Genomic DNA, 104202 nt, shown 5'->3' on the forward strand with positions numbered 1-104202 from the left:
AGTAGGCTATAGGTCAACATGCTGATAAAGATCTACTTCTACGATAACTTTTAGAGAATTCTTAGATAATTAGGAAGATTATTACAGGCTTTTCTGGTAAACTGATGCAAAGTGCAGTAATCATTAGCATAAATATAATAATTTGGAAGATGATTTCCAGGTTTTTATAGTAAATGTTTACATGATGTGACTATCTTAAGCCTGAAAATGTCTTGAATCTGACTCGTGTTATTTCCGGTTAACATCCACAAGATAAGCCTGTTTAACATAAACATTACAGTATTTGAATGCTTTTCCGTTTTCACAACATTTTTCCGTCTCACTTTCCTAATAAAGAATATATCTGATCCGCGGCACAGCAGTGGGTCAAACTGGTTCCGGTACCACGCGTTCTTCCCTCTCTGACAGAGGGACAGAACGTACCCATACCGTCTCCGCGAGCTAACATAGCGTACTGTATATCAGACTGTTTTAATCCGTGTCAGTTAGGTTATTTGTCTTATAATTTGCTAGTGAACTGAGCCGCCTGGTTCTACAGGTTTCATAGAGACTCATAGCGACCAGACGGCGAGCAGCAGCTGGTAAACTCCCAAGAACTGATCTCTGCCTGTCCAGCCAGGTAACGTATGAACACCGAGCTCTTATATTATTAACTCTAGTCGGTAATATTAATCTGTGAAATGTGATGAAAGTAAATGTATGTTTTTGAAGGTGATGATCAAATCAAACCATAAGGAAGTACATTAGCATTTAGGCTAGTGTCATCCTGTTTTGCTAAACTGATTCAGTTCGGTCATATAACAACGATGTTACACGCCGTATAATAATACAAACACAGAACGTTTAGCAGAAACGTTCGACGTGAGAATCCGTAAATGTTCTTTTCTTTTATTTTTTTTAATGGTTTAATTATTTGTTTGGTTAGCCTGTAAGCACGCTAAGTTAACAGGATGTAAACCTTTAACACTATGGAAACTGGAGTAGCCAGTCCAGCCTGACCAGATATGAGCAGAAAAACAACTCCTCATATTATAACAGATTGCACGAATACAATTGAAGTTAAAACAGATATTTTTGATCTAGTTTATATTTAATTAAATCAGTATCAGAAATTAGCTTAAGGGGCCTCCTGGAATTTATTTTAGAGGCTTTTGCACACCTTGTCGTTAATTTATGACAACACTTGAAGTGAATCAATTATTATTAATCAACCAATTAAATATGGCAAGAATGGAATATTATGAAATCTATGTTAAGTCCATCTTGATTACATGGCCAATGTTGTTAACAGCAATGTGTTACTCTCTACTTTTTATGCGTCCTCATCAGGCCCAGATTGTAAACTGTGGAAACTGGGGAGTTTTAGGTTTGTCTCCCCATGACAACGTGTCACCATGGTGACTGCGGCTCCAACAGTGATGCCGAGCGGCGTGCCTCTGACGATGAGGACGCGGAGCTCACTGAGCTTGGGCCGCTCCTGACAAGTACAGCAGAAGCTGAGAAATCAAGAGTGAGTTGTGAGGGAAAATAAAAAACAATACAGTTTGGGGTCAGTAGTATTAGAGTGAGGAAAGAAGAACTAAACTTAATAAAAGATAATTAGAAGCATGATTGTTGTCGCAGGGTGCGTCAGCATTTCCGGATGAGGATGAAGAAGAAGAAGAAGAAGAAGAAGGTGGTGGTTTGCGGATGATTACACTTCCCATACAGGCACACCATGCCATGGAGAAGATGGAGGAGTTTGTACACAAGGTAACATATATTCATCCTTAACTGTCCTGGAACTCCTATTTAAATATTGTCAAAAATGCCATATATTTAAGTAATCATAATGTTCATATTTTAAATTGATTGTAACTCAAATGTGGCCTATTTCTAGTCTGAGATGTTTGTGTTAAAGGGCACCTATTATGTCCCTATTTACAATATGTAAAATAAGTTTCAGGTGTCCCCAGAATGTGTCTGTGAAATTTCAGCTCAAATACCCCACAAATCATTTATTATATCATTTTAAAAATGCCTGTTTTGAGTGGAAGCAGAAACACGCTGTTTTTATGCATGTCTCTTTAATTGCAAATGAGCTGCTGATCCCTGCTCCCTTGTCCAGAATAGGGCTGTGCCTTTACAGTTCGTACATTAGAAACTCTGCTAAAAACATTTGTTTGGTTTTGATTATCATGTCTATCACACTGAAATCATGCGTTTTAAAGCCATATCAGTTTAAACTTATGATATATGTTTTTTTGAGCGCACACATCCGAAGCATGCGCATAGAAAGTGTTTGTCATACGGCATGAAAGTACCAAAGTTCTCATTCATGTCTTATTGCGCTTAAACTGTCAAATACACTCATTTATGTTAAAAACGCACATGAGTTACAAAAACACATTCGGTTATGTCTGTGAAGGTAAACAGCTGGGAAAGAAATCGCGTGTTTATATTAGATCTGTGTATTAAGTGACAGCCGTGTAATATACAGTACCTACTGCTGTCTACCTTGTTAATATGAGCAAATTGTGCACACACGCTGCCAACACACATTTATGTTCAAACAACAAGTAAAAGTGCATAATAGGTGCCCTTTAAAGCAAAGTTTTACTATTACCAGGTATGGGAAGGACGTTGGCGAGTTATTCCATACCATGTCCTCCCTGACTGGCTAAAGGATAATGATTACCTGCTGCATGGACACCGCCCACCCATGCCGTCCTTCCGTGCCTGTTTTGGGAGCATCTTCAGGATTCACACAGAAACTGGGAACATCTGGACGCATCTGCTGGGTCTGTGCTTGTGATATGTGACATTGTGACATGATAATGCAAGAACGTATAACGTAACAAAACAAGTATCTCTTGAAATATTATATATAACTGTAGCCTCTATTTGTAAACTGGCTATCAGAAAAAACATACTCCTCAACAGTTTTTATTAAATGTTTCCTGTTGTATTATATACACATTACTGTTCAAAAGTTAGGGATCAAGATTTTGTGACATTTTTTAAAGAAAGTCTCTTATGCCCAAGCCTGCATTTATTTGATCAAATATATAGTAAAACACTAATACTGTAAAATATTATTACAATTTAAAATAACTGTTTTCTATTTTAATGTAATTTATGTATTTCAATATATTTTCATGTGACGGCAAAACTGAATTTTCAACATCATTACTCCAGTCTTTAGTGTCACATGATCCTTCAGAAATCATTCTAAAATGCTGACTTGTTGATCAAGAAAGATTTCTTATTATTACTATCAATGTTGAAAACAGTTTTTTCTGCTTATGTTTTTATGGAAACCATGATAGATTTTTTCTGGACTCTTTGAGTATAGCAATCTTTTGGAAAAATGTAAAATTCTTTACTGTCACTTTTAAACGGTAGTATGTCATGTAACCCCAGTGGATTTTTAAAAAAGATAAATTGCATGATATTTGTAATGTGATAATTTGATATGTGTGAATCACTGCCCTGAGGATGACACAAAGTACACTACTTAGACTTCTAATGTCACTCTAACCTGTAATTATGTTTCTGGTATGTGGTTTGAAAGGCTAATTAAGCTATCGCAATGTGCTCCTACAGGCTTAATTCTGTTCCTGTTCTTGGGCACACTGACAATGCTGCGGCCAAACGTGTCATTTATGGCGCCCTTGCAGGAGAAGGTGGTGTTTGGGGTGTTCTTCCTGGGTGCAGTTCTTTGTTTGTGCTTCTCCTGGCTTTTTCACACTGTCTACTGCCACTCGGAAAAGGTCTCCAGGACTTTCTCCAAGTAAGTGACACCAGTTTTTATGCTCTTTGTGTATAGGCATTTTACGAGAGGCACATTAAGTGGCATTGTGTACACTGGCGGCCAAAAATGTGGAATAATTTATTTTTTATTTTTATTTGTTTTGAAACTAGTCTTTTATGCTCATAAAGGCTGCATTTATTTAATCAAAATTAAATACTAAAATAACTTTCTACATTTTAAAATGTAATTTATTACTGCAATAGCAAATTAATACTTTTATTTAGCAATGAAGCACTAAATTTGTCAAATTTGACAGTATAAACATTTTTATTTTACAAAAGATTTCTGTTTTAAACAAATGTTCTTTTGAACTTTTAATTCATCAAAGAATCCCGAAAAAATGTATCGCAGTTTCCATAAAAATATTAAGCAGTACAACAGTTTTAAACACTGATAATAAGGCAAAAATTATTATTTTTTTTCAGCACCAAATCAGCGTATTAGAATGATTTCTGAAGGATCATGTGACCTTCAGTAACTTGAGTGTATTTTTTTTTTAATGCCTGTAGGTTGGATTACTCTGGTATTGCGTTGTTGATCATGGGCTCATTCGTTCCTTGGCTGTACTACTCGTTTTACTGCTCTCCTCAGCCACGGCTCATCTATCTCTCTGTTGTATGTGTGCTGGGTGTCGCTGCCATCATTGTGGCCCAGTGGGACCGATTCGCCACCCCTCGCCACCGGTCCACACGTGCAGGTAACATTCTCACCTGCTTCTCTGAGTATTCCACCTGCCTGATTGATTTCAGATGTTTCTTAAAACATTTGTCCTCCTGTTTAGGTGTTTTCCTGGGCCTTGGTCTGAGTGGGCTTATTCCCACAATGCATTTTACCATCGCAGAGGGTTTTGTGAAGGCAACGACAGTGGGTCAGTTGGGCTGGTTCTATCTGATGGGTGCCATGTACATTAGTGGAGCAGGACTTTATGCAGCACGGATACCTGAGCGCTACTTCCCTGGGAAATGTGACATCTGGGTAAGACTTAAGGGAATCTTTCTTGCATGTAGTACTGGAAAGTAGCGTAATAGCGTAATATTAATGCAAGTATCCACGGTGTCATCTGTTTCCAGTTATTTTAGCAGTACAAAAACAGTTATGCTTGTTGATGTTTATACTGAGGATATTAATTGAATTTTTTTTATCATAATCATCAACAAACAAAGTTTTGTAGCCAAGAGTTTTGATGTTTACAGCACTTTGTTATTCTAGTTATTTATCTATAGTGGCTAATGAAATGGAAGTCTCACATTGACTGAGAACAGCTTACTTTTGCATTGCAAAAAAGTTGTATACTCATGGTCTCTGTCTGTTTTACTTTCACAGTTTCAGTCTCATCAGATATTCCATGTGCTGGTTGTTGCGGCAGCGTTTGTCCATTTTTATGGGATATCAAACCTGCAGGAGTTCCGCTATGGCCTGGAAGGAGGCTGCACAGATGATACTCTGCTGTAAAGAAAAACAAAGCGCTTGAACTTTGGCCAGTGCCTGCTCACTTCACAATGAACCTGGACCTGACCCATTGCTGATTTAATTTTTATTGTCTCTTGGAGGATTTTAACATATATTTGAATAAGATGTTTAATTGTTAAGATACGTTAAGATAAAATTCTTGATAAAGGAGGTAGTCTTGTGTTTATATTGTTCTTCACTATTTCAGTGCAGCACAGAATTTATTGTAAATCACTGGAATAAATCAAAGCATTACAGAGGTCTTGAGAGGCACTGCCTCATCCAACACTCTTTCTTCTGACTGATCTGTTGGTTTATGGTTCTGTACTTTGTGAGAATTTTAGGTAAAACGCATATGAACATGCTTAGGTCTCAGTTTTCTCCAAACATGTTTGCATGATCATTCATTAACTTTTGATCTGAAATGCTTAACCTAGAGCTTCAGCAATGGGATTCACGTTGAGACACAATTATATATTTTGTTTGAGCGAATTAGTGTTTCAGTCAAAAATACTTACACTGGTTTTAAAAGTCAAGATATTTAAAAAGAGCAAAATAAAGATGAAACACCTAGAATTGCTCGCTTTGATCATTACTAGTCTTTTTTTGAAAGTATACTGACCTTTTGGTGTGTGTGTGTGTATGTGTGTGTGTATATATATATATATATATATATATATACACAGTGGGTATGGAAAGTATTCAGACCCCTTTAAATTTTTCACTCTTTGTTATATTGCAGCCATTTGCTAAAATCATTTGTTTTTTTTTTTTTCTCAATGTACACACAGCACCCCATATTGACAGAAAAACACATTTTGACATTGTTGACATTTTTGCAGATTTATTAAAAAAGAAAAACTGAAATATCACATGGTCCTAAGTATTCAGACCCTTTGCTCAGTATTTAGTAGAAGCACCCTTTTGATCTAATACAGACATGAGTCTTTTTGGGAAAGATGCAACAAGTTTTTCACACCTGGATTTGGGGATCCTCTGCCATTCCTCCTTGCAGATCCTCTCCAGTTCTGTCAGGTTGGATGGTAAACGTTGGTGGACAGCCATTTTTAGGTCTCTCCAGAGATGCTCAATTGGGTTTAAGTCAGGGCTCTGGCTGGGCCATTCAAGAACAGTCACGGAGTTGTTGTGAAGCCACTCCTTCGTTATTTTAGCTGTGTGCTTAGGGTCATTGTCTTGTTGGAAGGTAAACCTTCGGCCCAGTCTGAGGTCCTGAGCACTCTGGAGAAGGTTTTCATCCAGGATATCCCTGTACTTGGCCGCATTCATCTTTCCCTCGATTGCAACCAGTCGTCCTGTCCCTGCAGCTGAAAAACACCCCCACAGCATGATGCTGCCACCACCATGCTTCACTGTTGGGACTGTATTGGACAGGTGATGAGCAGTGCCTGGTTTTCTCCACACATACCGCTTAGAATTAAGGCCAAAAAGTTCTATCTTGGTCTCATCAGACCAGAGAATCTTATTTCTCACCATCATCTTGGAATCCTCCATGCGGGCTTTCATGTGTCTTGCACTGAAGAGAGGCTTCTGTCCGGCTACTCTGCCATAAAGCCCCGACTGGTGGAGGGCTGCAGTGATGGTTGACTTTCTACAACTTTCTCCCATCTCTCCATCTCAGCCACAGTGATCTTTGGGTTCTTCTTTACCTCTCTCACCAAGGCTCTTCTCCCCCGATAGCTCAGTTTGGCAGAACGGCCAGCAATAGGAAGGGTTCTGGTCGTCCCAAACGTCTTCCATTTAAGGATTATGGAGGCCACTGTGCTCTTAGGAACCTTAAGTGCAGCAGAAACTTTTTTGTAACCTTGGCCAGATCTGTGCCTTGCCACAATTCTGTCTCTGAGCTCTTCAGGCAGTTCCTTTGACCTCATGATTCTCATTTGCTCTGACATGCACTGTGAGCTGTAAGGTCTCATAAAGACAGGTGTGTGGCTTTCCTAATCAAGTAAAATCAGTATAATCAAACACAGCTGGACTCAAATGAAGGTGTAGAACCATCTCAAGGATGATCAGAAGAAATGGACAGCACCTGAGTTAAATATATGAGTGTCACAGCAAAGGGTCTGAATACTTAGGACCATGTGATAATTCAGTTTTTCTTTTTTAATAAATCTGCAAAAATGTCAACAATTCTGTGTTTTTCTGTCAATATGGGGTGCTGTGTGTACATTAATGAGGAAAAAAATGAACTTAAATGATTTTAGCAAATGGCTGCAATATAACAAAGATTGAAAAATTTAAGGGGGTCTGAATACTTTCCGTACCCACTGTATATACAGGTGCTGGTCATATAATTAGAATATCATCAAAAAGTTGATTTAGTTCACTAATTCCATTCAAAAAGTGAAACTTGTGTATTATATTCATTCATTACACACAGACTGATATATTTCAAATGTTTATTTCTTTTCATTTTGATGATTCGAGCTTACAGCTCATGAAAGTCAAAAATCAGTATCTCAAAATATTAGAATATTTACATTTGAGTTTGAATAAATGACCATCCCTACAGTATAAATTCTGGGTATCTCTTGTTCTTTGAAACCACAATAATGGGGAAGACTGCTGATTTGGCAATGATCCAGAAGACGAACATTGACACCCTCCACAAAGAGGGTAAGTCACAGAAGGTCATTACTGAAAGGTGTGGCTGTTTACAGAGTGCTGTATCAAAGCATATTAAATGCAAAGTTGACTGGAAGGAAGAATTTGGGTAGGAAAAGGTGCACAAGCAACAGGGATGACCGCAAGCTTGAGAATACAGTCAAGCAAAGCCGATTCAAACACTTGGGAGAGCTTCACAAGGAGAGAACTGAAGCTGGAGTCAGTGCATCAAGAGTCACCACGCTCAGACGTCTTCAGGAAAAGGGCTACCAAGCCACTTCTGAACCAGAGACAACGTCAGAAGCATCTTAACTGGGCTGTTGCTCAGTGGTCCAAAGTCCTCTTTTCAGATGAAAGTAAATTTTACATTTCATTTGAAAATCAAGGTCCCAGAGTCTGAAGGAAGAGTGGAGAGGCACAGAATCCATGTTGCTTGAAGTCCAGTGTGAAGTCTCCACAGTCAGTGATGATTTGGGCTGCCATGTCATCTGCTGGTGTTGGTCCACTGTGTTTTCTGAAGTCCACAGTCAACGCAGCCATCTACCAAGAGATTTTAGAGCACTTCATGCTTCCTTCTGTTGACAAGCTTTATGGAGATGCTGATTTCATTTTCCAGCAGGACTTGGCACCTGCCCACACTGCCAAAGGTACCAAAAGCTGGTTCAATGACCATAGTGTTACTGTGCTTGATTGGCCAGCAAACTCGCCTGACCTGAACCCCATAGAGAATCTATGGGGTATTGTCAAGAGGAAGATGAGAGACACCAGACCCAACAATGCAGATGAGCTGAAGGCCACGATCAGAGCAACCTGGGCTCTCATAACACCCGAGCAGTGCCACAGACTGATCGACTCCATGCCATGCTGCATTGCTGCAGTAATTCAGGCAAAAGGAGCCCCAACTAAGTATTGAGTGCTGTACATGCTCATACTTTTCATTTTCATACTTTTCAGTTGCACTGTAAAAAATTTCCTTGTAAATTAACGATAAAATACTGGCAGCAGGGTTTCCAGCAGTGTACCGTAATTTTACAGTTTCATTACCGTATTCTGAATTACAGCTTTTCTGTAATTTAACGGTAAAATACTGGCAGCAGGGTTTCCAGCAGTGTATCGTAATTTTACAGTTTCATTACCGTATTCTGAATTACAGCTTTTCTGTAATTTAACGGTAAAATGCTGGCAGCAGGGTTTCCAGCAGTGTTCTGTAATTTTAGTTTCATTACTGTATTCTAGATAGTTTTTTTTTTCTTTAATAAAACAGTAGAACTGGCAATTTTGTCAATCATTAACTTTATTTTAAATATCTGTAAATTTACAAACTGGCATTGTAATTTCATTTATACAAAAAGTGGCAGCAAATACACAGAAAAGAGAAGACCAAGAGGATATTTCTTATAGCACAGTATTTATTTACGTGCCCAAGCAATAATTCAAATGCTTTCCCAAAAACGCAATCAAAAGGGAAGAATCAATTTGCAGTCCAATGGAAGAATCAGTCTTTGTGTATGTTAGAGAAAGATGAGAGGAATAGAAGAAAAATGAACAATAGCATTACAAAACAGACAATGTGCAAAAAGAACCCTGCAGAAGTCTGTAGACATATTTAAACTGATTTAAGTTGACTATATAACCACAAAACAAGCTGCCTTTTAAGGTGTATCTGTGTGCTACGAGTATGACATAGCATGGGCATGGGCTTGGGGTGTACGTTCCCCTAAAAACAGCCTTTCAGAAATGGCAAACAACTTCTGAACAACAATCTTATTTTGGTGTAATAAAAGTCAAAACCTGGCAAGGATTTGCAGAACAGTCCAAGAACGTTTCAGAAACATAAAACTGTCACCAACTCTGATGCAAGCGTAGCCAGGGACGGGTGTAGTCTGAAACATAAACATTGAAAAAATTCCTTTGTTAGTTAAAATAACATCAAAAGAATGTCAAAAGAACATGACAGGTGAGTTGTACTTTATACTAGAGCAGTAAAATTTACGTAATCTACTTGTGCAAATTGTTACGAGGATTTTATCAAGTAAATTTTACTTTTTTTTTTCAGTGCAGAGCACTCACATAAAATGTTTCATTATTCATAGAAGTAGAAAATGCTTCTTTTCTCTTTTTAATTGCTAATTGTATAATTTCTTATCAGTTTAAGATTTATTGTAAATAGGCCTGTCACGATTGGTTGATATAATTGACTGCATCTACACTGATAATTAGTCGATATCAATATTTTTAATCGACTGTTGATTTTGTATTATTTGACCTTTTAAATTTAGCTTTTACGCTTCGACTAAAATAACAACCATTTCTTCCACACCACTAGTATGAGCAGTGCATAATTTGTAAATTGGGAGGTCCCGGAACAAAGAGGGATGACTGGTTCCGGCAAGTGATTAGAAAAGGGAGAGGTAACGGAGCATTCGAGCAACATTAGTGGACCAACTTAACTGATTAACAGCTTGCATCAGTTGCTTTTATAGTGTGCATGTAAAAAAAATAAAATAAAATAAATAAAAATCATAGTTTTAATAAAATAATTATCATTATAAAATCTTTTTTGTGTGCGTTTGAGTAGTTTTTGTGTAACGCAGCTCCTGGGACCAGACAGTCCCAACAACAGAGGGGTCGTAATGAGCGCGGACTGCATCCTCTTCAGAGTAGTTCTCAGTGCCGCCGACGACTTGCATTTATTTGGACAAATATACTGTAGGTTTGTGTATATTTTATCTATAAAACCGTTTCTTTGCTGTAAATTATTTTATTTTATTGAAAGGGGGGGTTCTTTTTTTCAAAAAGTGGACCTTTTTGCAGTTTTTCTCCTCCTTTTCGCCCCATACTCACTATTTGGTTGTACCGCCTGACATAAAAACAGTCAAAACACCTTTTTTTGAAGCTTTGTCGATGACTAAACACTCCAATTTCATTCATTAGATGTATGTACATCCAACTTCACTCAACTAGTACACACTCGTGACGTCATACATCCTCACACTATCAGTGAATCGGTGCAAAATAAACTCATAACAGTTAATAAATAAATGACACGCATAAAAAACACTCAGCATCACCAGCAAGCACCTTTATGCTAACCATGAGCTCAGAACGGATCATTAACGCTACAGACATAACACTCTCACAGGGTTTATCACTTCATTTGTACTGACACTTCACACAATTGCTAGCAATGTGGTAAATCATGGTAAATCATAGTAAATAATACTACAGACCTGCAAACTCAAAAGTGCTGAAAAAGGTGACATTACGAAGTAATTTGTTGTAGGGGTGTCTGGGGCATTGTCCCCCATGAGACTATGTTTATGATTTTAACCAAATGAAGCATTTTGGTGCATTCTGACAAGAAACATTTTGCTTCAATACATTTATTTAAAAAATAAATAAAAAGAAAACATTTATTGACACAATTTGATTCAATGTTGATTAAGTTGTGGCCTATCAGGTACAGTACATAGCAAATTTCTTCAAAGAAAAAAATATCTCTCAACTAATGCTGTAAACCATAAGGAAGTTGGTACATCATTCTAATATTAAAGGTTAAAAATTATTTATTTCTAGGCTACTTTATCTTTTTAAGCTTTATCTTTCATGTCAAATTCTTACATTTGATCAAACTCAGTTTTAATAATAAGGGCTGTTATCAATTTAATTTACACTGCAAGATTACAACTGTAATAAATAATTTATGAGATTGATGTTTAAACAAATGTAAAAACAACAACAACAACGACGATAGCCTACTTTTAAACATGAAACTAAACCGCCAATAGGTGGCGGCAAGTGACCGTCTTAATAAATGAATCATTGAGTCATTCATTAAAACGATTCGTTCAAAATGATGAATCATTCAATAACAAAACACCGTGCTGAGTGTTGCTTTTCTTCTGTAACTTTTTTCGTTGGTGAAATAGAACAAAAACGTCAATATTGCGTCTAAATGGTAAGTGACTACATATTAGGCTACTTGTTTATTAAACTATAAATGCAATGTAACATTTGAAATCGTGATAATATTCAGTTGAACAGATCCCTTAGTTGTGTTACTTAACTCTCAGTCTATCATATATTATAAAACAAACCTCCACATTTTGAATTTTTACCTCTGTATTCTTCCAGATAATTACCTCAAGCGGTCTGCTTAGAAGTTCTCAGAGGAATAAAGACGCGCACCGAAAGAGAAGCATTTCCATTGGCTCCAGTCTGCCGGTATTGGCCAATCACAAAAGTCGATATTGCACAATATCACTGAATATCCCACTATGTTTTATTATTATAATTACGCTACGTTTATATGGCTATTATATTGTAGACTATTGAGTGGATAAAATATAGAAATCCTTTTAATTAAAATATATATATACTGTATATAACCCCTACCCCCCATCATTCAGAGGCGATGCTTCTTCACCGTTGCTTTGAAAAGTGAGAACTCTCTCTGAACTGCACGCGGGGCACACACACATACGTCCAGCTACAATAATGTATCATATTAATTTGAAACAGCAACCCAGAATATTTGTCACAAGAATATTTGAAAAAAAAAAAAAAAAACGAACCACCCGAACCCCCCCCTGCCTACGGGCACGATGTCAGTCACCTAAACGAGTTGCATCAGTCTTTTCTGACTGATTACTTTTAAATGTTAAATTTTTTTACTTCTAAAATGCTTATTAAACAAGTTTAAATGTAAGAAATATTGTATACGTGTTTAAAATATGTTGTATTAAGAACTGTATTTAATGAAAATGTATGTGCAACTTCACTTGCCTAGATGAAATCCCATTCGAAATCCATGAGATTTTTTAGTAGAGAGGCAACTTTTGGATTGACTGTAGCAGATTTCTTATTCACCACCTTGCCCATCTTCTTGGAGACTACCTTGCTTCTGCAGGTCTTTGAGCCTTTTTCTGGGTTTATTCCAATGAATCGTCTAAGGACAGTTGCCTACCAAAATTACCAAAGTATACAATAAACATTTTTCAAAATTCTGATTAATTAATTTGGTTTAGAATTTAGATTAATTTTGGTAACACTTTATAATAAGTATACAGTAACAAAGCACTTATAAATCATTTGCAAACTATCTATATAGATGCTGTCTCCTTGTTTGGGTTTATTGTGGATCTACATGCCTTTCTCCTATTTTCTCCCAGTGTCTGGTATGTGAATAATACCACAGTGTTTCAGACGATGAACCCAAGTAGTTTGCAAATTATTTACTTTTTTTTTATTTTATTTTATTTTATTTTTTTTAACTGTATACGTAGTATAAAGGGTTACCATAGATTCTAAGAGTGAAAAAAACATAAGCAAAAAGGAAAACACTTACCGTTGAAGAAATTCTAACGTGCAACAAGCCTCCTCTTGATACTGCAGGTTGAAGATGTAGTAAACAGAAAACACTGTTGCAACTGCAATCAAAAGTGTTGACTGGACACACCGTACAGCATTTGGCGGCTCTGCCATACCTAAAATAAAAAAATAAAATAAAAATAAAAACAATAACAATGAACACATTTTTTCACAACTCATTTCAAAGAACTACCTTCAAGAAAGTTCCATTTTAACATACATACACTTATGTATACCATAGCAATGTTAACAATTTTATATCTCAACCTTTAGTAGGCCTAAATGTTTCTACTTCATCACATGTAATGACACACTAACCCATCAAACAAGGACTGGCATGTAGATTGAGTGTCTTCTCAGCATCAGATGCAGCAACCTGTAGAGAACACACAATACACAAATAAGAATACATAATATAATTTAGTGAAGTGGAAAGAAGAAAATTAAATACTTACGTCTGCATGTAAAACCAGTCCATCTTCATGTTCCTGTAAGTGAGACATTAGAATCTTGATAAGCAGGTGTGCCATCTCTATGTTCTCAGCCTGGGACAGGACACGTTTTACCTTTTCATTCAAAACAATTAATAAATTTACAAGACAAAAGGCAACAGTGACAAGGAAGCCAAACAAGACCAGGCTCAGTCAGGAAACCAGTTCTCCTCTGGCCAAACGAATGAACCATTCCAGGCTGCATCAAAAATCAGATTGTGGATTGATATCATTCAGAATATTTCATCCAACTTCTTCTGCTTGAAGAAACATCACGCCAGCAAGTGAAGCTGGTAAAAAGGGTCTGTGCAGAGGGCTTGTCTGGTTCTCGTAGTCTTTGCTGAGGATCTGTGCTGGGGCCATCAATGAGGTCTTCACAGAGGATCTGTCATCTAGCTGACATGGTCTCCGCTGACAGTCAGGGATGTGTTGTGGTTGTTCCTGGGTGCAGGTCCACCGTCTGGTCTGGATACCGACTGGATCAGCTGATTACTGTAACCTAGGGATAAGGGTGAGAAGTATGTAAGCGACTAAAATAAGCATTGATGTCATTCTTCTTTCAAATTAACAAGTACATTAGATATTATGGGAAGTGTTGCTGCTTACACTAATTGGTGCAGCATAGAGATCCTTTTATACCAAGCTAGCCTTTGGTTCCCCCTCCCCCACCGATCACGTGTGCATTTACGGTAAGACACCGTAATTTTAGAAAACAGTTCAGCACTGTATTGTACAATTTTTTACAGCCAAGATTTCTAAAAATCCTTTCTTTGTATTGGTCTTAAGTAATATTCTAATTTTCTGAGATACTGATTTTTGACTTTCATGAGCTGTAAGCTCTAATCATCAAAATTAAAAGAAATAAACATTTGAAATATATCAGTCTGTGTGTAATGAATGAATATAATATACAAGGTTCACTTTTTGAATGTAATTAGTGAAATAAATCAACTTTTTGATGATATTCTAATTATATGACCAGCACCTGTATATATCAAAATTAGAGAACACTTACTTAGAAATACCTCCCAGTTATTGGTGTTAATTTGGCACCTTGTGTTAATTTCCTTTATCTGACAAACCCTATTTAACTGGCAGCCTAACTTTCAAGTTTTCACTGACTTTGCAAGATGGTGAGCCGTTCTAAAGTGATTGAAATCTTCCGCCAGCAGGTTGTCCAGGAGAAGTCCAATAGCATCCATAGCAAGAGAAGCTGGTCGTTCCTAATGTGCTTTCTAGAATATTGCATCTTTACAATGTCACTAACTCATTCAAGTCCCCCAAAAAGGCTGGTCGTTCACGAGAGGACAGGATAATGTGGAGAATCACAATGGACAATCGGTTCAACACTGCAGCTGGAATTACTTGCCAGTTCAGCGCTGAACAGGGTCAGGGTCTGTCTCGGCATACAGTGTCTTGACATTTAAAAGAATTTGGACTAAAAGCCCACTCTGCAGTGACCAAACCTCTTATCAGCAAAAAGAATCAAAAGGGACTGAAGAGAACTGAAGAGAACTGGTCCAAAGTTCACTTCAGTGATGAAAGCAAATTTAACTTATTTGGGTCCGATGGGAAACATTATGTTTGTCATCAAACTGGGAAAAGACTGAACTCAAAGTGATTAAAGAAGTCAGTGAAAGGTGGAGGAGGAAGTGTCATGGTTTGGGGGATGTTTTCTGCCACAGGAGTTGGGCCTCTTATACAGCTACATGGCAGAGTGAATGCAAATGTTCATCACCCATCATCTTCCTTGAAGATGAAAACATTGAACTAGTGAAAAGGTTTGGCTAGAGTCCTGGACTGAAAATCTCTGGAAAATCCATGGTGACTAAGAAACCCACTACACTGAGCTGAACTGTGGAAGAGTGGACCAAGATCACCCAGAGCTGTGTGAGAGATAGCGATGTCCTGCAGCTGCAGTTGTGCTGAAGTCATTCACAACAAGGGCCTGTACACTTCCAACTAATTTTTGACCTTCAGAAATTTTAGTTGTAATTTTTCTCTGTGCTACAGTCATTGCTGTTCTCTAATTTTGATCACTGTGTTTTCCACAAAATAAAGTTTTTTTTTTGTTTTTTTTGTTGTTGAAGTGCTTTGGCTATTTTGTAAAACACTACTAGCATGATATAGCCACAACTAAACTTCCATAAAATTTTGAACCTTGAAGATATTATTCCTGAAAAAAAAAAGTGTTCTTAAATTGTTCCCTAATTTTGATCTCCACTGTTTGTGTGTGTATATAGAATAAAAAATATTTCAGTTTAGTTACCAAAGCAACATTTCTGGTTTTCGTTTAAATTTTTCTTCTAAACTGTCGTTTAGGCCCAACTTGAACTACAATCATGACAGACTTTAGTCATGACAAAGTTCTGTTTGTCAAAGGATTTCATGACTATTTTCCCCTTGAAATTATTATACAAACAGAGATCGTGAAAGTGTTTCATTGAGGTCTGTGATTCACTTTACTTCAAGCAACGGTAATATCAAACATGAATTTTAAAGCCGCTGTGTTTAATAAAAAACATAACTTGCTAACAAATTGCTATATAAAGACTGCAACTGATGTTCAGTTCTTTAAAGCACACCCTTGTGGTAGTTATTCCGGAATAGTTTGTCTGACAGTTCTTACTGCGTTGTTTTATAAAACAATAAATTTTATAGTGTATTATAACGATTTCATCATAAAATTATTTTTTATATATATAATTAAATGATTAAGTGAAGGCACGAATCTGTTATTTGAGATGACATAAAGGAAACGCGCGAGCACGGGGCTTGCAGTGCGCACGCGCGCTGGTGACGTCGCAGTGTTTTGCTGGGGATGCGCGCACACGTGAGCTCTGTTCTTTTCATTGCTGGAGTAAAATTAATTCAGTTCACACCTACGAGGGTCTCCCTGTGAGGGGTGCCAGCAGATGTCCAGCTAGACCGCTGTGTGCTGTCATCCAGTCCTGGCCCGTTTCTGTTCTGCTGTGGATCCGCTGTACGTTGTGAGTTCAGGCTGAGATGTTTATGTGTGGGTTAGCATACGTTTTCAGTTAGCTTTAGCATGTAGCCTCATCTCACCTCTGTGAGGCTTAAACTCTCACCTGATTTACACTAACAGGTTTTAATCAAGTTATTCTAATAAAAATATATTAAATACGAAGAAGTGATTCCTGTTTCCCGTCTATACACAAGTGTAGTGCCCATTACAGCCTACAGGTAGACCTGTTCTAAAACATATTACTGTTTATGTATCTACTCTCTCTTTTTAAGAAGCTACTGAAAAGGTTGATATTTCCAAAAGGATGGGAAATTAGCTGTTTCATTGAGAAACTATAATTTTACTGTTTTTGCAGTTGTCATTAAAGGTTTAGTTTCTTTTTGGTTAATACTTTTTAAAAATAACATTCTCATCAAATTATAATGTACAGCAGTCAACATGTAAGCTACAATACAGAGCAGATATGGACAAATATGGTCTGATATTAAAGCAATAGTCCACCCAAAAATGAAAATTCTGCCATCATTTACTCGCCTCCATGTCGTTAAAAACCCGAATTACTTTTTTCTTCTGTTGCACATAAAAGTAGATGTTTTGAAGAATATTGGTAACCAAACAGTTTTCATCATATGAGCAAAAAATACAATGGAAGTCAAAGGGAACGGAAACTTAAAACTCACACAGAAAATATTTAATGTTCCACTGAAAAAAGAATGTCATGTGGGTTTGGGTTTTGTGTGTATTTGGGATCAGCTGTGTTGGTCACAGATTGCTTGTGTTCTACAGAAATCATCATCCTGCAGTGCCTGAGGTTTTGTCACTCCACCCCACCCCCTGTCGTCATGGCGCCCAAGGACATCATGACCAATTCGCATGCCAAATCCATCTTGAATGCCATGAACGCTCTGAGAAAAAGCAACACGCTGTGCGACATCACTCTGAGGGTGGAGGGCACAGATTTCCCGGCCCACCGCATTGTGTTGGCGGCCTGCAGTGATTATTTCTGTGCCATGTTCACCAGTGAGGTAACAAATACCCTCTATATGAACACTCATCTCTCACATGTTACACAAATCATTGTGGTTTTGGAGCAGTCTGTTCACCAATTATGTGTCTTAAAATACTGTAATGAGCTGAATTAATGTCACCGTATTACACTGTCATTGTCACTGTCACTGGGTCTTGACATGGCAGTTAGCAGACAAACTTCAACATGTTGTGCTATAGTTCTTATTCTGAGTTATTTAAGTTCAAATATGGCTCATGATCGTGCTTTTCTTGTTTCTCCTCATCAACTCCTGCCCTCTTTTGTATCAATAAAATTGGCACAAAGGTAAAAAAAACCTAACTTTGTTGCAGTTCTGCTCCTTTACAGTAGGAGGTGCAGGCAGTCTCTTTATTCTCAGACATGTTGAAGTTGATTCAGTTACTAGAGAGAACACAACACATGCTGTCAAGCTAGATGCAGACCGATTGATGAAAATGAAAACTCATCTCTTGTAGTGAATGTGTTATAGGAATGTATATTATAAAATGTTAATAGTAGTGGCCTGTAATAAATTATTGAAGAAAAAAAGCTCTGTGAGTTTATTATTCTTCAGGTTGCAATATACTACAATTCTTTAAAAAATTCTTAAAATATCAAACATGGCTCAAAATGATTGATGCATAGTCTGAAGCTAAAAAAAAGAAAAAGAAATCAGAGTTTGTAACCGTTTATATATATATATATATATATATATATATACTACACGATTTTCTGTGAAGTCTGTCAACTCAAATCTGCAGAGTGGCTCTGACTTTGGACAACTGGCATCAACTTCTCCAGACTGTAAATCTGGGCAAAAGTTATGTAGTGTATTCCTTTACATATTTTGTTCATCATGAAAATCCTCACAACTAAACACAACACTTATCAATTTTAAAGCCTATATGCAATCAGCAAAAGATAACGCTAAACGTAGGCTATAAATGAACTACACCACTTGTGTGACTTAAGCTTCTGACAATTTTTTTAGTTTTTATAGAAACATTGGACCCCCTTTATATTAAGTGTCTATGTATTTACTTTTAAATTAATCATTTGATACAATACACATGTGCATGTTTTTATTACATCTTGTAATTACATCTGTAGTTACATCTGTAATTATACTGTGGTAATTATACCTACCTCTACCCCTTAAACCTAACCATACCATCAAAGCTGCCCCGAACCTCAAAAGCAGGAAAAGTGTTTTGCAGTTCATTGTAACTTACAGTTGCTTATTTCATTATTATGTACATGGTATTTAAAGACACCTAATAAAGAGTGGGACTGAAACATTTTTGATGAAAGTTTGATTTAGAATAGTTTGTGATAGTGTGATCATAAACACAGACTGAGACTGTAAAAGCAGACTAGTTAGTAGATGAGAACTAGAAATGCTAAAATGTTAACTTGCTTTCATGTTTTGGCTTACAAAAATGTGTCATGTTAAATATGTTTGTCATCATTTTCTTTTTGCTCTATAGCTTGCTGAAAAAGGGAAGTCCTTTGTGGACATTCAGGGCCTCACAGCGTCCACCATGGAGATCCTGTTGGATTTTGTTTACACGGAGACGGTGCTGGTTACAGTAGAAAACGTTCAGGAGCTGCTGCCTGCTGCCTGTCTCCTGCAGCTCAAAGGTACAAACACACAAACCAGCTCAACTCACATTGTTGATTCTAATATTACCAAACCCATATGATTACTTGTACAACTTTATGGATTTCTCATATACACTGAAAGTAAATAACAAGATCAGCACATCTGAATAATGCACATGATAAAGCTTTTTTTTTCCTGTGCTGTATATGATACATTAATTTTGGTTTATGCCACATGTGGCAGCATGATGTGATTTTGTTTCTGTTGTAAGGGAATGAACATTGAATACTTGCTGAGATCCAAGCATGATAAGGACCCACTGAGACTTTTAATTGTTAAGGAGACAAACACAAGTACAAACCTGCATGAGATTAGGGGGCAATTATTGCCACAGACCTGCTATTAGAGCTCGGCTGCAGAAGATAAAGATTACAGAAGAATCTGATTGATCTCTAAAAACTGAGGTTTTTCTCTGTCTCCATTAAAGAATAAAATCTGAGAAAGTATGGAATGCTTTTTTAGCAAACATTAACAGACATATTTTAAGTTAATGCACACCAGTCAGCAGTTAAGTTTATCTGCTTTTGAACTTGACAGTCAAGTTTTTGAGTGCTCAAGTAACAATGGTTGCACTGCTTTTTTTTCTGTAAACATTATAGTTTTTTATTTTTTTTTCAAAATTCTTTGTTGAATACAACATTAAAAGAGTATTTGTATAAAAGATTTTTTTTGTTACAATGTAAAAGTATTTACTTTACTGTTTAAACAATTTAATGAGTCCTTGCTAAATTTCTTTTCAGTTGTATTGTATCTCCTCTGAATACATCCAATTTAGCTAAAAATGTACTGTAGATGTGTGGGATAAAAAGAAGACCGTTTTTAAATGGAAATAGGAAAAATATTAAAATGCATTCAAAAGATTAAGTTACGAAAATAACATGAATCACATTCAGTCACTTGCCTTTGGTGTGCAACCAGTCATACCCACATCTCAGGATTAGAGTTTAATAATTTTGTGTCTCCTATTATATATACACAATATAATTATATAACCACTGTCCAAATTTGAGATTGGAAGTGGAAGAAAAAGCTGTATATGGTTATAAAAAAAGAAGTGTATCGCTTTTAGTCTTCTAAGGAACACTGTGTCCTTGGAATCAAAATGGAAAACAACACATCCCAGATACTTTTAAGATCTGGCACTTCTACCAGATTGAGCAACATGAAAGGTAGAGCAATTATACGTTGTCTGAAATGAGAGAATCTTTTCAGGCATCAACAAAATCTCGAGTACTCAAACTAGAGGACGTTTCTGACAAAGTTTGTGACAAAAAACCCAAAAGCCCTGTGACAAAACTTTTTTTTAAAGTAGTTCATCCTGAAAGTAAAACATTTATGTTTGGCACAAACAAAATGTAGCTTGACACCTAGGTAACACCTTCCCTTCTGTCAAGAATGATGGTGACAGCATCGGGCTTCTGGGTTGCTTTGAGCAGAAGGAAATGGTAGTTGCCATTAAGAGCAGTATAACTAGCCAAATCCCTCAGGCAAATCCGTTCTAGTCAAAGCTCGGCGTTAAAGCAAAGACTCGTTTCCCAGCACGCTAACTTACCAATGGGGGAAAAAAAAGACTGTTCTTGAATCAAAGCAGGTTTGTCTGCCACACATAATATATTTTGGTTTTAATATCTGCTTAATGCATTTTCTTGATTTGCTAATATGCCTGCTGTGGATTTAGATTGAGTTGGATGCAAATTCTGCTGTATTTAATGCAGATAAGACAGTCTGATGTTATTTGTGTTTGTGTTCTCCACAGGTGTGAAGAGAGCTTGCTGTGATTTCCTTAATAGTCAGTTGGATCCATCAAACTGTCTGGGAATCAGAGACTTTGCAGAAACGCACAACTGTCTGGACTTGATGCAGGCAGCTGAACTGTTCTCACAGAAACATTTTGCTGAGGTGGTGCAACAGGAAGAGTTTATGCTGCTCAGTCAGAGTGAGGTGGAAAAACTTATCAAGTGTGATGAGATCCAGGTAAGATTTTCTGCATTGACCTTCTTTGCTCTTTCAGTCTGAACGAGTCAATGCCTTCAAGTGCAGCTGGGAAACTTGTACCTTTGTTGGGCATTCGTCATTACAATATTCAAGTCAGAAACATACAGAGGTAGTCTAAACAAAACAAAATAATTTCATTTCAAAACCCAATTAAAATCATCTGGATTCAAAATTATGGAAATGATTCATTTCTGTCACTTATTTCTACAGGGTTTCAAAACTAAATGTTTTTTTTTTCATAAAACAAATTGTGATTAAAAGTGCAGTAGGAGATCTTGGAAAATGCTAACTTTAGCCTGATAGCACTGAAAGCGAACGTCCCACCCTCCCTGCAATCACGTCCAAAGCTACGCCCCAAATACATTTAGACCACTTAACGTAATGATTGCTATCGGGATGTGAAGAGACTTTCAAACTGCATAACAAAAAATCTTTCTGAAGACAATCACTCAGTGGTTCTCAAACCTGTCCTGGAGTACCCCCAGCCCTGCACATTTTGTATGTCTCTCTCATCTATCACACCTGATTCAACTCATCAGCTCATTAGTGGAGACTGCAAGACCTGAAGTGGGTGTGTCAGATATAGGGAGACATACAAAATGTGCAGTGTTGGGGGTACTTCATGAAGAGGTTTGAGAACCACTGATCTATCGAACCTTTAAAGCTCCATGAATCCATTTTCCAAACCGTGATTTTGGCTTGTCCTGAATCACTACGGTACACCTATAATAAGTGTTTATATTCAGACTATTTTAGACTGGTTCGGGTAGGTTCCACTGCGGAGTAGCCCGGTACCTGCGTGAGAAGGAGCTCCAGGTACAGTGTTCTTCCGCTAGATGCACGCAGTTCCGTTTATTAACCACTAGATCACCAAAAGTTATGGACATTCATTACCATTCACTACAGACATGTTTTCTACTCACTGAGCTCTATAGAATATAGATATATGATATCGCTTCTGTATCATCTAGAATTCTGACTTTGTCACTTTCTAAATATCATTTGCTTGGTCATTCATGTGCTCAGAACATATAAATATGATACTTTCTACTCTTAAAGGGCACAAGCGATTTTAACAAACAACTATCGTCCAATACCGATAATGGTCAATTGCATAAAGCAGGGCTTTAAAAAAAAAAAAAAAAAGTTCAGTTCACAAATAATGTAGGCTAAAAAAGCAAAATTACAAACAATTATGCTATTTTAGTTCCCTTCTCTCCACAACAAATCCTCTAAAGTTGTATTTAGGCTAAATATAAACATCAAGCCAAAACGAATTAATTTGAAAGCGAAACTGAAGCCTACCTCTCTCATTCTGCATGAATCCAAATGTTTCTATAGTCGCAATGTATCTGGATCGTAAAATATGATTTATTAGGTAAACTATAGGCTTTGTTCTTCAGTCGCATTATCGACGTAAAACATCATCCTTCACATATAGGCTATATCAGCAGTGAGACGTGCGCTGGTCACACTGAACGGCACAGACTGCACTACAGACTACAGTGTTTCCCATACATTGATTTATTTGTTGTGGCCCGCCACAATATCAAAACTGACTGCCACAAACAGATTTTTTCCAAAAGCTTTGACTTCGTGGAATAAACGAGCACTGCACGTTTCAAAATCGAAGCACGGTGCGGGTGTTTTTATATCACTGTATTTCTGAAGGAAACCGACTGTCTTCAGAAAATTTTGGATGTAATTTTCATTTCATCTTGCATGTAATGCCTGATAAAGCAGCGTTTGTGAGAGGAGCGCTGCTTTGTGTACAGCGTTACCGGTGAAACCGCTATTTCTCCGCGCTCTAAAAGCGCCTCCTGCTGGCAGAGAATGAATTTGCATATTCACAAATAGAGTCTAAGTCTGTGGGAAACACTGGACTAGGATATTTAAATTGAGCAGTGTAACTTTTTATGTTTCTTTTAACTGTATTTTATTCTGATAATGAACAGGCTGCGATCAAGTTAGCAAAAATTTGTTGTATGTGCGTGTGAGGCGCTAACGCGATCACTGCATTGTTTTCCTAATTGTTACTCCGTAATTTATGGTCATACCAACGCTGGTTGATCATACAGATAGAAGCAAAACATTATTCAAAACTGTAAAGCTTTTGCAAAATAAAGAAAATGGCTTTCTGCCGTCTCGGTTTCCTTTTTGTGAACTTCAGAGCACGTTATAATTATCCGAAACTCAACACAATTTTTTCTTTAATTTTAAGCTGTTAATGTTTTAAGTGATATTTCGTGTATAGGCATATATTCCTTTTTATGTAATGTTAGCCTATATACAGTGCCCTCCAAAAGTATTGGAACAGTAAAGAAAAAATTGCTCAGTCAAAACATTTACAAATATGATTAAAAGATGAATATGAGACAAAACTACAGAATGTCACATTTTATTATTGGGTGATTCAACACATAGTTGTTTTACCAGTTAAGAAGTTCAGCACTTTTAGAGTTTCATCCCTCTCTCTGATGTTAGCATAAGTATTGGAACAGTTGCCTCACGGGTCTTACTAAGTAATCAGCTGTGTCCTCCTGTTGCAATAATTCTTCAGATATTAAAAGCAGGGAATGTGTCGTATCAGTTATATCCATTACTTCTGCATTCTGAATCTTGCATTTGATGATGACACACACAAACCAGGATGAAGACGAGGGAGCTGACTTTGAGAGAAAAGCAAGCAATTTGGATGCTAAAAGAAAAGAGGAAATCAGTTAGAGATCTTGCAAAAACAAAGGGCATGGAGAAATCAAGAGTTTGGAAACCACCAGTGACACCAACAACGACCTGATCGGCTGAGAAAACAACAGTAGTTGATGACAGACAAATCATAAAAGCTGTGAAAATGAATCCTAAAAGACGTGTCTGTAAAACCACCAACAACTTCCAGAAAGCTGGGGTGATGCTCTGACAATTTACTGTCCTCAGGAGACTTTGACACAGAATTACAGATGCTACACAGCAAGATACAAACCTCTGACCAGCTCCAAAAATAGAAAGGCAAGATTAGAGTTTGCAAAAAAGCACATAGGTGAGCCTGTAGAGTTTTGGAACTGTGTTTATGGATTGATGTGACGAAGATGAAACTTTATCTAAGTGATGGGAAAGCAAAAATGTGGAGAAAAAACGGAACTGCAATGATCCCAAGCATACAGCCTCATCTGTAAAGCATGGTGAAGGTGGTGTCATGGCATGGGTATGCATGGCTGCCTCTGGAACAGGCCCTCTCAACTTTACTGATAACTTAATGTATGATGACAGTAGCAGAATGAATTTGGAAGGGTACAAAACCATCTTGCTTACCAATATTCAAGAAAATGCCACCAGATTCATTGGGAAGTGCTTCATATTGCATCAGGACAATGACCAAAACACCCTGCCAGTTCAGTCAAGGAGTTTATTTGGGCAAAGAAATGGAAAGTCTTAGATTGCCCAAGTCAATCTCCAGATTTAAATACGATTGAACATGAATTTCACCAGCTGAAGAGAAGAGTAAAGGCAGAAACTCCCCAAAACAAGCAACAATTGGAATTGGCTGCATTAAAGGCTGGGAAAAGCATTTCAAAGGATGAGACCAAGAGTCTGGTGATGTCTATGGGTCACAGACTCACTGCTGTGATTGTGCGCAAGGGATCTGCAACTAAATAATAGCTTTTAATCTTTTATATCTGCCTTATGTTCAACTGTCCCAATACTTATGCTCACATCAATGAGTGGGATGAACTCTAAAAGTGCTGTTCTTTTTATTTGGTAAAACATGTACGTGTTGAAACGTCTAATAATAAAATGTGACATTCTGTAGTTTTGTCTCATATTCATCTTTTAATCATATTTGCAAATGTCTTGACTCCACAGCCAACAGAACAATTTTGTCTTTACTGTTCCAATACTTTTGGAGGGCACTGTAGTTTTATTCTGTTTTCTCCATTCACAGAAGCACTGCAGGTGCGTGGTCTGACCTTGTGTGAATCCGTGTTGCATACTATCCTGCCATTTTTGCTGGTTTCAAACACACAAAAAGCTGCGTATTTCCTGCCATTCATTTTCACTTAAATGTAGGCCTAATGCTTGGCGGTTCATGACATCCTCAGATAAATTATCTGAGGATGAGCATTGCCTTTGCCACTTACCTGTGATGAATTTACAGCTGAGCGTGAGCATTTCACTCATTGGATGTGTCACATTTGCATAGGCCATACTATGCCGTATGACAAACTATATTTTGTACAGATTTTATTTTGTTTTGGCAAGTATTTAATTATTTTGCCCAGAGAAAATTTTTGGATTATGCAACAGACATGCAACTCATTGTCTCCATGCAGTTAATTAATAAACCATATCAGCCCTTTTCATGCTATTTCCGATATGCCGATGACTTTAATATATAAATATCGGCGCATCCCTCATATAGAATGTACTCAATAGTTTACACACTTACTGGTCAGAGTTAGACATAAATCTGCAAAGTTTGCACATAGGAACCAGTTCAAACTGGTTTTGAGCAACATATTTGGCCACAAGTTTGAAATTGTATTTCTTTTGTGTTTTTGAGCCTTTTAGCCACTTTCAGTAATGAAGAAAATGCAAAAAATACAAGTGCGGACTTGTAACCCTGCTTTTTTTATCTTGTTTTATACACATGGACACTCTCAAACAAAAACACCTGCCTTTTGTGTTGTTAAATTCCTGTCTCTCACCACCGTCCATTTATTCTAAAGGTGTAATTACAGTGTTTGGACTTAAATTTATACTTGGAGAAGACGCAGATCTAAAACCATGAAAATTAAAAGCAACAAATAAAGTTAGTTTTGCTACAGGGGTTTCTGCCTGAACAAATCTGTGTGTTATGTGTGTAGGTTGACTCAGAGGAGCCTGTATTCGAGGCAGTTCTGAACTGGGTGAAGCACAACAGAAAAGAGAGAGAGCCATACCTGCCCGATCTGCTGGAGTATGTGCGCATGCCGCTGCTCACCCCACGATACATCACTGATGTCATTGATATAGAGGTCAGATTCTGCTAAGCAAACACATGCTGACTGCATGAATGCACAGGATGCTGCAGTTAGAAGCAAAGATGTTTAATGTTCATGGGGTCGACATCCCCACCAGTGTATTTGAATTGAATTTATTGAAAGGATAGCCCCTTGACATGTAACATCTCATTTAAAAAAGTGGGTCCTAAAAACATATAAACAAAACAGCCATACAAAACATTTACACACTACAAATATACAGAACAAATGAAATGTTCAACCTGTTCCCCACACCCACAAACCACAGCTAAATTACAAAAATTAACATTATACATAAGTAATATCAACTTGAGACAAATGAAAAACATACAAAAGTTAAAGGTGCTGTATGTAAATTTTTGACTCTTCTAAAGCCAAAAAATAACATATGTTTGTAGATATTTAGGAAACATGTTATGTTTACATAGTTGTTTCTCTAAAAAATAATGCTATGTGCGTTTCGGGCAGATTCTGGGCCGGAATTACAGTTCCCATTTCAACCGCTAGCTGACAATATTACATACTGCACCTTTAATCTGTATGATCCTGCTCACTTCCAGTTGTCGGAAAACACAGCGTATTGCTATCAATGAAACATGTTATGTTTCCATAGCTGTTTCTCTGAAAAATAACGCTATAGCCAGTAATTCAACTCTAATTCTACGTTCCGGGGCGGAATACCTTTGTTTTTGCAGTACCCATTTCAACCACTAGCTGTCAATCTTAAAGATAGAAAAATAAAGATAATAGGTAATAGATCTCAAAGAAAGAGAAATAATTCTTTCATAACTTGAAATGTACCAGTATATATTATATTCCAAACGGTACGATATCATAATTTTGCTCAATTCGGTATTTCATACACTGCTTTTGCGAAGTGCACCTGTAGGTGGCATTGCTTCCCAAATTGCTGCTCAACCGGTAAATGTGACAACAGAACAACGCGATGGATCAAACAGTTGAAACTCTATCAACGCCCCCAAAATGAATAAATAAAGAGAACAGTAGAAGTGAAATATGGCATTACTCTGCATACAAAACGGATGACAAAGGTGAACGAACTGACCTTAATGCGTATGCAAGCGCTGCCATAAATCATGTGCTGCCACAGGCAACACGTCAAACTTTAAGCATTTGTCGATTGCTCATCCTGATCTTTTCAGAGAAATAAGAGATCGACAGGTGAGTGCATCATTCATAAATTCATATTTAATTTGAACTTTTATTTACAACTGATCAACACACATACATATGTGATACAGTAAGCTCAAATGTGCATGTGTGACACGCTAGAAGTTTTGGTCACGTAATATATGCAATTGCATTTTATGCAATCGAATATTAATTGAATTTGAATTAAGCAAGAGTTTTGCTATATACATTTTTTAGAATCAATAATATGAAGGGAATGTTTCTGCCGCGCTGCCGACCGCTAATATGAAGCAGCCGAGAGAGCGAGATTTATATTTAATGCTTTTTCTTTGGCTCTCTGAGTCTGAAATCTGAAAACAATCTGAGAGAGAGAGAAATGATAACGTGATTTTGAATATTACTTTGACTGTTAGAATAACACTTTACAGTAAAGCAACATTTGTTGCATTAATTGCGTTACTTCAGTTTAGGGCTGCACGATATATCGTTTCAGCATCGATATCGCTATCGCGATAGCGCGATAGTCACATCGCAGGATGTGCGATTTTTAGTATACTGACCGTTATATTTATACTGATTGTTTTCGCGACAGCTATCGCATCACGCCACCCCGTAACGCACTGTCTTCACTGGACGCAAAAAAGCGACCGTTGCAAATCCTTTGAACTTTGTGTCAGAGCTGTGTCTCATTTAGAAGGCTGCGTCCTCCGGAGGTCTCATTCGAAGGGTGCATACGTTATCGAGGCTGTCTCATTTCAGAAAAGCAAGTAGGACACTCCGAATGCGACCTTCGAATGCGACCTTCTTTCACGGGAATTCGGAGGATGCATCAGGTGTATCCTTCGCTGCTACAGATAACCCACAATTCTTTGCGTCAATAAACAACTGTCGTTAATTTGAAATATGCCGGTGCCGGCAGATGTACACACAAGCGCAGATGTGGTGTTTTCAACTTAACTTAAATTGCCTCCAATAAAAACTTTGAGGTTGATATAGGTTAAACTTTGTTCTTAATATCCTCCTCCTTTTTTTCTCTAACAGCTGTCTGTTGTACGAACGTTGCAGCTCCTCAAACATTGCGCGAAATAAAACAAGCTTTTTTTTTTAATTACTTTACAAATTTAGAAACATTTTTCCTTAATTTAAGTAGTGTGAGAGTGCAACAATGCTCTAAATGTGTTGGCAAATCAACGTGATACTTCCTGTTTTTTTTTCCCGCCCATCCTACGAAGGCTGTCTCGTTTAATTCTAGGTTGAGGACACTTCGTATACGTTATGCATCCTACAGAGGATGCAACCTCCAGAGGATTCGACCTCCGGAGGACGCAGCCTTCTAAATGAGACACAGCAATACATCATAAAAAGAATGAGGGATTTACTCGCAAGGATTTGCCGTGTCGCGCCGCATCCAGTGTAGACGGCATCACTGATTATAATGGGTTCTATTGTATTTTGTCAGCGCCCTTTGTAGACACGGTGAGAGCCACTCAGATATATGTGAACACTGAATTCCATTCAGTTCCGTGTCTATTTGTGCCTGAAATGACACATACGCGCGAAACTGTCAAAATGCATGTCTCTGCAAGTATCCTTGTAAACACAGTTTCTTATGGTTTAGGTGAAGGTAAAAAATTGATAAAGAAAATGGATAGTATGCTCACAGCAGTTTAATGTTCCTAAGGCTTTCAGTGTCATGAATGTTAATCAAACAGCAAAACACAGAGAAAAATCACTTTTGTAGGTTTAACAGATTTATTAGATTTAATTTATACAGTGTTATTTTACATTTGATTATTCAACCAGTATACCTGAATACTGTTAGACTTACTGGAAAAAATATAAAGCACTGTTTATTTATTTTATATATTTGTTCTATTATATTTATCTATGTTTGTAATTTGTTCATTTTTCTATGCTGATTTACTCATCTACAATATTTTTTTTCCAAATAGAGCTTTTCAAGTCATCTGGAGTTTTATTTTTTTGTTTTTTTCATATCGCAAAATATATATCGCAGAAATACAAAATATCGCAATGTGAGTTTTTTCCAATATCGTGCAGCCCTACTTCAGTTGTATTTTTTCTTTTTTTTCTTTCATCAAACTCAGTCAAAATGTAACCTATGTGTTCCCGGTAGGTTTTTTGTTACAGTTTGATACAAAGGTATTAAGATATGAATCTGTTTTTATTATTATCATTTTAATCTTTTGAGGCTGGTTATTTGTCACCTACCGAGGTATTACATTTTGGTATCGTACCGAAGCCAAAATTATGGTATCGAGCCATTACTAGTGTGTGTTCACTATTATGTGTGTGCACTTGGATGGGTTAAATGCAGAGCATTGTGCAGAACATTCGCGCCAAATTTTTGCGTTCAGTTTGAAAAGCCCTTTATGGAAGCATATGTGTAGCAAAATTCAATTTGCAATGTAATATGCAAATTGGCAATGCAATATGTAAAATGGCAATGTATTTCTGTATTTAAATTTGCATTTTCCCATACCATATGTGCAACATTTAGTGCAACATGACAATTCAATTATTTAATTTAAATTTGCCATTTTCTACACTAGTTTTAATATGCAAATTAAAAACATATTTTAAAGCTTTATAAGTTGCAAAATGAAAATGTATTACCCAAATTGATTAGATAGGTTTAACATGTCCAAGCAAAAACTGTAGCAAAATTATAATTTAAATGCTGTTTTTACTAAATTCATTTAGATTTAGGGTTAGGACACTTGGGATTGCATTTTCATCGTGATACCGCATGATAACTTATTCAAAAGTGCCCCTCTCAGACAAATATCAATGATATTGTGGTCTATAAAACAAACATTTGAATTCTAATTAACATGACAATGTGTACAAAACAGTAACTAATCGCTCAAAAGTCGGAAAATTCCTGTTTATTTTTACATATCTGGGGCGTTGCTATGGGTTGCGTGCATTTTGCTTGACTGACTGATATTCCACAGTCTGTTCAGAAACCTAGGCTCTCGAGCCATATATGGTTCTTTCAGTGAGTGGGTTGATGGAAGGAAAAAAATAAACCAAACAATATTTTAAACTTTTTTTTCCATCAATAATTAAAGCTAGTGTGTCGATTTAATTAAAAATCCATATATTATTTAGAATATTACATCATTCATCAATGCCCGTTTGTCATGTATAATACACCAACCAATCATGATCTGGCTCAAGTTCAAATTTCATTGGACAATAATGTGAAGTGGAGCGGTCATTTTCCATTCTTATTCATAAATCAAAAAATATTCATATTTTATTTCTGTGATTCAAAGCTGAATTTTCAGCATCATTACTCCAGTCTTCAATGAATGGTTCTTCAGAAATCATTCTAATATGCTGATTTATTATCAATGTTGGAAACAGTTGTGCTGCTTAATGTTTTGCTTTTTATTTTAATTTTATTTATTTTGGAACCTGTGATGCTTTTTTGGGGTTCTTTGATAAATTAAAAATGAAAAAGAACAGCATTCAAAATAGAGATGTTTTCTAACAATATCAATCTTTACTATCACACTTTCTATCAATTTAACAAATCCTTGATGAATAAAAACTAATTTCTTTAAAAAAATTAAATTAAATAAAAAATACTGACTGCAAGCTTTTGAACGGTAGTGTATATTGTTACAAAAGATATATTTTAAATAAATGCAGTTTTTATTTAAAGGTCCCATGGCATGAAAATTTCACTTTATGAGCTTTTTTAACATTAATACGAGTTCCCCTTGCCTGCCTATGGTCCCCCAGTGGCTAGAAATGGCGATAGGTGTAAACCGAGCCCTGGGTATCCTGCTTCGCCTTTGCGAAAATGAAAGCTCAGATGGCCCAATCTGGAATCTTCCCTTTATGTCATCATACGGGGAAAGGTTACCTCCCCTTTCTCTGCTTTGCCCGCCCATGAGAAAATGAGCTACTACCGTGCGGCGGCGCAATATTTTTTTCCTCGAGAAACATCATGGCTTGCAAACGAGCGAAGCATGGCAGTTGCTCAGTGTTTGGATGTACAAATGAACACCAAAGTATTTTTTTAGTTCCTTCATCCGAGCCTATGGCTAGCATTAGCTACATGATAATAACTGTAACAGCATACATAAACAAACCAACTAAAGTACCGTATCCAGACACAATATTTTAAACTAACCAGTCGGAGAAGTCCTGCTGTAGCCGCTGAGTTGCAACTTCTTCATCCGGTGCTTCTCCATCCGGATCAGATTCTGGGTCAAACTGAAAAGCTTGAAGGACTGCGTGTCTACGAGCCATTGTGATACATCCACTGTCAACATTAGTGCATGGTAGCGCAAGCTGGTTAAGTCCACACATCCACCCTCCACCTTGCCCCGCCTCTCTCCTCCTCATTAGCATTTAAAGCTACAGACACAGAAATGGCACGTCCTAAGGAAAGCTCATTGTGGGACTGGCTCGTAGTGGCTGAAATTCTGCACCAAGGCTGAATTTCAGGAAACAGACTTCAGATACAGTACTAGGGACCACTTAGGCCTATACAGGTGCTGGTCATATAATTAGGATATCAAAAAGTTGATTTATTTCACTAATTCCATTCAAAAAGTGAAACTTGTATATTATATTCATTCATTACACACAGACTGATATATTTCAAATGTTTATTTCTTTTAATTTTGATGATTATAACTGACAACTAAGGAAAATCCCAAATTCAGTATCTAAGAAAATTAGAATATTACTTAAGACCAATACAAAGAAAGGATTTTTAGAAATCTTGGCCAACTGAAAAGTATGAACATGAAAAGTATGAGCATGTACAGCACTCAATACTTAGTTGGGGCTCCTTTTGCCTGAATTACTGCAGCAATGCGGCGTGGCATGGAGTCGATCAGTCTGTGGCACTGCTCAGGTGTTATGAGAGCCCAGGTTGATCTGATAGTGGCCTTCAGCTCTTCTGCATTGTTGGGTCTGGCATATCGCATCTTCCTCTTCACAATACCCCATAGATTTTCTATGGGGTTAAGGTCAGGTGAGTTTGCTGGCCAATTAAGAACAGGGATACCATGGTCCTTAAACCAGATACTGGTTGCTTTGGCACTGTGTGCAGGTGCCAAGTCCTGTTGGAAAATGAAATGAAATCTGCATCTCCATAAAGTTGGTCAGCAGCAGGAAGCATGAAGTGCTCTAAAACTTCCTGGTATACGGCTGCGTTGAACTTGGACCTCAGAACACAGTGGACCAACATCAGCAGATGACATGGCAGCCCAAATCATCACAGACTGTGGAAACTTTACACTGGACTACAAGCAACATGGATTCTGTGCCTCTCCACTCTTCCTCCAGACTCTGGGACCTTGATTTCCAAATGAAATGCAAAATTTACTTTCATCTGAAAAGAGGACTTTGGACCACTGAGCAATAGTCCAGTTCTTTTTCTCCACAGCCCAGGTAAGATGCTTCTGACGTTGTCTCTGGTTCAGAAGTGGCTTGGTAGCCCTTTTCCTGAAGACGTCTGAGTGTGGTGACTCTTGATGCACTGACTCCAGCTTCAGTTCACTCCTTGTGAAGCTCTCCCAAGTGTTTGAATCAGCCTTGCTTGACAGTATTCTCAAGCTTGTGGTCATCCCTGTTTCTTGTGCACCTATTCCTACCCAAATTCTTCATTCCAGTCAACTTTGCATTTAACTCTTTCAACGCCATTGATGAGATATCTCGTCAATTAAGAGACAACGCTTCCCCGCCATTGACGAGTTTTTACGGAAATCCGTGTTCTAGGTGTATTACGGTAAGGAAAGCCCTAGCGCATGTCCTGAATGAGTTACGGGACTTCCGGGTCTTTAGGGTGCGAATAGAAGACGATCGGCATACATGGAAGGATCAGAGAAAATGTAGATCATATATAGATCATAGCCTATGTAGATCATGCTTTGACCATTTTGAATCTGATCGGGACGATGTAGTCAGTGAGAGAGATGCATTTACAGACACAGAAACATCTGTAGTTATAACCGATCCGTCGATCTGAATAGGGGTGTGTGTGTGTGTGTGGTGTGTGTGGCTTTCCTGTAGCTCAAATAGTAGAGCATGGCGCTAGCAACGCCAAGATCATGGGTTTGATTCCCAGGGAAAGCAAGAGCTGATAAAATGTAAAAACTGTAACTTGAATGTAAGTCGGTTTGGATAAAAGCGTCTGCTAAATGCATAAATGTAAATGTGTGTGTGGGCTCTATCTGTCTGTCTGTACAGTATATGTATGCATGTAGCCTGTGTGTGTATAATCGTATGTATGTATATGTTTGTGTGTGTGTGTGTGTGTGTGTTTGTTCTGTTTATTGAATGCAATTTAAATTATTCATATAATTATTTACAGGTGAAAGAATATGACATCTGAATGTATTTTGCATGAAAATGCACTACTTTGATAAAAATGCATTTTTCTCAGTTTTTTGTCCAAAATGTTGTATTTTTGATGGTACCCACCTGTATTCAAATGGTCATAAAACATGAATACATGAAGATAGAATAAAATAGAGCCGTCAAAGTTAGGTGAAAATCATCAAAAACGCTGGCGGTGGCTGGCAACTTTTTTTAAAAACGCTGGCGGTGAAAGAGTTAATATGCTTTGATACAGCACTCTGTAAGCAGCCACACCTTTCAGTAATGACCCTCTGTGACTTACCCTCTTTGTGGAGGGAGTCAATGTTCATCTTCTGGATCATTGCCAAGTCAGCAGTCTTCCCCATTAATGTGGTTTCAAAGAACAAGTGATACCCGGAATTTATACTGTAGGGATGGTCATTAATTGAAGCTCAAATGTAAATATTCAAATTTTCTGAGATACTGAATTTGGGATTTTCCTTAGTTGTCAGTTATAATCATCAAAATTAAAAGAAATAAACATTTGAAATATATCAGTCTGTGTGTAATGAATGAATATAATATACAAGTTTCACTTTTTGAATGGAATTAGTGAAATAAATCAACTTTTTGATGATATTCTAATTATATGACCAGCACCTGTATAAAAGCATCCAAAAAGCAGCATGTCATGGGACCTTTAACTTTTTATTCATCAAAGAATACTGAAAAAAGTATGACAGGTTTCCAACATTGCTAATAAATCAGCATTGCATAAAATATATTTTAAAGTATATTTAAATTTTGATCAAATAAATGCAGGCTTGATGACCATAAGTGACTTACTGCAAAAATATAAAATATTAATGTATCCAAACTTTTGACCTAGACATTTTTATTTTATTTTTTTCACATTGCCCCTTTTTTTTTTATTCTTTTTTTTTTTTTTTTTAATTACATTTGAGCCCCTGCCACTGAGGAACTCTGCACGTCCCTGTTCAGGTGCCACGGAACATGCGCTATTTTACGGATTAAAAATAAAAGAGTAATATAATATAAGGTAAGGTAGTAAATAAGTGTAGAATGGCACTGTAGTTTGCTTATGTGCATCAATCCGAGTGTAAACAGTGAGAGATGTTGAGGCAGGTGAAAAGCGTTTGGTTAATGGTGAATATTGACCTATTTTGCGTCCTGTTGCCGAGCCCTGCCTTGATGTAACAATTGACAGCTTGGGGGCGTGCTCGGCTCAGAATGCATTTTCAAATCCACAATACCTTGAACTATATTCATTGCGGGGTATTTAATGAAAATGCAATTGAAACGTCATATATGTAAGTGTCAATGCGTTAAAAAAAAAAAAAAGAGAGATTTAAATCACCATTTTGCTACCCTTTTGCTGCTCCTTTGGCTCAGAATGCATTTTGAAACTCTCATAGCATTTTGCTACAATTATCATGCGGTATCACGATGAAAATGCAATCCCAAGTGTCCTACCCCTAAATCTAAATGCATTTAGTAAAAACGGCATTTAAATGATAATTTTGCTACAGTTTTTGCTTGGACATGTTAAACATATCTAATCAATTTGGGTAATACATTTTCATTTTCATTTTGCAACTTATAAAGCTTTAAAATATATTTTTAATATGCATATTAAAACTAGTGTAGAAAATGGCAAATTGAAATTATATAATTGAATTTTCATTTTCATTTTGCACTAAATGTTGCGCACATGTATGGGAAAATGTCCATTTAAATACAGAAATACATTGCCATTTTGAATATTACATTGCAAACTGAATAAAAAAGATCTACAAAGTTACAAATCTCAAAGTCCACTCCAAAGGGAGATATTTTGTTTTTAAAAAAATCCCTTTTCAAGAACTACAACGAACGGCTCGTTTGGACTACAGCGTTGTTTTCCAGGTTTTGTGATATCACAAAGTGGCCCATTCGAATATAATTAAAATAATTCCCGCCTACGGAAATTCGAATGGTTGGGGGGGTGGGGGGGTGGGGAGGTCGTGGTTAGAATGCTTGGTTGAGTGCATCAGACAAGACGACGACGAAGAAGTGCTGCTGTAGCATCAAGTTTTCGCAAAATTATGTATGTAAATACGTATGTTACAATTATGAAAACGTTTTTATAAATTGCTGACAGTACAATACTGGACAATGATGCAATCTGCATAATTTACACTTCAATTATGAGACTTAGACAGTGTTTTCCATTCATTGCCACAATATCAAAACTGACCGCCACAAATAGATTTTCCAAAAGCGTTTGACTTCGTTGAATAAACATGAGCACTGCACGTTTCAAAATCGAAACCCGGTGCGGGTGTTTTTATATCACTGTATTTCTGAAGGAAACCGACTGTCTTCAGAAAATTTTGGATGTCATTTTCATTTCATCTTGCATGTAATGCCTGATAAAGCAGCGTTTGTGAGAGGAGCTCTGCTTTGTGTACAGCGTTACCGGGGAAACCTCGCTCTCTCTCGCTCCAACAGTACATCCTCCTGGCAGAGAATAAATTTGCATATATATGCCGCCACAAATAGAGTGTCTGTGGGAAACAGTGGTCTATGGTATAAATAAATTCAACAGTATAACAGTTTCACTGCAATTAATGTTATAATGTTAGAATTAAAGAACAAAAAACATAATACATATTGCCGTTGCACTTATCTGTACATAATAAATGCAGTTATTTTTAAGTGGTTGTTGACATCTTATCTAAAACGTGATTTAGCCAAAAAAAAACCCAGTAACGTTACCACTCTAATATGTCTTGCAATATCCGTGCCTGCAAAGGTTCTGCGCGATCCTCTTGTTCAATATTCTCGGGGTCTGAATCCGGCTCAAATTGATATGGCAATATTGACGCCACCCTTAACTATAACGGAACAGACGGAACATGCTGCTTTGGCAAGGGGCGGGGCAGTACCGTAACGCTGTCTAAGCAAAAGGCATTGTAATAATGTAAATTATGTGAAAAATAATGCGTTTTTCGAACCACCAAGCATGAGAGCATGTTTAAGACCCCTTTAAGGCCTTTCCACACTGAGCACGATGCAAATCGCAGACGAACGGTGCTTTCACACCGAATGTGAAACGATTGTTCGCCTTCTGCTATTTCCCGCCTGCACGCTAGGTGGTGCCGACCAACAATGCATTTTTCCTCAGATATGTATCTCGTATATGGATTTCACATCGTCCGCTGCTCAATATACAGCATTAAATAGAGTGGGGGAACTATGATGTCACTTTGTAGGCGAAAACCCGGAAGCGAGTGCATTTTAGCACTTCCGGTTCCATCGTCCCAGAGTCAATGGCTGCGTCCGAAATTGCGTACTATTTGTGTAGGTACTACATTTGAATTCGAACGTACTACTCGACCGTTAAAAAAGTACGTTCTATATAGTATGAATGAGGGTAGTATGAATGGAATTCGGACGTACTACATCCGCCATGTTGATGTTGTCACGTGTCATGCGTCTTCACAACAGCACGAAAATTTAAAGAGCCCACTTCACTGCGCAAACATCGTTAATGATTTACATTTTTATCGCTTAATGCACCGTCTATTTAAAGAAAGCAGCGTTAACAAGCTGATGTACTACATTGAGGTTAACGTAACTCCATCTGATCGGTATTGATTAGAGATCTTTTTACACCCAATTCACAAAATCGTTTCATCTGTTTGTTAAACCCTCAACAAGTCAGTCGTTTACTTGGATGATGTTAAACAAGTACAAGTTAACCACAATGAACATCAACAACGTTTTTCCCTGTGGTACTTGAAGACAGACGCGTCGCGGCTTTCCGCCATTTTTCGAATATGACGCCGCCTCTCCCGCAGCTTCATGGGATAGTAAAGTGTCCATCGTATGCCTACTACAGAATTCGGGCTGAAGCAGTAGGTCATCCGGGTACTTCTCGCCTACTGTTTTTCGAATACTATATATAGTAGGGAAGTATGCGATTTCGGACGCACCCAATGGGTTTTTTGAATGGGATTTTGGTTAAATCCCTTAAATAAGGTCCGTGGTTCACACAAGCTCAAGATACTTTAACGTTTTATTCTACGACATAAAACACACCAGTTAAACCACACTCGTGATTTTTTTTTTAAGCTATTACGTTGCTTAAAAAAGACGGTTGCTAACTAGTTGCTAAATGGGACTACAGACGCTTTCGGAGACATTCAATGTCATCACGCCGAACGGTTTATCAATTTACAGTATTTTCCAGTTGTAGCATAATTTGTAATACAATTAATTTTAGAATAACCAATGAATAGTTTCCCGCATTTTATATTTTTGTTCGACAATGTTTTTTTTGTTTTCCCCCGAAATGCGACACACGTCTTCAGATGGAAGATGTTCGATTATCACTTTCCTACTGATACAGAGACTCTGGGTTCGTACTATAAGGTAAACTCATACTATGATTATTACAGGTAAACACCACATTTACCAGCTTTACTTGGTGAAAGTGAAACTTTAATGATGCATAGTGTTTAAAGCCATGTTAAAATTAAATGTTTACGGCAGCAAGAAGCTGTTAGAAAGCATAATAACTAAGGATTTCCTAGAAGCAAGGATAAAATAATATTTTGTGTACCCACCCTAACAAAATGATAGCTGAAATATGGTACTTTGTTCACTAAAATAAGTTTAATCTTACCATATCCAAAAACTCGCTCACTGCTGTTATTTAATGATTAAATACGCGGGGATACGTTTTTGTTTGAAATATTCATATTAATCAAGGATTTATTCACTTTTAATGCACCTTATTTCAAAATGTACATAAATACGTGCTTTAAATGTCCTTTAGTTAAGATTATTTAATTTATTCACTATACTATTTATTACTAATGTCTCATTTCAGTTTTAGTTTGGCTCTAGTTTTGTATTTATTCCAGTTTATATGAAACGGTTCATGTAGCATGGATTAAAATTCATATACAGAGTAAATCTTAAAAATTAAAAAAATAAGTTTGAAAAAGTTGTGGGTATCGTCGTGGTGCTGTAGTTCGTTTATAGCCTAAGTTTAGCTTTTAAGTTCTGGCGCTTTTATTTAGGCTTCAAAATTCGTCAAAGTTATATTATTTTGTGAAGATTATCTTGATGGACAAAACGTGTAAGTTTCATGAACTATGATTGAACACAGAGCTTATTTTTTGCGATTTATCCAAAAGCCTATGGAAAAATCCCATTGGCTTTTTGTCGAGGAACCAGTTTCATGCTAACCGGCGATCTGCCTACAGAGTGACGTCATAGTTCCTCCACTCTATTAAGATAAACAAAGTTTGGTTCTACACCAGAAACACAAATTATCTATAATACTTACAAGAATAGGCTACATCCTAAAATATAATTAGAAGTACAATTAGCATCAAGTACATTAATAATGTATTTGCTTACCCACTTTAAACCATCATCGACTGCTTGTAATAACTTCCAATTGTGATCTATAGTTGATTTTGATTCTATAAGCAGAAACATGCACTCTTTGTATGTTTAATAATGCTACACTGTTAATATTTGTTATAAACATCCTTTATTGCTATAAAAATACCATGAGCTGTATACAAAACACATACAAAAAATATATTGTCATAATCATGTCAATTTGCTTTCATATTTCATGTGTAGAAATATTTCACTCGGTTTTTTTTAAATATGGAAGATCTAGAGAGTTAACGCGCTCTCATAACACTCGCACACATGGAAGAAAACGGACACATCACATAATTCAGTTGAGAATTAATAGTAATTTTATTAAGAACATGTGAGAATAAATCTGTTCTCAGATACCAAAGATAACAAGAACTCAGCATCCATTCTCTTCTCTCTCGGAATCGCTCGGAATACTCTTCTTCGGTGTTTGTTTACACTGGTTTTCGAAACAGCACCACCACTCTCACTCTTGTGCAACAGCAGCTGCTCCAGTCACATGATCTTAGCTCAAATCTTATTGGACGGCCCATATTTTCGCTTTGCGAAACTGAAAAGATTCGTTGGACTGGTACGAAAAATTTGCATTTTCGGTTCGCAAATGTTCACGCTCTGTGTGGAAGCATCCATAGAAATCTATTATTTTATTCCAGCGTGTCATCGCGTGTGATATTCGTTTCGCTTTTCCGCGATCAGTGTGGAAAGGCCTTTATTCAGTATAAGCATTTTGAGTTAAAATCAGATTAAGAATTCTGAATAAATTAAGAATTCTGGTAAATTAAAAGTTAATGAAAATAGAAAAAAGTTGTGGTCCCAGGGTAGAACTTTGAGAAAAACCTTAAACCAAACCAAAAAGAAGAGCATTTTTAGTTAAACCAAGAGAATACAGTTTATCAAGAAGGTGATGATTGACCATATCACAAGCCTTAGAAATGTCGATGAAAAAGGCACCTGTGGAATCGTTCGTGAATTTTAAAATAGCAGTTGTAGTGGAAAAGTTAGATCTGAAACCAGACTGAAATGGAGAGAGAATACTTCAGTTAATATACTCATTATACAATGACAATTGATTAAAAATAAGTTTCTCAAAAAACTTTGTAATAGAACAAATAATAGAAATTGGACGATAGGTATGTACATCAAATAATTATCACAAAAAAGCAGTAACTCTTGCACATTTCCATATAGAGTGAACAGAACAAGTAGACCGAGACAAATTAAATAAATCAGCAAGAGCATACATTAATACATGGGCAACAGATTTAACAAATTTAGCATCAGGACCAGCACTACTATTTGTGTGTATAGTGTGTTTATTTTGTGTGCATTGCATGATATTAGTACATTGTATTAAATGTTGCGTCTATGTTTTAGCCATTGATACGCTGCAGTCTGCCTTGTCGAGATTTGGTGGATGAAGCAAAGAAGTTTCATCTCCGGCCAGAGTTACGCAGCGAGATGCAGAGTCCTCGAACTCAAGCAAGACTCGGTCTGATGCCTCTGTGTGTTTTCAGTATTTAGGCCTCAAATTGATCCTCAGTGTTAGTGCTGGGTGTTTATTTTTCTTATGATATGAATTTTTAAATTACCGCAATACCGGTGTTATTTAAATAACGTTCGGAACGCGACACTGTTTGATAGGGGTCTCTTTTCACTATTGCATTGCGGCCAGGACACGTGTCACTAAGCGTGAAAGTTCTGAAGCTGTAGAACGTGATGACACACCTTTACAGTCTATGGATGGCACAGAAGAACTCATCCACAATATCCACCGCTCGCTGGCATCAGCTCCCGCGTCTCACACACGAGCGCGACTTTAGCACTATATTTAGCAACTTTCAGACCCTTTTAGCGGCTTTTTTCCATAGAATATACAAACTGACAAACCTAGCGGCTTTTTTGGATAAACCTTAGCTATGGTATAGCTTAGCTATTTTTCTACAATATTCGCTCATCATGACAGTAAAATAGGGCATAAGTCAATCTACTGCAGTTTTTCCTCTCTCAATCAGTAAACACCCGGTCATGCATGAAAAAAATAAATACCGTCATACCGTGAAACCGGTATAATTTTGAAAAATACCGTGATATACATTTTTGGTCATACCGCCCAGCACTACTCAGTGTATATATAAATCATTATGTCAGTTCACTCTTTCGCTGAATTAGTTTTGTGTGTTTTAACATGTTCATGATCTTCTTGTGAAGCCTTGTATAACTACTTTTTGACATTGGAATGGGTTTTAGGTGCCAAAGAGGTTCTCTTGGTAATTGGAGGATTTGGCAGCCAACAATCACCCATTGACGTTGTTGAGAAGTATGATCCAAAAACCAGAGAGTGGAGCTTTCTTCCTGTAAGTTATATGTTGTCCATTGATTAAAAACATTTGCACAATATCAGTGAGCAACAGTGCCACTGAAGCAAACAGCATGTCTGTCTGTAGAATTTTTTTTTTTTAAGATGTTAATGTGATAAAGTGTAACGCTGCATGAATTTTGACGGTAATTTGACCAGCAGTTTGTCTCAAAACACATTTATGTTCCAGAACATTGCCAGGAAGCGACGTTATGTTGCCACCGTCGCCCTGAATGATCGTGTCTATGTTATCGGTGGATACGATGGCCGATCACGCTTGAGTTCAGTTGAGTGTTTAGACTACACAGCAGATGAAGATGGAGTCTGGTACTCTGTTGCCACAATGAATGTACGCCGAGGCCTTGCAGGAGCTACAACTCTCGGAGGTATCTATTCAGAATGATGACATGATGCTTGTTTTCGCACATTTGTAGAGTTCTAGTAGTTTCTTTTGGATTCTGGGTCAAGGCGGTTTGCTTTTATGAAGACTTTTAGGCACATGAGTTCTGAATAAACCAGTACAGTTCACATAAGCCTGAAACTGAATCTGCCAACCAAACGAGTTCAGTGAGTCTGAATTATGTGGGTTTGCTGGATGTACAGCAGGATGATTTTCTTCAAGTAATGTTCTTAGGCTACATCGCCTGAAGCACTTCTCTTTGGCAAGTCGGTTGAGCAAACCAGCTTTGTGTCAATCAAAATGTTGTTATTTTCAGAACCAGTCATGCTTAGACTGATTATTATTTTTTTCCTTTTACAGATATGATCTATGTTGCGGGTGGATTTGATGGTAGTAGACGTCACACCAGCATGGAGCGTTATGACCCCAATATTGACCAGTGGAGCATGCTGGGAGATATGCAGACTGCCAGGGAGGGAGCAGGACTTGTTGTAGCCAGTGGACTCATTTACTGTTTAGGTAATATTTTGTTTGTTGTAGAAGATAAATGAATATGACTGGAAGTCTGTGGCAATTTCTTTTGGTGGTCTTGTGCTGAGAATCCAGAAATACAGTTGCTCATAACTAGCGTACATAATGGCAGGAACTCAGAAGGGCTTGGCACAGACAAGTTTAGATAGACATGTAGCTTCTTAGACATGGTAAACATGTGTTGTGTTGTGGATTCAGGTGGTTATGATGGTCTGAACATCCTGAATTCTGTAGAGCGGTATGACCCTCACACAGGACACTGGACCAGCGTCACTCCCATGGCCAACAAGCGCTCAGGTACACTCACATGAGAATCATTTTTAACATGTTAAAGGGATAATTCACCCAAAAATAGGGCTGCACGATATATTGCATGCGATAGTCATGCGCATCTAGTCAGTAAAGTCGGTTCCGTGATTAGCGCTAAATCTCCATCACCTGTTTTCAAATGGAGCGGCATTTAATACACAGAGCCGTAGTTCACTGACAAGCTACGCAATATCACGTTCAATATCGCAGGCGAATCATCTGCGATTCTGAGCGCGAATTGCGTAGTTTGTCAGTGAACTACGGCTCTGTGTATTAAATGCCGCTCCATTTGAAAACAGGTGATGGAGATTTAGCGCTAATCACGGAACCGACTTTACTGACTAGATGCGCATGACTATCGCATGCAAAATATCGTGCAGCCCTACCCAAAAATGAAAATGACTTCATGATTTACTCACCCTCAAACCATTCTAGGTGTATATAACTTTCTTCATTCAGAAGAATACAATCAGAGTTATATTAAAAAATGTCCTGGCTCTTTCAAGCTTTATAATGGCAGTGAATGGTGGTTGAGATTTTGTAGCATCCATCCATCGTAAAAAGTGTTCCACACAGCTCTAGGGGGGTTAATAAAGGCCTTCTGGAGCAAAATATCCATATTTAACTTTATAAACCATAATTTCTAGCTTCTACTAACTGTCATATGCACATTCACGAGAGAGAGGCATTAAAAAATGCTAGTCTCACAAAAAAAATGTTTTATTTATAACAAAGGAAAACCAGTCTCCTCTTATTGAAATCCTTCAACATTTAACTTTGCAAATTCTCATTTTGTACTTCTAATTCATGACCGGTGTTTTGTTTTGCTCACTCCTCTGCGCTTCCGCGTTCGTCATTTCTCACCAGAGCTTACGCTACGCCCTACGCCTATGTCATCCGCTGGAACGCCACTCTCTCGTGAACACGCATACGACCGCTATAGCGGAAGCTAGAGATTATGATTTATGAAGTTTTAAATATGGATATTTTTCTTACACCAATGCATTGCTTTGCTTCAGAAGGCCTTTATTAGAAGAAAGTCATATACAGTGAGGAAAATAAGTATTTGAACACCCTGCTATTTTGCAAGTTCTCCCACTTAGAAATCATGGAGGGGTCTGAAATTGTCATCGTAGGTGCATGTCCACTGTGAGAGACATAATCTAAAAAAAAAAATCCAGAAATCACAATGTATGATTTTTTAACTATTTATTTGTATGATACAGCTGAAAATAAGTATTTGAACACCTGTCTATCAGCTAGAATTCTGACCCTCAAAGACCTGTTAGTCTGCCTTTAAAATGTCCACCTCCACTCCATTTATTATCCTAAATTAGATGCACCTGTTTGAGGTCGTTAGCTGCATAAAGACACCTGTCCACCCCATACAATCAGTAAGAATCCAACTACTAACATGGCCAAGACCAAAGAGCTGTCCAAAGACACTAGAGACAAAATTGTACACCTCCACAAGGCTGGAAAGGGCTACGGGAAATTGCCAAGCAGCTTGGTGAAAAAGGTCCACTGTTGGAGCAATCATTAGAAAATGGAAGAAGCTAAACATGACTGTCAATCTCCCTCGGACTGGGGCTCCATGCAAGATCTCACCGTGGGGTCTCAATGATCCTAAGAAAGGTGAGAAATCAGCCCAGAACTACACGGGAGGAGCTGGTCAATGACCTGAAAAGAGCTGGGACCACCGCTTCCAAGGTTACTGTTGGTAATACACTAAGACGCCATGGTTTGAAATCATGCATGGCACGGAAGGTTCCCCTGCTTAAACCAGCACATGTCCAGGCCCGACTTAAGTTTGCCAATGACCATTTGGATGATCCAGAGGAGTCATGGGAGAAAGTCATGTGGTCAGATGAGACCAAAATAGAACTTTTGGTCATAATTCCACTAAACGTGTTTGGAGGAAGAAGAATGATGAGTACCATCCCAAGAACACCATCCCTACTGTGAAGCATGGGGTGGTAGCATCATGCTTTGGGGTGTTTTTCTGCACATGGGACAGGCGACTGCACTGTATTAAGGAGAGGATGACCGGGGCCATGTATTGCGAGATTTTGGGGAACAACCTCCTTCCCTCAGTTAGAGCATTGAAGATGGGTCGAGGCTGGGTCTTCCAACATGACAATGACCAAGCACACAGCCAGGATAACCAAGGAGTGGCTCTGTAAGAAGCATATCAAGGTTCTGGCGTGGCCTAGCCAGTCTCCAGACCTAAACCCAATAGAGAATCTTTGAGGGAGCTCAAACTCCGTGTTTCTCAGCGACAGGCCAGAAACCTGACTGATCTAGAGAAGATCTGTGTGGAGGAGTGGGCCAAAATCCCTCCTGCAGTGTGTGCAAACCTGGTGAAAAACTACAGGAAACGTTTGACCTCTGTAATTGCAAACAAAGGCTACTGTACCAAATATTAACATTGATTTTCTCAGGTGTTCAAATACTTATTTGCAGCTGTATCATACAAATAAATAGTTAAAAATCATACATTGTGATTTCTGGATTTTTTTTTAGATTATGTCTCTCACAGTGGACATGCACCTCGATGACAATTTCAGACCCTCCATGATTTCTAAGTGGGAGAACTTGCAAAATTGCAGGGTGTTCAAATACTTATTTTCCTCACTGTACATCTAGGATGGCTTGAGTGTGAGTAAATCATGGGGTAGCTAATTTTCATTTTTAGGTGAACTATCGCTTTAACACATTATCATAGTCTATAACAGGAGCTAAGAAATGTTTAAGTGAATAGAAACATTTCAACATATCGCATGTTGCATACACTACCATTCAAACTTTTGGGGTCAGTAAGATTTATGTTTTTGAAAGAAGTCTCTTATGCTCACCAAGGCTGGATTGATTTGATCAAAACCAGTAAAAACAATATTGTAAAATGATGTATGGAAGAGACAATAAAAAAAACTTTTGCCCTATATAAACTTTTTTTATTATTTAGATCAAACAATAATTTGCAGATCTCCACTGCTACATACTGTGATTGCATTCATCTACAGGGGCTGGTGTGGCTTTGTTGAATGATCACATATATGTTGTCGGAGGGTTTGACGGCACGGCCCACCTGTCTTCTGTAGAGGTGTACAACATCCGCACAGACTACTGGACCACTGTGGCTAATATGACCACACCACGCTGCTATGTAGGAGCCACCGTCCTGAGGGGCCGCCTTTATGCCATTGCAGGGTAAGATGTCAATATAGCATGGTAGACTCTTCTCTATTGGGTCTTTGTCTTTGTTACTACCAGAAAATAAATGAACGTCTTAATCTTTTGCTTTGATATTGCATCTGTGTTCTTTCTGCAGATATGATGGGAACTCACTGCTCAGCAGCATTGAATGTTACGACCCTGTGATTGACAGCTGGGAGGTGGTGACTTCAATGGCAACACAACGCTGTGACGCTGGAGTTTGTGTGCTCAGAGAAAAATGAGAAGAGATTTGATTCTGACATGGAGGCGCTTTTTATATCTGGACGCTGGAATCTGCATTCTACTGCTCAGCGGAGCATCAGATCCAATTACCAGCCTTTTTATGACTCTTTCCTCTTTTTGGATTCAAGTTTTGTTGCCATCTGAGATCTCAGTCCTTGTTTTCCCTTAATGAGGGACAAAACACTAACTTTATGATACAGTCAACATGTGTGTTTCGTCACCATGTTTTTGTCCTCTTCAAACAGACTCTGTGATCTTTGGCTCCCTGTGAGATTCCCTTAGTTGGGTCCTTTAAAGTGCAATATTATAATCTACTGGTGTCAAAATGTCTCTGAGAAGAGACAAGTGTGTGTATGCCTTACTGCCCAAGTGACTGAATCCTTCCTGAAGAAGTGAACATTGCCGGTTTTATCAGGATGTGACAACAGAGGTGCTTTGTGTAATCTGTGTCAATCCTGTCTTTGATGTCCGTTTTGACATAGTCATCGTCATCTCTGGTTGCTGGGGCTCCTCTCATTGACTCCACCCTTTATATATGTGCCTGAAGCACCAGGAATTTTTCCATCATCGTGTACAGAACCATCAGTGAGAAATCATGAAGCCAGTGTGCTGGAGTTTTAAATGTTTAATAGTGTGAATCTGAATGCACAGGTGAATTTAGCTCAGTGAAACTGTCATTAAATTCTGGAAACTGACCCATTAATATGAATGAAGGATGACTTGCATGGTGGATGTTCTGCAGTATTTCATTGATGTGGTATGCAGTTTTAATAGTGTGACTTCATGATAAAGACAATAAAGGAAAAGTCTGTTTATCATGTAACACAATTGAGGTTTCAGGTCATCTGCTTACCTGTGAGAAGATTTATTACTGCACATCCTCCGCCAAAATGACAAAAATGTTTCAGTTGTATTTTGCTGTTATTTCATACAGCATTTAAAGACCTATCAAAATAGTTTGATTTGTTTTGGGGGTTTTTTTGTGCTGGCGACGATATTTCCTCCTAAAATGGGAAATTTGGGATGGTATGTAAGAAAAATAATGATTTTGTTAACAATAAAACCCCCAAAACCACTGATTTTAAAATGATGAAAAATATTAATTTTTAAGACTTATTTATACATGGTATCACTGCCTTTTTTTTTACTTTAAGCAAACCATAAAAGTTGAGTGATTAACTTGATGATAGTTTTTTTGTTGCATGTATCACGGTTTGCTGTGGATTGCAAGTGACGTCGCAGGCAGCGAAGAGTGCAAGTAGCGATTGCAAATGACTTCGTAATTTAGTTTCTTTTTTCTTGTCTACACCACCTGGCTACTTGTGTAAAATGTTGAGAGATTCAATTTAAAAAATACTCAAAAAATAAAATAAAAAACAAAAAAGACTGCAAGTGACGTCACTTGCGGAAGTGCAGGTGTCTGAGAATGGAAGTTTGAAAATGTGCTGCGTCAAATGTGCAAGTGTGTGCCAGACCCTTCTCACTTAAAAGGAAATTTGAACTTTCCAAGGAAACCTCCCCCTCTCGAGAAGAAGAAAGACAAAAAGATATGAATAATTCATTCTCCGATAATCCATTTTCTTCTCAGGGAAAGAAAAAGGCGGAGTCATGGCAAAACATTCGTTCTCGAGAACGGTTAGAAGTGTTGCAATACTTTCAAATCTAAAGATGAGTGTTTGGTTACACCAATCGTATGGCGAGGAGGGCGCTGATGCTGCCGCTGACCAATCGCGCGCTGCAGCGGGCGGTGAGGGAGCGCACGCGGTTATATAGACTGAACTGCGCACTCTCGGCCCCTCATTGCTGTGTTGGGGGAGATACGTTGCGCGTCTGCACTCAACGGAGCTGAAAAACGACTTTTGTTGATTTTGCACCGAAATACCTGAACGTTTTCTCAGAAACTTAATTCCACGAAGAATAATTCAAAATGGTAAGTACGATTCTAGTCTCTAAAATATAAATACTATACAGATTTAATAGTGAAAAGGCGTGGTCTTTCCCACCAAAACAACGAGCTATTTTTGAAGTTGCATTTTATTTAATTGTCTTTAATTTAGTAGTTGTGTGGCTGCAGTTAAAGCATCTTAAAGGGCCAGTTGACTTAAACGTAACAGTTTTGTCATTCAGTGTGACTTTGGCTCTTCCGTGGACTACAAAATGGCATTTTTTGGAAAAACTGACATTCACATTCAAAAAGATGCAAGTGAAACTGCCAAACCTGTAACGATCTTACAGGCCTGAAATAGCATGAGGGTGATTTTAGGTTTTGGGTGAACCATCCCTTTAAGACATCGAAGCTACAAAAATTACTTGAGTCACATTATCAATCAATTTTACATAACTGCAAATATCGCTTTATCTCCCCATCTCTTCCTTGTCTTCGTTTTCATGTGAAATATTTCGTGTGCGCAATGCAGGAAGTATGACGCACGTTGTAATCGATCTTTGAAAGCGAATATAATTTGTTTTCCCCACCCCGGCCGGTATGTATGATTGGATCGTAATATAATATATAACTCAGAAGCTGGATTGAGGAATTCGTGGAATCCCACCGCAGAGGCCACTCACGCGCGCAGTCCGGTAAGAGCGCGAGGCTGGGGGATGGGAGTCTGCTGACTGCTTTTTCTCCAAATTCTACAGACTTTTACCCCTCAAGATACACTTGTAGCGGTCATTCTATTAAAGTACCGTTACTCGTTTTGGTCGTTGCTTTGATGCTGGCGGCTGAATAATAGTTCTCTTGTTCCCCTATTGTGCCATATTTCAGATTACTGGCTCCTTCCTGTCGCCCATTTTGCGATAAAGCTCGAGAGATCAGAGAATGTGCACGCTGAGTCACTTCACTACTTTTAACCTTAACCTGAAAAATTCTTATGTGAATGTGCTTGAGATACCAGCTTTTCACCTGGAGACTTCAGGATAGTTCACCCAATATTGATAATTCTGTCATTTGTTCAAAAACTGTTGTATTTTTCTTACTCGAATGGGGATATTAGGCAAAATTGACAGTTTTAGTCCCCTTGCAAGTAATTGAATCCTTTTCCCCTCTATACAAATGAAGTGAATGGTGACTGAAGCTGTCAATCTAACATCTTTTTTTTGTTCCACTAAAAAAAGTCACATGGGTTTGGAACATTCCTGAAGCATTCTTTTGTGCAAATGATTTATGAGAGAGATTCAGGAAGTATATATTTACTGGATATTAGTCTTGTATTCTTTTGTCTTCAGATCAGACCAAATAATGCTTAATTCAATCACTAAACGCAAGAATCTCCTCTCTTTTCCAGGTTTAGGTGGTTCCTTAGTGCAGTTTAGTCTGACCTTTCAACTCCACTTAGTGATTGAACTGTAATTATAGTTTCAAGTTCAGCAGGATGAGGAAGTTAGGACTTAAATTAGAATTTCAGCTTGCAAAGTTCAAAGGTGGATGTTGCCAACATTCAGCTGACTCAGACTTGACGCATACTATTCACATTTTTAAATTTATTAGCTGCCTGGCAAAACTGTTACAGCTTGGGACACAAACTCATTTTACATTAGGTTTTAAAGTAAACATATAAAATACCTTCAACATTGAGAAAGTGTAGCCGTCATATACAAAGATGACTGGATTTGTGCCTGGAGTAAGCAGTTGGTTGGCAGCCATTTAAAGCCTCTTTTTCTTTGTGCAGCGTGAGTGTATCTCCATGCATGTGGGCCAGGCCGGAGTGCAGATTGGCAATGCATGCTGGGAGTTGTATTGCCTGGAGCATGGCATCCAGCCTGATGGCAATATGCCGAGTGATAAGATCACTGGTGGAGTAGACGACTCCTTCAGCACTTTCTTCAGTGAGACTGGCTCTGGAAAGCATGTGCCACGAGCTGTGTTCGTGGATCTGGAGCCATCAGTCATTGGTGAGGGCTTTTATTCATTTATTAAACCACCAATCAAAAAAAAATATACAATTGAACCATCAAACATCATAAAACCAAGCTTCAGTGTTTTATTACACCTGAAATGTTGAAATGAATATGTGTGTTATATCCAACAGAGTAGTTGTAAATGTAAGGTAAAGTGTAAATGGTTGGTTTTATGTTTTAAAGGGCTGAATGTCAAAAAGAAATGTAAAATGTATCTTATGTTTCAGATGAGGTGAGGTCTGGAACCTACAAACAGCTGTTTCACCCGGAGCAGCTCATCTCTGGGAAAGAAGATGCAGCCAATAATTACGCCCGTGGCCATTATACCGTTGGCAAGGAGATTATTGATATCGTGCTGGAGCGCGTCCGCAAACTGGTATGAATTATGATTGAGCTACAGAGAAATGCAAAGTAGGAATGCGCTCATAAGACTATACAAGTATACATGTTATCGCCCTTTTCTCAACTTCCTTAAAAGTAACAAACAAATAAAGTACGCAAAATCTTTTAAAATGCTACTAGTGAACTTGGCTGTCACAACTTTATGGACAGTGTGAAAAATTTATATTTTGATCTACACTAATGCATTTCATTTTGTTAATAAAGGTAATCTGAATGTAAAAATGGGAAATGTGTGCACAATTAAACAAATACAAACAAAAAAACTAATATTGACTGATAACTGATAAAATACCAGCTGATATTATAAAATAAATTTAGCCACGGTGTCGTATGTTCTCTTAACAAAAGGAAGTAAAATACATTGTACAAATAATGTCTGAGAGCTACTGGAAAATGCAAAGTATGGATGCACTTGTAAACGCATAATAGTATTCATATGTATTTGCACACACATGCATATCCCCCCACACTTTTTTTTTTTTTTTTCCCTTTCCCTCTTAAAAAGATTTCCCCCTCATGTCCCAAACCGGTATGACTTTCTTCTGTGGTACATAAAAGATTTTAAAGCATATTGGCAACCAAATCATTTTGTTACTGTTGACTTGAACAGAACCATGGATACATTTTGAAATATTTTGTTCCACAAAGAAAAAGTCCTACAGGTTTGGAACAAGGGTAAGGGTGAGTAAATGACCATTTTAAATTAAAATTGTGCCGCTTTGACCAATACATCTGATAACGAGTTTATTTTGTCGTTTTTCCCCAGTCAGACCAGTGCACTGGTCTCCAGGGTTTCCTTATTTTCCACAGTTTTGGTGGAGGCACTGGCTCTGGTTTCACATCCCTGCTGATGGAGCGTCTCTCAGTCGACTACGGCAAGAAATCCAAGCTCGAGTTTGCCATTTATCCCGCTCCACAGGTCTCCACCGCTGTGGTCGAGCCATACAACTCCATCCTAACCACCCACACCACCCTAGAGCACTCTGACTGCGCCTTCATGGTAGATAACGAGGCCATCTATGACATCTGCCGCAGAAATCTCGACATCGAGCGTCCCTCCTACACCAACCTCAACCGTCTCATCGGCCAGATCGTGTCCTCCATCACTGCTTCCCTGCGCTTTGATGGCGCCCTCAACGTTGATCTGACCGAGTTCCAGACCAACTTGGTGCCATATCCCAGAATCCACTTCCCCCTGGTCACATACTCCCCCATCATCTCTGCTGAAAAGGCTTACCATGAGCAGCTGTCTGTGTCTGAGATCACCAGCGCCTGCTTTGAGCCATCCAATCAGATGGTGAAGTGTGACCCCCGGCATGGGAAGTACATGGCCTGCTGTATGCTGTATCGTGGTGATGTCGTACCCAAAGATGTGAATGCTGCTATTGCCAACATTAAGACCAAACGCTCTATCCAGTTTGTCGACTGGTGCCCAACTGGATTCAAGGTGGGAGAGACTGACGAGACAATATTTTAAATGTTCTTTCTTCAAACTTTATTAAATTAACAATGTCTCCTCTTTCTCAACAGGTTGGCATCAATTACCAGCCACCTACAGCGGTCCCTGGTGGAGACTTGGCCAAGGTACAGAGAGCTGTGTGCATGCTGAGCAACACCACAGCTATTGCTGAGGCTTGGGCCCGTCTGGACCACAAGTTCGATCTGATGTACGCCAAGCGTGCCTTCGTTCACTGGTATGTTGGAGAAGGAATGGAAGAGGGAGAGTTCTCCGAGGCCAGAGAGGATCTTGCCGCACTGGAGAAAGATTATGAGGAGGTTGGCGCAGAGTCTGTGGAGGATGAAGAGGAGGGAGAGGAGTATTAAAGATGCTTCAAGAGGCTGGTCTGACACCAGTTTACAGTCAGAAGAGACACTGGTCCTACTTCAGCACTTACAGCAGTATTTGCCTCTCCATTTCCAAGCTGCATTATGAATGCCCAATGATGGGAAACCAAGCCCTGATGTGTGTTTATAAATGTTCTGTTGTTTCGTTCTTCTATACCTCTCTTCTGTCTGATTTCAAAGAAACGAGTTGCCAAAGGCATTTCTGTCTGTGAACACTTTTCGGTTTGTAAGCTGTCTTTGTCTCACTCATGTTGTAAGTGACTGATACAGTTTCAAAATAAACTGTCAAATGTGTCTGTTGATTTTTGTGTGTGCATTGATTCCCTAAATGCATGAATTTATTAGTGATGTGAAACTTTAGCCTTTGATGACTCAAATTTATGACTGATTGAATCAATTATACTTTAATCGTGACCAGGCTGGTGGACTTGTTAATCTCTTATTAGATGAAAGTATAAAGTAGTCAAAATAATGACTATAAGGGGGGTGATTTTGGGGCTCTTTACTTGCAAAAGACCATTTACTATGATTCTTCAATATTCTGTGCAAAACACTTCATAACTGTTAGAAAATTCATTGTTTTATCCGCTTACACGTTTCAGATTTTTTTTTTTTTTAAACCTCAAAACCGCTTTGTTTATAATTTCGTATGTAGCATGCAAAAATCAGAATGCTAGGTTGCTTTGAATGGCAGGAATGCCAGAGTTGTGTAATTCCAGCATCTACCAGCAGGGGCTAAGTGGACCATGTTTCTCAAGGATTTGCAGCTTTTGGCTCAAGCCATATAGGCTACTATCAAGTGGCCACAGGCATTTCGTTTTGTCCCGCTGAAAAGCAACCCTAAAGCACTGACATTTCATGACTGCATAAATATATGCTGTTTTAGTCGGGAGACCCAACAAAGTTAATATTTTTAAGCAATTCAACAGGTGTACTAGTTAAAGTATTTAGTGTGACCTCTCATATTTTAACACATTGCACATTCTAGATTATTTAAAAAAAAAAAATTAAAAAAGGAAAAATATCTTTAGTATTTTTTTAAATATAAATATTCTGATCTAAATGATAGTTCTTCCACAGGTGGTCAACCTGCTATATAATAATTGTATTGTTTCACCTCAACCATTTTTTGTGGACATTTCCCCCCTCCCACATCAAAATACATTAAGTAAAATTAAGATGTAATGTACAGTGACTCCGTACATCACTGATTATTTTAATGACTTTGCGATGAAAGCATCATGGTCCAGACTCGAAATGTAATACTCAAGTTTTTTTCAAATAAAACAGTCTCACTTCCATTCCACTTCAACATGTCCATTCATATTAATCTAAACATGATAATCTTACATGTAAAACAATAAACTTTCTGAATCTCAGTCTCATACGTGGCCTTGTTATTTATATATTGAAATACAACAATAATTACAACGTTAAGTTTAACATAAGTGAGATGCTACTAGATTTTCCTTTATTTCAAAACACAAAAGTAGACCACTATTAAAGCGCTTTACTAAAACGCCCCTCCCCCGCGCAATTCGTCACGCTCTATACGCAAGTCGTCCAATCAGCAGCCGCAGTGAGACTATTTAAAGAAGAAGTCCCGGCCACTATCAGCTGTCACCTGAAGATATCCGTACGCGGAGGTAAACACTGGGGCGGAGCGAGGCGGTTGACGGCTTCGAGCGCATGCTCTTGGCAGACGTGTATGTAACGATACATTGAATTCATAAAGTTTCAAATTAACAGTGAACCGTGTGGAAAACACGTAGTCTTTCTGTTAGGTTTTAACGTAAACGTACAACTCGACAGTGCCTTTGAATTTGTAAAGCCTTGTTACTGCTTCTACTGTGGGCCCTATTTGTACATAGGCACATGGAACATGAACTTGACAAAAATGGACTTCCTTGAAAATAAAAAAGATGCTAAAAAGATTTAAGTCTTTCATTTTAAGTAACACCTCATAATAGAGTGAATGTGATGAGTATGTTAGTTTGTTTCTTGAGCACGAATAGCGTCGGAGATCATGTAAACGAATAACAACGGATTTTCGAATTTTAGTCGTTACGCATACAGAAGACAAACGGTTTAAATAATTCAACAATAAACGGTAAATATCACGGCCAGACTGTCCCTTTAAAGTGATTCTTCAAAGCTACAAATGAGTGGATACGCTCGCTTTGTCTCTAGATTTTTGAGCGGATGTGCTCTCAGCCTAAGAGCAGTCACATCACGGTGAGTGTGTGTATGTGCGCGCGTGTGTGTTGATTGTTCGTGTTGTTCAAGTGTTCGCCGGACTGGGGGAGTAAGGACGGACAGACCGTGTTGCAGATCCCAGGAAGTTCTGTCCCCGCTTCGCTGAGCGACTCGATTCTGCTCCGGAACCGGACCTGCAGGATGACCCAGCGGGGCCCGGCCGAGTTTACCCCACCGCCCGAGTGTCCGGTGTTCGAGCCCAGCTTGGAGGAATTTGCAGACCCGTTTGCGTTTATCAATAAAATCCGACCCATCGCCGAGAAAACCGGGATCTGCAAGGTTCGACCGCCGCCGGTGAGTGCTGTCCGGACGGTCTGAAGCGGACCGGCTGAACCGGGCCGGATCTGCGGAGTGATTCTGAGTTCGGTTTAAAGGGAAATGTCTCAATATGGCGGCGCAGTGACAGCACTGCCGAACCGCTTTGTGTGTAGCTACAGGCATCATATCAGTTGAATTTCCGAAGCTTTGCTGGGTCTGTGCTCGACCTGCAGACCCGCCTGACCCGGATTTCTGACCCATGAGCGCAATAACGTCGCCCAGGATCCGCAAACGTCGCGGATGTTAATATTATACAGGAAAATGTCTCTTTATGGTCGCCGAGCGTGTAGTTTACGGCCTGGCTCGGTTCTAGTGCTGGATTAAACGTCACGTTTACTTACCCTTTAGTTTGCTGATTGTCAGTGTTTATCGTTGGTATATAATATTGTTCATCTTTTTATATTTTTATTATGTATATTAAATTATTAGTGCTGGCTTAGTTGCTTCTGCACCTTTAGTGACATTGACGAACAGAAACCCCCATCATTACCTCATCATTTGATTAAAAAGGCTTTTAATGAGTTCCGTGTACTTTTAATGAGAATTTAATGTCGACAGATAGACAAAAACAATCAAGAGACCAGGAGATACCTGCCAATGCGGAAATAAACGTTTCCTTTCATTTTCACCATAGCACATTGACTATATACACACACATTCATATATTGAGTTTTGTTTGAGTTATTTTTAAATGCATTATTATCTTAATGAGAAGATTATGTTAATATAAACTAGTTATACCATCATTATATAGTTATATAATCTATTCTGGTCACAACGAATCCATTCTGTTACAAAAGTTGTTGTGTGCGGATTAGAGAATAATGCAATTAATTAATTACCGTTTATACCTAGCAACTGAATATAGTTCACATATTAGCAAAATTATCCGGCCTTAATCTGAATCCGAACTCCTAACTCCCGAACCTGTCTAAACCAGTTTGAAGGGTTTCAGTGGTTCTGATGGCGTCTTTATGTTTTATAGGTTATGTGAGTGAACATTAGACGAGCCCAGGGCCACGAATATTATAATTTATTCATCTCTAAAGATGGTTTTGTGTGTCTGAGAGACCGAATATGTGCTTTACAATAATTATTTTATTTTTTTAAATTTATATACATCTAAACACATTTTTATGTTTATAGCCATATTTAGGTTTCATGTCATTTTAAATGCTGTTTATTTATTTATTTATTGACAATTCTCGCTCCGTCTGTTGTGTCCGTGACGCGCTCTGGATCAAACCCGCTGGTTCTGATTCTGGCTCCGGGTTTGATGTGAATTCGAGTTCTGATATGAATCTATTAAACTCGCTTCTACGTGACGCGATTCACGCACGAGGTGGCAGCTGAAAGAAAGCGTAATTACATTAAACAAGCGATGATTAACTGGCAAAATGTGTCTAGCGTCATTATAGGACGACGGCTTCGTATCAGTGACGATATTAATGTATATGTTTTGGTAGGGTTTTTTAATCTCACAAGGGTTTTAAAGCTGAGAATGTTTTCCAAATGGCCTCTTGCTTTCCAACACCATCATAGACGCGCACTAGATTCTGATACGTTTTAAAGCATTTGGACCGTGTGAAGTGATTCACAGGCTCGGTTCGGTTCGGCTCGGCTCATAAACTGGTCCCGAACCCTATGGATTGATGGATAGATGAAGTCCTCGGGCCGGGCGCGTCCTCCATGTTGCGAGCTATGGAGTGAATGAACCATCTGGCCATTTTGTGTCTTTCTCTAACTATGCTGCCTGAACAGCAAACAAGGAAATAATGTGGTAAACGGGTTTAATATGCACATAACTTACATTCATTTTCTTGACTACGTGTAGCTGAGGAAATAGATACGGATTGTGGTGAATATTGTTCGTATGTAGGGCACAAATCTGTATGATCTCATGTACAGTGGTTTATTGTACAGACTCACAATTGGTGTGCCTTTAGATATGCAACACAATTTATTATGAGGCAAGATTTATTTTAGTTATGAATAAAACTTTTTTTTTTTTATGTGCTGATTACATAATTACACAAGCATTATAAATGTATGAAAGCAAACATCTACAGTTTGAATTCTGAGGCTTAAATGTGAGGTTTTGCAGCTCATTTTGATCGTGATAATTGTATCCTGAGCTGATTTTTTTTTGGCTAAGAAAGGGTAACACTTTATTGATCCCAAGAGGGTAATGTCTGGTCTCGGTAATCAAATTGTTAATTACATTGTGTGTATCTGGAGACATGATTGCATATGTGTTGCTGTTTTTCTGAATGCAGTTGTAAGCATGTGGTTATGGGAGGCAGGAGACAAAGAAAATGTTAAACGTGGACTGAAAAGGTATTATATAGGTGACTAGGCCGAGCAAAAACCACAGTTCCACCGTTTAGCAATCTACAGCAGGTTGCGTGTGAGTGATGTGCTGTTTTTAGTTCACATTTAGCCGCTGTTAAGCAGACACACATTCACAAGGTTCTAGACCACAAACCACAAAGTTCCAGTCACATTTGATCAGGGTTGTCTTTCAGATCCTTTCAATTAAATTTATGAATTCAAAGAAAATATTTAGCGAGTAAGAAGATAGTAGCCTAATATAATCTGAATAAAATGGCTCGGGCAACATGTATTGTGCAACAATGTGTATTTACATGCTGTTTGTGGACATAATTTTGTGTGTCCGTTTAAATTATCAGTGTCCAGTACCCTCAGTATGAAAGTCTTATCTGTAAACGTGAAAAACAGTCACCACCTAATCAAAGGCTCCATGTTTTTGTGTGCATGCTAACACATTGTTAATGAATTCACGTCAGAAACCTGTAAAGCCTAATGAATTTAGAAAATCGGAAAGCTAAAGATGAAAATGTTGACTTTCATAATGTTTTGACCATGTTTGTGTTTCCAGTAATAATGAGTTGGAGGCTCAACTCAAGGACACATTATGCTGTTTAGATTTGCAGTTGATGGGGTTGAAGTTTTTATTTTTATTTTTATTTTAGCTTTACTGAAAATATATGTAGAATGCACTGGACTATACAACTGGTTCATTGATCCCTATTGGATGTCACAGCTTGATTTTTCTGCACAATTATGAAATTGCATATTGAAGTTAAATATACTCAGAAATCAAGCCATTTAAAATATCAAAAAAAGAAAGAAAGAGAAATGTAAGTCCACTAATTGTATGTTTACTTTGTGTGTTTAGGATTGGCAGCCACCATTTGCATGTGACGTTGACAGACTTCATTTTACTCCACGAATCCAGAGACTCAACGAGCTTGAGGTAATTTTACAATTTTGCTTTGAGCTAGAAACTATTTTGCACAAACTTGCCTATATTTGTGAGGGCCCAATATTTTAAAATATCTCCACAAATATAGTGAGACATGCTGAAAACTAACTTGCGAGGTCATCTGATGTGCCCACTGTTTGGAGAAACTCATAAACCTGTCAAATCATCTATTGATATCAGCAGGTTTGTTACAGGGTTAAGTTTAGGGTCAGGGTTTAGCAAATATCATCACCTCCATTGAAAAACCATTGTGTGTATGAGATAATATAGTAAAACCGAAGGGTGCGTATTTGTGCATCGAAAGGTCAATGGTCACTGTCTTGTCGGCAGAATTTGGGTCTTGGAAAAAAAACACCATGTCTGAGATGCTTAATAATTAACATGCACCATTCACAATATTGTTGAATTTTATTTTCTCTTTTTCCTTGGCTCTTCCATCATCCTCTCCCCTTTCTTACAGGCTCAAACCAGAGTTAAGCTCAACTTCTTGGACCAGATTGCCAAGTTTTGGGAACTACAAGGATGCGCTCAAAATTCCACATGTGGAGCGAAAGATCCTCGATCTGTACCAGCTCAACAAAGTGAGTGAGTCTGTCATTCAGGCTTCTTTATCCGACTATATAAGACAATATGTCTAATCAATAATGACTCCTGTTCAATATTGTTAGTTGAAACCTGTTACTCATCTCTGTATGAGTCACAGAGTAATTCATGTAACCGCTGAGTTCTTTATTATTGACCAAGTAAAACAAAAGCATTGAATGTTTATCTTTTTGCAATAAAGTCCAACACTTTCTTTCTCAATCTGCCAGTTGGTTGCAGAGGAGGGTGGATTCGATTTAGTTTGTAGAGAGAGGAGATGGACGAAGATTGCGATGACAATGGGGTTTGCCCCAGGCAAAGCTGTGGGGTCCCACCTGAGAGCCCATTACGAGAGGATCCTGTATCCGTACAACCTCTTCCAGTCTGGGACAAACCTGATGGTGAGTTTAACATATAAACACATCAGATCAATGTATCTCACACACTCTGCATAAAGCTTTCTGCAGTCATGCAGGAGTTTTGGGTTAGGAGTCCGGTTACAGCTAGTCTGCAGTCTTAAAGCTGGGCTTTTAGGGTTAGCGGTATTAGTTTCTATATTAAGGTCTGATTGAGTATGCTGTGCTTATGAATGCAATATGTGGTTATTAAGTGTGTTTTGAGTTTTAGCTGCTTGTTTTCTGTATTGTGTGCCAATCTTCCTAGTGTTACTGCTCTTTGTGCCACAGGCTCTGCTAAATGTGGTTGCAAATTACTTTTGTCTTTAGAGACAAATGTCAATTAGCAAAATGCACAAAATGGTATTCATAACATTTTACACACTGTAAGCTGCTACCTTTCATAGATGGAAGAATCCATCATATATTTGTGTTTAATACATTTAATCATTTATATTACAATGATATTAATATAAAATATATAAATATTTAATGATTTCAGTAATATTTACATATTACAAAAAATTGTATAGACTATAGATAAATGCATATAAAATATAACCTAAGTATATAATATGTTATTGTTTTCAAATATATTTCATCATTTTGTAATACAGTCAGTGATCACGTGCAGGAGCATTTGAATATGAAAAGTATCTTGGAGCCTAGCTAATTTTCTTACCATTGACTGAATGCTTGACATCTCTGTTAGAGATGTTGTGACCTCTGACCCAGAGATCACTGGCATTTTCTTTGTAATGTTTGGTGCTCTTTTCCACATCAGGCTCTTGACCTTGCAGCCAATCTGACAAGTTTTGTGGCACCTCCTGGGCTGGAGGAGGTATGTTTCTACTTTCCCCATCTGACTATTTAAATCTGGACAGAATGTGATATTATTATGAGTTTCATTTAGTAGTCGCTGTGGCTCTTACTGCCATACTGAAATGTGCTCCTGCTCTCTGCAAATCACACAGTCCATCTTTTAAATGTATGGATTTATGTTATTACAGTAGTTTGTTACTCTCTTATGAATGTTTTACACTATATATTTCTCGGTTCTTTATCACTTATGTTTGATATGTAAACATTTCCTTTTGCTGCTTATGTCAGTTTGTGTGTGTGTGTGTGTGTGTGTGTCTCTATTTATTTATTTTTTTAAACTCAGTGTTTTGTTTTATTTTTGAGTTTGGGTGACAGATGGGTGTTTCTTTGACGGACAGCATTCAATCTGTCCTGACCCTCACCAAACCCCCAGCCGTCCTGCCGTGATACTGTTGCTTTTATTCTCCACCTACTACTCTCGTCTTTGTTTTCACTTGCTGCTTTCTATTTTTTTGTCTTTTTGACTTGTGCTGCATCCTTTCTTCCTCCCCTCCCCCTCCCACTCCTTCTCTCAACCCACAGAGACTGTGACCTGCTTTCTGTTCACGCTAATCTCTTTACACCCCCAGCTGTTCTCTCTCCTCCCTCTATCCTCTGTCTGTACGTTAATCTGTAATCTGATAGTGGTAGCAGGCGTCATACAGTTTGGATGCCGTGTAACTGGGAATGTTGAGGATTTCATCCTGCATGCACTCACAGATGTAACACTCTTTATTGCCAGCCTAACAGGTTTTTCACACATTAGTATAGCTTATCTTTGGGGTGGAGGGAAATGATGACGGTGATTTAGAGGAATTTTGTGAAGTGTGAAGTTTCACAGTTTCCAGTGTGGAGAACCCTGAGGTGGCCTCAAAATGACCTTTGACTTTTCATTGCATTTAAACATTTCTCTGGATTAAAAACAGACCTAAATTATTGTTAAATTACACTTTAAGCATTGTAAAAACGATCTTCCGAAGTTTGTTGGGAGTTAAATCGAAAGATTGTTGGAGTATGATTAACAAAAAAATACCATTACAGTCGTTCTACTGGAAAATGTAATGTTTAATTCAAAGTATTATTTGCCGTTTCTAGCAAATAGCAAATTTTCTGAGTAAAATTGTAAATCCTACACCAGTTTTTAAAGGGATAGTTCATGTAGAATTGAGTTTTGTAATCATTTTGTCACCCTCTTCATGACTGACTTTCTCTGCACAAAAGGAGATGTTATGCATAAGTCCAAGCTGCTCTTTTCCATGGGCTGTCGAGCTCCAAAAAAAGGGTTTTAAAAGGGTTCATGCAACTCTTCTGAAACCGTATTTTACCTTAGTGTGAGGAAAAAGGCTGAAATGTTTTATTTGCACACAATCCTAATATGCATCTGTATCTCTCAAATTTAATTCACACTATGGAAAAGAGCAGCTTGGGCCTTCTACATAACATCTTCCTTTGTGTTTAAGAGGAAAAAAAAAAGGTCATACAGGTTTGAAACAACATGAGTCTGAGTAAATGATGACAAATTTTAGTTTCTGAGTGAACTATACCTTTAAGTGCTGCATTAATTTAACATGAGCGCATTGTAGTTTTCTTATTTTATATGTTCTGTAAGTTTAAATGTGAGGGGCACATCTAACCAGTTGAGTTGTTTTTCTTGTTTTCTTCAGTGTCTGCAGAAGGCATCAGTGGATGATGTAAATGATGAAGATAAAGAGTATAAACCCCATGACCTGCTGCAGAGACAACACATTCACGTTCAGCCCAGCGACATGAGCGCACCTGCTAGACGAGCCAAGAGGATGAAAGCAGAGGTGAATACTCCATTTGTGAGTGGGCAACTATGTTGTAGGCTTATCACATTCTGCCTCCATTTGTCACAGTTTTGTTTCTCTAATGGTCCATACTGTATGTCTGTTTGGATATAAACTACAGTCTTTTTATTTTTTGTTTGTTTGTTTTTAAAGATGCTCACCAAGGCTGAATTTATTTGATCAAAAATAGAGTAAAAATGTTAATATTGTGAAATATTACAACAATTTAAAATAACAGTTTTCTGTTTTAATATATTTCAAAATGTAATTTATTCCTATGATGACACAGCTGAATTTTCAGCAGTCGTTACTCCAGTCTTCAGTGTCACACGATCCTTCAGAAATCATTCTTGGTGCTCAATAGACATTTTTTTTTCTTTTAACTCATGCTTCTATTTTTGTGTCTGTAGTCTGGCTGTGTCAAGTCAGAGGGAGGTGAGGGATGTGACAACAGGCCCAATCTCAGGAGGAGAATGGGTTCATTCGTTGCCAAGCCTGAACCAGGTGAGCACCTAACCTTTGCATCTAATCTCACATGACTCGGATCATTAGCCAGTATTCGTTAGGTAATATTTATAGTCAAGCAAAGTAAACATGTGATTAGCACAGCTTTATTAGTCAAATCAGTGTCTTTATATGAACAAATGCATTTGTACATTTGTATGTGTGTATTAGAGCAAGAGATCCCTATACAGGTGAAGCAGGAACCTGTGGAGATAAAAGAGATAAATCCTGAACCAGAGAAAAGCAAATCACGTTACAAGAAAAACATCCCCCCTCCTCCAGTTAGCATGGTAAATTTCCTCCCCTCTTTCTTATTCAAATGTAAGTTCTGCTGAGCCTTTCTGTCACATGTAAAATGTACTTAAACCATTTAAGTAAAAAAAAAAAAACAACAACATTTATTAGTACTGTGAAGTTGTAATGCGGGGGAAAATTATTCATATTAAATAACTATAAGCTGTATTCAAATAAATTGTGTAGCTGAAACTTTGTTTACATGGTTGGGATATCATAGTGCTGTCTGTCATTCTCTAGGTGGACCTGTATGTGTGTTTAGTGTGTGGAAAGGGGAACGATGAGGAGCGGTTGTTGTTATGCGACGGTTGTGATGACAGCTACCACACCTTCTGCTTGATCCCGCCTCTCAGTGAGGTTCCTAAAGGTGATTGGAGGTGCCCTACGTGTCTGGCTCAGGTGAGTTATAAAGTAAACAATAACAGTGTTTGTTCGTTATTAAAAGTCAGTAAAAGCAGCAGCTGTTCTGAACAGCACTGTTAAAAAAAGTCAGTGTTTCATTTTTAGAGAATTAGATTTTACTACAACAATTGATTGACTCATTACGTTTTTCTGCAGGAGTGCAGTAAACCTCAGGAGGCGTTTGGCTTCGAGCAAGCTTGCAGGGACTATTCTCTAAAATCCTTTGGGGAAATGGCAGACTCCTTCAAGTCAGATTATTTCAACATGCCTGTTCATGTATGTACAAATCCGTACTTAGAGTCTGACATTGACTCTCATGAGTATAGATTTACAAACCTAATTTTGAAACAATGAACTAACCTTAAGCACTTAAGCATATGATGTTGACGTAGATTTTTTTTTTTCTTGGTTTGTTTTTTAGATGGTTCCCACCGAATTGGTAGAAAAAGAGTTTTGGAGGTTGGTCGGCACCATTGAGGAGGATGTGACAGTGGAATATGGGGCTGACATCGCCTCGAAAGAGTTTGGAAGCGGTTTTCCAATCAAGGGTGGAAAGTTTAAGGTTGCACCGCATGACGAGGTACAACTGCAATATCAGACTTTGAGATATTACTCACAATTTCCGACATGTATTCATATGTAGCACATCCTGTTTTCTTCATTGATGTTGTTATTCTGTGTTGTGATTGATTGCTATAGAAATATCTTTGCTGTGGTTGGAACCTGAATAACATGGCCATGATGACACCATCAGTGCTGACCCACGTCACTGCTGATATATGTGGTATGACTTTGCCATGGCTGTACGTGGGCATGTGCTTCTCCTCTTTCTGCTGGCACATTGAGGACCACTGGAGCTATTCCATCAACTACCTGCACTGGTAATAAGTGATATGCCTAATAAAAGGCAGATATATATAGCAGTGCTATATGTAGTGCACTGATTGAACTGACTGTACTCTACTTCCCCCACAATGTCTTGATTCAAATATGGTTTCTACTCTAAATAAAAATTCAGTTACCTAGGAGAATGTGTTATTATAGTAAATATCAAAATATCTGTGACTGATATGATTAATTTACTTTGTGTACTATTACTATTTGCGAATAAAGGCTGTTTCATTTGAACTTTCTATTCATCAAATAATGCTGAAAAAAATTGTATCAGTTTAACACAGTGCTCAAGAAACATTTCTTAGAATCAATCATTACACAGGAAAAATTACAATTTAAATCACTTTAAATTGTAATAATATTTCACAATATTTCAGTTTTTAATCAAATAAGTGGTATTGTATGTTTGTATGTGTTAGGGGAGAACCTAAGACCTGGTATGGTGCTCCTGGTTTTGCCGCTGAGCAGTTGGAAGGAGTCATGAAGAAACTGGCCCCAGAACTGTTTGAGTCTCAGCCAGACCTTCTACACCAGCTTGTCACAATCATGAACCCCAATACACTCATGGCCCACGGAGTACCAGTGAGTAACATTTCTACACGTAATCACATGCTCACATGGAGTACCTGTGAGTAACACGGGCTTTCTTTCTTAGATTTACAGAACCAATCAGTGCGCAGGAGAGTTCGTCATCACTTTCCCACGGTCCTATCACAGCGGCTTTAACCAGGGCTTCAACTTTGCAGAGGCTGTGAACTTTTGCACAGTGGACTGGGTGAGGATCAGTTCTGCTGTTACACTGGATGTTATTAATGTAGATTTTCTTGGGCAGGTCTCAGAGCTGAGTACGCAGAGTTTTAATTTATAAGAATATTTATAATTGTGTTTGCAGATGCCACTAGGGCGTCAGTGTGTGGATCACTACCGCCTGTTGCACCGTTACTGCGTGTTCTCTCATGATGAGATGGTGTGTAATATGGCCATGAAAGCCGACTGCTTGGACGTGGTTCTGGCGTCAGCCGTACAGAAAGACATGCTGCTCATGATCAAAGAGGAGAGAGAACTGCGGGATAAAGTCCGTAAGATGGTGAGAGAACACAAACAAAACCTGTCAAATCTGTGTGTGAGGGACACCATTTGTGTGGATAACACTAGTGTACATTTATTCAACCGTGCTCATTAGTCTTCTCACTCTGAGAAAAACAAACATATATGGAAGTGTGTAGTAAAATATGCAGTAAGTCAATACTAAAACAATGATCATCACACTTCATGGACTTTATATGTGCAATAAAATTATCTAGCTAGTTACATAACAAAATATAATATGTGACCCTGGACCACAAAACCAGTGTTAAGTCGCTGGGGTATATGTGTAGCAATAGCCAAAAATACACTGTATGGGTCAAAATTATTGATTTATCTTTAATGCCAAAAATCATTAGGACATTAAGTAAAGATAATGTTCCATGAAGATATTTTGTAAATTTCCTATTGTAAATATATCAAAACTTAATTTTTGATTAGTAATATGCATTGCTAAGAACTTCATTTGGACAACTTTTTTGCACCCTCAGATTCCATATTTTCAAATAGTTGTATCTCGGCCAGATATTGTCAAATCCTAACAAACCATACATCAATGGAAAGCTTGCTTATTCAGCGAAAAATATTGATCAAATCGAAAAATTTACCCTTATGACTAGTTTTGTCGTCCATGGTCTCACATATTATATAGCTTTTTCCAGATTTCCTTGAACATTGACAACCCAAAATTAATGTTGGTCTGTTATATTGGTAATTTTAATAGGTTAGAGATGTTACTAATGTCAGAATGTGCCATTTTGTATAATATACATGCCGTTTTTTTCTACTTGTCTATAAATGATCATTTGATAATATTCTCTCTCTTTGTGTAGGGGGTGGTTCATTGTGAATTGTTTGAATACAACCTGCTGGCAGATGATGAGAGACAGTGCATAAAGTGTCGCACCACCTGTTACCTGTCTGCTCTCACCTGTCCCTGCAGACCAGGAGTCCAGGTGTGTCTACACCATGCCCACGACCTCTGTTCCTGCCCCGTTTCCAACTACACACTCAAGTGAGTCTCCATTTCTGCTTTTGGTGGTACTCAATAATCAGGATACAAGATATGAGAGCTGGCCTTATTTAAAGATTGGCCTCTATTTAATTTGATTATGATTAAACAATTACATTTTGATTGGATCACTGAAGTGGTTCGACTCCTAATCATTGCTTCAGATTCAAATATATAGTGTTATTGTTGGCTGTGCCTTTGGAATTTTTTTTTTTTCTTAAGTGAAGCTCTGGTGAAAGTTTCACTCAATGTAATGCTCAACCACGCAGTTATCGTTTCACACTGGATGACCTTTACCCCATGATGAATGCTGTGCGGCAGAGGGCGGAGTCCTATGATGAGTGGGCGTCTCGAGTGACGGAGGTCATGGAAGCGAAGCTTGACAAGAAACGCAGTGAGTTTCATTCTCAACATTTCTAAAACCGATACCAGCATCTTTCTGAATTAGAAGCCACTTTCAGCATGTGTAGTTTTTATAATTATTATTAATAATAATGTTAACATTTTATTTATTAATACACAATGTATAAACTTGATGATAAATTCCCCTTAAAATTATTTAATTGAAGATAATCAGGAGATCAAAAAGACATTTTATTTACTTAAATGTTCCTCATCTCACAGTGCACAGTCATTGGCATGACATGATAAATTAGAAAAAAAAAAGTACTATGCAAAATAGTGTATTAACATTTTCCTCCTCTTTTTTTTTTTTTCTGCAGAGGCTAATATTTAGCCCACCTTTCACAATCAAAATTTTTATGGACAATCAAGTCCCACGCTACATATATTCTATTTCAGTCATAAAAATGTTACATCACTCAAGTTAATTGCGTTTGAGTACCATATCATTAGTTTCACTTCTGTTTCTGGCCTCTCAATGGCACCTCTCTCTCTATCGCTGTAGATGTCACTGTGTTTCGTGCCCTTCTGGAGGAGTCTGACGAGAAATCATTCCCAGAGAACGATCTGTTACGGCAACTGAAGCTGGTTACTCAAGATGCTGAGAAATGCTCGTCTGTTGCTCAGCAACTGCTAAATGGCAAGAGGCAGACCAGGTACATGCACACAAAACCACAAAGAGACTAGAATGAAGTCTACTCAAACAAGCTACAGTTACAATACAGTTTAAAACCTAGGGGTTGGTAAGATTTAATACAACTTTTTGAAAGAAGTCAAAAAAATACTGTAAAACAGTATTATTGTGAAATATTATTACAATTTAAAGTAACAGTTTTCTATTATAATCTATTTTCAAATGCATTTTATCCCAGTGATGGCAAAGGTAAATTTTCAGCAGCAACTTACTCCAGTCTTCAGTGTCACATGATCCTTCATAAATCATTTTAATATGCTGATTTGGTGCTTCTTTCTTATCAATGTTAAGAACTAAGAATGTCCTGATCAGGTTTTTTGTGCCCCTGATCCGATCCGAGTCAGTGAATATTGAATATCTGCTGATACCGCGTCGCGATCCGATACTTGTATATTCCTAGTGTTTGAAGCACAGTTCATGTAAATTAAAGTTATTTAAATCAATCCAGTGTATACAGAGAGTACTAGTGTGTGTGTGTGTGTGTGTGTGTATATATATATATATATATATATATATATATATATATATATATATATATATATATATATATATATATATATATATATATATATATATATATATATATATATATATATATATATATATATATATATATATATATATATAATATAAAATATGGGGTGGCGCGGTACACAGATGTCACGGTTCGGCACGCACTCGGTTTGGGCGTCACGGTTCGACACGATTTCGGTACAACAGGGGAAAAAATCTACTATGCTCGGTTTCTTTTCATTTATTTTCAACAGACAGTTTTTTTTTTTCCCCCACCTAGATGTGAAAATACTAAATATTATTACATTGTTATATATATAAAATCTGCAGTAGGCTACATATATATATATATACATGCATGCATACATACATACAAGGAATAAATTCTTGAAATATATTTGATTTAGTTTACAGATAAACAAGGGGGAAAAAACAGTGCAACACATAACAGCCTATATATGCTCAAATATGTACATTTTTGTGACATGCTTAATTTGTTCACAGAAAGGAAACTCAAATGGCAGAAAGCGACATCCTATTTGTTTTCTTTTTTTTTTTTATTTTATTCTGATTGTATACAAATAAAAGCAGACCTTTATACAGTGGTGCAATATTAATAAGACAACAAGTGTTTAAAGTTGATTCTGCTGGTATAAGGAAACGGTTGAAGTGATCGCGCAGGTGCGCGCGCACACACACACAAAACACATCAGTTCCAGCATTGCTAACTTGACAGCACAGTTGGTACTTATTAAATACAGTGAACCAAACATCAGCGCGCCCGCCTCTGTGTCATCGTTGGAACGCGACTGAAGTACAAAGCCTACTTCATTATGTATACTACTATATTATGTATACTTCAAAGCATACATAAATAATAGTTTCGCATTCAGATACATTACATCGCAAATATGGAAATATTACGGAATATTTGGATTTTTGCTGAATGAGAAAGGTGTAGGATACACGAACACAGAGCTCCATTTCACAAACAGTTGAGTGTGCAAGCCTTTAAAGTACACTCCCTTGTCAGTCTATGTGAGAGATGCATTCAGAATCAGCACATGGTCACTGTCTACTCTAGGGGGCTTTTTTTTTTCAAGTGCACAACTCTGTATTCGCTGTTCTTCTGCTGGCGGTTATCAAACAGCGTTGCATTGCTGCGGGCGCCCCCTTCTGGATTGGGGGTGAATTGCCTGTATTCGTTGTAAGGCCTCGTGCACCGAACCGAGATGTCCGTACCGTGACGGTTCGGTACGAATACACGTATCGTGCCACCCCTTGTATATGTGTATATATGTGTATATGTGGAGATATGAAAGCATGAAGCTCACGGTGTCAGAATCCCACTTCTATCAGTCAAATCCGAAGCAAGATGCAACCCATAGCAATGCATTATGGCAACGATGTCTCGTAAACAATAATTGAAGTGATCATTACAAAAGTACGCATCAAATACTGAACACGGAAGCTCAAACGAGTGTGAACAGACTTCACTGGTTCTCGCCATGCACACTCATTTCTTCTTTTGATTCTATAGAGTGGGGGAACTGACGTCACTCTGTAGGCGGATCGGCGGTTAGCATGAAACTGGTTCCTTGACAAAAAGCCAATGGGATTTTTCCATAGGCTTTTGGATAATCGCAAAAAATAAGCTCTGTGTTCAATCATAGTTCATGAAACTTGCACGTTTTGTCCATCAAGATAATCTTCACAAAATAATATATCTTTGATGGATTTTGAAGCCTAAATAAAAGTGCCAGAATTAAAAAGCTAAACTTGGGCTATAAGGCTCAGCGTCACCACCACAACGATACCGACAACTTATTCAAACTTATTTTTAACATGTTCAGTGAAAAGGATTTACACTGTATATGAATTTTAATCCACGCTACATGAACAGTTTCATATAAACTGGAATAAATACAAAACTAGAGCCAAACTGAAATGAGACATTAGTAATAAAGAGTATAGTGAATAAATGAAATAATCTTAACTAAAGGACATTTGAAACCACGTATTTCTGTACATTTTTTAAATAAGGTGCATTAAAAGTCAATAAATCCTTGATTAATATGAATATTTTAGTTAAAAACGTATCCCCACGTACTATTCAATAAAATTCTAGTGCATTTAATCTATTAAATAACAGCAGAGTGAGCGAGTTTTTGGATATGTTAAGATTACATTTGTTTTAGTGTATAAAGTACCACATTTCAGCTATCGTTTTGTTAGTGGTTACAAAATGTTATTTTATCCTTGCTTCTAGGAAATCCTCAATCTATATGCTTTCTAACAGCTTCATGTAGCCGTACACATTTAATTGTAACGTGGCTTTAAGCAATATATGCATCATTAAAGTTTCACTTTCACCACGTAAAGCCAGTAAATGTGGCGTTTACATGGAATAATCGTAGTATGAGTTTACCTTATGGTACGAGAGTTAAACTCGAGTATCTTCCATCCGAAGACTTTTTCAGGGCAAAGCAAAAAAACAACAATATAAAATGCGGGAAACCATTCATTGGTTATTCTACAATTAATTGAATTACAAATTATACTACAACTGGAAAATACTGTAAATTGATAAACTGTTCGGCATGATGACGTTGAATGTCTCCGACAGCGCCTGTAGTCCCATTTAGCAACCGTCTTTTTTAAGAAACATAACAGTTTAAAAATAATCACGGTGTAACTGGTGTGTTTTATGTCGTAGAATAGAACGCAAAAGTATCTTGAGCCTGTGTGAACCACGGACCTTATTTAAGGGATTTAACCAAAATCCCATTCAAAAAACCCATTGACTCTGGGACGATGGAGCCGAAAGTGCTAAAATGCACTCGCTTCCAGGTTTTCGCCTACAAAGTGACATCATAGTTCCACCACTCTATTGGCAGCTGAACATTTGCATTTGCATATCTTCTTTTCCTTGTAATGGTGGTTGCCAAATCTACTGGAAGGTGAATACTGCCACCTACTGCACATCACTGGCATGGCATAAAATAAGGATCGGGCTTAGTAGAGCTGATACCATTCAGTTAAAGGGGTGGTTGATTGCAATTTCACTTTTTTAACGTTAGTTAGTGTGTAATGTCTTTTAAAATTCTGGAAGTTTAATGCCTACAAAAACGGCTGGTAGGGACTACAATGAACTACTTCCCGGGTCTGATACGTCACGGATCCAGATAAACCCCGCCCTCGGGAACATGAAAGGAAGGGGGCAAGGCCATGCTGTGCTGCTTTCAGGGCTGTAAAGCCCAATTTATACTTCTGCGTCGAACCTACGCCGTAGCCTACGCAGAGACGCACAGGCCTGCGCCGTAACCTACGCCGTACCTGACGTGCACCTCTCCACAAATCTAACAGCGCGTCAATTCTACGCGGACCGCAAGCGCTGTGATTGGTCTGCTAGAACCCCTCCCTCCGTATGCACTTGAGTTTTGTGTGCGTTTATGAGCGCTGTAATATAGTTTAATGTTACACCTTATTTAGAATAAAACAAAGCAAAGAACAAGTGTCTTATCACTTATTATACTACATAGCATTATACATCAGTAGTTGTCCGCGACAAACAATGTTTATCTGCCGTGGTACACGTCCTTGTGGAGATTGTAAGAATGCCATCTTCTCCTGTTCCGTTGTTGTCTCCTTTTTGTAGTTTTAAATAATGATTTGATATTTATTTGCCACCGTCACAGCTATGCTTCTCCGACGAGCTGCTTCTTCTTCGGCTTTTGCCGTGGTACTGCGGGTTCACAAGCAACATGCCCGTGGACACTGCAGACTAGCGGTCCATATGCGTACTGCACGTCGACGCGGACGATGACGCAGAAGTATAAATGAAAACCGACGCACAGCTTACTGCGTAGAGGCTACGGCGTAGGTCCGATGCAGAAGTATAAATTGGGCTTAAGATTCCGAAATTTTGAGATGGTCCTCACTGCAGAACACAAGATCCAGGGGGTGTGGTTGGATCTAGATCCAACTCCTCCCACCTCACATTTACCTAAACCTACCCGTCTCCACCCCCTGATCCCTAAACCCACCCATCTCCACCCCTAAACCTACCAATCTCCACCCCCTGGATGTGGATCCAACCTCGCCCCCTGGATCTTTGTTCTGCAGAGAGGGGCTACTGGAAATTTTTGGAATCGAGTCCAATTCCTGGTTCTGGAATAGATTCCTCTGTTTTTTTCGATTCTTGTTTTTTTTAGATCGATAGAACCTAATCTCGCCATGACTGCAGGATATGAAGGTCGTAGAAAGTAGGCTATCCTTCTCATAATATGAAGCTTTGTTTGTAAAATATGACAAATTTCTATAGCTATATGATTGATTTTCAAATAGTAATTTTGTCTGCTTTTGCCCGTGAAATTAGTCATAGCTCACTGCTCAGCAAGGACATGCATTTATCGCATGAATTGAACAAGACATGAAGTGTCTAAAATAAATGTGCACAGTTCAGCTGAATGATGAAGTTTACTTTGACTGTATGTTTTGGATAAAATTAACAAGCTGTACATTGAAACATAATAACCAGAACATTAACAATAACACTGATAGAGCTTGTGGTTTATCTGTCAATCAGATGCGTTCTCGGTCACTGATCTATGCTTGAGACGTTTTCTTTTAGAATTATCATTGGCTGATAGAAATAAAAAATAGTATTTTAGATGGAAATAAGATCCTCAATCACGTCATGATCTATTCTGTCATGCAGCGCTCAAAATTGTGGACAACATAAGCCAGTTCCACCGTAAAATAACCCCTGAATAATTTTTTTTTTTTTTAACTGGTTCATTAAAACTATCCGAAATAAACTTTTTGTGGAAACAAATCAGACTTCTAATCACTTTTAGCGAGCATGAGGCGAAGGGTATAAATAGATCTTTCGTATATAAAAAAATAATCTTTTATCTCATAACTGTAATTACGGCTTTTATCGAGCATGAGGGAGGCGAATGGTGCTTCTCAAACGGAAGGCTGCATCCTCAAATTCTGATGATGCAGTATGACTCGTTTTCTTTGTTTATTTTCGTGAATTTAAATGTGTGCAGCCTTCGTAGGATGCAGCCTTCCATTTGAGAGGCACCCATAGATAAGCTTTGTTGAACTGAAAAAAGCTCTGAATGAGGAGTCGATTCCTTTTGATGGGATCGATTCCAACCTTTGGAATCGACTCTCGATTCCCAACGCCTCGGAATGGAGGAATCGATTCTTTTTGGAAATCGATTCTTTTTGCTTTAAGGCTGGAATACACTACAAGACTTTTAAAATCTGAACAGATTTTTAAAACACTAGGCATCATACACTTACTGACTTTGTAAATAGTGACAAAGGAAAACTGGGCATCATACACTACGCGACTGAAGATCATACACTCCCAGACTTTATAGTTGTTCCGATCACAACAAACTCACGCAGAAATGTGTGCCTTGTTACTACGATACGGATGACAAATGAAAACATACCTGTTCTAAAATCGGCTGAAAATATCAAACATGTTTGATATCCTCCGACTGGATAGAATCAAAGTCTGAAGCTAAAAAATCGACCATCATACACTACGTGATTGTCTGTGGAATCTGTCAGCTGTAATCTGCAGACTGGCTCCGACTTTCCTCAACTAGCATCAATTTGTTCAGACTGTAAAATCGGGGGAAAATTGGGGCAAAAATCGCATAGTGTATTCCAGGTTTTAGAGAAGAGGAAGAGAAAACTAGGGGTGCACGTAAAAATCTATTCATATATGAATCGTGATTCTGTCTCCTAACGATTCTAATGGATTCACAAGTTTCAAAATTAATGTTCTAAAACAGCCGTTCTTAATTCTGTTCTTCGCGTCGCCCTGCTTTGCATCGCTCGCTCGCTCTCTCTCTCTCTCTCTCTTTCATTCAGATCGTCAGATCAGCTCCAACAAACTGTTCCAATTATACATTTTCACATAGCAATGAGAAGCGTTATACATGGACGCGTGTGTGGTTGCCGTACTGTATTAAAGCTTTAATCAGAATAAAACCGTATATAAAAAGCTAACATAAGCAGTAGCATAATAACAGCGTATCTAAAAGTATGAGACAGCAAACAAACATACCATTAAGAGCCGTGCTTGCACAGGTTCTGCGCAATCCTCTTCACTAATATCCTCTGCGTCTCAATCGGGCTCAAATTGATAAGCAATATAGACGATGCCATTGTTTACAATACAACCGGAGCACATGCCGCTGAGCTGAGGGGCAGGACATTTAGACGTACGCTTGGCGGTTTAGTGAATCACAACACACTGAGCCAGCTAACCAATCAGAGCCCATCATGTATTTCTGAGGGAGGGGCTTCATAAAAACAGGAAATAATCGAGGCATTTGTCAGAGAAGGGACAGAGCGGTTTGGAATAAAGGTAAATTATATGAAAAATAATGCGTTTTTAAAAAAACGAAGCATGAACACATGTTAGACTGCACCCCATAAACACAATCAAGCCTAGAAAAAAACCAGTAAACCACCCCTTTAAAAAAAAATGCTTGATCGGCCCCAATCCTTGAGATTGGCCCAAGACATCTCCATTAAAAACAGTTGTGCTGCTTAATATTTTTGTGGAAACAATTTGTGGAAACCTTTACACTTAACGGTCTTAAAAATGGCAGAGCTCATGACGCAAGTCACTGAAAAAAACAGCGAGGTGCATTTCAACCCTCAAAGACAACTATCTATACACATACTTGGACAAAAAAAGTGCAAAGAGGTGCAAGAATGACCCCTTACACACTCACTATACAAGTACTTCAGCTCACCGTGTTTATTACCATTTCAGGGGAATTTCCAGTGTGGTGGACTTTGTTTTCTGCACACATTGGTTTGGTTCGGCCTGAAACTCATATATGGCATGTGAATTGTGTATTATTTCATGCATTTGTTCATGTCTGTCTGTCGTCATCTGTCTGTAGGTACCGCACAGGCGGGGGTAATTCTCCTAATCAGCTCACAGTGGAGGAAATGAGATCATTCGTCCGCCAGCTTTATAACCTGCCCTGCAGCCTAACACAAGCACCACTTCTGAAGGTGACTGACACACATGCGTGTGCACACACACATACTCACAGTCGTGTAAGATGCAGGCAATCTTCCTGAAGATTAATGAGGCACAGTTCATCTCTTAACAGCTTATATAATACAAGCTATTAACTCTCTCTCTCAGGAGCTGCTGAACAGCATTGAGGATTTCCAGCAACACAGTGAGAAGCTTCTTTCTGATGAAGTGAGTGCAGATTCTGTTAGTGAGATCGAGTCCTTGCTGGAGGAGGGCTCTCAGTTTGACGTGTGTCTTCCGGAGTTGCCGCTGCTGCGGGAGCGTTTGGAACAGGCCCGGTGGCTGGCTGGAGTTCAGCAGGCAGAGGATCCCGTTTCAAACCCCTGCGGTCTCTCTCTGGACTGTATGCGCCGGCTGATCGATCGAGGGGTCGGACTGACACCGCATCCCTCCACCGAACGCACGATGGCTCGGCTTCAGGAACTGCTCACAATCTCAGAGGAGATGGAAGAGAAAGCGCAGGCACTGCTGAAGGCCAGGTGGGGGCAGCACTGAATGAAGACTCTTGCACAGATAACACAACCATCAATCTACCCAAGCTACCCTTTGTTAACCCTTTGGAGTTATTAAACTGTTTGATATCACAGACCCCCAAATATAAAGGAGCCCCATCCTGAAATATGAAGGCAGCTGTAAGATCCACTTATTTTGAGAAAATATTATAAATGTGTAAAATAATTTATTTATTTATTTGTACAACCCATTTTGAAATTCTTTGGGGCTACATTACAACTTTGCACCCTCATGTTATCTCACCCAACTTAGAGAGTGCATCCTGGGATGTTTTTAGCAGGAGTCCCCATATGCTTTTTGAATATTTCCCTTTATTGTACAGTGCAACTCATCCATTTAAAAGATAATCAGTCAATAAAACTACAAAAACAAAACTAACATAAATGAGTCATTTAATTTACTCCAGGTTTGTGAAAAAAAATTAGTCAAGTAACATCTATGTAAATAACACTGCAAACATAATGTGCAACAATGTTATTTTAGTAGTATTCATATATTTTTAGACTAGTTATTATTTTGAATTAGCTTTTATTTTTATATTTCAGTTTAAGTTTTATGTGCTTTTTTTAATACTTATACTTATTTTAGTGTTTCAAGTCAACATTTTTCATTTTTGTTTATTCTATCTATCTATCTATCTATCTATCTATCTGTCTATCTATCAAATTTTTTTTTATCAGCTCAATTAACAAACTTTTTTTTTTCTAAATTTTAGTTAACAATATCAACCATTGTCATGGTTTTGTAAGGCTTGTTGGCCATTGCAGCGGGAGCTCTAGTCTTAAAGGGATACTCCACCCCAAAATGAAAATTGTCATTAATCACTTACCCCCATGTCGTTCCAAACCCATAAAAGCTTCGTTCGTCTTCGGAACACAATTTAAGATATTTTGCCAAGTAAATTACACTGTCAAGGCACAGAAAAGTATAAATAACATCGTCAAAATAGTCCATCTGCCATCAGTGGTTCTATCTGAATTTTATGAAGCGAGAAGAATACTTTTTGTACGCAAAGAAAATAAAAATAACTACATTTATTCAACAGTTCGTCTCCTCTCTGTCTCAGCGTAGCGCCATTTTGGAGAGCGTCTGATGGACGCAAAGTGCGTACGCTGTTCTCTGTCATCAGTAACGCATGGATACGTATTGTACGCTTAATAAACCCTTTGATTTGAACAGAAACAGTGTATCCATGCTTTACTGATGACAGAGAATAATGTACGCGCACTGCGTCCATCGGATGCTCTCCAAATATGGCGCTACGCTGACACAGAGAGACAGAGGAGACGAATTGTTGAATAAATGTTATTTTTATTTTCTTTGCGTACAAAAAGTATTCTCGTCGCTAAAATTCAGATTGAACCACTGATGGCAGATGGACTATTTTGACAATGTTTTTTATACTTTTCTATGCCTTGACAGTGTAATTTAATTGGCAGTCAATGGGACAGTCACAAGCCTCCCGGTTTTCATCCAAAATATCTTTTTTTTAATATAAATTAATCCAAAATATTTAAATTGTGTTCTGAGGACGACATGGGGGTAAGTGATTAATGACAAAATTTTCATTTTGGGGTGGAGTATCCCTTTAAGCCATAACGATCTATTAGAGTGACTTCGTATGAAACAAAAACCTAAGTTCAATTTCAATAGCCAATTCATGATTGAATTGGGGAACCACTTCCCTTTTTACAACAGATGAGCATTTGCATCAGTTCAGGGTAAAACTGGAGGCTTTGAAATGCAAAGCAGCCCTTGAATGAGACTGAATTAATTCCTGCCACCGGTGCGTGCTGAGAAACGGCAGGAGGCATCACAAAGTGATTGTGTAAGGAGTTGAGTGACATTTGTTAATGTTTTCACTTTTTCTTTTAGGCCTCCAGAGAGTTTAGAGACGCTCAGTTCTATGTTGACTCAGGTGGACGGGGTACCAGCATACCTGCCAAACTGCCTGCTACTGCAAGACACAGTGAACAGGGCTAAAGAATGGCTCCAGGAAGCTGCGGATTTACAGGTTGAGTGCTCTACACTATATGTACTATGTAGTTTGTATGCATGTTTTTGAAGGTTTATCTGTCTGCAGTGTTAATGGCAGTTTATGTGATTATTTGTGTTTTTGTTTGTGCTGGCAGGTTGGAGGTCAGACTCCGGTTCTCAGCTCGCTCTCTGATATGGTTCTGAGAGCTCATGCTATTCCTGTGCGACTGGAGCCTCTGGACCAGCTGGAGGTTCTGATATCAGAGTTGCAGGCCTGGAAAGAGTCGGCTGCTAAAACCTTCCTCATCAAAAACTCTCCTTTCACGCTGTTGGAGGTTAGACTGCTCATATCATATTAAATTAATGAGAAATATTCTGTTGAAATATTTAAGCTTTTAAATTGAAGTTTTTAGTTCTTGAAAGATAGAAAGTTTAAATATTAACTTCTAAAATGTGTTAAATCCTCAAAGTGATTTAGAAAGAAAATTATGTATAATATAATATACATCCTTTCTGAATTATTTTAAAAAATAAAAGCAAACTTCATCTTTTTATTTGAAATATGGCCTGTAAATATTGTCATGACATTCATTCATAATGAAACTTTATTTTGAATAAATGGTTGTTGTCGAGGTAATTCATGGGTCTGGTCACTCGTGCAGGTTTTGTGTCCCCGATGGGAAGTGGGCAGCTCTTTAAAGAAGAAGATGAGGAAGATGAAGGGAGAATGTATGTCATCAGGGAAGAAGAAGCTTGTGAAGTTGGACAGCATGAGTGATGTTGAGAGAGCACTTTCAGACAGCAAAGACTCTGCTTCTGCTGTGAGTTCACTATACGGTACATTCCAGAAAAATTTTAGACAAACGAAAAGCTTCTCTTTCTCATTCATTCTCTTTTTCTCTCCTGCAGATGTTTACTCTGGCTGAGGTTCGTTTAAAAGAGCTGGAGTCGCTATGCTCTCTTCGTGCAGCTAATGAATCGAAGCTCCTGCCTACAGCGGACTGTGCTGCTCTCAAAGTGTGTGTGTGTCAGAAACCACCCATGGGCGCCATGCTGCAGTGCGAGCTGTGTCGAGATGCTTTCCACAGCGTGTGCGTACGTGGACCCTCCGATCCCCTCGACCCCGAAGCCTGGCTGTGTCCGTTATGTCTACGGTCGACAAAGCCCCCACTGGCCAAGATCCAGACCCTGTTGTCATCACTGCAGCGGATCCGTGTGCGTCTCCCAGAGGGTGACGCTCTTCGTTATATGATTGAACGCGCTGTCAGCTGGCAGCGACGGGCACGAGAGGTCATAGACTCATACGATCACTCGCTGACCTCTCAGGATTGCAGAGGAGCTTCACCTACACAGAGCCACAGAACAACTGGGCACAAAAGAAAGGTTAGACATTATACCACAGACTTTTAGCAGTTTGATGTCTTGTTTCCAAAAGGGTCAGAATCCGTTTTTTTGTGTAACTTTTTGTTTTATTTTACTTACTTTTATTTGACTTGTTTAAATTTGTTTTTGTTTTCAATTCTATAAATATTATAGAATTTATTATAGATTTAGTTTTCTCCAAATTTGTGGTTTACATCACTTTTTTTGTTTGTTTTAAATAATTATTAGTTGTTAAATTTGAGTTGTCGCTGTGTTATGTCAATTTTGCTTATTACACATCAATAAAGAGTCATTGTTTTATTGTAGCCACTGTGTGGATCTCCATCACAGTATCAGGACTGGGGTGTTTCTGGGCAAGAACAGTCGGTGTTTTACACAGAGCAGCGTTGTATCTCTCTCCAGGGTCTGTATCATTCTCTCACACATGCAAACTCAAAGAGCATTTACATAATTTCTGAAATTCACTGTGCAGACTGTTAAAGCAGCAGGATGACTGCTTACATTATAAAATGAAAATGTGTCTGTGTTCCAGGTCTCAGTTCGGAGGTGGAGGAACTGATGGTGGAGGGTTTGCTCCTGCAGGTTTCTGTCCCTGAGACCCAGCAGCTCTACAGACTTCTGCTGTCCGGCCCCCCAACCACAAACACGTCCCACACAGAACACCCACCCTACCTCACACCAAAACACTCCTCACCGCAGAGAGAGGTAAGGAGTGTGAGGCTGTGCATGCATTTCTTTTTTTAATTTGTTAACAGTTAAAGTTCAGTCACTAATTGAGAAGAACTGTCAGAAATTATAAGTAAAAGATCTGTTTCTCCATTGGGATAATGTATAAACTTTGAGAAAACCAACCCAGAGCTCAAAGATCAGCAATATTATATGCTTCTGTAGAAGCCAAAAGTCAGTGTGATTTCAGCTTCGTGTTTGATAGCTACACTGGCCATATTCCTGAAGAAAACGCCTCCTTGAATCCACCAATCAAAAGAAAGTTGCTGTTACTATGGATACGAGAATCTGGCAAAAGCAGCAACTTCTCACTCCTATAAAGCATGAATTATATACATGAATCAATTCAGTCCTCTCTCAAACAATGTATACTGAATCAAATATTTTGCAGAAAACTTCAAATATATTGTATACTTATTATTAACAAGTCAATAGTTGTACAGGTGCTGGTCATATAATTAGAATATCATCAAAAAGTTGATTTATTTCACTAATTCCATTCAAAAAGTGAAACTTGTATATTATATTCATTCATTACACACAGACTGATATATTTCAAATGTTTATTTCTTTTAATTTTGATGATTAGAGCTTACAGCTCATGAAAGTCAAAAATCAGTATCTCAAAATATTAGAATATTACTTAAGACCAATACAAAGAAAGGATTTTTAGAAATCTTGGCCAACTGAAAAGTATGAAAATGAAAAGTATGAGCATGTACAGCACTCAATACTTAGTTGGGGCTCCTTTTGCCTGAATTACTGCAGCAATGTGGCGTGGCATGGAGTCGATCAGTCTGTGGCACTGCTCAGGTGTTATGAGAGCCCAGGTTGCTCTGATAGTGGCCTTCAGCTCTTCTGCATTGTTGGGTCTGGTGTCTCTCATCTTCCTCTTGACAATACCCCATAGATTCTCTATGGGGTTCAGGTCAGGCGAATTTGCTGGCCAATCAAGCACAGTAACACTATGGTCATTGAACCAGCTTTTGGTACCTTTGGCAGTGTGGGCAGGTGCCAAGTCCTGCTGGAAAATGAAATCAGCATCTCCATAAAGCTTGTCAACAGAAGGAAGCATGAAGTGCTCTAAAATTTCCTGGTAGATGGCTGTGTTGACTGTGGACATCAGAAAACACAGTGGACCAACACCAGCAGATGACATGGCAGCCCAAATCATCACTGACTGTGGAAACTTTACACTGGACTTCAAGCAACATGGATTCTGTGCCTCTCCACTCTTCCTTCAGACTCTGGGACCTTGATTTCCAAATGAAATGCAAAATTTACTTTCATCTGAAAAGAGGACTTTGGACCACTGAGCAACAGTCCAGTTCTTTTCTCCACAGCCCAGGTAAGATGCTTCTGACGTTGTCTCTGGTTCAGAAGTGGCTTGGTAGCCCTTTTCCTGAAGACGTCTGAGCGTGGTGACTCTTGATGCACTGACTCCAGCTTCAGTTCTCTCCTTGTGAAGCTCTCACAAGTGTTTGAATCGGCTTTGCTTGACTGTATTCTCAAGCTTGCGGTCATCCCTGTTGCTTGTGCACCTTTTCCTACCCAAATTCTTCCTTCCAGTCAACTTTGCATTTAATATGCTTTGATACAGCACTCTGTAAACAGCCACACCTTTCAGTAATGACCTTCTGTGACTCACCCTCTTTGTGGAGGGTGTCAATGTTTGTCTTCTGGATCATTGCCAAGTCAGCAGTCTTCCCCATTATTGTGGTTTCAAAGAACAAGAGATACCCAGAATTTATACTGTAGGGATGGTCATTTATTCAAACTCAAATGTAAATATTCTAATATTTTGAGATACTGATTTTTGACTTTCATGAGCTATAAGCTCTAATCATCAAAATTAAAAGAAATAAACATTTGAAATATATCAGTCTGTGTGTAATGAATTAATATAATATTCAAGTTTCACTTTTTGAATGGAATTAGTGAAATAAATCAACTTTTTGATGATATTCTAATTATATGACCAGCATCTGTATATTGTACTGTTGCTTTTTGATTTTAGTACATCATTTGTTTCATATGATGCATTGTTCATGCAAGTACAGTCTTTTATTTAGAAGCTGCTTGCTTTCTTCAAAACAAACTTGGATGTTGTGATTTATGTTTGAGTAAATTAAAGATTAAAATTAAAGTTGTCGTCATTTACTCACCCTCATATCGTTCCAAACCTGATGAGATTTTCTTATGTTGAACACAAAAGAAGATATTTTGAAGAACCAAACAGTTGTTGGTCCCCATTGACTTCCATAGTAATGTTAACTGTTTGATTACCAGCATTCTTCAAAATATCATCTTTTATGTTCACCATAAGAAAGAAAGTCATGCAGGTTTGGAACGATATGAGGGTGAGTAAATGACAATATTTTCATTTTTGAAACGATTCCTTTAACTGATGGTTTAAAACTCCTTAAGGATTTATATATATATATATATATATGCATGTATAATTGAGTGTCTTTATACAATCCCTTTGGACATTTAATGCATAATATTTTTGTGGAATATCCCCCCCAGGATTCGTTGAATGGCAAGTTCTAATGAACAGCATTGATTTAAAATAGAAATCTTAGTAACACTTTCTTTAAATGTCTTTTATGGTCACTTTTTAAACAATTTATTGCATTCTTGCTGAATAAAAGTATTATTTAATGTTTAATAAGTTGTTTAAGAATTTCAAATTAATTACTTTAATTTAAATCTAACCTTACTGTCTTCCTCTTTGCCCTCTATAGGGAGATGCAATCACTTCAGCAGAAAAGAAAGCCAAGCGGCGAATGAACAGAGAGGAGGCCGACATCAGGGATAGAGGGATAAAGCCGAAAAGCAAGAAGCAGCGGATGGGTACAGAGAAGCGGCGAGAGAGGAAAGCGGCATCTGTCTCTGCGTCAGATGTGTCTCAGTCAGAAGACTCTGAAGAGGATATGACCCAGTGTCCAGCAGAGAACTGTCTCCAGCCGGAGGGGGAAGAGGTGGGCAAGTGAACGTAGCGACTAAATGTGTTTGTGTGTTTGAATGTGTTTTGACTTTTCTCTCTGCTTTAGGTGTACTGGGTTCAGTGTGACTGCTGTAACCGCTGGTTCCATATGATATGTGTGGGAGTATCAGCAGAACTCGCAGCCGAGGAGGATTACATGTGCGTGACCTGCAGCACAACCAACGCAGGCCGGCGGAAGTGAGTCAGACGAGGGAGGCAACCGGTTTCCCACCCTATCCTCCTCCATCTCTTCTCCTGGATGTGTAACTGACCCTCCCCGTTCCCTAACCTATGACCTCTGACCCTTGTAACAACGGTGCTATTTTACTCTTTGTTGGACTCTATTGTCCTGAATGATACTATTTGGTCACTTTTTTTGTATTTTTACAGCTTTTTTCCTTCTGTCGAACTGTTTGTGATGGTCTAAAACAATGATACATATGCTAAATGCTGAATGAATATAGCGGTGCATGGGTTTGTGTTTGTGTTGCTTTCTGGCGTGGAGGAGGGATGCTCTCGTGAATCGCAGTGAGGGTTGTCTCTTCTGCATGCACGGCCAGAAATGCCACAACACAGGACAAACTAACAGTTTTCACCAAATACAATAAATAATAAATACAGAGAAATTATTTTTTTGGAAACTTGTTGTTTCAGTACACAAGCATCTGGGATTCTCTCCGTTGTGACGTTTTATTTCCTTTTGTAGATTAGTTTTATTTATCGGAGCAATAATGTTGTTTGTAAGTTTCAGGAGGTTTCGGCGGAGGTTTGTGCTGGTGCTTTTAGAGATGGTGGTCAGATATTCAGGATATGTAACAAAACACACACGTCAGAATTGTAGCAGACAGAAGAGTGTCATGAACTGCCACAAAACCTGCTCAAGCCGTTTTGAAGGGTGAGGGTGGGGGGTGTTAGGGTTTGGGGTTTGACTAGCTTGTTAAAAAAAAAAAAATGTCCCAATTTATAGTGTGGAATAAAACTCTTTGTTCTAATATCAGACAAAGTCTCTTCCCTTCTTCATTTACTGAGCACGGGTGTGTTGGTGCATCTGATTTTTTTACACAAATCAGTCTTATTTTAGCATTATTTCTATAGTATTTTTGTTTTCATTTTAGTTTTAGTAATTCTGTGTGCTTTTGCCATTTTTATTAGTTTCAAAATATTTCTATTTTCACACATTCGAGTCAGAGATGCTCTCAACCAAATGTTCTTTGGTTGAGAGCATCATTTTAAACCGGTTCATTTAAAAAAATTGTTTTTAGCAATGTATCGATTCTTTGCCATTTTTGATATGGTCATAATTTCACCTTTTTTTCACATAAAGCATATATTCCATGTAGACTAAGAATTAAGATTTTGAAATCTGCATGCAATAATTATAAAAAAAAAAAAAACATTGTTTATAATGAAACTCATTTAAGAGCAACATTATGTTCATGTTTCTGAGTGATTTTTCACTTTACAACCCTGGTGTCTGCAATCAGGTTATCTCAGATTTTGTATTCTTACTCTTTGCTATTGTAAAGAGTTACAAGTAATAGTTTTTAGAGATGGGGAAGATTAAAAATACAAAGAAACCTCAAATCCTTTAATAAAGAACTAAATAACCTAAAACTAACCTCCCTGTATAAAAAATGATTGCTGTGAGTAGTTTTCACAACTTAAAATTCAACAATAGAATAATAATACACTGTTTCAACTTAAAGTATTCATGCTTGAATTAAAATAAGTTTAGTTAACTTATTAAAGATATCTCAAATAAAAGCTAAAATGTAAGTTGTGATAGCTAATAGAAACGTTTTTACAGTGGTAAATTAGTTTTAATAACTTAAAATATAAAAAAAAACACTAAACATGAAAAACAGGCAAAATCCTTCCGTGGTTTACAAAAATATTTTTACACACTTCGAGAGTTACCATCACATAAACTAGAAAAACAACCTCAAACTCTCGCTCTGATCGACGTCACGTGACTCTTGACTGAGTCCAGTAATGTTCTAAATTCTTCATTGTGACGTCACAAGCAGAACCCCTACATAAGCTTATGGAACTCTAGCGCTCAAGTATTTTCTTACCTTCATTCCTCTTCACACTGGATCAGGGACTGCAATCAGGGATTAGAACAAGCAGAAGGTGGACACGGAGAAGCGGAGAGACAATTCCCTTCATTGCAATTCACATCGGATTATGTCTCAAATGGATACCTGGATGCGCTCCTCTCAGTGCCCGATGAAGCACTCGTACTGGACCGAGACTCCCGCTGAAGGGAAGACCTACTGGATGGGAGGGCGACGGAGGGTCTCTGTACAGCTTCACGTGGGATTGCGGTCTAGGATGGTGTCAGAATCAGAAAGAGCGTTTATTGCCAAGTATGCTTGCGCATACAAGGAATTTGTTTTAGTGTCATAAGCTTCCAGTTTACAGAGACAACAACGACACAGACAATAAAAATAAGATGAGAATAAAAAATACACATAAATAAACAAAAAAATGAAAAAAAAAATCATTTGTAACAAATGATTGTATGTACAGTTGTGCTATAGATGACAGAATGGGATAGAATAGAAGGAGATGCAGGGATGTACTAGGATGGAGGTGGTCGCAAATAAAGAAGGTTATTGCACATTGTTATTGCATAATGGGATTGCCTGGGGGAACAAACTGTTCTTGTGCCTGGCTGTCTTGGTAACTGGGGCTCTGTAGCGCCGGCCAGATTCAAAAAGGGGATGACTTGGATGTGAGGATCCAGAGAGATTTTCTGAGCCCTTTTCCTCACTCTGGATGTATACAGTTCTTGAAGGGTGGGCAGGGGGGCACCGATAATCCGTTGAGCAGTCCGAACCTTTCTCTGTAGTCTTCTGATCCCTGATTTTGTAGCTGAGCCAAACCAGACAGTTATTGAAGTGCACAGGACAGATTCAATGACGACTGAGTAGAACTGTTTCAGCAGCTCCTGTGGCAGGTTAAACTTCCTCTGCTGGCGAAGGAAGTACAACCTTTGTTGGGCTTTTTTTTTTACAATGGAGTTGATGTAAGTGTCCCAATTCAGGTCCTGAGAGATGATGGATCCCAGGAACTTAAATGTCTCCACTGCAGTCACAGTGCTGTTCATGATGGTGAGTGGGGGTTTCTCCTGAAGTCCATGATCATCTCCACAGTTTTGAGCGTGTTGAGCTCCAGGTTGTTTATACTGCACCAGACAGCCAGCTCTCTAACCTCATGTCTGTAGGCAGACTCGTCACCGTCCTGAATGAGGCCGATGAGTGTGGTGTCGTCTGCAAACTTCAGGAGCTTGACAGAGGGGTCTTTAGAGGTGCAGTCGTTGGTGTAGAGTGAGAAGAGTAGTGGGGAGAGAACACATCTCTGAGGGGCACCAGTGTTGGTGGAGCGGCTGTTTGACATGAATCTCCCCAGTCTCACTAGCTGCTGCCTGTCTGTCAGAAAGCTGGTGATCCACTGACAGATAGAGCTACGGATGGAGAGCTGGGTTAGTTTGGTCTGGAGGAGTGTAGGGATGATGGTGTTGAAGGCCGAACTAAAGTCCACAAACAGGATCCTCACATAAGACCCTGATTTGTCCAGGTGTTGCAGGATGTAATGCAGTCCCATGTTGACTGCATCATCCACGGACCTGTTTGCTCGGTAAGCAAACTGCAGGGGGTCCAGTAAGGGTCCAGTGATGTCCTTCAGATAAGCCAGAACCAGTTTTTCAAATGACTTCATGACAACAGACGTTAGAGCCACAGGTCTGTAGTCATTAAGTCCTGTTATCTTGGGTTTCTTTGGAACAGGGATGATGGTGGAGCGTTTGAAGCAAGAAGGGACTTCACACAACTCCAGAGATCTGTTGAAGATCTGTGTGAAGGTGGGGGCCAGCTGGTCAGCACAGGTTTTCAGACAGGCTGGTGTCACACCGTCTGGGCCTGGCGCACATCTTCTTCACTGATCTGAAGTACAAGAGTGGGGGAGAGGGGGGGTTGCTGGAGGTGTTAACGGTTGTGTAGAGAGATGGTTAGGATGGGTGTGGGGGGTTTCAAATCTACAGTAAAACTCATTCAGGTCCTCAGCAAGTTGTTGATTCACCTCAGTGCTGGGGGATGGTGTCCTGTACTTGGTGATGGCTTTCAGTCCTTTCCACACTGAAGCGGAGTCACTGGAAGTGAACTGATCTTCCAGTTTTTTAGCGTAGGTCCTTTTAGCCACTCTAATGTGGTACTTACACGCCATGATAGACCTTTTCTGAAAGAGATTTAAATGCGGTACTCGCGTTGTGATAGAAAGATAATTTCTGTTCGCGCCGGTGGCGCCGCACACACACAAAAGGCCCCAGCTCGGCTCAGACAGCACATGAGTACCAAATTGAGCTTTCTTTCGCGCCTTCATCAGCAAATGCACACAAAAGCACGTCGGAATGACAGTGTTGAGGAGTATCCACATAAACGAGTATTGTTTCCGATCCGCACTTTACCCCAAACCAGCGGGTTCACGACTTCTCCAACCCCTAATACTGCTCGGTCCCGTCGCCGTATCGACTCAAATGCATAGGCAATTGCACTTATTATGGACTCAGCAGTGCTTTTAAGGTGACCTTCCTCCATTTCAAAACAAGCGTGTGTTCAAAATGTAAAGAAATGCTTAGTTTTATTACTAATACTGGCCATCGGACCAACCCCGTAACGTCACACGCGGTGGTACTGCAAGATGGCGCCCTTGCTCCAAAAACTATAACAAAACATCCTTTCTTCTTTAAAATGGTTACATTAATCATGTTTGTTATATATTTTTTTATTAAAATGGAAGTTATTTACCTAAATAATGTGAACTTGACTGACTGCTTCATTTCCACTTTAAGTTTTTGCCTGTAGGTTGGTGTAAGATGAACCATGTGATCATAGAGCCCCAAAGCTGTCCGTGGAACAGAGTGGTATGCATTCTTTCGGGTGGTGTCTCACCACACTATGGGAATGACCCACGGCGTCAGGTGGTGTGGCGCCCTCACACCCTCAGCGCCTTTGGCCAGGTGATGGCACTCTTAGAGCGAGTCGCTGCTTTATATCTTTCACTGACAGTGAAGATCAATAGTGAAGGCTTCGCTATGTGGGTGTCTGATGGGGTCCAGCTGGTCAGCTTCTCGCGGGTCGCTGACACAGGGAATGCAAAATCCCCTCCCTGAGTGCAGCGTTGGATCTGGAGCAGGACGCAGGAGTGCAGGTGGTCGGGTGTGTGTGGGAGACCGGGGACGGGGTGTGGCACGCCAAGCATTTACAAAACGGTGTGCACACCCCGGGTGATGAAGGATGAGTTTTTATTTTTAGTTTTTATAGGTTTTATCTACAGCGGTGTGATTTTCGGAGTGATTTACAAAAAACAAACAAACAAACAAACAAAACAATAAAATAAAAAAATAAAAATGAAGTGGTGGAGTTGATTCCTGGTGTGTCACAGTGATTTATCACTGGGAGGCGACACTTCTTTTTAATTAAATTAGTTTATTGTTTTATTATACCATGTCAGACCCTCGCCTCCCAAAACAGTTTTTTTTATTTTTTTTTATCTTAGAATACTACAAACAGGTAATGACTAATCAATTTTAATAACTTCACTGTTATGCAAGATGAGCACACGTGACATAAACCTTTTGTAAATTTGAGGAACGTTGACTGATAACGAATGAGTTTATTTCTGCCTTACCAAGTACTGGTGAAAGCACTGCCATCTAGCGGTGATTAATATGCATGTCGTTTCATCTGGCAACAGAAGCGCAGTCCTCCAAAAACAGAAACACATTTTCTCCATTGCTAACTGTCTAGAACTGATTCAGTTTGCCTAACTTTCAAAACTATTCATGCAATTCTCAAAACAAAGATACATTTAAAAAATATACACACACACACACAATTCACGTTTGTTTTTTTATTTTAATTTTGTTCCATGTTTTCTACAAACCACTACACAGATAATATCCCCATTTTGCACAGGTTCAATCACGTTTTCCTTCAGAAAACATAAAACATAAAGCACATAGCCTAATGTAATTAACTCCAGCCATCACACAATTAACACAATCAATCAACACACACATTTATCCATGTAAAAGGTAGTAAATTTGATGTCACACTAGTCAGAACTCCAGGATTTATTAAAAGAACCACTGATAAGTTCAGGCATATGTTCCAAACAATAGCCTACAGAAGTCGATGAAAGAGAGAAAAGGAAACGGCTAAAGATGAATCTAAACTTTTGTGATTTCTGTCAGTGCCTGGTTTATGAAAAGTGAAAGAAATATGACACAATTCTTACAAAATTGCGAGAAAATTATATTGGCGGACCACTGGTGTACGCTCTCTCACATTATTTTGTGTGTGTGAGCAGGCTGCACGCGGTCACGCAGCTGTGAAGGATCGCGCGGAATGCGTCCCAGCTTGAGCTGGAGCTCGTGAAAGGCGCTCTGAGCGCGAGACCCTCTGCACCCCTTTCGTCATGGATTTCATTACAAATACTCTTTAAACTGAGTCAGCTGCATTCCCGCAGAATAAAACATTATACTCGGCCAATCAACATTAAACATTTCCAAAGAAAATGTCCCGTCCAAAGGTCTCGGAGAGTCAGGGGAGCGATGAGTCGGACACGGAGCTGCTGCTCGAGACGCTCTCGCCGGAGGAGGTGGAGGAGCTCGAGCGGGAGCTCGTTTATATCGACCCCGATCCTAATGTACCGGTTGGACTCCGCCAGCGGAACCAGACAGACAAACTGCCGTCCAGAGGATATGACAGAGAGGCTATGCTCGACTACTGTGAGCGGGAGACTAAGAAACTGATCCGGAGAGAGCTGAGCACAGAGGTGATGATATTATTATTAGAAATAGGCTATAATAACAATATATTTATAGGTACATATAATTATTTTATAGGCCTACACAGTGGTTGTTTTTATTTTACTGCACACAATTATTTTCTTTATCTATTGTTAATAATAATAATAAAATAATAATAATAATATACTACTACTACTACTACTACTACTGCAGATACAAGTAATGATACATTTCTTATATAGAATAACGCTTAGTATTTAGGTTTCTTAATAATTTGACTCTTTTTAAACTTCACCACAGGATAATTTCAATGTTTCAATTAATACAAAATTCCAAAATGCATTAACAGATGGATTTATTTTTGTATGTTGCCAGTTGCATGCGCGGAGAATGAAGAATGAAAAGCTGACCTGTGGTCATCTGTAATTCCGTCTGTGACTTTTAAGATCTCAGCATAGTGTGACATATTTGTGTATCTGCGAACACAGTGATTGGCTGATTTAGCACTGAGATCCCTGTTGATCAGTATAAGTACCTGACATGCTGCCAATGGTCCCATCAACACCCATTTTTCTCTAATGGGGGACTCTAATGGCCTATAATGCATACCATCATCTGTTTGGAGTGTTTGCCTGTGCACAAAACACTTTGTACTTCCAAGTGTAAATCAAAGCTTTTTTTTCAGTGCACAGTTTAATTTCTCCAAATATTAAATTTTTGATGCTCTTCTGTTTGGAAACAGTATAAACTTCTCTTGGGTGAAAATCCTGAGCGCGTAATTATTCTTTACAGCCTAATGTCTTTAACATTTAGTATCATAGATTACTTTATTGTTGTCTGGTATAAACATTCTCTCTCCTTCTGGTGGTTCTAGGGTGATGGTTATTTGTCATTGCCACTCCATTTAAACTATGCAAAACTAACCTTTGACATCAAAGTTGCTGTATTCATTCACTTTTGGGTCCACCTTAATAGGATTGTAAAGGGCATGCCATAAAAATGAATATTTTCTAGAGTAACAGAGCAGAACAGATGGTCTGGTCCTTCTGGGATGGTTAATCCTTGTGTTTTTGGAGAGTGCTAGTTGTGTTTTACGTGATTAAACAGGTGCTAATGAAGCTCTAGTAATGTGAGACCCGCTCAAGGGCCCACAAACTACTTTTAAACTCTATTGAGACACTGAAGTGTTTGTTTGAAACACGTTCAGCAGGCAACAGAACACACACACACACACAATCTCAGAGGAATCTCACAAGTTACTAAGTAACATTGTGCTCTCTAAATGTGGTTCCCTGTATGTATTTCATTTTGATTGATCCTGATTTGTAAAGATCATCTTTCTGATCTCATGATATTCTGGTTTGTTCAGCTGTGTCATTGTGTTAGCAGAGTGAATATGCTAACTGGATAGTCACTTCCACATGTATTCAGTAAAACAGCTGTGAGAATAAAATTTATGTTCTGGTCATTTTTTCAGTAGTCAGTGGATAAGAGCGATGCACTTCAGCGATTTGTGAATGTGTTTACGTAAAGCTTGGTCTCACTGAGGCTTTGAAACTGTCAAGGACAGAATTCCTGACCTGAATGTTCCTCCCTTTGCTGCCTTATAAGGGCACATCTGAGAGTTTTAAGACTTCTTCAAACAATAGCTCACAAATCTGCACAGTACGTTCTTTCCCTTTTAATGACCACTAAAAATAACTCACTCAGTCCAGCTGGATCCAGTCACTGGCTGTAATTATTCTAGATAAGTTTTGTTTGTTTGATGCCCCCACAGATTTAACGGTGATGTTGATATTTATCAATAATTACACCCAAATGAAAGCAAATGGAAACTTATATAGAATGTGTATGCAGTGATTGAGATGTAAACAGTCTGATAACAATTAGCCAAAATCAGATATTTAAACTATCAAAAGACATCAGATTTAATGTGCTGTGGTGAATAATATATTTTGTGTTTAATGTTTGAAGGGAGGGGAAGGCAGAAGGAGAGATCGACTCCACCGGACGAGGAGCAGAGAGTTTTCCAGGTCACAGAGCGGTGATCCTCCTGACACGGAGAGCAGAAATGCTGAGAGCGAAAAAGATCAGGAGAGAGCAAGAAAAAGGGAGGATGATTCTAAAAATGTATCTGATGAAGATGAAAAAGGCAAAGAGAAGAAAAGGGAGGAGGAGAAGAGAGAAAGAGAGAGGACCGATAATAAGACAGAAAGTGGAAAAGAGCTTTTTAGAAAAGAAAGAGGAAGTAGCAAAACTCTAGACCTCATATCTAAACTGCAAGAGAAAAAAGATGATAAGAAAGAAAGAGGGAGAAAGGAAGAGAAAAAAGTGAGTGAAAACTCCAAAATACGAGGGTTTGTCTCCAAACTACAAGACGCCGAAGACCTAAAAGTAAAAGACAGTAAGGCAGATGTCAAGAAACAATATGAAAGCAGAAATAAAACCATAGAAGAACCAAAGAACAACAGGCCAGAAGGAAGAGTAAACCTTAAAGATGTAGAAACAGAGGAAAAGAGAAACAGATCTAGAAATATAGAAGAGAGAAGCAGAAAAAGAGAGAGAGTAGAGGAGGATGAGAAACATCACTCACAGAGAGATACAACCACAGCACAGAAAGAGAGAGAAAAAGAAGTGAAACAATCAGAAAACAATGAGGTGAAAATATCTTCAATTTCCAGCCATAAAGCCTCATTGAACTCTTATGGCACGGACAACCGTTCTGCTACTGAGGAGGATGAGTCTTTTAGTGAAGATGTGGACAGCGACACTGGCTCCAGCATGTTTGATGACCTTCTGGAGCAGGTTCGCAGTGATGACCCTGAACTAACAGAGCTCAACGTCAATAATTCAGACGCCATTAAGACAGACACCCTGATACAGTTTGCAGAAGGTCTTCGCAGCAACACTCACATCAAAACTTTCTGCCTTGCAAACACAAGAGCGGATGATCATGTTGCGTTTGCCATCGCTGGAACCCTACGAGATAATTCCACCCTGACCAGCATCAACCTCGACTCGAATCATTTAACAGGCAAAGGAATCCTGGCCATCATCAACTCTCTTCAGCACAACAGCGCGCTTATGGAGCTGAGGTTTCATAACCAGAGACACATCTGCGGGGGGAAGACTGAAATGGAAATGGCCAAAGTCTTACGTGACAACTCTTCACTGCTGAAGCTGGGATATCACTTCGAGTTGGCTGGGCCCAGGATGACCATGACGAACATCTTGAGTCGAAATATGGACAGGAAGAGGCAGCAACGACTAGAAGCACAAAAACTCGCCAGACAGGAGACTAACTCCACCCTACGTGAAGATAAGAGCTCACCTGAGAAGAATAAGCCAACAACATCATCCATCAACACTCAGAAGAAAGACTCTAAATTTGCTGCCCTCTCAAAATTCACTTCTGCTCAGGAAACTCCCAAAGCTCCGCCCCCAAAGTCACCTTCCAGACCCCTCCCATCTGAGGTAACAGGAAAGAAAGAAGGGGCAACAGGAAGTCGACAAGCTCCTCCACCTCCTCCTCCACCCCCTCCTGGCCCAGCGTTAGATGTTCAGGCCCTGAGGAGGTCACTGACCCCAATCTCTCAGAGAAAACCAGATGGCAGTGCAGCTGTCCGACAGACGGACAGGAGCTCCAGAGATCAGCTACTGGACTCTATCAGAAACTGCAGCATGAACGCTCTCAAAAAGGTGACACGGACATCACATGTCATAGATTACTACACGTGCCAGTACATGACCATGCATTTAAACATCACCATCTCAATAAGAAAACGTGAATGCTTCTTTCTACAGCATTATATTCTTAAGATATTTTAATGTAAGTTACACTTTTATAATGTTTGGCCATCTACACTCTGTAAACCCAAATGTTGTCTTTACTTAATAAATAATTAAGTAATCTTGACTAAACAATTGCTTAAAATGTTTAAGTAATTAAAAGTTTTGGGCCCATAAATCAAAAACGTAAGTTTGTGTAACTTGTTTACCTACAAAATAAGTAAATTTAAGATTTCAAATCTTAATTTATTAAAACAGCTCACTCTTTAATGTGATTGGCCGTTCAAGCAGTTCTGCCTGGCAACAAGAGAACTAATGCAGTGATTGGTAATTACAAAAGGTGGGTCTCTTTCATTTTGTCTGTAAAAAACAAATCAAAAAAAGAAACAGATCTTTCAAGATCATAGCATCGTCATTTACCAGTTTCAGGTAAGTTTTAGGACACTCCTTACTCTTTACTTTAAATTGAGGGAACAAGTTTACGCAATCAGTTGTTGAGTCAACTTATTAGGGTTTTCAATGTACCAGTTTGCGACTGTTAAAAATCCTCTCCCGTGGCCTTATGGGATCCACACTTTAGAATTGCGGCGTAAGTAGATCACATAGGTACTTTTTGCATTCTGAATTCTACAAATTTGGACATATTACTCCTTTCACATATTGTTTTTCTAGGGAAGATGCGATTTCGGATGCAGCCTCAGTCTTACTGTGTGTACTTGTGAGTGAAAATATTTCCACAAACAAATCATGACTCATCAGTAAGTTTTGTACCACAATTTATTCTAAACTTACCAAAAAAATAGAAACAACTGAAATCACACATATACAAAAATCACACAGCCTTAAATTAATATATGCAAAGGTTTCTCTGCAGAAAATGCAGATACATGTATGTACAGTTGGCTGAGTCTGTAATTTGAGTGTGTAAAAAGGTTTTTTATCGTGTTTAAAGTGGTTTGAAGATGACACTTGCACTTGGTTTTGCTCGAAAGCCCTCCTTAGAGAGTGTCTAACGTTGGCAGAGACTGACTAAAGGCTGTAAAGGAAAGCGATATGGAGATGTTTTTAATGCAAATGATTAACCTCGGGCACACAGCCGCTCATTTACAATATTTCAACTTCATTTGCATTAGATCAAGGTTAAAAGCACGGTTCAAGGTTAGTATAGGGACCAATACTTACTATTAACTAGTATGCCTATTATTAACATATTGGCTGTTTATTAGTACTTATAAAGCACATATTCTGCATGATCATATTCTACATCCCTAATCCTGCTCAATACCTAAACTTAACAACTACCTTACTAGCTAATAATAAGCAGCAAATTAGGAGTTTATTGAAGCAAAAGTTATAGTTAATGGTTTGTTAATAGCAAGAATCGGACCTTAAAATAAAGTGTGAGCAAGCAAATCCATGTGGATACATGTTGTGACTTAGGAAGACAATTTCCTCCTGTGCATAATAACATTAATATTCCACACAATTACTACTGATGAGACCCATTGTTTTAATTTTGCATTGGATCTGCTTCTCTGCATGCATGTGGTTTGAGGGACCAGTGTGCACATGGATACAGAACATCTTATCAAATCTGATGACCAAAAAAGTTTTTTGGTATTGTTGTTTTTTTTACAAATAGTTATTTCCCAGAGTTTTGCCATTTTGAATAATCCATGGTCAATTTTTCTTGTTCATTGTGGCAACAAACTTTAAGCGTCATGCTACACACAGCCAGAGATGTTTTTCTCTGTGTATAGATATGAAGTGACATAAGTGGCATATATGAAATTTCTCACAAAATCTGGCCCAACAGCTCTAAAATATATTTGATATTATAATTAAAAATATAAATGATCAAAGACTATTTGGGTATAGTATAGAGATGGCTTGAAATGTATTTTTACACGAATTTTTCACTCAATCAAAAAAGTTACCTAATCTTGTTTCATATAATATTTTAATATTATAAATGCTTAATCTTCATTTTAATCTTCCCCTCAGGTTGAGATCCCTAAGCGGTTGAGATAGCATCTGTCCAGTGTATGTGCTTCTACCTTCAGATTCCCCTGCAGTCCTCCAGTGCCCCATCGTCATGGAGGAGTCACTGAATCCTCAAGATGAGATTCCTCCTTAACCGGCTTAGACACTCCGAAATACAGCCAGTTTGGATTATTTGACATCTAAATGTTTGAGGTGGGATTGGGACACAGTGTGATTTTTCCAGGATTGACACCTAACCAGTCATCAACATTGAAGCTGTGAGGAGCATCTGTTGGGGTTTAAGGGTCCTCAGAGAAAGATTTGTCAAATAAATCAGATACATTTTGACTATTTGTTCTCAACTTTTGTCATATTTTATAATATTCTTACACCTGTCTTGAAGCGGTACTACTAATCATTACTCTGTCTAGAATGCAATATGCTAAATAAAACTCATAAAGGGGTCATGAACTCAGAAACCAAAATTCCCTTGATCTTTTGACAAATAAGAGGTCATTGTATTATAAAAACGCAATCATGTTTAAAGCCTGTTATTCTGGATGTTAACTTATTTAGTTTGAGTATTTGTGTACATTTTTCACAAGCTCTGAGAGAAAGTCCACGGGAGTGGGCGGGAGTGGACACAAACATTGCGGGGGCGGGCGGGAGTGGAATACGCAGTTTGCGGGAGCGGGCGGTCCTGGTCAAAAATTCAGCGGGAGCGGGCGGGTGCGGGTTTAAGAAAATAGTCCCACGCAGGGCTCTAAACCCTGCTTCTGCAGAAGATCAACGCCTGCTTCTACAGCACTGCCTGTTTAGCCCCACTCACTGATTCGTGCATGTAGTGTTTACGAGAGAGGCAAACGCGCTGGTCTAAGCAGAAACCAAATGATAAAGATGGCTTTGAAGACAAACAAGGTGCTGTGCAGTGACAAATTGTGGAAAAAACAGTCTTTGCATTGCCTTCCCTCTGATCCCAACATTAAGATCTTTATTTTTAATGAAGTTCCAGACCTCATAAGTAAGAACTCAGTCCTTTGTTCACTTCATTTTACCACAGATTAATTTACAAACATTGGATCCGACAGTAATGTCTCAACACAAGTGTGAGTAACTGTATTCACAACGTGATCACTATTGCTTTGTCAAAAAAACAAAAACAAAGGCAGTTCATGACCCCTTTAAAGAATCTCAAAAAAGCCCCAAGTAGTGATCTTCCTTGATGTGATGTGTTTGTTAAACAGTAGGACATTCTACATGAGATCTATAAACTATTCTGATTTATGCATGCGATATTGTGTTCAGTTACGTGATCTGTTTAGCCATGGATTTTTCATCTGGACTTTTGAGAGTTTGAGCTTCTGTATTAAATTATATACTGTTTAAAAATATGTATTCATCATGGTTTCATTACAAATGCTATTCATCAAATTGTTCATCAAACAATCCTCCATTTGTACCAGTGACAGCTGTGCAGACCATATACGTTCTAGTATTGAGTTTATTAAGATATTGAGATGAAGGTTCATCCCATGCATTCTGTAGCATCTTTTGATCAATTAAAAGCATAAATTGAAGGCAGTATACAGTACAAAGAGGGAAATTTGAACAATTAATACAACCCACTCCCTCTCACATCTGCAAACATTACCACATCCATGGGCAGCATTTCTTATTTAGCCCTCTTAGTTTTAAAATCAAGATGAGAACAAGCACACCTGCTTTTAATTGTGCTAAAGGGCAGTCGTGGCCTAATGGATAGAGAGTTGGACTTATAACCTGAAGGTCATGGGTTCAAGTCTCTGGTCCAGTTGGAATTGTCAGTGGGGGGAGTGAATAACCAGTGTTCTCTCCACCTTCAATACTATGACTGAGGTGAGACCCTTGAGCAAGACCCCCATTGGCTGCCCACTGCTGTGTGTGCACTTGGATGGGTTAAATGCAGAGCACAAATTCCATGAATTTTAGCTGGACAACAAATTGGTGAATTAACCTCCATAAATTGTTCTGGTATGGATTAAGCTTGATTTTTAAGAAGGGAACAGAGGATTAAAGGGTCAGACTATCATCTCTGAACTCTTTTGTTGTTGTCCCTGCAATGAATGTAATTAAAAGTGTAAGTTTATTTTTTTATATAAATAAGACATACCTAACTGTTGTCTCTGTACCACAGTATCATTTCATATAACAGGAGCAATTCATGTGTCCCACCTACAGGTGGCGGAGAGGACAAAGGTACCCAAATGCAAAGCAGACAGTAGATGGAACATGCAGACTACCATTTTCAAAGTAATTCAGGGTAATTTCTCTTTAGGAAAAAATTGAAGACATGGTCAATATGTAGATATAGGTAAATCAAAAATAGTTACAACAAAGAAAAATCAGCACATAAAGAAGCATAATTTACATAAGAGCTATTAAATGAGTTGCTAAATATGTTTTAGAGCAGACAGATGTCCACAGAAATTCACAGCCCCTGTTTTTATTGGAAGAAGAAAACAGAAGTACTATTAATAGCTGAAAGACTGTCTCCCTCTTTTTCTTTCACAGTTTTGTTAACAACAGTAAGCTCATGACAAAAAGTGTCAGCTCCACTGCTGATTGACTTCATTTCCTTCCTGAGCCGAAGACTGCAATGTGTTTGCCCTTGCAGCCATGTCAGTCCCACTGCTAGACAGTCATTGGTTTCTTCTTTTGTAGGTTAGTCGCTCTCTTTCTCGCTTAAAAAAGGACTGTTCTTCTGGTAACTGATGGAACAAAAAAGTGAGAGTCAGTAAGCTCAGTAATTTTTTTTTACGCTGTATTTTGTTATAAAGAGGATATTTTGCTTGAAGAGGATGTGAATTACAGAGAATGAAAGTCCATCTAAAGATTCTTTCTGTTTTTATAGGTAAATATTTTTTTCTGCTTGATACATAATCAATAATCTTTTATTGCAGTCGTGTTTGTTAAAACAAGAAATACATGAACTTAGTGACCTCTGAAGTGAACTACCCTAATGATAAATATCACTACAGTGTTTTACAAACAAACTTCTGTAATTAATCCACATAGTTTTTTTTTTTTCAGTGTAAAATGATCTTGCCTGAATTATGTGAGCACTTTAGAAATAATTTAAGACAGTCTCTTTGGATACTATAGTTTGTTTTAAACTGACATCTCTTTGCAGGCTATCAATGTAAATATAAATGTGAGTGCATATAAAATAGACTGAGCTGTTTCAGTTGTAGTTGTCTGCACACGGTCTGTCTGACTTTGTACTGTATGAAGTAATAACATTTTTAATTGTGTTTTCTGTAGTTGTGACCGGTGTGTTGATGAAGTCTGAAAATGTTTATGTGGGAACAGTGGGTGAAACGGTGGATATCAAATGTCAATATCCAGATGACCATAGATATACACCCAAGTACTTTTGCCGTCATCCCTGTAAATCATCTGTTTTGATTAAAAGTGCAAAGATTGATCAGGTCGTCTCAGATGGAAGATACTCTTTGATTGATACTGTGAGTGGACGGTTCTTTACTGTAACCATCAAACATCTCAGACTCACAGACTCTGATGTTTATTACTGTGGACTTGATCAATGGTTCCGTGACACACTGAATCAAGTTCAACTGTCTGTCCGTGCAGGTGGGTATTTATGCAAACAGTTTGAGAATATAATATAGCCTACACAATCGCCCATTTAAATATTTCACAAAAATGTTTTTATACTTACATTTCTTCTTTTTCTGTTTTATTCTCAGCAGCTCCTGTGAACAGATCTACACACACCCCTGAAAACACACATATAACATCTACATGGACAACAACACTCACCTCTGCAGGAACATCCAGTCAGCAAACTAATAAGCAGTTTTACAACACTACTTTGATAACTTAATTTAGAAAAAATATATTCAGTTTAGTCTGGTTAGGCCTACTTGTGGGAAACATTAGAACATTACATTTTGTATTTACAAACACATGTGATACTCTCTTTTTCTGCCTCTTTCTCTCAGTCTCTCTCTCAGATAAATCTAGTTCATATGAGCAATTCTCAGCAACTTCGCCAACAGTCCAGTCAATGGGACCTACACCAATGGATAAAAACTCTGGTAGCAGTTTTTATTTATTTTATTTTTTTAACGACAATCATAATTTTTTTGCAACACTAGATAACATTGCATACATATTAGAATATTTAACGACTATTCCTTTCTCTTTTTATTTCAGTCAGTGTGACTGTGGTTTGTGCAGGTGTTCTGGTGCTGCTGGTGTTTGGGGTTCTTGTGGCGTTAGTGTCTTTCTGCAAGAAAAGATCATATTTAAAGTCCACATGTAAGACTACACACACATAACACACATTAATGAGTTGATAGGTTCATGAAAAACTAATAATAATAATAATAATAATAACTGATTGAAAAAAGCTCCATTGCATCCATTTTAAAAGAGTACCATCATGTTTATGGCCATTTTTCAGGTCTGCAACCACCTGTCCCTGAAAATCCAGTTCAAGATTCATCAGATCTCATCCAGGTATGAAAACATATGCTCTTTATACACAATTTTCCGACATCACATTACAAACCAACATCTAATTTCAAACCGTATGATCTGATCAACATTATATACATGAATACATTTGCTTTGTTAAAGCTGGTTTAGTTTATGATTATTGTAAACATGTTGAATGTACACTGAATTTATTAAATATGTTTTGGTATATCAACCCTTATGTCTCTTTCTCTTTCATCAGGTCTCTCAGACTGTAGATAATGTCAACCACCTCTATGATGATATTGTGAACGTGTACAGTCTGGCTGGTCCAGCTAAAGATGGCATTTCTTCTGTAATATATTCCACTGTGCAGCATTGTGATCCTGCACCTCATGATGAGAATGCTTTGTATTCAGTTATCACACAACACTGAGGATAAATGACTAGATCAGTGTCATTCTTTCCCCGAAAATGTCACTCTTAAAACCCTGTTGACATGAAACGGTGGATGTGGTCAGCATGCTAAAAAAAAAACACCTGCAAAAATCCTGCTGTGAACATGTGGGTCAGGCTATGAAATTAAACAGTGAAGCTGACAAAAAAAATAAGTAATTAAAATAAAGAAATTATATTAATAAATTACATATATGTACACAGGTGCATCTCAATAAATTAGAATGTCGTGGAAAAGTTCATTCATTTCAGTAATTCAACTCAAATTGTGAAACTCGTGTATTAAATAAACTCAATGCACACAGACTGAAGTAGTTTAAGTGTTTGGTTCTTTTAATTGTGATGATTTTGGCTCACATTGAACAAAAACCCACCAATTCACTATCTCAATAAATTAGAATATGGTGACATGCCAATCAGCTAATCAACTCAAAACACCTGCAAAGGTTTCCTGAGCCTTCAAAATGGTCTCTCAGTTTGGTTCATTAGGCTACACAATCATGGGGAAGACTGCTGATCTGACAGTTGTCCAGAAGACAATCATTGACACCCTTCACAAGGAGGGTAAACCACAAACATTCATTGCCAAAGAAGCTGGCTGTTCACAGAGTGCTGTATCCAAGCATGTTAACAGAAAGTTGAGTGGAAGGAAAAAGTGTGGAAGAAAAAGATGCACAACCAACCGAGAGAACCGCAGCCTTATGAGGATTGTCAAGCAAAATCGATTCAAGAATTTGGGTGAACTTCACAAGGAATGGACTGAGGCTGGGGTCAAGGCATCAAGAGCCACCACACACAGATGTGTCAAGGAATTTGGCTACAGTTGTCGTATTCCTCTTGTCACTCTACATTGCTATGGGAAATACCCTTTCCTCGAATACTACTGAAGCCTTATTGAATCACTCCAGTGAAATTGGCCAATGGTGTTCAAACACGCGAAATATCAGCGGGAATCCCACTCTATATAAGGCAGTGCTTGTATGTCATCCATTCAGATTCTGTTCCTTCAGCCAACCTTCTACGAGAAGCAAGAAGCCTATCAAGAAAAAACTACTCACCGTGATCTACACGCCTTCTCTTCCCCTGCTGTGTTCTGGTGAGCTTCGGAAGCAAAGATGACTCGCGATTGCCTCTCCTGTGCGGAGCCAATCGAATCTTCTGATGGCCACGAATCGTGCGTCTTCTGCCTGGGTCGAGCCCACGCAGAGGTGGCGCTTGGGGGGGTCGAACTGCCCCCACTGCGGGGATATGAGTCTCCGGACTCTCAGGCTCCGTGTGGCCATCGTCCAAGGCGATGAACTCGCCCAACTAACTCTGCTGCGCTCTTCCTCTGCAGCCTCATTTGAGCCAAGGAGGAAAGTGCCGCTAGTTTCTGATGCGGATCAGGTGACGAGCCCGCACCGGCTCAGTGCCCATGCGCTCCTCACTCCCCTACGCGGGGGACCTCCATCACAGTGATGTTGAGCTCCTAAGCGTCCTGTCCAAGACAGTGGATGAGCTCGGTTTGGAGTGGGCGCCTCCTGCCAAGCCGGCCAGAAGCCGTCTGGACGAGTGGTACCTCCAGTCGGATCGAGGCTGAAAAGACACCCCGCGGAGACCTGGCCCCTTTTTCCCCGAGGTGCACGACGAGATAAAAAAGTAGTGGAATGCGCCACACCAGTCGGGTGCATAATCCGGGATCCTCCCTCCTGTCTTCTGTGGACAGAGCTGACCAAGTGGGGTATGTCAAACTCCCCCCCGTGGAAGAAGCCGTCGCTGCCCATCTCTGTCCTTCAGCCGCGGCGAACTGGAGAGTGAGAAACAACGCATCTCTCCCCTCTAAACCTTGCCGCGCCACTGCAAACCTCGCCGGCAAGGCTTTCTCCGCGGCGGGCCAAGCAGCTTCAGCACTGCACGTGATGGCGATACTCCAGGTGTATCAGGCCAAGTTGCTCAAGTCTCTGGATGAGGACGGACCGGACCCTGAAGTGTTTAAAGAGCTCCGACACGCCACGGATCTGGCCCTCAGAGCGACGAAGATGACAGCTCGAGCAATCGGCCGCAATATGGGGAATCTTGTGGTGCTAGATTGTCACCTGTGGCTTACTCTGACCGAGTTAAATGACTCAGAGAAAACGGCCCTTCTGGACGCTCCCGGCGGTGGAGACGTTCACGGAGCACCAATGTTATTATAGTTTTGAATTTTCAAATTTGCTATAAAATTCAGTTTAGTTTTTATTAGTTTCATTAATATTTTTGTTAGTTTTAGTTTAGTTTTTATTTTGTGAACACATTTTTATTTAGTTTTTATATAGCTTAGTTTCAGCTTTAGTTTCAGTTTTAATTAGTTTAAAACCAAAGAAAGATTAAAGCCCCGTTCACACCAAGGACGATAACGTCTCCGGTTACTATCGTAACCTCGGTTCCCTGAGAGCGGGAACGAGAATCACAGAGAAATTCTCCATTACGGGAACTCCTTCCCTTCCAACCTTTCCTGAAGTCCTATTGGCTCACGCCAGTCCAAATGACTGGCCAATTGACGCGAAGTATGCAAATCGCATGCAAATACTGACAAGCTGAGAGGCAGTATAAAATGCGGTGCACGTGACAATTACATCAGTATCGGATACTGAACGCCGCTTAGCTGGTTGAGCAGTGAACACGGCGACCTCCGTGATGTCTAGTTCCCGCTCTCAGGGAACCGAGGTTATGATAGTAACTGGAGACGTTCCCTCTCGAGCTTTCACGATACATAAGAAATTCTCCATTATGGGAACGATATTCAATCCCGCCATGAGAGAGGTGTTGTGAACTTTTATCTTCTACGAAGCAGAGACCAGGAGACGTTGGGATATCTTTCATCCAGAAGTTACTCTTTATTGAGAACTCGCTGCGCGTCGCTGTAGTCATCCAAGTCTCAACTAAAAGCAGTCATACATTGTGGTGTATATACATTTAGGGGGCAGTGCTTAGGAATGGAAACAAAGCACCGGGTGACGACCTTAAACAAAGCATGCAAATGAAGTATTCAGGTATAGCATCCTGGCCCATTTAACCACTCCTAATCTAATCAGCCTAACTGCCCAAAGATTGGGGCAGGGGCATCAAGAGCAATTACAAACAAAAGGCAAGAGTCTCCGTTGTCTGGCTCATTTCACTTACAATAAGAGAACAGGAACTGGCAGGGACCTCTTGAATCGTTCATCTGATGTCATCATCTTCACCATAAATGCTAAATACAATGTATATAACTTCTTCAGTTTGTACACTATTACATTGGAATCTAAATTAAACATTTAAATAAATTTGTAATCCCACAATTCCCCCTTTGAGAGTTCTAATAACTCTCACAAAATACAAATTTAGACACTTAAAAAGTTTATTCTTGTAACTTGTGATCGTTACAGGCTCATAGCACTTGTTCTGTGTTGATTGTCTGTAGTGATGAATAATCTTTTCTGGTTGGAACTGTCATTTCCTCGTGAGAGGCGGAAGTCATTTGCTGATGTGAGTCTCTGCGTTGTGTATTTTTTTTCTTTGTTCTGTCTTCCGTGACAATTGGCTCGGTAGTGAGTCTTGTTGTCTTTTAGAGGTTCATACAACAGGTGAGGGGGTCGGCGCGTATGGGTCTTGGAACAGCCATCAAGTGGTGACTGCAAACATTAGGGTTGTATCCTCTGTTCAATCTGAGTCTGCTATTGTTGTTCCTTCTTTCCCTATTTCTTAATTCGTGAGACACCTAAAGAACAGTGAGGTAAGGGTGGACTAGTGGATGGGGAAGGCCTATGAGGGGATCTTCACCGCAGGGTTGGCCCCCGAAGCCTATTGCCTTGGTTCTTCCCTGGGCTCCTCACTGGTCCATGTGTCTTATCCTATCCCTGTAGGTGGAGGAACAACTTTACAGTGTGACACATGAGTCCAAGTTTTCCTTCCCTGACACAATACTGCAGCTGCTGTAATCAACATCACTTGTGGTCCGTACCACTTAGGCTCTAATGGCTTGTTTCTGAACGATTTTATCATGACCCATTGACCTGGTATGATAGTGTGTCCACCTTCTGGTGGAGTCTGCCAACACGACTCAACTCTCTCTCTGGCACTCTGTACTGCCTTTGTGAGGTTTTCACAGTAAGCGATC

The 104202-nt window shown here is 38.6% G+C and overlaps 7 protein-coding genes across 11 annotated transcripts; 6 read left to right on the forward strand and 1 right to left on the reverse strand.

Moving 5' to 3' along the window:
- The first annotated feature begins 355 nt into the window (after positions 1-355).
- Positions 356-5818, forward strand: adipor1b (adiponectin receptor 1b). 2 transcript variants are annotated; one of them, XM_058785828.1, is made up of 8 exons: positions 358-619; positions 1330-1510; positions 1624-1752; positions 2609-2780; positions 3586-3772; positions 4303-4490; positions 4575-4768; positions 5117-5818. In XM_058785828.1, exons 2-8 carry the CDS (start codon positions 1379-1381, stop codon positions 5243-5245), a joined length of 1131 nt encoding a protein of 376 aa, XP_058641811.1. In that variant the 5' UTR covers positions 358-619; positions 1330-1378; the 3' UTR covers positions 5246-5818. The 2 variants fall into 2 exon arrangements, with proteins under 2 accessions (XP_058641808.1, XP_058641811.1); XM_058785825.1 differs by having other exon boundaries at positions 356-619; positions 4303-4768.
- Positions 5819-16500: 10682 nt separating this feature from the next.
- Positions 16501-47715, forward strand: LOC131545287 (kelch-like protein 12). Of its 3 annotated transcripts, none has more exons than XM_058783968.1 (12): positions 16501-16715; positions 17498-17736; positions 19226-19379; positions 21158-21375; positions 26259-26408; positions 40755-40869; positions 41589-41734; positions 41927-42122; positions 42497-42655; positions 42866-42964; positions 46000-46186; positions 46308-47715. In XM_058783968.1, exons 2-12 carry the CDS (start codon positions 17554-17556, stop codon positions 46432-46434), a joined length of 1734 nt encoding a protein of 577 aa, XP_058639951.1. In that variant the 5' UTR covers positions 16501-16715; positions 17498-17553; the 3' UTR covers positions 46435-47715. The 3 variants fall into 3 exon arrangements, with proteins under 3 accessions (XP_058639951.1, XP_058639950.1, XP_058639948.1); XM_058783967.1 differs by having other exon boundaries at positions 16501-16708; positions 41628-41734; positions 46308-47692; XM_058783965.1 differs by having other exon boundaries at positions 41628-41734; positions 46308-47690.
- A 490-nt stretch (positions 47716-48205) lies between these two features.
- Positions 48206-52876, forward strand: tuba5 (tubulin alpha 5). The gene is made up of 5 exons (XM_058783969.1): positions 48206-48365; positions 50107-50329; positions 50563-50711; positions 51504-52184; positions 52268-52876. Exons 1-5 carry the CDS (start codon positions 48363-48365, stop codon positions 52559-52561), a joined length of 1350 nt encoding a protein of 449 aa, XP_058639952.1. The 5' UTR covers positions 48206-48362; the 3' UTR covers positions 52562-52876.
- A 1888-nt stretch (positions 52877-54764) lies between these two features.
- kdm5bb (lysine demethylase 5Bb) lies at positions 54765-83467 on the forward strand. The gene is given in 29 exon segments (XM_058784065.1): positions 54765-55132; positions 58356-58433; positions 58903-58967; positions 58969-59023; positions 59255-59425; positions 60204-60260; positions 61945-62088; positions 62499-62592; positions 62764-62882; positions 63127-63285; positions 63445-63564; positions 63710-63868; positions 63988-64169; positions 64602-64764; positions 64838-64957; positions 65075-65269; positions 66102-66283; positions 66550-66674; positions 67188-67338; positions 74834-74948; positions 75085-75455; positions 77365-77503; positions 77622-77801; positions 78129-78287; positions 78376-78849; positions 79156-79252; positions 79382-79554; positions 82323-82559; positions 82632-83467. Coding segments are annotated over 29 exon segments (4572 nt in total). The 5' UTR covers positions 54765-54979; the 3' UTR covers positions 82767-83467.
- A 208-nt stretch (positions 83468-83675) lies between these two features.
- Positions 83676-86670, reverse strand: LOC131545349 (uncharacterized). The gene is made up of 2 exons (XM_058784069.1): positions 86648-86670; positions 83676-86511 (listed from the first exon to the last, which is right to left on the reverse strand). Exon 2 carries the CDS (start codon positions 86285-86287, stop codon positions 85673-85675), a length of 615 nt encoding a protein of 204 aa, XP_058640052.1. The 5' UTR covers positions 86288-86511; positions 86648-86670; the 3' UTR covers positions 83676-85672.
- A 1938-nt stretch (positions 86671-88608) lies between these two features.
- lmod1a (leiomodin 1a (smooth muscle)) lies at positions 88609-96541 on the forward strand. The gene is made up of 3 exons (XM_058784066.1): positions 88609-89404; positions 91353-93077; positions 95172-96541. The coding sequence occupies exons 1-3, from the start codon at positions 89144-89146 to the stop codon at positions 95196-95198; spliced, it is 2013 nt and encodes a 670-aa protein (XP_058640049.1). The 5' UTR covers positions 88609-89143; the 3' UTR covers positions 95199-96541.
- A 1212-nt stretch (positions 96542-97753) lies between these two features.
- LOC131545348 (CMRF35-like molecule 5) lies at positions 97754-100386 on the forward strand. Of its 2 annotated transcripts, none has more exons than XM_058784068.1 (7): positions 97754-98040; positions 98451-98780; positions 98900-98986; positions 99152-99247; positions 99366-99470; positions 99616-99671; positions 99892-100386. In XM_058784068.1, exons 1-7 carry the CDS (start codon positions 98004-98006, stop codon positions 100063-100065), a joined length of 885 nt encoding a protein of 294 aa, XP_058640051.1. In that variant the 5' UTR covers positions 97754-98003; the 3' UTR covers positions 100066-100386. The 2 variants fall into 2 exon arrangements, with proteins under 2 accessions (XP_058640051.1, XP_058640050.1); XM_058784067.1 differs by having other exon boundaries at positions 97755-98040; positions 98897-98986.
- Positions 100387-104202: the final 3816 nt, after the last annotated feature.

The sequence above is a fragment of the Onychostoma macrolepis genome, chromosome 08 (assembly GCF_012432095.1).
Source record: "Onychostoma macrolepis isolate SWU-2019 chromosome 08, ASM1243209v1, whole genome shotgun sequence".
Classification (NCBI taxonomy): domain Eukaryota; kingdom Metazoa; phylum Chordata; class Actinopteri; order Cypriniformes; family Cyprinidae; genus Onychostoma; species Onychostoma macrolepis.

Bases quoted from the DNA above. Each gene is read 5' to 3' on its own strand.
- LOC131545348 (XM_058784067.1), top strand. From the start codon at position 98,004: ATGAAAGTCCATCTAAAGATTCTTTCTGTTTTTATAG. The intron at 99,471-99,615 runs GTAAGACTACAC...GCCATTTTTCAG, and splicing joins ATCATATTTAAAGTCCACAT to GTCTGCAACCACCTGTCCCT. The intron at 99,672-99,891 runs GTATGAAAACAT...CTCTTTCATCAG, and splicing joins ATTCATCAGATCTCATCCAG to GTCTCTCAGACTGTAGATAA.
- tuba5 (XM_058783969.1), top strand. The intron at 50,330-50,562 runs GTGAGGGCTTTT...CTTATGTTTCAG, and splicing joins TCTGGAGCCATCAGTCATTG to ATGAGGTGAGGTCTGGAACC. The intron at 52,185-52,267 runs GTGGGAGAGACT...CTTTCTCAACAG, and splicing joins GGTGCCCAACTGGATTCAAG to GTTGGCATCAATTACCAGCC.
- adipor1b (XM_058785825.1), top strand. From the start codon at position 1,379: ATGACAACGTGTCACCATGGTGACTGCGGCTCCAACAGTGATGCCGAG. The intron at 1,753-2,608 runs GTAACATATATT...TACTATTACCAG, and splicing joins TGGAGGAGTTTGTACACAAG to GTATGGGAAGGACGTTGGCG. The intron at 4,769-5,116 runs GTAAGACTTAAG...TTACTTTCACAG, and splicing joins CTGGGAAATGTGACATCTGG to TTTCAGTCTCATCAGATATT.
- lmod1a (XM_058784066.1), top strand. From the start codon at position 89,144: ATGTCCCGTCCAAAGGTCTCGGAGAGTCAGGGGAGCGATGAGTCGGAC. The intron at 89,405-91,352 runs GTGATGATATTA...TAATGTTTGAAG, and splicing joins GGAGAGAGCTGAGCACAGAG to GGAGGGGAAGGCAGAAGGAG. The intron at 93,078-95,171 runs GTGACACGGACA...TCTTCCCCTCAG, and splicing joins GCATGAACGCTCTCAAAAAG to GTTGAGATCCCTAAGCGGTT.
- LOC131545287 (XM_058783968.1), top strand. From the start codon at position 17,554: ATGGCGCCCAAGGACATCATGACCAATTCGCATGCCAAATCCATCTTG. The intron at 42,965-45,999 runs GTACACTCACAT...ATTCATCTACAG, and splicing joins CATGGCCAACAAGCGCTCAG to GGGCTGGTGTGGCTTTGTTG. The intron at 46,187-46,307 runs GTAAGATGTCAA...TTCTTTCTGCAG, and splicing joins CGCCTTTATGCCATTGCAGG to ATATGATGGGAACTCACTGC.
- LOC131545349 (XM_058784069.1), bottom strand. From the start codon at position 86,287: ATGAAGTCATTTGAAAAACTGGTTCTGGCTTATCTGAAGGACATCACT.